Raw genomic sequence first — 144,179 nt, 5'->3', positions numbered from 1 at the left:
GCAGTCCCTCCTTCTCCTTTTCAGTTTCTCACAGACTGGGCTGGGTTGTCACCATAGCAACCAGCCTGAATCACTTCTCTTTCTACAAACGCCTAACTTGCCTCCCAACTGATTACTAAAATGCCACTAGGGGGCGTTACATAAACATGCTACATCCTGCCATATTCACCGCCCAGTCATGTCTTCCATCCAGCCAAGTCTCCGTTATACCCATTATATCAAACTGCACCTCTCCTTGCCTTCCTATACATGCTACATCCTGCCATATTCACCACCCAGTCATGTCTTCCATCCAGTCAAGTCTCCGTTATACCCACTATATCACACTGCACCTCTTCTAGCCTTCCTATACATGCTACATCCTGCCATATTCACCACCCAGTCATGTCTTCCATCCAGCCAGGCCTCCGTTATACCCATTATATCACACTGCACCTCTCCTAGCCTTCCTATACATGCTACATCCTGCCATATTCACCACCCAGTCATGTCTTCCATCCAGCCAGGCCTCCGTTATACCCACTATATCACACTGCACCTCTCCTAGCCTTCCTATACATGCTACATCCTGCCATATTCACCACCCAGTCATGTCTTCCATCCAGCCAGGCCTCCGTTATACCCACTATATCACACTGCACCTCTCCTAGCCTTCCTATATATGCTACATCCTGCCATATTCACCACCCAGTCATGTCTTCCATCCAGCCAGGCCTCCGTTATACCCATTATATCACACTGCACCTCTCCTAGCCTTCCTATACATGCTACATCCTGCCATATTCACCACCCAGTCATGTCTTCCATCCAGCCAGGCCTCCGTTATACCCACTATATCACACTGCACCTCTCCTAGCCTTCCTATACATGCTACATCCTGCCATATTCACCACCCAGTCATGTCTTCCATCCAGCCAGGCCTCCGTTATACCCACTATATCACACTGCACCTCTCCTAGCCTTCCTATACATGCTACATCCTGCCATATTCACCGCCCAGTCATGTCTTCCATCCAGCCAAGTCTCCGTTATACCCACTATATCACACTGCACCTCTCCTAGCCTTCCTATACATGCTACATCCTGCCATATTCACCACCCAGTCATGTCTTCCATCCAGCCAGGCCTCCGTTATACCCACTATATCACACTGCACCTCTCCTAGCCTTCCTATACATGCTACATCCTGCCATATTCACCACCCAGTCATGTCTTCCATCCAGCCAGGCCTCCGTTATACCCATTATATCACACTGCACCTCTCCTAGCCTTCCTATACATGCTACATCCTGCCATATTCACCACCCAGTCATGTCTTCCATCCAGCCAGGCCTCCGTTATACCCACTATATCACACTGCACCTCTCCTAGCCTTCCTATACATGCTACATCCTGCCATATTCACCACCCAGTCATGTCTTCCATCCAGCCAGGCCTCCGTTATACCCACTATATCACACTGCACCTCTCCTAGCCTTCCTATACATGCTACATCCTGCCATATTCACCGCCCAGTCATGTCTTCCATCCAGCCAGGCCTCCGTTATACCCACTATATCACACTGCACCTCTCCTAGCCTTCCTATACATGCTACATCCTGCCATATTCACCACCCAGTCATGTCTTCCATCCAGCTGAGTCTCTGTTATATTTCCCATCAGATAACTGCCTTTATTTATCATTGTGGGAGTTCATGAAACACTAGTTTATTTTTGCCTTTGTTTTGTGTGAAATTTCCCTGTGATTCATCAAACCCATAAAACGTTTCCATTTCCCTGTACAATGCATCTGTTGTTTCCAGCCGGCTGACAGAAATATTTAATTTGTGATGAGATTGGATCATTCATAACAGTCACATCAGGGAGATATTTCAGCTCACAAGTGTTAGCACCTGTAGCTGTATCTCAGAGAGTGGTGTAATCACATGACCAGCGCACAGACTGCTCCCTACACAGTGTGTCCCTGGGGCTCTGCGTCTTACCTGTAGTCTTATCAAAAATAGAGGTATATTTATCAAAGAGCGAACGCCTTACTGCCAGCAAAATCAGGTGTTTCCCCTGATGATAGAGCTTTTTTCATATCACCCTATACATGAAAGGATTACTGTCAGTTATAGCTGCTCCGGGTGAGAATCATGGCGGAACATGTAGCTCCGAAATACTTGTTCTCTTATTGTCATATCTTGGTGGCGAAAACAGAAGAAAATCATAGAACAAATGCTTTTTTGCTGTTTATTTTTTTTAGATGTTTTTGTTTTAATTAGTGGAACTGAAAACTCAAACATAGATAGATAAATAGATAGATATGGTTTAGTGCTTACACCAGCATTAAATATACATATATTAATGGAGGTAAATTGTTCATGGTGTAAATTAAGAACACAGAGACTCTTCAATATATAGAGATTCATTGTTCTCCCTTTCTCATTTGTCTCCATAAATAGATATTCCCTTTCTGAGAAGAGACCACTTCGCGTCTCCATCCGCAAAGGCCAGCGACGCCAGAGGCCTACAACGACATCAATTTATCCGTCTCACGGCCACCCAAAATGTCTCCTCCAAGAGTCGAGGATCTTTTCAAACACAAAGACTGTAATCATGGTTTATGCTAGGACGCCAAGAGCCACATGAAGAGGTTAGTGTTGGGATGGCGCCAGGGGAAGCTCTTCAGTTAAGGAGGAAATAGCGAAAATCACTGGAAACGCTCAGAAAAGCCAAATCTTCCCTATTTGCCGAGATTGATTTTATTTTGGGTCTTAACACCTGATCATTGACGTGTCAGGGATACTGTAGCTGAAGAAGCATTCTCTGTTATCACAAGTATAGGATGAACTAGGAAGACCTTGGGTGTTTGTTTATAAATAGTCAAAGGGAAGAATTCAATTCCATATTGTATTAATTCTATAATATTATAAGAAACAAAATTACTGTTATCTGTGGTGTTAATAGGGCAGGGACAGGTACAATCTGTCTTACAGCAACAACTAGAAAGGCTGGATTTCTATGACATTACTGCAGATTGGTGGGAGGATGTCATCCTTTCCTTCTTAATGAGACTGTATGTTAGCTGTGGGAAGAGTAAGTATAGCCAGTATCTTATGCTTCGTAAGTAATTTACTCTTTTCGGAGGGGACAGAAGTTGGACGAAGACTAGAATGTCTGAAGTCTAAACGAAAGCAGCTTCCATGTGGCAGATGTAAATTCTTGGTACTTGGTAACTTGGTCCTCAGGGGCAAATCATCCTTTGGTGAACTTCAGGGAGAGAATGACTAAGAAATTAATAGCAAGTCTCATTGACTCTCAAGGTCATTAATAAAAGTCTCGGGTTGGTATTTTGGAAGTGGTAAGATCACGAGCAAAGGGAGGAGATGGGGGTTAAGTGGATGGTTGGTAGGCTTTGAAGAAGAGGTGAGTTTTGAGTGCACGTTTGAAGGAGTACAGAGTAGGAGAGAGACGGATGGAACGAGGGAGGTCGTTCCAGAGAAGGGGGGCTGCACGGGAAAAGTCTTGGATTCTGGAGTGGGAAGAGGTGATAAGAGTGGAGGAGAGGCGGCGGTCATTGGCCGAGCGCAGGGAATGGGCAGGAGTGTGAATGGAGAGGAGGTTAGAGATATAAGGGGCAGTAGACTGAGAGAGAGCCTTGTAAGTGGTGGTGAGGAGTTTGAAAAGGATTCTGTAGGGGAAGGGGAGCCAGTGTAAGGCAAGGCAGAGAGGGGAGGCAGAGGAGGAGCGGCGTGAGAGGAAGATGAGTCTTGCGGCCGCATTGAGTATAGAGCGGAGGGGGGAGAGACGGGAGTGGGGGAGCATAGAGGCTGGCCTACAGAGCGAGAGAGGGTTAAAGTGTTAAAGACTTACATGGTTCCTGTTTTTCTGGTAATCTCTAATGCTCCAGGATATTCAGGATGTTCTTCCAGCTCTTATGTGGGAACAGGCTGAATCTATTAAAAGGGAGATTATTTACCTACAGAGGAACGAAGGTGATATGGATATGTTTCATGCAAAGGTTTTCTTTAATCCCTTGTTTCTTAAAGTACATTTTGAAAACCTTGTTGGTTCCATGTGGATTATAGTATCAGTAGTTGGATATTGCCTTTTGCAGAATCTAAAATGTGATGCAGTAGAATCAAGATGAAGAAATGGATCCAGGATCCAACATTATTTTCTAATGTCTCTGACAAACGTGGCAACAGAAACAGTCTTATACTGAACATATGTCAAGACAGGAACTATATTGTAAGGTATGTAGGAACTTCTATCATTTCCAGCTTGCATTCAGAGACATAACTTTGCAGGAAAGTCAGCAGTCAACCTAAATGGGTAGAGGCTCCAGGCAAAGTTTTTGACCTAACCTGATTGTCATTGCATGGGAAGAGCTATGTCAGAAGTAATTTGAAATCATTAAGGCCCTTTACCCATTTATACTAAAATGCTGAGATCCCTGACTTGCATTTTAATAAAAGTTCAGAGCTTACAACCGCATGCTAAAATAAAACTAATTATATTCTCTGCATCCATTTCCATTTGCAATCATTCTTCCATCCGTGCGTGGATACATTGTGATGTAGGTCCATTGGTGGCTGCTTGATCCATTTCAGTGGGTTCAGAGCTTTGCACTGTACTTGAAACAGTCCATTTCTCTTTGAAATGCGTTGTGTACATACCATTAGGGATTAACGAGAGCGGATGTGCTGTTTTCTTCCCATTCATATCAACAACTGATTCATTTCAGTGGGGTTGTGGATTGCATGTTGACCCCATTAAAATGAATCAGCCATTGGATATCAATACCTGCCCCCCCCCCTCTCCCCCCGCTTTCTTCCAATTCACCACCAATCAATCCTCCCTCTTATTTCAAATCAATATTATTCAATTTTTGATCTATTTATGTTAATCCATATGTAATAATAAATAATATATAGAGAAATCTACATTGTGTTGGACAAGCTCATGCCAAAGTTGTTGTACATGATGGCATTCAATAAATAAAGTTTGCAAAAAACAAGGAAATGAATAGACCATTGACATAAATGGAACTTAACAGCATTAAATAAATGATTATCTATTGACGTTTGGTAAAAGGATGGAAATCCTTGACCTCGCCTCAGTGCCAGCCAATCACAAGCAGCCAGTGTAGGAGCACTAACTCAGAAGAATATGATGCTCCCAGGTAATATATTCTTCTGTCATCCTGCGTCCAGGCTCCGAGCAAGCAGTATGTGGAATCTCCTATGGTTTTTATCTTTCTTCCTAGTAAATTACAAGAAGAAGATTTTTTGTTTCATACAACCCTCAGTATTACTCCATACAACCCACTTTTTACTCCATACAACCGTCTGTATTACTCCATACAACCCTCTGTATTACTCAATACAACCCTCAGTATTACTCAGTACAACCCTCAGTATTACTCCATACAACCCACTTTTACTCCATACAACCCTCAGTAATACTCCATACAACCCTCTGTATTACTCAATGCAACCCTCAGTATTACTCAATACAACCCTCAGTATTACTCCATACAACCCCCTGTAATTACTCCATTCAACCCACTTTTACTCCATACAACCCTCAGTAATATTCCATACAACCCTCTGCATTACTCCATACAACCCTCTGTATTACTCCATACAACCCTCTGCATTACTCCATACAACCTTCAATAATATTCCATACAACCTTCTGTATTACTCAATACAACCCTCTGTATTACTCCATACAACCCTCAGTAATATTCCATACAACCTTCTGTATTACTCAATACAACCCTCAGTATTACACCATACAACCCTCCTTATTACTTAATGAAATCCTCAGCATTACACCACACAACCCTTTGTATTACTCCATACATCCCTCTGTATTACACCATACAACCCTCCGTATTACTTCATTCAAATTGCTGTATTACTCCATACAACCCTCCTTTTACTCCATACAACCCTCTTTATTACTCCATACAACACTCAGCATTACTCCATAAAACCCTCTTTATTACTCCATACAAACCTCAGAATTACTCCATACAACCCTCAGTATTACTCCATACAACCCTCTTTATTGCTTCCTACAACCCTCTTTTTTACTTCATATACCCTCTTTGTTACTCCATACAAACCTCAGTATTACTCCATAGAACCTTCTTTCTTACTCCATACATCCCTCTGTATTACTCCATACGACCCTCTTTATTACTCCATGCAACCCCCTGTATTACTCCATACATCCCTCTGTATTACTCCATGCAACCTTCTGTATTACTCCATACAACCCTCAGTATTACTCCATAGAACCTTCTTTCTTACTCCATACATCCCTCTGTATTACTCGATACAACTCTCAGTATTACTCCATACAACCCTCTTTATTACTCTATACAACTCTCAGTATTACTCCATACATCCCTCTGTATTACTCCATACAACCTTCTGTATTACTCCATACAATCCTCTTTATTACTCCATACATCCCTCTGTATTACTCCATACAAACGTCTTTATTACTCCATACATCCCTCTGTATTACTTCAAACAACACTCTGTATTACTCTATATAGCCCTCAGTATACTTCTATGTTACTCCATACAACCCACTTTTACTCCATACAACCCTCAGTATTATTCCATACAACCCTCTGTATTACTCCATACAACCCTCTGTATTACTCCATACAACCCACTTTTACTCCATACAACCCTCTGTATTACTCCATACAACCCTCTATATTACTCAATGCAACCCTCAGTATTATTCAATACAACCCTCAGTATTACTCCATACAACCCACTTTTACTCCATACAAACCTCAGTAATATTCCATACAACCCTCTGCATTACTCAATACAACCCTCACTATTACTCAATACAACCCTCTGTATTACTCCATACAATCCTCAGTAATATTCCATACAACCTTCTGTATTACTCCATACAACCCTCTTTATTACTCCTTATAACCTTATGTACTACTGCATACAACCCTCTTTTTTACACCATACAACCCTCTTTATTACTTCATGAAATCCTCAGCATTACACCACACAACCCTCTGTATTACTCCATACATCCCTCTGTATTACACCATACAACCCTCCGTATTACTTCATTCAAATTGCTGTATTACTCCATACGACCCTCTTTATTACTCCATACAACACTCAGCATTACTCCATAAAACCCTCTTTATTACTCCATACAAACCTCAGAATTACTCCATACAACCCTCAGTATTACTCCATACAACCCTCTTTATTGCTTCCTACAACCCTCTTTTTTACTTCATATACCCTCTTTGTTACTCCATACAAACCTCAGTATTACTCCATGCAACCTTCTGTATTACTCCATACAACCCTCAGAATTACTCCATGCAACCTTCTGTATTACTCCATACAACCCTCAGTATTACTCCATAGAACCTTCTTTCGTACTCCATACATCCCTCTGTATTACTCCATATAACTCTCAGTATTACTCCATACAACCCTCTTTATTACTCCATACAACTCTCAGTATTACTCCATACATCCCTCTGTATTACTCCATACAACCTTCTGTATTACTCCATACAATGCTCTTTATTACTCCATACATCCCTCTGTATTACTCCATACAAACGTCTTTATTACTCCATACATCCCTCTGTATTACTTCAAACAACACTCTGTATTACTCTATACAGCCCTCAGTATACTTCTATGTTACTCCATACAACCCTCTTTATTACTCCATACAACCCTCAGTATTACTCCCTACAGCCCTCAGTATTACTCCATACAACCCTCTGTATTACTCCATACAACCCTCTGTATTACTCCATACAACCCTCGTTATTTTTCCATACAACCCTCTGTATTACTCCATACAACCCTCTTTATTACTCCATACAACCCTCTGTATTACTCCATACAACCCTCGTTATTTCTCCATACAACCCTCTTTATTACTCTGGCGACTGACCTTGCGGAATGCTTTTTATTTGACTGTTTCTGGAAAATAACAGGAACTTTCTCCCTTTTTTGCTGCAACCTCTTTTTGACATTTTGTTCTCTGTATTTTTCAAACAGCAGCTCAGCAGCTCATAAAGTGGGAACGCTGCAGAATAATCCCATTTCTTTCATCCGCTTAATGCTGCTCTACACTGTAAGCCAGTGTTTTATCATAAGGGTTAATGTCAATGCAATTAAGCAGCCAGCGGATTATCTCTGATTGGTGACACAGAGGATGGATTGAGGTGAGCGTGTGATCTGTCTAGTTACTGTGTCTGTGGATGGAATCACATGACCAGCGCTCACTCTTGTAACACGTTTAACAGAGCTCACAGTGCTACCTGCAAACTGGCACGTCGCTGAGCTGGAGAGAGAGAAAGAGGGCGAGAGAGAGGCAGGGGGGAATGAGGAAGAGTGTGTGTGTGATGGTTTGTGTCTGGTGGTGTGTATGTGTGTGATGGTGTGTGTCTGTAGGCGTGTGTGTGATGGCTTGTGTCTGTAGGCGTGTGTGTGTGTGTGATGACTTGTGTCTCTACGCGTGTGTGTGTGTGTGTGTGTGATGACTTGTGTCTCTACGCGTGTGTGTGGATGATGGTATGTGTCTGCAAGTGTGTGTGTGTGATGGTTTGTGTCTGTTGGTGTGTATATATATATATATATATATGTGTGTGTGTGATGTTTTGTGTCTGTAGGCGTGTGTGTGTGTGATGGTTTGTGTCTGTAGTCGTGTGTGTGTGATGGTTTGTGTCTGTTGGTGTGTATGCGCCATGTGTGATGGTTTGTGTCTGTTGGTGTGTATATATATATAAATGTGTGTGTGTGATGGTTTGTGTCTGTAGGCGTGTGTGTGTGTGTGATGGTTTGTGTCTGTAGGCGTGTGTGTGTGTGTGATGGTTTGTGTCTGTAGGCGTGTATGCACCATGTATGATGGTTTGTGTCTGTATATATGTGTGTTTGTCTTCTTCTGTTGTCATTCTGCTTATACCTGGGATATTCTTTGTGATAGGCTCTATGTGCCATACTTGCTATATTGGTTTATTTATATATATTTGTTATTTACTTACTAACATGATATTATAGGCTTTGTGTTATTGTAAGGTGACTCTAAGGACACAGTCACAGGTCTATGAGATGACAGTGATTTTCCAGAATATCCGGTAATTATATGAAGGTCCAGCTGTAACCTGTAATTCTGTAGCGCTGGCTGCGTCTTATACTCAGAAAATTAACTATGGAGAGAAACCCATTCCCTGTGTTCCCCCTTCCCTCCATCCACAGAGTATTTAACCTCCAGCATCAGGGTGTGTAACCCGCCCTCCATCCACAGGGATGGAGGGATAGTTATAGGAAGTCAGGGTTCTGGATTCACCCTGGAAGGATATTAGAATGGCTCTGAGCAGACTCTTCTGTTACTATAGTAAAAACTGGGACATAATCCTGAGAAAATCAGGACTGTTGGTAAGAAGTGTGGTGACTGTGGAGTTGCTTTGTACTTGCAATGCTCTCTGTTACTTTAAGAGCAGAGAGCATTGTGGGATGGGTCACTGGAGAAAAGATGGCACTGCTTTTTCAATGAGAAGTGTATAGAGGTCACCAGAATAATCTTTCATACTTTCAGCTACTTTCATATTTTGCATATTATCTGCCACTAAACACAATCCTAGAGATTTGCTTTAGTCACAAGGAAGAGAAAACTAGACAAAGGCCATCTAATTGTCCACCAAACACAATTCACGGTGTACACCTACTTCCTGGACTTTGGAAACGACTTGTTGTGGTCAATCTGCACCTATCAAGTCTTGCCTCCTGCTGAGAGACACATTGAGACTCCATGGGCAACTAGGCAAGATTCTGCTTTCAACCTCCTACGCACCCTTTGTTTGTGATTTTAAAGTAATCTGGGCCCCTTAGTATAAAAATCAAAACATCTTTGGATCATCAGGACTGTATATATAACAGGTGAGTCTGTGTGCGGGAATCCCTTTATTATAAAGGTTGAAGTTCGCCTAGAAGTGGAACTGGAAGTCGCAAAGAGCGTAATTACAAATAAAAGGATGAGGTTGTTTTTCCGGCAACTCTGACCAGAAGCAGAATTAAAGTTCTTTTGTGTAATATGAGAAGTTCCCATCCTAGCTACCTACATACAATACAGACTGTATTCAAGTGAGCACTAAACAAAACACAGTGGTTACCCTGTTCTGGGGGCCACTATACCAAGCAGACCCAATTTATCTGAAGGTTATGGTAGATGACTTACCCTTAGCCAAATAGATGACTTACCCTTGGTGTGGTCCCGTGCTGTGTCCTAGGGCACTGAAGATAAAGTTTGGTGAATGGTCAGTGCCATCCAGCAATCAGAGTGCTGGGAGACTTTTAGTGGGTATTCGGAAGCAGACATAACCCTCAGATGACCAAAGTCACATCAATGACACAGCGAGCCCTATTGGGCCTCATTTACAGTTAGGAACCCATGCTATGAAAAAATGCTCTCTGTATTGTATACTAGTCACTTGAATGCTCTCTGTATTGTATACAGGTCACTAGAACGCTCTCTGTATTGTATACAGTTCACTAGAATGCTCTCTGTATTGTATACAGGTCACTAGAACGCTTTCTGTATTGTATACTGGTCACTAGAACACTCTCTGTATTGTATACAGGTCACTAAAATGTTCTCTGTATTACACATTGGTGACTAGTATGTTCTCTGTATTGTATAGCATTCATTACAATACTCTCTATATTGGATAGTGTTATTGCTAACGGCACTGACATGAACTCCTAGAACAGGTGGTAGAGATCTGCCTATAGCAGCCTCCCTTTCCATAGAGCTCACAGGTACTTGGATGCCCTCAGTTCTTAAACTCTTGCATAGTAGGAGTTTATGTACAGATACCGTAGTACAGGAGGTAGGAGGAATAACCAGAATATGAGAGACAAATCCAGGAACAGTCCACGGGTCGTGGATCCGTAGCAAACAGAATTAACAAGGACAGGCCAGGGGGCAGGGCAAATTGCAAGCAAAGAGCATCCTAGAGTCAGGCAGAGGATAGGGGTAACTTGCAAAGAAACAGGGTCCAAAACAAGCCAAGGTCACAACAAATATCAATCAGAAATGGGCAGAGGAAATCTGGAGCAGGTCAGCAAATGTAGGAACAGAAGTTATAACCGTCAGTTAAGCCCTCCCTGCCTTAAATAGTGCCAGCCACCAATCAAAATATTAGGGCATCAGTCCAACCAAATCAGCCACAGTAGGCTGTAATTACTGTGGGGCTAATGTGCACGCACCTGGCTTTCAGATTTGCTGGGTTGCGGCGGTGTACTACAGAGCATCACGGCTGGGATGAGGGAGCGGAAGTGACGACCCTGCTGTCAGGGCAACAGCCGGAACAAGCTTCCTGAGCAGCAGACGTGCCATCGCCACGGAGGCTTGCAACAGTAACCTTTGAAGAGGGGTTAAGGAACCCGGTTTCCTCAGGAATTGTTTGAAGAGCTGTTTGAGTAATCTATCTGCATACAGATGTTTCGGAGGAACCAAAAAACGTTCTTCTGGGCCATAACCCTTCCAGTGTACCAAGAAGTGGACTTATCCTTGGATATTTTTGAGTAAAGGATTTTTCAATAATAAATTCCTGGCGTCCGTTGACCTTGACAGGACGAGGTTTGTGTGCTCGATGGGGACTGAACTTACTGGACAAAGACACTGGTTTTAGAAGCCAGCAATGAAAGGTATTTGAAATTCTGAGAGAATGAAGGAGATCCAACCTAAAGGCCCAGGTTTGACTCGTTTAATTATAACAAATGGCACACTGAATCAAGGACAAAGTTTCTTGCAGGGCTGTCAGAGTTTGATATTTCGTGTTGAGAGCCAGACTCTGTCACCAACTTTGAGAGAGCACTGTCTACAATGTAGATCTGCAATCCTCTGTTACTTGTTTCCCATAGATTGTAAGCTTGCGAGCAGGGTCATCTCACCTCTTTGTCTGTATTACCCAGTCTTGTCTATTACTATGTTTGTCCCCAATTGTAAAGCGCTACAGAATTTGCTGGCGCTATATTAATAAATGTTGACAATGTTGATGTTGATGAAGTGCTTGGAACTATAAGATGCTTGTTTGAGAGCAGCATGAACCTCCTTCCATAATTGAGTGAAGCAAATAGCCATGCTATGGACATCAGGCAGATTTAAAGGCATCAGAGAGGACAATGAGTTGGCCTGAGGTTGCAAACCTAGGTTGCAGAAGAAGAGAGAAACACATGTAGAAGAATGGCAGGCATTGCTGTAGGCTAACTCAGCCCATGGGAGCAAGTTGTGCAATTTCGAAACATATAAACATAGAAATTGTTCTAAGGATTGGTTAACCCTCTCAGTTTTCCTGTTTGACTGTGGGTGGTAGGCTGAGGATAAACTGAACTTAATTCAAGTAGGGTACAGAAAGATCTCCAGGAAGTGGCGATAAATTGAGATCCACGATCTAAACAATGTTGATCTGGCCAGTGGCCAGTGGAAAAAAGTGGGCCATTTTACTGAACCAGTCCACAATTACCCAGATGGTGTTGCACCCAGAAGACGATGGCTCTACAATAAAGTCCATGGATAAATGTGTCCAGGTTATGGACAGAGGTAGGAGTCTATATGTAGGGCAATTATAGGACTATTTGCTCCTGATGCAGACCTCATAAGAAAACACAAACTTCCTAACATCAGCAGGTAAGGAGGGCCACCACAATATACGGGACAGATTCTTATTAGTCTTGGTAATTTCAGGGTGTCCAGAAGATCTGCATTCATGAGACTCAATGAGAACCGCCCTCCTAAGATGGTCGGGAACAAACAGCCTGTCAGCAGAAGTAGGTGCCAGGTTCTAAAGTTTATGAAGGGTTGTGCCCAAATCTTGAGTTAAAGCAGAAACAATGGAGGAAGTAGGAATAATTGATAAGGGCTCAACAGTTGAGGAATGAGTATATACAAAACTGTGGGACAAACAGTCAGCATTGATATTCTTAGACCCCCGTCAAAATGTAATAATAAACTTAAAACGGGTGAAGAATAGGGTCCACCGAGCTTGCCTGGAGTGCAGGGTCTCAGCAGATGGAATGTACTGGAGGATTTTATGATCAGTGAATACTGAGATAAGATAAGTTTCTCCCTACAGGAGAGTAATGATGGATGCCGAGGCTGAAGGAGACCAATGGGCCGTGTCGGCCCGTTGCGGGTAAGGGCTGTGATGGGTGACACCAGAACAGAAAATGATCGGATAAACCTCTGATAGTAGTTTGCAAAGCCCAGGAATCTCTGGATGGCTTTCAAATTGGTAGGTAGCACCCAATCCTGGATTGCCTGGACCTTGCTGGGATCCATAGAGAACCCATTAGGGGAGATGACATACCCCAGGAATGTAACTAGGGTGACCTCGAACTCACACTTCTTGAATTTAGCATAAAGGTGATGTTGAGGAAACTTGAGGAGCACCTCTCTGACATGCTGATGATGCTGTGCTAGAGACTAGATTAGAATGTCGTCAAGATAAACCATGACAAATTTGCCTAGGTACTCCCTCAAGACAATTAATTAGATCCTGGAAAACCGCAGGACGTTGCAGAGATCAAATGGCATGACCAAATATTCATAGTGACCCGAATGAGTGTTGAGAATGGTTTTTCACTCGTCCACCTGTGTTATCAGGACGAGATTGTAAGCTCTCCGCAAGTCAATCTTGGAGAAGATTACAGCTTGCTTAAGCTGGTAAAACAGATATGAAATAAGGGGAAGCAGGTATGTGTTTCTGAATGCTATTTTGTTCGGGACATGGAAATCTATGCACGGCCTCAGGCTCCCATTTTTTGGGGATATAAAAAAGAAATCGGCTCCTACCTGTGACTTAGAAGACCTGATAAACAATTTCTATAGGTTTTCCTCCACATACTATTCCATTTCCTTGGTCTACGGAATTGAAGGTACGTACAATCTACCTTTAGGTAGCTTGGAACCAGGGATGAGGTCAATTGCACAGTCATAATCCCGATGAGGAGGAAGGGCAGGAGATCAGGTAGAAAGAGAGGGTTTCAGAATGGAGGGTGCCCACCCTAAGTTGCAGAGGTGGAGTTCTGGAGTTTATCCTGCCCTCAGTCAGGGAGTTTACATCCAACCCACAAGCAGTGATACTTTACTCAAACACTACTGGAGGAAAACCAAGAGTCTGGATGAATTCCACATCTAGGAAGTTACTGGCAGTGCAACTATCCAAGAAGGTGGAGACAGAGGTAGAATTAGCTCCAAAGGCAATCCAGGCAGGAATCAAAACAGAATTCTTGGAAGAAACTATCTGAAGACCTAGGCACACCTATCCTCAATGCCTAGGCCTGATCTTTTCCTGCCTTGTTAGGACAGGAGCGAAGGACAAATCAAGGCAAAATTGGCTGCTGACTGTGGGGTCATTCCACCCTCTATCAGTGGACCAATGCCTGAACTTGGCACAACAATACTCTTCAGCAGTCCGCCGACCTTGTCTTAGGAACCTTAGAGGAAACTCGGCTGAGGTCACCTGATCTGGATCATTGTAGAGCAGACCTAAGGCGTTAAAAATGCATCAACGGACTGCAGGGCAGGGCTAATTGGACCTAGACTGGAAGCCCAAGACTGAGGGTCACCTTGGAGAATGGAGATGACAATACCAACCCTTTGTTGTTCGGAGACCAAAGAGCGGGGTCTTATGTAAAAATAGAGCTTACAACTCTCCTTGAAGTTGCGGAACAGAGCTCGGTTCCCAGAGAATTTGTCTAGTAAATTAAGCTTAGGCTCAACTGTGGGTGCCAGGATGGCTTGTGTTACGAGCCGCGGCTGCTCCAGGCACCGCCGCGACTCGCTTCCTGTACAGGCATAGCATCCTGGCCGTCGTCATGGCGACTGGGACGTCACTTCTGCATGATCCCGGCTGTTGCCTAGGCAATGGTCGGGATGCTCTCAGCCCTCAGCGCCACGTCCCGGCATCTAGGGCAGCCGGGCGCTTGCACACAGTAAGTGTAGTTTATAGCCCAGCTAGGCTGATTATCTCCTGCTGTGCAGGACATTTTTCATTGGTCCCTATCTGTATATAAGGCCGGTTATAGTCCCTGCTTCTGTGCATACTACCCTGCTGTGTCATTGCTTCCTGTTTGCCATTGAACCTGATTATTGTTGCCGACCCTTTGCCTGGATACTGACCTTGATTGATTGCTTGTGACCCTTGACCTATTGCCTGATTCTGATACTCCTTATTGCCTGTGACCCTGAACCTTTGCTCGGATACTAATGCTGCCGTACTGCTTGTGACCTATTTGACCTCTGGCCTGGACCTAGACGCTATCGTTTACTGTCGACCCTCAAAACCTCTGCCGGTATCTTCACTCCACTTCTACGTGTGCACCAGCGGTACGTTCTCAGGCTATCAGCTCCTACTACTAGAGTACAAGACCTGGGGGCATCAGAGTACCTGTGAGCGCACCTAGCTCTATGGGAAAAGCAGTTCCTATAGGTGAAGACCTCTGAAGCGGTTCTAGGAGCTGATACCTGGGGCGTGAGCCTTAACAGCTTGCGAGGATTTAGAGGCTTCCTCCTGAGCAGATAACTGGAGTGAGGTGTCCTTGACCACTTGGGAAATGGTCTGAATCTGGCCGGTTATAATGTTATGGCTAATGGCACTGACATGAACTCTTAGAACAGGTGGTAGAGGTCTTCAACAATAGTAGCTGCCTTTTCTGTAGAGCTGGTTATGCTCATAGGTACTTGGATGCCCCAGGTCTTATGTAGCAAAGGAGGTAGAAGTAACCAGAATATAAGAGACAAATCCAGTAACAGTCCAATGGTTATGGGTCCTTAGCATACAGATTAAACAGGGACAGGACAAGGGTTAGGGCAGGTAGCAAACAAGGAGTATCCGAGAGTCAGGAAGAGGTCAGGGGCAACTAGCAAAGAAGAGGGTCCAAAACAAACCAAGGTCACAACAGACCATTCACTACCAAGTGATAGCTGAAGTCAGGCTGGCGTTGAGATATAGATCTCTGCCCCTGACAGAAAAGGGACAATCGGTCCCTGAAGTACTGCCGTTGCTCTGAAATACCTCTCCAGGTCTTGGGGAGCCGTGTGTCTGCCAAAAGCACCAGTGACAGTGACTGAAGACCGCTACCTTTGCTGGTAGCCTTAAAGGAGAGAGGGGGATAAGCTTGGATTGATAGACAGCAGTCCCTGAAATTGACAAGGATACTGGTGATGTCGTTTGTCAGATGGCTGCTCAGCTGCAAAATGCGTGGCAAAATTCACAAATACTGCTCATGGGACCACAGTTATGAGCATTAATATTTGTTTCATCAAAGTTACCGACATCGAGAATGGCGTGGCATCTTGTTTGCTGACTTTGTAAGCGTTGACGCGATATTACCTCTGTCCTGTTCGCTCTTTGATTGTTTTCTCTGTGATAGGCAATTTGCGGAGGAGTCAGATATACATGGTGATGGCGATGACGTTCACGTTCTCTTTGGTCATCAGTCATAGTTTGTAGTCGGGCTTTATACCACTCCACCCTTCGTCTTTTGCTGCTTCTTGCTCTGCAGTTACTCCCACAGCAGACCTTTGCCTTTTAGGTGGCATCACACACTTTGATGCTTAAATTAATAAGCATATTCCTATTAATTTAACACTAAGTGCAAATAAAACAAATGGATAGAAAATCGAGTCAATTTGGAATAGCAAAGGTCGTTATAAATGGTAACTGCTCCCCCAAAAAAACTTAAATAAACCAAACAAAAATTGGGAAAATCTAGCCAGTAGGAATAGTCAAGTACACAGGAGTCATTTACAAACATTTTACCAAATTTGTTTTTGTGTGTGTATTTATAAAGGTGAGGAGCAGCATTAGTCTTTTATGCATATATATAGAGATGTATCAAACTGTGTCAAACATTCTTGCCGTGTGCCATCCAGTCAATAGATCCTGTAGTGTATGGTCGCACTCAGGAGGACTTTACAAATTAAAAATATTTTTATTGTCAAAATCTCAACATTAGAATAGCTGAAACGTCTTTTGTCAGGACAGCAAACAAGACAACATCAATTTCCCATTTAAGTACATGCGATACAAAAGACGTGCATTTTGGAAGTTGCCTTAAACACTACACATCCAGGGGGGTGTCAAGCAGCGCAGCAACCAAATCAACATCAATAAAAAACCATTGCGCATAAACACCAAGCGTGCAATATCAACAAAATGTGATCTCTACTATAGCTATATTGGACATTCCAACAACACTGATAATAAATTGTAAATATAATTCAATACATATTAATGCTAGACATTAATAAACTTAGGCGCCTGTGGTACAATGTATGTACACTAATGGTGATGACAATGTCAGCGTACCAGTTCATACTCACCCTCCACCTGGGGATCACAGCAATACAACACCAGTATGGTAGCTAATAGTCCTTCTAGGAAGGGCTGTTCTAACGTGAGCCTTCCTGTGGATGTATGCTACGTGGGCACAAGTGATGCTATCATACACCAGCATTGATAAAGGGCTACAGAAAACCCATTTTTTTTTTAGGTCTGTGGGGGATGCACAACTTCTCTTAATGAGATGTAAATTTCATCACACTATTTTAAATATATAATGCACATATAATCTGAATACTGGTCAGATGGGACTGTTTGGTGTCTCATTTGTGATTTTTAAAATAAAACTTTTCATATATTTCTTTGGTTGAGTAAATCCACTGCCCCCCATTAGGCAAAGCAGGTCTAGATGGCTTTCATGACCCCCCTTATCCCATTGTGGCACCCATCAGAGAGGACACCAGCCCCTGCACAGCGCTGGGATCTTGGCTTCAACTCCAATCGAGGAGGTAACTGTGTGGTCTGTCTGTTCTCCCCATGTGTGTTTCCTCAAAGTTCTCCAGTCGCTTCCCAAGATTTTCTTACAAAGACAAAATGGCTTCTGGCTAAAGTGACCCTGTAAGCATGTCTGTGGTAGAGAAATTAGATTGTAAGCTCCATTATGGCAGGGACTGACTGTGACCAGATGGACTTACTTCGCCACCCGGTCTGTAGGGGGAAAGGAGGTCCTTCCTGCACAGTTTATCTTGGTTTCCTTATCACCGTCAGTAACCGACTGTTACTGGCCACTCCTGCTGGTGTCACCTGTCACCAGACAATCTCCGACTGCGAATGCCAACTGCGCACCAGTTGTAGGTGAATTTGGCTGCCAGCACTGGACTCCTTTGCGACGTCCAGAACCGCTTACTTCTGGGTAGCTGGTATTGCTGCTGCAGCGCCTCTTTGCTGTGGGCTGGCTCCTCCTGACCACTTACTATGGATCAGGGCTGCTGGATAGTGGGCAGAGAGATGACACAGAGATGCTGGGGTCAACACAGGACAGCCGGGGAACGGATTAGAGTGTAAACTGATATCTGTTGATCTCAGAATAAAGCAAGTAATTGTTGCAAGCATAATCTTCAAGCAGTGATATTTTATTGCTCAAGAGTCCTGACAAGGACTTTTATATACCAGTTTGTGGTACTGGTGATCATCCAGAAGTTTAGATGGAAAGTGATACATTACATGGTCAGACAGTCCTCTTTTTATACAGATTTACACACATACCCTGGCAGGAGGTCATCCAGCCCCCCTGATTTGAGCTGCACCAAAACGTCTGATATTACATCAGATAATGTAACATCAGGAGGTGATATATCCTGTATTTTTGCATTTAAGCAATTTAAATTTCAAAAGTCAATCTGTGAGTTCCTAAAACTTGCTGTGATTTCCTGCACCCTCCTGTGCCTTCAGGTTATAGGATGTGTTGGACACTCACCCATCAAAAGGTCTGATTAACATGAGATTAACATGGGGTGCAAAAAACACATTTCATTCACACATAAGGCTATTGCATCAAAAATCAATACATGAATATGAAAATAAATACACTTATACTTGCAGCGCCCAGCGCAGGGACGTGTGTGTTACTAACAAGCACCACAGCGCCCATACATTAAATATTTACATTTACATTAATAAATATACCCTTTAATACATCTTCAATCCTTTAGTCCTTTTAACCAATTCGATGCTCCCCCGGCCACACTGTAATAAAATGCTGTATTTGTACTGCACTGTGGATTATGTTGGTGCTATATAAATAACGTCTAACAGTTACAATCCTCATCCACTGTAATAACATCCAACTGCCCAGAGTCACCATTTAATGAAAAACACATTTAGACACTGAGGAGGGACGGAGTAATATCACCGTCTGCAGCACACAAAGGGTTCGTACAGAGAAGACAGTGCATGCAGAGATTTGTGCTGCTCTGACTTGGGGTTTCCAGTAAATGTCAGGAAAGTTGAGCAGAGCATCTGCAAGACAAGCTACTCAAGGCTGCGAGAGACCCACTCCCCCATGGGATCGGAACATCTCCTGAGAAACTGGCAGAGCCACACAAACTCCTCATTCAATGAATCCCCCAGCCTGGCAAAATTCCCTGGAAGGAGGGAAAGCCAGAACAATGTTATATACATTCCAAAACAATTCTTCCAGCTCAGCCAACCAATCACAAAGTGAGTCCACATCAGCACATCCTGAGCACAGGACACTGGTCAACTGGTTGCTTTAGGATTCCGGGACCTTATTGGCTGTTGGAGGGAGGCAGTGGCTGAGTGTCAGAGTTGCCTTCTGCCGCATTGTTTTGTGTATTGATAAACAGGCGTGCATGCTTTATTAACCCTTAACTGGGGCTCCAGCCAAGTACACCATGCTAGACAATTGTCATGTGGCTGGGAGAATTCTTAAACAGCCAGGGTTATACAGCAAACGTATGGACAGATGGGTGGCAGACATTGGCCGAGTGGGGTGGAACGGACAAGGAAGAAGATTAAAGCAAAGTGCAGAAGAAAGAAAAGTGTAAAATGAGAGGATAGAGGAAAAGAAGTTGGAGGAGATATAAAGCGGTCTTCAAATTCCGGCTTTGTTGTATATGTTTTTCTTTTATTGAAAGCAGATATTTGTCATTTAATTTACAGCTGTTGGGTATTTGATGGAGGACATATGGACCCATTACACAAGGACTATTGAGGGGAACCTTATTCCTACTAAGTCCCTTAGCCACAGCCAGTGGCTACAAGGGACCCCTACACTTTTCAGTGTGGGGGGATGTTTGTGTTTAATTGTGGCTGTAATTCTGCTACAAGTAACCATTCTTGTGATAAGTCTATCTAATAGCCCGGTGACTTCCAATACTAGTGGGACCAGGAAAGGATAAACCGAACCTCCATAATCATATATGGAGATGCAAATGGTTTCAGAGGTACAGATAATTCTGTAGATCGGGTATTATTATGACTTTACATGTTGTAAATTAAGTAAAGGTTCAGTAAGACATATAGGCAGAACTGGAGAATTTGTGCGGAGCTTCACTATCCCCCATCACTGGAACAGATGTATGCGGAGCAATGTGAATAGCTTGTAGTCTCCTAGATAATGTTCTTTCCAGATTCCATTCAGGGAAATGGCTGGTGATGTCGTAGGAATAATAAGTGACAAGTGATCTGTCCTTTATGCGTAAAGCTGCGGGATACGTCTATCGCGGTTCGTCATGTAAGGAGGAGAAACTGCTCAAATTACTCTTACCCAGAGCTGCAGTGTATCTGCTTGTCTGATCACCTTTATATATGCATATTACAATTTCTGGTTTAATTATCATTTATTACCCTTAGTTCCACCTAAAAGTTATAGTCTATGAATAGAGCTGTGACGATGGAGGTCAGATAATTCTGCTGCTGGCCAAGTTTTGCAATTTTTGCTGAGCGCTAACATATACAGTCAAGTCCATAAATATTGGGACATTGACACAATTCTCATATTTTGGGCTCTATACACCACCACAATGGATTTGAAATAAAACAAATAAGATGTGCTTTAACTGCAGACTTTCAGCTTTAATTTGAGGGTATTTACATCCAAATCAGGTGAACAGTGTAGGAATTACAGCGGGTTCTATATGTGCCTCCCACTTTTTAAGGGACCAAAAGTAATGGGACAATCGACTCAAAAGCTATTTCATGGACATGTGTGGGCTATTACCTTGTTATTTCATCATCAATTAAGCAGGTAAAAGGTCTGGAGTTGATTCTAGGTGTGACATTTGCATTTGGAATCTGTTGCTGTCGACTCTCAATATGAGATCCAAAGAGCTGTCACTATCAGTGAAGCAAGCCATCATTAGGCTGAAAAATCAAAACAAACCCATCAGAGAGATAGCAAAAACATTAGGTGTGGCCAAATCAACTGTTTGGAACATTCTTAAAAAGAAAGAACGCACCGGAGAGCTCAACAACACCAAAAGACCCGGAAGACCACGGAAAACAACTGTGGTGGATGACAGAAGAATTTTTTCCCTGGTGAAGAAAAACCCCTTGACAACAGTTGGCCAAATCAAGAACACTCTCCAGGAGGTAGGTGTATATGTGTCAAAGTCAACAATCAAGAGAAGACTTCACAAGAGTGAACATAGAGGGTTCACCACAAGATGTAAACCATTTGTGACCCACAAAAACAGGAAGACCAGATTAGTTTGGCAAACAACATCTAAAAAAGCCATTACAGTTCTAGAACAAGATCCTATGGACAGATGAGACAAAGATCAACTTGTACCAGAGTGATGGGAAGAGAAGAGTATGGAGAGGGAAAGGAACTGCTCATGATCCAAAACATACCACCTCATCAGTGAAGCATGGTGGTGGTAGTGTCATGGCGTGGGCATGTATGGCTGCCAATGGAACTGGTTCCCTTGTATTTATTGATGATGTGACTGCTGACAAAAGCAGCAGGATGAATTCTGAAGTGTTTCGGGCAATATTATCTGCTCATATTCAGTCAAATGCTTCAGAACTCATTGGACGGCGCTTCACAGTGCAGATGGACAATGACCCGAAGCATACTGCAAAAGCAATCAAAGAGTTTTTTAAGGCTAACAAGTGGAATGTTATGCAATGGCCAAGTCAATCACCTAACCTGAATCCGATTGAGCTGCATTTCACTTGATGAAGACAAAACTGAAGGGAAAATGCCCCAAGAACAAACAGGAACTGAAGACATTTGCAGTAGATGCCTGGCAGAGCATCACCAGGGATGAAACCCAGCATCTGGTGATGTCTATGCGTTCCAGACTTCAGGCTGTAATGGACTGCAAAGGATTTGCAACAAAGTATTAAAAAATGAAAGTTTGATGTAGGATTGTTTAGTTTGTCCCATTACTTTTGGTCCCTTAAAAACTGAGAGGCACATATAGAAACCGTTGTAATTCCTACACCGTTTACCTGATTTGGATGTAAATACCCTCAAATTAAAGGTGAAATTCTGCAGTTAAAGCACATCTTGTTTGTTTCATTTCAAATCCATTGTGGTATGTATAGAGCCCAAAATATGAGAATTGTGTTGATGTCCCAATATTTATGGACTTGACTGTAAGTACGTACAGAAAAATATGGCGCAGAAGGAGCGTTCCTGCACAGTCATTGTAAAACTGCGATACCACTTCTTTGTCACAATGCGGCCCCTACACACCTGCACCAGGTTTACACAGCATCCTGGGGAGCTGATATTTGTGCTCTGATTATGAGCTGCAAAAGTTCAGCTTTTTATATAAATGTTTCACAAACTCCCACAAAATGAACAATGACACCAAAGAATGTACACAAATACACACTTACATATGCAACGTGTGGACATTTTTACCTTATTATTTCTATCTCAGTTTTATGCAAGTGATTTGCTGGTACAATTACTCTTGAAGTGGCAACATATTCCTGAACATGGTACACAAGGGGAGATTCTGAAGTCCGGAAGATGTTATGTGAGCTGGTTTTTAGCAATTTGTGTAGGAAACATGAAGAAACAGATCCGGTACATGTTGCAGCATACACATAGCGTATCTGTGCTTCGCTCTAGTGCAATCTCTGCTTTGTGTTATGCAATGGTTAGTTATGATCTCTGCGCGTCTGTAAACAAGGGTGGGACAGCAATGTACAAGAGGCTGCCTATTAGACAGGGGGTCACTGGAGAACTTTCACCTAATATTTGTAGATATGGAATAGAAATTGCTGTTTTATGATGAATTTATCTTACAATTCTTGTCTTAATAGTAAGCCTGCTTGTTACACACTGTGCTGACAGCCATTTTGTTGGTTATACCAATATACATCCAATCACTCCTCCAGGAACCAGTGACATCACTGAGAGGGGAGTGATGTCACTGGTCCCTAGGTAATTCACAGGCTGCGGCTTCATTAAGATTGGTCTAGGGCAGAAAATGTCTGCTTCCACCAAGTACTGGCGATGGGCTTACTTTAACTGCGTCTCCTGCGCCTTGTTGGGTGTTAATGTGTGTCCGGTAATTAATTAAGTGGTTTTTCGTATAATTTGTGAATAGTGTTTTATTTTACACTGAATTTTTGAGACCTTATTGAGCCTCCATCCTAATTTCCCTGGCTGAGATACCAGTGACTTATCCAAGGTCACAAAAATCTGACACTGGAATTCAAATCGGGGTTCCCAGCAAGTTTGTCTCAGGGCATTTAGCCAATGAACGATTCTCGTGCAACGCTCAACTTTATACAGAAATTTAAGCAGGATTTGCTGTGTTGCACCATACGTTAGTGATCATATCACCTTGTACAAAGCAGATAAGAAGTATCCCAATTACAAGTATATTGCCAGCCATTGGTTCGTCCTCCTGTGTGCACCCGGCCTCCCCAAGTGTCACTGGTTTCTTCCCATTTATACACCCGTAGTCACAAAAAGAGCTACATACATATTGCAGAGCTGTATAACCACAGGTGAGGTATACAAAAGGAGTAATAACGTAACAAAATCTGAGGATTTCACACATTGGGTCTGTTTGTCCCAGTAAGTGTAACAGCATTGGAAGCCAGAGTCCATTTAGAGTAGTTATGCTACGAGTGTAGTACTCTGCATCATTCTGTAACAGGGACATGTTTATATTGTCAATATCCCTACTGACCTCCCCAGAATCGTCACACTGTGAAGAAACGCGTTGGTGACCTCCTTACAGCAAGGATCAGTTTACGCGTTTCACGTCACTGCACTAGTAGTGATATTTACTTCTCTTACAACGGCTTTTGCCTACTGCAGATACCAGGGTTGAAATTTTGCACATTAGCTCCGTTCACTCCGTTTTTTGCAGTAAGAAATCCACAATGGAGGTGATGGGACAGGGCAGAAGGGGCAGATAGTTCCTACACATCACCATGCTGGGTATTGCATCCACTGTTCCCAACATTCAGTTTCTGTGTTTCTAGATTTTCAGTAACACCGACAATGTGAACAAGATCATCTCCATTTGGTAAATAGCCCCGGACCGGGCGGCTCTACCTAACGCCTCCTCCCAGCAATCTGTCCGCATTGTGCACGTTTTAATAAAAACAAAGCAAACAGACATTTTGAATATTGTATTTATACTTTCTTTTAAAAAATAAATATGTTTCTACATAATATTTAATCTGGAAAGAAAGATGTGTTAATGACTGCGTCTCACAACAACAACAAATGATAGCACCAATAAATAAAACACATATTACAATAAAAAAAGGATTTGTTAGGCAGAATTAATTTGTTTGTCTGTATTTACAAAAGGAGAAAAGTTGTAGTGTTTATGCTTTAATGCACAATATACATATATTAAACCCTTGGCTGGTATAGATTTCATTGTCACTATGAGTTCAATGGCTTATATTGGTTACTAACACAGTACTAAAATGGTCAACATGCAGCCTTAATGCACAAGTCTAGTCAGCGTCAGCCCGTCAGTTATTATTCACAATAATCTATATAGCGCCAGCATACTCCACAGCGCTCTACAACTGGCATTAATTTCTGGGAAGAAGAGAGGTCTCCTCATATAATGGAGGCAAGAGCATGAAATCAGGCATCCAATCACGTTCAAGGTAACTGCAACCTCGCTATGATTTATGTATGGTGAAAGTGATTACAATGCAACATAATATAGGAATATAAACTAAAATACTATCAAAGCGTGTGGAAAATCAGTCAGAGGATGGGCCAACGTCCAGCAGTACCAAGCTGATGACCCAATACAGGGGACACAGAATTCACACCATCTGAAGCGGAGCCATTAATGCGGACCCGTCCCCTAAACACAGTGAAGGCAGCAAAATTGTAGAATGAAGCATTATTCAGCCAGTTCACCAAGGAACTGAACTGTGCCTCATAACCTGCAAAGGATCCATATCCTGATGAAATGGCTGCATTCACTGTGTGCAGATGATGGGTCCACTGAGTACCCGGGTGTAGAGTATAAGTCAAAGCTCGACTTCCACCAAAGGGTCAGCCTCTCCCCCACCACCGTCTTCTAGTGACTGTTCTGCTTAGTGCTACGGACAACCATTTTTTGCCCACAGAAAACTAGCATTGTGTCCGGGTTCTTCAGAAGTTTAAAGCGCTACCTACAGCTGGAAGAACACGGAACAAGGCTACACAAACACACCCATCCAAAGCGTTACTGTTAATCTTCACGCTCCAGTGGACAGACTAAGGGGAAGGGGAAGAAGTCATCATTAGCGGTTCCATCTGTCAAGTTGTCTTAACACTGTCACTGCCAGAGAGGTCCAAAAAGTATTGTTCTGGGAGTTTGATCAACCTCACTTCCTTCCCTTTTCTTACTTTCATGAGGCCTCATCTACAAAATATTAAGATTGCCTTTGAAGATAACACTTCACCCAGGAGTTTCAAGTGGCGAAATTGTTCACCACATCCCAAACCTCCCACAGGTATTGTGTGCTCAGCGCAAGTCTGCCGAAACAAGCTCACACGGAACGAGAGAAAACAATCAGACATTCCACACCGGGATCATTAACATGGGGGAGGCTGTACTTGTGCACAGGTGAGTCAACAAAAGTGATTGATCTGTTTGATTCACGTAAGCAGAATAAGAGATCCTGGCCACCATTTCTCCAGCATATTATTCACATAATAAATCCTTCAACCTAAAACTGGTCGCCCCAATCTGCCATGGCTCATGTGCACAGAGGTTGGAATAAAAATAGAACGTATGCTTTGTGGATTACTCCTGCCTGCAAAACTGGGGTGAGCCCTAGAAACTTCCTCAATAAATCTGATGCTATATCGCAGTCCAAAAATCTGCTTACACTGTTACACAACAGTACGCTATTTATCAAATAAATAAATAAATAAATACTGCCATTCTTTGAATAATTGGTTTTGCAGTCAAGTGGCCTTTGGGTGAGGAAATCATACATACAAACGTAGTAATTATACATCGCTGTGGGTGATGGGTTCCACAGGCCAGGCAGCCTAGACACAGTAGTAAGGTTCTTGTGAGACGCACTGATCATCCTACCTGCGTGTATGCGAGAGATCCTGAATCCCTCCGCTGCTAGGTGTCTGTGCAGTTACCCTTTCTCTAAAGCAAACATGGTACTCTCCAGCCATTGTGGAACTACAAGGCTCAGGCTGACAGGACATGTAGGTTCACAACTGGGGAGCCCCAGATTACTTCCCCTGCTCCAGAGGAACATACAGAAGAGACATTAAACAATATTCGCCCAATTGTGAGGACACAAATCAGCAGGTGCCATCTGCAGTAGTAAACCGGGAGGGCACCTGGGCCGGGGAGCGCCCACGCTGGCGCCATGGAGAATGGAAGGGAACTGGTCCTTGAGACGCTCTAACGCAGGTCAGGACTGATCGGTGAGCCTGCGGCAGTAGTAACGGCTGGCACGGTGAAAAGAAATTAAAAGACCACCACAGAAAACAGATAAAAACATTGAACAATTCATGTATTTTTTCATAAATTATTTTAAATATAACAAAAGAAATACTGTACCCTCCCGCCCTCACTTTCATCTTAATAAATTTATCAGCTTTAACAAAAGGGACATTAAATAAGAGTATGGTGTGGTGAGATGCTTGTGCACCAGGTATACACATACACACACTATAGCTTCTGCTGAGAACTCGTCCAATCAGACTGAGCTGGAATAGGGCTCATTATACGCGACGTTATAACACTATGGAATTAACTCTCCCCATGCTGTGGATCAGTTGAGGCTCATTACAAATTATGCAAGGACTGCATGGACTGTACATTTTGGGACATCAGTAGCTTTTCAATGTGCTTTACATCCAAGAAAGGCACTTACTGTACGTGACTAATAATACAGTAACTCCATGTCTGTATTTGGCACTAGAAAGTAAGGGCTGCTGTTCATTTTCTTTGTACATGTTGGTACTTCCTGGGGGAACACTGAACACTGCAGATACATCCACACAGATATAACTTTGCCGTTTACACAGTGTTTCCAGATCTAACACAGTCTAGCAGCAAATGAACCACGTCCCTCAAACAGGGATCAACCCTTTATTTGTCTCATTATCACTTAATCTTTCATCGGCACTTTCGTCCTTTAAACATATCTCAGGGTCCTTTGGTGCAGGAGCCTTGCTCAGTACTAGGCTGCAAGGCACATGGAACCGTATCACAGGGGTGTTTGTGTGTGTCTTATACACCAGATACATATCAAGGCTACAGTGACGCTACAAGCTGCAGCTTCAGGACTCATGGTTAGAAATAGACATCCGATGCCTGGAACAGGTCTCTTCAGATTCTCAGACAAGTTAAGCCAGTCCTGGTTCTGTGATTAGGGTGGGGGGGGGGGGTGGGGGGGGACGGGGGGGGGGACCAATCACCCACTGGAAGGCAGTCTCACTCAACATAAACAAGTCTCATTCATTAAACAGCAAGCTGCACTCATTGAGCGAGCCATACTCTTATTATAGGCGTATCCACTCAGTATGAGTGAGTCTTCCTCACTGGGGTGAGTAATTAACTCAATGTATCAGAGTTCACGCTATTTGCCGATTTGTCACTTGAAGGATACCAGTCCCAATGGGTTCTAAACATCAGGCCAGGTCTAATCCGGAACCATTCTTTGTGACCTCCTGGATTTTGGTCCAGACACTGTCCTTGCTTGTGTGAGATCTTGGACTTTTAGTGTTGTATTAAGACCACAGAGAAACCAGCTGTACTGGCTCAGCGTATACCTGACAAACTGGAGCCAACGGGTCAGATTGTTGTTATTGTGGTTGACAATAAAATGAAAGTGTCCATCGGAAATAAAGTCAGAGGTTTTCTGACGTGGAGAACGTACCGAGATCCATACACACACCAGCACGCTGGCTGAACACCACAAGAAGCTCCTCGGGGGCGGATACAGTGCACGACGGGCCGACACACCACACTGCTCAGTCTCCACTTCCTTCTAAGTCATTATGTCTGGAGAGGGCACAGGGTAGGCGACGAGAAGGATCGAATTCTGCCTTTGCATGCTTTCAGACCATCTCAGCAGGGTTTCTTTGACCTTTGATCTGAACTTTGCCTTGTAAGTACGGGTTTAGCAGAGATATAGCGACAACAGATTGCAATCCAGAAACAATTAATATTATTAGAGGTTAGCGCCAGCTGAGCAGCTAGACCCCACGTACGTCAGTTAAAAAAAACAAAAAAAACAGTCTGAGTTGGCCACAGAAGTCCAGTAAATTACTATTTCGTTAAGAAAAATCCAATATATATATACACAAATATATATATCTATATTTACTTATTATAATAATATTTTTATAAGAATCCGGAAAGAGATAAGACCCCCGCTGTTCTGGCTCTTGGTGTGTAGCAGCATCAAATTTGTTAAAGATAAGGAGAAATAGCATTTTACTGAATGATATCGCTATTCTTCCCGCTCCTGAGGGACACGGAATGCATGAAAACCAAAAGTGCTGTGCTGAGTTTCGATCCTTCATTTTGACTCCATCTGGTCTCGTCTCAGAGACGCTCCCCTGTTTCACCGCCGTGGTTTTTCACATCTAAATGTAGTTAGGGGGAGAAAGAAAGAAATGTGTTTATTAATATATAGATGTAGAAATATTTCCTCATTTATCTCTGGAGTGACAGTGATTAGGGAGCATTATGTTCTATATACCAGAATGTACTTATGTCTTATAGAGAGTGCAGCAACCAAATGACTGTCCTCTCACCCTGGCAATGCTGATGAATCTCACTCTGTTTCTCGGAGCCAAAATTAAGAGAATACTTTAGAATATATATAACACTCATATGACCGGAGGAACCAATGGCTAGAACGTAATCACTGATTGACATTAAACGTGGGTCAATGCTCGTCAGAAAGCGCGGGACGGCACGCACTCAACATACGACAGACATGCGGGAGAAAGGAGATGGAAATGGCTGTAATTTTAACATTACACAATCCAGTCTGTCCCTGCACTAGGTGTGACCCATGAGCCAGCTGCCTGGGGACATATTATACAGCCGCCACCCACCGGTTGTTCCCATTTATTGGACATTCGAGAGGTGATCTAGGAGACCATCGGAAAGGGCATGGTGAAACATTTAGACATTTCTGGTCATCTTTCACATCTCTATCTTCCATCCAAAGATGCAGGAACACCTCTGGTAACATTGACAAGAAACGGGTAGAAAGAAGTGTTATTTGGGGTAACTTACTTTGCTGCACAGAGGTGGCAGAGCACGTGTTAGTGAGCGAGGTCAGCAGAAAAGGGGGCCCCATAGAGCTGGGCAAGCTTCTTGCCTCTCCTAGTGAAAGACAACATACTGCTCTAAGTGGGTGACCTGTGTAAGCTCCATCACAAACAGCAGTAACACCACCATACATGTGACAACTCGGGCGCTCTGCTCGCCCTGTGACCCAACAGAGGATGATGGAGCCATACCTAATACAGCGAGGGACCGGGTACAAGATACACATCTATATATACCCTGAATAGCGCTACACAAACACATTTCTATCAAACTACCCTCCCATATACAGAAATATTCATGCTGTACAATAGTCTTCATTATATAAAGTCATGTATAAAGAATGGCCACTCTAAAGGCTTATCCACCGGTCCGTCATACAGTACTGCACATACCCTGGTACAGACTCTGGCTAGCTCAGGTCAGGCTCCCCCCCCCCCCCCCCGACGTGCAATGAATGTGGAAGGTTAACCTACAGACATGGAGCACACACAGGATGAGTAGGAGAACATTGTAGGTACATAGCGCCATCTTTGAAGACAGAATTTCAAGCAGCAACAAGAAGCAGCGTTATCTTTCATTTCTTCCCACATGTGCGAAAAACCAACCTGCAAGTCCTTTCGTTTAACTCAAGCTGCCTCTTTTTACAATGCGAGTCTGTGTTTTTACAGGAACATTTACAGGTCTGGGGGTCTTGGATAAACAAGTGTTTTCTCCTTTCTGTGTCTGTGCAAGGCTCACAAGGACTGCAAAAAGCAAAAGGAAAAAAAAAAAGAGTTCTAAGCTACAGCGCATCAGCAAGAGAAATGTCAACATGCATTACTCCTGAATACATTACAAGCCATCCCTCCAACCCCATACCACGTCAGGGAGACCACCGACCTGCTTTTATAGCTCCCATCCTAGTATGGATATAAAAGCAGAACAAGTCACGTTCAGTAGTCACCCTGACTCAGGACACACTAGAGAGAGACGTTACCAGAATTCACGGTAACACAGCTCCTAGCGCGATCATGGGCTTAGCCTCTATTTAGTCTCCTAGCCTGAGGTGGTGGCTGGCTCCTTCTCACATACAGACCATCCGCCAGCCACCAAGAGGAAGCAGACACTGCATAGCGTTAGTAAGCTGGACGCTGCATTTGGAAGGAGTAAAGTGCTTTTCATTCTATTAGTGAAAATAATAGAATATCTGGAATTGGACATGCTGGAAGCACATTTTACAATGATAATTTACAGAGTTAGGTTGTGAGAGGGTTTAGTGCATTCACCATGAGACCAAGAAACAGGATTGCCAATGTACCGAGCCTTCCAAATGCAGCATTTTACAAACAAAGTAGAAAGAAAGAGGAGCGAACAAACAAGTGTCACCAGAAAACGAGCTACGCGCTGCCTATCTAATACGGGTAATGAGAATACGGATAAGGACACCATAGTGAAACTAACAGGAGATAAACAATGGCTGCTCCCAGCAGCCCATTTACTTTAACCATCGCTCTTCTCTCTAATTCCTGCACGGTTAGAAATTGGACTAAATCTCTCTTCAGTTACTTTAATGTTCATTGCAAACCAGTAAAATTTTCTTTGTTGAATAAATCATTTTGTGGGGGAAGAAGGCAGATATTAGATAATTCTCCAAAATTTGGTTTAACGATTAGTATTGAATGACTGAGCATTTTGTGATCGCAGTCTCACTTGGAACCCAAGGTGAAGTGGACACATTTACAGGGCTCTCCTGAGAAGACAAAGAGACTCAGAAGTTTAGCTAACATTCAATTTGAGCCACCAACAAAATCAACACTGACCCCAAAGAAAGTGTCATCGCCAGATTCTAAGAAGTAAAATCAGGGAGAATTATTATGCTGGGACCATACATCCGAGTATGGGATATACGTTCACTTTGGTTCAAAGACAGACTGCTGCATGTCGGGTGGGAATGGACAGACCCCTGTATGTCACTTAGGTAGAGGTCACCCAATGCATTGCTGGTAACAGACAACATTTCAGATCCAAGAGCTCATGTTAACATGAATCGAATATATAAACAGGCTGATGGGTGGAGCTAGTGTCACATATTACAATGCCAATGTGCCCGGACAAACGTGCTGTGAATGAAGCGTCCCACCACCAACGCGGTCACACCCCATCCTCAGGTAATGTAATCATGAGATCTGTCACGGCAGAGACACAGCTGCAGTCAGTGGATGGTCACAGCCAGTACAGGACGCCACATCTTACAGCAAGTCGTCTCTGCTCTTTGCTTACAATACAATATCTAAGGGTGGTCACAGCAAAGACCAAGGGATCTTCTGGGACATAATGTGAGATTAAGGGTTCGCCTCCAGCTGTAGCCGTGGCATCCAAGCAATATTCAGAGAATTACAATATGTCTCATGATGACATTGAGAGAAAACGGCAAAGGAGCCCCCATCCTGATCGGTCCCCACCACCAAGAACAAGTGGACTCTCAATTACATCAGTCCGCAAACCACACAAGTAGATTAATGGGATTAATTTATGGAGTGATGCGATACAATGCCAGATTCATTTGGGGATTCGTTGGGGATTTAGCGAGCACACGATACAAACGTACAAGTGCTGCGATTTGTACCGGATTTTCTTGCGCTTTCGTTTAAGGCCCTTCCCTCGTTTTGCTTTTCTGGAAGAAAAAAAATAAACAAAGAGCAAGAGACAGAGAGAAAGGGCAAAAAACTAGAGAAACTAGCGTAGAAATGGGAGGAGGTATATAGACAATATGAGGGATAAAGCAGTGGAGTGATCCTACAGAGCAGAATTACTATCCAAGGAGCCATAGAATGATTGATTGGGCTTCTGGTCCAGTAGGGCGGCGCTCTGGGACACCAGTATTACTCTTTCCAACTGTAAACAAGTGAAACTCTCTGAATGACCCTTTTGAATACAAATTATTTCTGCACATTGGGGGTTACATGGGCCAGTGACAGACATCAGACACTTGTACAGGAGGCAGATACATGAACACTCATCTCACTAATGTACAGTACAAACTACTCCAATGTCTCAGCCGAAGAGGAAGTGTAACGGTTACTACCTAGTCAGAGAGGAGATAGGACACACGGACATGCTGGAGTGCAGGCATGATCACGTGACTGAGCCCACATACACAGACCACTGTAATCTGCTCTATACACAGGTGCTGTCAGACAATGGTGAGAGGAGCAGGTTATCTGGGACTGTGCTTTCTGCATCATTATGAAGCTGCATGGACAGCAGAGGTGACCTTTCCCACACACGTGGCTGGATATTAATAGTAAGTCTAATAGGAAAAACATCTCCCTCCAAGAGGCTGTTCTGGAGCAGGGCATTGTGGGACGTGCCCTGGAGTTGTGTTTCCACGTCGTGCTCAGACGCTGTCCCTACAAATGCTATATAACCACAGCATGAAGTGACTGACAATCAGCATATACATGAAATGGACACTGCAGTAGCAGAATAACAGGATGAACAGCGTTTATAGTACTGGGACTATAGCCGCTGGTTCCTGGAGACACTAACATAGGAATATTAGCTGTTCAGTACATGCACAGGGCAGAGACAATGACCTGACTGCTGGGTCTATACATTCTGCCAGGGCCAAGTGCACGCAGGTTAACTCCTGGTCTCCTGGATAAGCAGCGTGCCTTAGCAAGAGCGAGTTATTGCTGCACTGGTGCCAGTTGACAGGCCCGGACAGGGTCTAGGAAAACGCCCTCACCATATCCCCCTGGGCTCTTGTCCCTCCCCCTCCTTTAAAGGTTCCAGTAAAGGTGGAGCACATTACGGCTGAGCTGTAGTGAGGACCCTGTAATATCGTGCAGGTGATCAAGGCCCGTGGTCAGCAACAGAAACAAAAAATTAATCAGGTGATCGCAGAAAGAGAAAGCAGCACATTCCTAGACTTGTGTAGATTTCCTCTAGAACAGCACATAGGGGAGAACATGCGAGTAATCAGAGGTTAGAATTACCCATCACCACGGCCAGGGCTGGAAACACCACAATGTTAAGCGCATACACCCCACTTCTACAGCGCAGTTAGAGAAGCAGAGCGACAAATGCTGAACATATAAAGTATTGTGCACTGAGGAGCATCAGTGACAATATACAGGAATCTCTTGGTAGTATATAGTGTCTGCAGGCCGTATCTCTGTATCAATCTCAGCCCTATGTACAATGTGTCATTCAGTCTGAGCTGCCGGTCCTTTCAGTACAGGAAGTTAATGGCAGGAGTGTAGGTGGTGAAGGTGACAACGTGAATAGTGATAGGTGAAAGGGTCACTTACTTTTCCTGTTTGCCTTTAATTTCTTTCTTTTGTCTGCAGGAAAAATAAATAAAGGAATGAATCAGACAGGGGTCATTTTTCGTGGAAATAATAGTGAAAATTAGTGTGAGCGCCCCTCACCTGCATTCACAATGATGGTGCTGCAGGAAACTCTTATATACGTACTCGTAACTCACATGAGGCTTAAGCCTCGCGATCTGAAAGAAATACACAATTGTTATTGGTTACTCGCTGCCCAAACGCTTACACACAGTAACGTCACTTCTAGACACGATACATACCTGCATTGTGACATTGTACGTGTCTGTGGGTACACACTCCAAGGCCTCATCATTGCAGCATCCTGCACACCTCATCAGCGGCACGCAGGAAGGTTTATAGATGTACTCCACGTCGTCAGGATACTCCTGGTAGATATCCACCAAGATCTCCCGCACCTGGCAGAAGCTGCGCTCATACACTTTATTGAAGCCCATCACTACAAAGAGAAAGCAGGAGGTCAGTGGGCTGCAGGATAGTTAAGGGTCATTAATAATGGGGTGTAAGAGGCGGATAGTAACATACACCTAACTGTATGAGCAGCCTATCAGTGTACTAGGATCTGGTGAGATCACCTGGAGAAGGAGCAGTGCGGAGACCATGGTCGCTGTCAGGTACACTTTAAGAGACCCGATAAAATGGCCTTTTCCTTATTAGAGTAATTCCTTGTATAAGTGTGTTCCCAGCTACATGTGAGGGAACTAATTAGACTGGCATTTCTTAGCTAGCGGACAAAGGCTCCTAGTCAGGAGCTGTTAGCCACATGGTGTCTGGATTAGCAGAAACATTCCCATGTAGTTACTGCATCCCAATGCGATTGTTTCATTGGCCGCAGGGATTAGCAGCTAAAGCCCCTAAAAATCGCCCTGGCATCCCTGTCAGACTAGTAGCTGTTATAGGATCTTCCACCAAACTGCCGACAACACCCTGTTACCTCCTTTTCCAGACTCTCTAAACACTTGTTGCAAAACCAATGGATTTGCCATCTCCTGAGAACGTAACTGTCTGCTGACTGCCGTGTCCCGGTAACTGCACAAACCTCTCCCTCTTCTGCGTCTGTCACAAGTCCTCAGTTAACTTCCACACCCTCCCTTCCTTCTGCAGTATTGGTCCAACTCAGGAGACCACCAGAGCAGCTGCTGCATCTGAGCCCTTCCCCCTCTGCTAAACACAGCCAAGAAGCTGGAGAAAGACCCTACCCCCACAATCTAACCATAGGAAGCCATTAAATATATATCATTTCCTCTCACAGCTTCCTAGAGAGTAGCTGATATACTGTAAATGTACTCTCTGCTCCCTGTACTTTATACTCTCCGCTTCATCCATTTCCACTGGCAGGAGCTGAATGGGAAAAGAGACATGTTCCCAGTCTACGGTCACATTCAGCACTTTGTGTGTATACGAGAAGCGTCAGTACCATAGGGGCAATCCCTGTATTGTGAACGTGCTTGAATGGTAAATGAAGAAGAGATCACTCCCTCCTTTGGGAAATTGAAATGTATGTACATGGCTGTGAGCTGGAGAGGACAACTGCACTCCTCATTTGGGGGCTAGAAGCACCGTCACTTGCATGACAAAGCGACGCTGGTTATCTGTGCTTACTGCAGCCGCTGTCTAATACCAACATGGTCAGCATTCATCTACGGCCACTGTCTGGAATGTGCAATATATGACTATAATAGAACTATAGTCAGGCAGGTTATATTCTCCAGCTACAAGCCAAGCTCACATAGAACGGATGGGAAAAGAGAAGCCAGCAAATACTTTCAGCAGACCCATGTGATGATACAAGTCGAGACTATCTGACAATACGGTAATCTGGCTGGGGAGGGACACAGGACCCCCCCTGCAGCACGCTCCCCACGTACTCAGGAGCTTAAAATACATGGGCTGACTAATCCTGAAGCACCCGCAGGCTGAATAATAATAAGTCACAATGAGACGAGTATTGTGATAATGTCAGAGCTCTTTGGATACAGAGTAATGACGTACACTCAGGAAATATCCCAGTTTAGCCATAAGAGCTAGCTGATGTAATCTCAGACGCCCAATGTAGATGGTGACATAGGCCCCCCCCCCCCCACATTATATGCCCCGTAACATACAGATCACCACCTGCGACAAGGGCAATCCGCTGATTTGTGCACTCGACAGACACAGAGTGTCCCATGTAATAGTATCAATGTATGAAGATTGTATACTGAGCACGATGGCAGATGAGGGCACATAGGACAAAACAAGAGAGTCCTCAGCCAAGGAATCTTCCTTACCTTCCGTGGATTTTCTCTCCCTTTCTTGTGTGGGGGCTGCCCGAGATAACTGCAGGGAAAAGAAACAAGTGTCAAAAGACAGATACACACATAACCAAGAGAGAATCTATCAGCTATAGTCCAGGCGTTACTGCTGGGGGCGCTGGTGGCTAAGGATCCGGGTTACATCTGGACCCCCCACCCAGCTTGGGAATGATACAGTCTGTCCTCAGGAATATTCATGGAACCCGTTGCAAAGAGAACGATTCACAATAGTATATATCCTGATGTGCTGTATACAGCAGGGAATATGCCCAGCCGTCCCTTCTATTTACATTGGGAACAGGATCCTCCCCATACATGGCAATGTTACTGCAGGGTGTAACCAGAGCTGGCCGACCTGCAGCCTTCTGGACCTTTGCGTTTTTATGATAAAAGTAAGAAAGCTGAGCGGAGGGTGGACACAAGGACTGAATACAGGAAGACGGGGAGAAGTCTCCAATGATCCAGTGCAGCCACCAGCAGCAAGTCAGAGTTGAATAAATATTTAGATTTTCCAGGTATAAAAATGAAACTGCGCATTGCTACACTGCAGCGAGAACACGGCTTTGACAAACGTGCATTTCCGCGTCACGGTCGCCCTCGCTGGCCTTTGAAGCTTGTGTTCATGTTTTATTTGATTTTGTGCTTCTGTTGGTTTTCCTATGACCTTGTGATCCCCACGTAGGAGGCAGACTTAGAGCCAGCTCTGTTCTAACCCTGCCAGTAACGTACTTCATTATCAGACCGTGCTGGGGAAAGGTATCGTTCAATATTACGATATAATCACCTCTACAAGGACTACAGGAAACCATAATGTGAGAATAAAGGAAGCAGGATCATCACGACAATGAATCTTCAACAACTTCCTTAAGGGTCAATACGCAAACATTACTTCCTGCTCCAGGCCTGCTCGGAAAGTATATGGTTGCCTAGAAGTTTTGCTGCCTCTCTCTGGTTTAAAGGGACACCATTGTGAATTTAGACTATGTCTAATTGTTTTAATCACCATTATCAGTATAAAGACATCAAGTTAATATTTCCGCTGTTTATTTGATTTGGAAACAGACAACGGTGTTTCAACAAGAGCCTTGTGCAGCAGTCAGTCCCGCTGGTAATATCTCTGGCTCTACTCACACCATTAGCCTGGCTCTGCAAACCGAGTAGGTTACAGACAATCCTAACAGCCAATTAGTAACAATACAGCCATCAATTATTTACAGTACTGTAACAAGAACGTCCCATTGATTCCTAACTCCAGTGCCAAATTACAGGGACTGAAAACAAAAAACTCTAAAAATTTCGATTTCTGTGCAAAATAGTATCCAAAATATAGAACTACAGCCTCTAAAAGTGTAAACATGAAATATTCAGCTCTGTGACATAAAGGACTTCTATGTAACCAGAACATTCTCACATACACAATAGAGAAGGCCGTGATCCCAGTATATAGTATTATTCCCGCTATAAATAGACATGTCAGTGCAGAGCTGGCTCTCATGACGTAATAACAGACTGGGAATAGAATGCAGACGTCCAGGTGATCCTGTGATTGTTTATAGCCCTGTCATAGGTGTAACAAAGACACACTGTATGAGGTCTGCATAGAGTGTAGTAATACGCCACACATTTCCATATTATTAGATTTATCCTACCCCAAAGTCCCATCTACCAGTGGAAATGATACGATGTAACGATCGGTCGATAGTGAGCTACCAGTAGATGTGCAGACAGGTCACTGCAGGCCTGGCGTCTGTGCGAGCTTCAGACTCGTTTCAACGCTGGCTCTGACGGGTCCAAAGTCTACGATCCAATAGCAGTGTACACAGGCTGGGACATTGTGCAACGGCTGCATTATATATGTACAAGTACTGGCTGCGATTCTTGTTTCACTAATGCTGAACTTCTCCCCAATATATTATTATCATTTATATAGCACCAGGGGGAGCTTGGCTGGGGGGCATCTGCCCTCTGGGCCGGTCCCATAATGAGCTACCTTGGGCTGGGTCACCTGCACTTTTTATTTTTTTAACTTTAAAGTTTTCCTAATAGGCTGCTGAGTCGACTATTGCCCCCCGGGCTAAAATTTTGCCAATCCTCCCCTGTATAGCACCACCATATTAAACAGCGCTGTACAGAGAATATTTGAATCATTCAGTTGAGCTTACAATCTATATTCCCTTCGACACAGACACAAAGCAGCCATCCTAATAGTTGTGCTGGTCTATGGGAGTAAATCCACACAAATATACCAGACAGATAGTCGCCATAGACACAGTGCTGCCCTATACAGCGTACAATATAATCAGACACACATCATCATCAGCAGCAGAAGCTATTTATACAGCGCTACTGATTCCGCAGCGGTGTACAGAGAACTCACAGTGAGGAATGAGAGGTGGTCCCTCTACCCAACACCTGTCATTGTGAGCTCCATCTCTTCCTGAGAACAATCTGTGCTTGTTGCCATGGCAACTGTTACAAAAAAAAGTTCCTTCTAATTTCTAAATTTCCATTCAGATCATATTGATTAAACCATCACATGATTCATTTCACTCAATGACACCAGGACATGTTGTACAGAAAAACTTTCTAGGGATTAGAAATCTTGTAAGCGGCACTGGGGGGGGGGGGGGGGGTCCAATAGAAGCAGCAACTGAACATGGGGTACAAGCTGTGACCCCCACACTGTCCACCATTGCTGGCGCGCCCCACTGACCACCCAGTGCCAATCCCCAATAAAAATACCAAAAGTGAATTGCTGGCTGGGGGCAGATGGGAGCAGCCTGGATACAGAGGGCAGGTAATTATTACTGTACAGCAAATACAGAGCTACAGAAGGTGCGAACAGCCAGACTCACTATATAATCCTATTCCCATTCTCTCCTGAACATATATGCAGATTTCATGATGAGACAGTACAACAGCTGGGATCAAGGAGTCACCATTCACCCGGAATCCTTTCCCTAATTGCAGTTCAGAATAAACCCGCGTATGATGGAGTAATATTCTAAGTAATCGGCTGCTGCCCAATCCGACAGCTATTAACAAAGGCGCAAAGTGGCCAATAAACTCGGTGCTTCCAAGAGACAGAAAGTATCGTCTGGCAACCGGCCACCAACAATCAGAGAACCCAAAGACAAGCAGAGTGCAGGGCTCCCCCATAACAGGGGACCTGGATCTGTACTCTCTCCCAGTAATGTGCCAGCTCTCCGAGGATAGATCTGTACCAGCCAGGGACAGTGAGACCCTACAGTACCCGTGACCTTTCCCTGCCAGTAACAATGCAGCAGCCACTTAACCCTTCGCTGCCTGTGTCAGACACATGTATGATGTACAACTATATATAAAATCTATGTATGTACTTAATGCAGAGACTATACACGGCAACGAGTGAAGGCTTCACAATAATGTCATATAATTTTCTGTGTTTTCTATTAGTACGGGATGATCTACAGATCCCCCGGACTGGGACATTAACCAGACTCTTGTGACCTTGGAAAAGCGTCTTTTGCACCAATCCTCTGATCTGGGGCAGATATTCATTGATAAAAATCTTATTCAGAGCAGGATACCCGGTCATAGCCATGCAGGACACTACAACAGGGCTGCCCACCACTTATACATCATTATTAGTGCTACCAACTCATGAATTATACTTATCTATTAAAGGCATTTTGTATAACTACCCGGTTTTTCGATCCCTCATAATTTTTCTCTTTGCAAACTATAATATACTTAATTCATAGACGACAGTAATTAAAACAAAGAACATTAGATACTAAGCCCCTGCATTACTTGAGCCCTGGGTGAATAGAATAATTATAAATAATAGGATATCACTGTCTCATTGACCTCAGCACTTTATTCTGCGATGTGTGCAAGTTTCCCTGACTCCGCTGTGGCAAAGCCAGCATTAACCCTTTCATGTCTGCAGAACAGAAGCTGCATGGACAGCAATGTGGAGGCTGGGAAATATGTTCAACTTCTATAGAATACAAATCTGCCCTTCCAACCACAATATACTTCAATCTGGGCCGTCTGTTTAGCGGACTAGTCTATAGAATGTGAGCTTGGAATCCTGTCCGGGATTTCCAGGTCCCATATAAACAATCCTCTATAGAGAGCAGTGATTGAGAAAACCAGAAGCGGATTCCTGGGCAGCAGATTTCTGCAGCAGAAAGTTAACTAGTCAGAAAGGACATGAATGTCCGGGAGGTTGTGGAATCAGCTCTCAGCATGTGCTGCAATCACTTACACAACTCTCCATCAATCAGGCAATTCCATCACCCCATGCCAAGCAGGATCCCTAACACTGCCCAGGGCTGTACCCCATGTCATGTCAACCCACAGATCATGGAAATATGGGGGCTGCAGCAATAAGTGGGGGCAGACACACCTGAGCATTATGTAGCTGTTAGTGGGATGTGGAGATGAAACAGTTAAAGTCTCTCACTCCGCCTGTCTTGCTACAATCTCCACTTCATTAGTTGTGCTTTGTAACTGTAAATGCTGGAAAAACAATTAGACTGACTTGTAAAAGCTGCCTGTAAGAGCACAGGGGCCCTTCCCAAATCCCAGCCTAGATTGACAGGGAGCCCTGTCCCCCCTCTCTGCATTCAAGGGCATTCCCAAGTCATTGCACAGACTGGGGCCTACTGGTTGCTGCCAATAGCACAGTCACATGAAAGAGATTTAAAGGCCTTTAGTCTGTCTCAGGGCTGGTTTACATTAGGGAAAAAGAGTGTACGTGCAGCCTGAGCCGCTTCCCAGGCCTGCCTACTGATCTGTCGTCAGAATGACAGGGGCCTCTGAGAGTGACCCATTAACAGTCCGGTCACACACTGCTGTCACCTGCGCATACAATAGGTTCTCTCTGCATAGTGCCATATGGGACAATGTGCACAGCGCACAGCTGGAGATACCTGGACTCACGTGCTCCTCGCCTGTCACTGGCTATTCTGCAGAATATCCCTCGCTGAGACTGGATTATATGATGTAACTGCCACAGCAGCACAGTCAGCATTACCAAGTTCACATACACCACTAACTGCACCGACCCCATCCAGGAACCGAAGGGCATCTCCTGCCTCTACTGTGGGCATCTCCTACCTCTACTGTGGGCATCTATGGAAAGTGCACAGAGAGGAATCAGCAGAATACAATATACGGCTACCGGGAAGACTTCATTCATACAGTGAGCGCGTCCAATACAACATTGTAGCAGCTACAGATCACATGCCTGATAGATACAATGTAACACACCCCGCTCCCCTGATAGATACAATGTAACACACCCCGCTCCCCTGATAGATACAATGTAACACACCCCGCTCCCCATCTCTGCCCCTACATGTTCACTGCAGGATCTCACACAACCGATTCCCGCAGGATCCAGAAATCTTGAGTGGGATTTCCCCCACTTGGATCTTTTGCCCCTCAGTCCAGCAAAGGCTTTTTACGAAGCTGTTGGCATTGTGTAAGGGGGTATTGAGCGCAATGCCCCCTCCTCTCCAGGAGCCCGGGCTGGGGTGATCTCCTTCCCCCTAGAGGTAACCTTGAGTAGCCCCTCTTACCTGGGCAGTGTAGATATAGACCAGTATTGGGAAGCCCCAGTTCATCCAAGAAACCAGAAAGTTCATGGTTCCCAGTAACATCCGCAGAGGTGCAAACAGCCCCGATATTGTTTTGTAGAATCCCAGCAGAGGACCCCCCACTCCCAGACTGGACTTTAGATCGTCAGCGCCGGTCAGAGCCGGGGTCACTCCATGAAGCCACAAACCAAGAACACAGCAGAGAAACTGTAACAGATCCCACAAAGTTGAAGCCAAAGAACTTTCAATCCATGTTTGTAATAATTCCAGTGCGGGAGGGCCCGAGACGACTGATCTCCTGCCGGTGATTGCTGTATGTGAGCCCTGTACACCTCGGCTGCTGCTCGCTAGATGTGTGTCAGTTTGTAGAAGGAGCAATATTCATGGAGACCCTCCCCTCTGTGTCCTGCCCCGGGGGAGGAGCTGCCTCTATATATATCTCCTTGTCTGTGCACTTCTGTACAGCATATCAGGCAGTACAGTCACATATCCCCTGCTCTATAAACACCTGTACATTATATCTTCTCATGTCATCAATGACCTTTAGGAAAACGTGTGTATTATAAGGAACCAATGCCCCCCCTACTGTAAATTAGAAGGACATTATTACAAGACGCCTTGGTTTCTCTTTACAGTCTCATGCTGTTTTAGGGTGACTTCTAATATCCTTATCATTTATAGTAGGGAACACATGGTCCCACGTAATCCATAGAACCCTTCTGAGTCTGGGGTTATTCCTTGTACGTCTCATTGTTATAAACCTGTAAGATTTCCACAGTTGCAGCAATGCGGATAGTGAATTGGACCCCTGATGACCAGCACCTTCCTGGGTGTGTTGGGGGGGGGGGGGATTTATACTGGAGTCCCCTCACATTATGTTCCTGTATCCCTTCTCTATAACTATCTGCTCTCAGTAACTCATGGGGTCCCTTTGGGAATAAATGGCGCCCTCATTGTGAAGCTATTAGAAGCATGAGCAGTTTGTGTGGTGACAGTAAGAGAGTCACCTGGCTGACAGTGATCGTGCAGAGGTTCTGCTCACCTTATTTATATAAAATACAATGAGCAAGAAGCCCATTCTCTGTGTCAGGCAGAAAGTCAGCGGTAACTCTACATCTTTAGCTCTGTGCTGCCCCCTGCTGAAACATTGGGATTATTCAGCCTTCTTCTAATTTTTCTTTTTATGCAAAATTCTTTGCAATGTTTTTCTTTTAACATCCAGAGTACACTATAAAGTCTGAAAACGAATAATTTATTTTATATAGTGAACAAAACCAAACAGCTTAGCGAGAACAGCTCTGTGTTATCATAAGACAGAGGAGAAATAGGGAGAGTGCATTTATTTGTCATTCAGAACAAGTAATGCATACCTCCCAACTGTCCCGATTTAGGCGGGACAGTCCTGAAAGGAGGGCTCTGTCCTGCTGTCCCAATTGGGATAGATTTCTCCCGATTAGTGGGAAAGTTGAGAGGTATTCTGTTAACTGCTGCTCTGCATGGGAGAATGGGTGCTGGAAATGGTGCTTGGAGGGGAGTACAGGTCAGCCTAGTACTTCCAAAGTGATAGGCATGCCCCAGGGGTGTGACCATGCCCTATTGTGCCATTGTCATGCCCCCATTGTTCAGTGGCCATCCCACTGCCAGAGAGACGAATGTTGGGAGGTAATATGTCACATTGTATATAGAAACGATAGGAGAAGATTGGGTGCAGTAGTAGATCGGGGATATATAAAGGACATGAAGGGTCATCTCATTTGAAGTGAACTCCCCTGAGCGTCCTACAGAAACCACTCTCCTCTTCTGTGCGCTATACAGTTATTTACAGGACTGTGGGCTGAGATAGGAACATATCAATGTCCTGACTTCCACCACTCTAAGGACACCTCCTCATTACATCTATTTTCTCCTAATATATTGCTTGTTGAAGCCTCACACAGAAGTTTAATAACTCAGGGGCTGTTTACCTGGACAGACATTATATTACAATATGTGCTACATGTAGGGGCATGGGGGCCTATTTACCAACCTATAAACCCCCAAAAACTGCAGTAACACATAGAAATAGTATCAAGACTATTTGTTAATGGAGGACCGCCTTCAATTGCAAATCCAGTCCTTATAGGTGTCTATGGGCACTGCGAGTTTGGCCTAATTATCCTACTCATAAAATTAGTAGCTTTATCCCTATGGCTAACGCCATCTGAATATGACGTCAGCCACTCTCTGATTATCTCCCGCTTGGACTACTGCAACCTTCTCCTTATCGGCCTCCCCCTCTCTCATCTCGCTCCCCTTAGATCTGTACTTAACGCCGCTGCTAGGCTTATTTTCCTCTCTCGCCGTTCCACCTCTGTATCCCCGCTCTACCAAGCCCTTCACTGGCTCCCCTTCCCCTACAGAATCCTTTTCAAGCTCCTCACTCTGACTTACAAGGCCCTCGCCAACTCCACTGCTCCCTACATCTCTAACCTTATCTCTATTCACACTCCCTCCCGCTCACTGCGATCGTCCAACGATCGTCGCCTCTCTTCCCCTCTGATTACCTCTTCTCACGCACGTATCCAAGACTTCTCCCGCGCCGCTCCCCTCCATTGGAACAAGCTCCCCCGCTCCATCAGAACTTCCCCTAATCTGTCCTCTTTCAAACATTAAAAACCCACCTTTTCCTTAAAGCCTTCCAGTCTCATGCCTAAACTCCCACCGGTCGGCTACCTCTCTTTCTCATCCCTTCTCCCCCTTCCTCGACTCCGTCTCCGTTTCTCCCGTCTCATCCATGTGTCTGTCTGTCTTCCCCTCCCTTTAGATTGTTCGCTCCTTTGAGCAGGGCTCTCCTACCTTCTGTTTCCATCACTTTTAACTGCGCTCTCCAGCTACTCAGCTCACCTCCTCTCAGTCCCTCTGCCCTCTGTCTCCTTTCGCTTCTCTCCGCTCCCCTCAGTGACTCTCAACCTGTCATCTGTGCCCACCCTCTTGGGCCATAGTTACCTGCCTATACTCACTTTTCCCCTCCCTCCCTCCCTCTCTTTCATGCTGTGCCTGAGCCCCCAGAGTTATAGTGCTTACTGTTACTTGTACTGTGCTGTTTCACCTTGTACTGTGCCATTGTTTGTCCTTGTACGGCGCTACGGATACTTTGTGGCGCCCTATAAATAAAAATTAATAATAATAATAATATATCCTATGGGGAGAGCATCGCAGACAAGAACTGTTTGGATTCCTCCTCTGCAGGCTTTGTGCTCTCCCCATCACAAATTCAGCCATGGGAAGAGTTCCAAGCTGAGCAATTAGGAAATTAAAGAGTTAAGCCTGTACTTGATTAAAAACACCACCCTGACAGCAATGGTAATTTACAAATTTGCACAATGGATTTTTCCTATCAAGTTATTTTTTCAGGAATTAATAAAGGAACAGTAAGAGGATATAGTAACACGGTACAGTACAGCGTAAAAACTGATTACTCAGCAGCTTTTAATGATACACAATATCACAGGGCAGCATATAGTGGCCTAGTGGTTAGCACTTCTGCCTCACATCACTGGGGTCATGAGTTCAATTCCCGACCATGGCCTTATCTGTGTAGAGTTTGTATGTTCTCCCTGTGTTTGGGTGGGATTCCTCCGGGTGCTCCGGTTTCCTCCCATACTCCAAAAATATACTGGTAGGTTAATGGGCTGCTATCAAAATTGACCCTAGTCTCTCCCTATCTGTCTGTCTGTCTGTGTTTGTGTGTGAGTGTGTGTCTATATTAGGGAATTTAGACTGTAAGCTCCAATGGGGCAGGGACTGATGTGAATGAGTTCTCTGTACAGCGCTGCGGAATTAGTGGCGCTATATAAATAAATAAATGATGATGATGATGATGATATAGTATCATAGTACAGAGTAATAGAGCATCACACAGCAGTATGTAATGATACACAGTATCAGAGGGCAGTATATAGTATTACAGCCGAGACTTATGGCACAGAACATGAAGGTAACTTTTGGATGTCCTAGGAACTGAACAGTGGGTGATAATGTGAGAGGGTGACCCCCAGCTGTGAAGAGAGCGAAGAAAAGAAGAATAAAAGACTCACCTGTCCTGGGATCCGGTAAAGGTAGGTTGCCCTTCTTTCTCCCTACCGGTCCTGGCGCTGGTTCTGCCACTGGGAGAGCAGACCATTTTCAATTCTTGGTGCCCTGATGAGCCAATCAGGGCTCACAGTGTCACCAGTCTGCACCCGTGCTGCGGCTCTTATAAAGCCGTCCCGCATGGCTCAGTTGGAGTTCACTGGTGAGAGGCAAGCGGAGAAGAACTCCAGGAGGACACTGACAAGATCAACCAAGAATCCACCAGGGAGAAGAGAGAAGACGTTGGGAAGATCCAGAAGCCAGCAGACAGCGAGGATGGAAAGAGAAGGGCACTGGAATGCAGGGAGCCCTAGTCAGGGCTAGGGGTACCCCTGCCAGAAAGACAAGAAGAAGAGAGGATTCCCATCGGAGAAGGCCAGAGCAAGGTAAGGTCCATGTTGGCATACCTCTCCAGGCTTGCACCTGCTCTCTTTTCTTTTTTGGTGGGTAGCAGGCACTTAAATTCAGGCTCTAGGTCTGCGGGCACATATTAATTCGGGCTTTAGGCCTGTGGTGATAAGTCAGTTAAGGCTGTAGGCCTGTGGCATGAGTAACTGATTCAGGTGCTAGGCCTGTGATTGTGAAGGGACATTAGGCAGCAACCATATGTGGGAATTCCTACACTGAAACCGCCAGGTCTGTTCCACTGAGTAGTAACTGAGTGGCCATTTGTGTGGTGGTCACTGTAAGGTATTGCCGTGTGTAATTTCTTTCTAGGATTCAGCAGTCAGGCCCCCAGTAAAGGTAGGCTTTTGGTACCTGTATCCTCCGTCTGTATCTTTGTGGGCAGCACAGTGGCCTAGTGGCTAGCACTTCTGCTTCACAGCACTGGGGTCATGAATTCAATTCCCGACCATGGCCTTATCTGTGAGGACTTTGTATGTTCTCCCTGTGTTTGCATGGGTTTCCTCCGGGTGCTCCGGTTTCCTCCCACACTTCAAAAACATACTAGTAAGTTAATTGGCTGTTATCAAATGGACCCTAGTCTCTCTCTCGGTCTGTGTGTATATGTTAGGGAATTTAGACTGTAAGCTCCAATGGGGCAGGGACTGATGTGAGTGAGTTCTCTGTTCTCCAAGTACAAATAGCATTATAGTGGCGTGGCATCTGATCACGTAGTTTGTTGTTAGGATCAGGCCGTTGCTTTGTTGTTGCTGTAGTTAGCGCTAGTGTGGAAAGCCCATTTGAGAGGGTACTGTGGGTGGGCTGTGTTGCGTCTCCCGTTTCCTATGCACTGGTATGGAGGGTTGCAGGTGAACATCAAGAAGAGACGCCGACCGTTCCTCTGTCTGTACCAGTTTTTGGTTGCATACCCCTCTTGGTGGGTCCTCACCCGTACAATAGTGAGTAGGGTATTCGGGCAGGATTCTTCCCTGTCCCAAATATCCGTAGTCCCATGCCCAGGCCCACAAAAAATTGAGATGATGAATCGGGGTATAGTTAAGTGTCTCCACTCCCTGCCGTCACCTCGGACATCCCCTCTCCTTCCATACGGTAACCCCCTTAAGTATCCTGTCCCGTATCTTTCCTAGACGAGGTGGGACCAGAGGGCTTCTTGTGGTGTGTGTACGGTGTTTCCATAAAGTACCTTGGGTGTGGGAAGGGATTTACGGGACGTGTTGTCCTTTCCTACAGCACCCTTTCCAATATTTGTGTGTTTTTATTGGTTGAGGAAATACTCTTTGAAGTTGAAACAAATGGCTTCCTCCGGTAACAACGCTATAAGGAGTCAGGTTAAAGCTTTAGTATTAGATTGTCTTGTTTCGTAGTGGTGAAGGATTACACACCCCAGCAATATGCACTGATTTAGGGCCAACAAAAATAGAAAAAAAGGTTATTCCCGGTCATACTGACGCATTTCAAAATCATAAAATGAAGGAAACCATCCAGTCATTAAGTATTTAAACAAATAAACCAAGAAGGAAGTTACCTATATTGTCAGTGCCTCCCATAGGTGAGGATCAATAGTAAATGAACATATCTGTGAAGTTGCGAGCGTGGTCTATAGCTATTATTATTTATTTTTATTTATAGGGCGCCACTAGGTATCCGTAGCGCCGTACAGGGACAAACAAAATTACAATACAAAGGTGAGACAGCACGATACAGTAAACAAAACGCACAGTAACTCAGTGAGCTCAAAGCACAGCTAGAGGGGCGGGGGAGGGGAGAGGGGAAGGTCCAGCATACGGCGGAGCCCAAGAGGGCACGGATGGCAGGGAAACCCCCAGAGTGGAGAGGAGGGAGCAAGAGGGAACTGGGAGAAGAAGGTCCTAGAGGAGGAGGGCAAGGTAGCTGGAGAGCAGAGTTAAAAGTGGTGAAAACAGGAGGAGAGATGACCCTGCTCAAAGGAGCGTACAATCTAAGGGGTGGGGTAGACAGACAGAGAGACACGAGGGAGGGAGAGAAGGAAGATAAGGGAAGCTATTAACTATCTCTGTGAAATTACCGGCATATGGTCATAATAGCACATTCCCTCCTGGTACCACTGAAATAAGTGAGGGAGGGGTTTAATTCAGGTTGCTTTAATTACACATTTAATAATAAAACAATATATTATCTCAAGGAATAATTTAATGTAAACAATTATTCATAAATATATATGTTTGCAACAGGTTGGTTGGAAGGTTGTCAGAAAACTTATCAAGGAATATGTAAAACTAAAAATGTGTTCTGAGTTCTAAAGAGATAAAGTAGAGATAAGATAGATAACAATCCATATGACTTACATGATTCTTATCTCTTGTTTTTCTCCACTCAGGAGTCTCCCAGGAAACACGTTCCAGGTGAACTCATTACTCGGTTTCCATTTTCACTGACAGACACAAAGCATCAATGTGCACAGGATCAATACACAATAACCATCTAATGAATGGCAGATAAATTGGACATGGACAAATATTTTCACACATTAACACATTCCTTATGCTCACTGGAAAAATACATTGGCACCAAGGGGAGGAAACTTGTATGCCATAAATTTGATTGTGGAGCAAATTTTTTACTCAATACTAAAAGGTCTTTTTAAAAAAATATGGGAATTCAAACTGATAAGAACATTTCAGTTATTAACTCAAGGACTCAACCTAACACCTGGATTTATGACTCACTACACGGACACACTTCACACCCCACAGCAGAGTGACTCCAGGGGGTAAATGTATCAATCTCCGGTTTTGTCAACTCGCGGTAGTTTTGCGAGATGACAGCTTAAATTTAAAGCGGCGCTGCCTCGTAAAGGGAAACCCTTTACGAGGCAGCGCCGCTTTAAATTTAAGCTGTCATCTCGCCGAACTCCCGCGAGTTGACAAAACCGGAGATTGATACATTTACCCCCAGATCTCTGAACTCCTCGGACTTTTACTCTTCCATCAGTAATGAAAACCTCCTTTTAATTGCTTTAGCTTATCTTAATTATGTATTCCCCCCCCCCCCGTACAAATTTCTTGATGTAGCATCTCTTAAATGTTGTACCCTTTTCTCAGTCATTCGTTTGTAAACTTGCCTGATGAAGGGGCCTCTGTGCTCTGAATGTAGCAAATATAAACATTTCTTTTGGTTGGCCAATAAAGGTATCACTCCTATAATACTTTTGTCTTTTTTGACACGAAACTATTTAACATCATCTAGATACATCACAATTGCAGCACCCAGTCAGCAAAGGCCCTAGAACCAATGTAAATCATTATATATCCGTTAGGTATGTACAGGAATAACAAGGTAGTGTTGGAGTGAAATATGTTATGGAGTTAATTGCAGAATCAGAGTAAACAGGAAAAGCATAAACAGTGTTGCATATTAATTGCTGCAATGAAATGCAGAAGTTAAACAGTCTGAAATAAGCAATATTTCTTGACATAAAACTGAAGCAAATTCTACAGTCAAAATGTCTCTTGAAGCAATGCAGCTGCAAATGAACACAAAGTCCAGAAATTACTGGGAAGACTCTCTAGAGAGTAAAGTTCCAGCAGCTCGTGCATGGGGCTTCTGAGTTGATCTACATGTGAATAGCTTGTATACGTAGACCCATAGTCAGACAAACAGAAACAGACTTCACTGATGCCACCAGATATCAGGAGGACCATTCCACATGAAATCAACACAATTTTAGAAACAAAATCTACATTACATTCTCTAATTTCAATTAAATTTGGCATAATAAATGCTGCCATGGATGCAGTGCCGTAACTAAACATTACAGTGCCCTGGGCAAGACAGGGCACTGCCCCCCCCCCTCCTTCCTTCCTGCACACTTGCGGGAAGGAACAGCCAGAGGGGACATTCCTACCTTGTGCTGCTGCCGATGTCTTAAATGCAGGAGCTGCTTGGCCGGATCCTGGAATGTTGGGTTCCCTGTTTGGAAACGAGATAGTTACTATGCACCTCCTGGAAAGTCGAGCATTCACTAAACTGTACGTCACCCAACCAGTCCGACATTGAATCATTAGCTTTTTTGTTCAATAAACAGGTCTCCTTGTATCCAATCAGCCCCAGAATTAAATTATCCCCCTCCCATATAGCCCCAACATTATCATCATCATCACCATTTATTTATATAGCGCCACTAATTCCGCAGCGCTGTACAGAGAACTCATTCACATCAGTCCCTGCCCCATTGGAGCTTACAGTCTAAATTCCCTAACACACACACACACACAAAATCACAGACAGAGATGGGTCAATTTTGTTAGCAGCCAATTAACCTACCAGTATGTTTTTGGAGTGTGGGAGGAAACCGGAGCATCCGGAGGAAACCCACGCAAACACGGGGAGAACATACAAACTCCACACAGATAAGGCCATGGTTGGGAATTGAACTCATGACCCCAGCGCTATGAGGCAGAAATGCTAACCACTTAGCCACCGTGCTGCCCAACATTAAATTAAATAGCACCTGCATTTTATAATTATGTCTCCTTCCCCCTAATCAGCCCTACATTAGTGTTTACATTTGATAAATAAGCCTCCTTAACCCAAACCAGCCCCATTAAATTAAATGCATTCACATTTAATAAACCGACCAGTTTCATCCCTCACCAGCCCCAGCATTAATAGCATTCCCATTTATTACAAAGGACCCCACCAGCTCCACAATCAAATTTATTGTATACAAATTTCCACCACATTTAATAGAGATTATTATTACTGATAAACACAGCACTGCCTATTTGAATATAGTACTTACTTATTATTTATAATTAATTACTTATTATGGCCCCCTCTTTCCCCTCGTTTTTTTTTAACAGATCCCTCTCTCATCCCATTTTTTACAGCCCCCTCTCCCCCTACCATCAATTTAAACAGCCTCCTCTTCCCCCATTCTTTTCAGCCCCCTCCTTCCCCTCTTGTCTTTTTTCAAACACCCTCTTTCCCGTTCCTTACAGCCCCCGTTCATTACAGCTCCCTCTTCCCCCCCTGTTCTTTACAGCCTCCTCCCCCCTGTTCTTTACAGTCCCCTGTCTACCTACCATTATTTTTTACAACCCATTCTTTCCCCACTTGATTTTTTTTACAGCTTTCTCTCCCCCTCCGTTCTTGACAGCCCACTCTTTTCCCTCCGGATTTTTTTTACAACCCCCTTTTCCCCGTTTTTTAAAGCCCCACACCTCCTGATCTTTACAGCCCCATTTCACCCCCCTGTTCTCTAAAGTCCCCCCATTCTATACATTCCCCTCTCTCCCCTCCTAATTTTTTTACAGCCCTCTCTTTCCACCGTTTTTTGACAGCCCACTCTTTTCCCTCCTGGTATTTTTTTTACAACCCCCTTTCCTCCCTGTTCTTTACAGCCCCACCCCCTGTTCTTTACAGCCCACTTTCACCCCCCTGTTCTTTACAGTTCCCTCTCTCTTGTTTTTTTATACAGCCCCTTTCCCCCCTGCTCGTTACAGGCCCCCCTGATCTTTCCAGCCCCCTCTCCCCCCGTTCTTTGCAGCCCCGTCTCCCCTCATGTTTTTTATACAGACACCCCTACCCATTTTTTACACCCACCCCACACACGATTTTTGCAGCCCCCCGCAGCAATATAGTTACTTTAGGGCTCCTCAGCTTCTCTTGTCTCTACATCCTGGTTCTTCTTGTACTGCAATATTGTTGCTCTGTCTGCTCATTGCTCTGTTGTCTTCTTCCAGCTTCTTCTCTCCATGCATGCTCTTCTATGTAGCGTCCTGACGTCACATGTGCACATCAGTTACACTGCAGGGAGCCGGCCGGTGTCTTTCTCATTGTGCCGGCTCCCTGTCAAAAATGACAGTCTTGCGGTAGGTGCGCTGGGACCATCTGGGGGCTGAATATAGCGAACAGGGTAATGCGCCCCCTTCGTCTTGCTCCCTGGGCGGTCGCAACACCTGGCTCTGCATGGATGTAAAAAAAAAACACATCTTAGGCTGATATGTGCACTAGTTTTGAAGTTATAAGCCTTTAAAGCTGCAATTTTTTACCGAAAAATTTGCTTTTAACATTTTTTTAAATTGCATTTGTAGCTCACCAGATTGAGCAAGAGAGTTGGGCAAGGTCTCATTTTAAACCTCTTTTTATGGACTTTTGTAGGACATATAACACAGCAGTATGTTTCAAATCAAAATCAGAATTTAGATTTTCTCAAAAACTCATATTTTTTAATTTTTGAAAAACATCTAAAAAATTGCTCATACTGTTGCTAATAAATCCCCAACATTTTATTTTGGGATCATGATGAGTTCATCTGCTACAAAAGCCTTCATTTTGGACTGTTCGTTAAAATAATGAAATTGGGAACTATCTGGGTCCGTTCATTACTTTTAAATGATCCCCTTAAACAATCCCTTTGACTTATGTTACGTACAATGACACACTATGTTAATACTGAAATATTTAAAACATTTGTGATAATTTTATGTTTCACATATTATAAGGAAGCTTATTACAGATCACTGCCATTTGGTGCTGCTGCTCTGGATAGATGGTGCTACTTGATAGGTTGGAACTGGCTGAGGGCTTCATTTGTTCTTAGTGTTTCCATTTCAGAAAGGGTGTACATTCCACCTGTTGGACATCCACCATAGTACTCCATAAATCATCTGACTTCCTTGGGTATGATAAAGATGGTGGATGGAGGAATGTCACTTTCTCTTCAGTGATGTTTTCATCTTTCTTCAGAATAAATGCGAGTCACCATTTCTTGTCATAGACAGCAGTTACATACCCTCTGATGTCAGCAAGTGGGAGCTTTCCTTGGGATGTTGTCACTGTCTGTTCCAATGAATTTTGTGAGAAGGAAAACTTCTTCACAAAGATTGTTGTTGTGGATGCTGCATGTATGACAGCATGGCATTCAGGGTCCCAGGAATTGTTACTGTGTTTTTGAAGTGATCATCTAGAAATATTTGCTGTCTCAACGTGTTCTTCTTGTGTAGAGAAAGTAAAACACGTTCCTGTAATGTTTTCCGCCGCTCAATCAAAAAGTTGTTGTTTAAGAATCTGATTATCATATGGACATTGCAGGCTTGCTTGGGATGCCAACCTCTTCACTGTGCCACCTACACCATCGCAAGGCCCTTTGCCATGTGCAGTCCCTGAAAAATACCACAATCATCTTTATGAGAGCAAAGGTTGGCACAGTTTTTCTTCTTCTTAAATTGTGGGCTGACCCATCACAGAAGAATAAAATCTTTTTTGGTGGTTTCTCAAATTTGCTCTTAAACAAGTTTGAGTTTCCTCTGGAGGCGGTAGACTGCCACGGCGTTTAGTACCCCGTCTGCAAGCTGCTGTTCCTCCCGGTTCCCAGCACACATTCTCCCAGTCTGATACTACACTGTAATTAAACTCCACTTTTTTTTAAATGGGTGCATTTAAATTAGTGACCTAGGGGTCACTAATTTAAAGCCCACACAAACCTAACCTGTCCCTGTAAAAGGCCTATTCAACACAACTGAAGTGTCTTTCCAATTTCCATGTGGAATATCTTTCCACTTAAGTTTACACGCCTGCGCAGAAGTGGGAGCAGGCGCTGTCTGTAGAATCTCGTCACCAAACACAGCTGTAGAGGAACATGCATTCCTCTAAGAAAGTGAACTGGAAAAATATTTTTGTTGATTTTATATGTGTAGTGCCTCAATAAATACAATTTTCTTGAATCACTCAGTAAATACTCTTGTAGCAGCCGATCTCATTGATTCCAAACTAAAACTTTGGGGATTTATTAACAGCAGTATGAACAATTTTTGAGATGTTTTTAAAAAATGTAAAAATAAGGCTTTTTGAGAACAATCTTTTACAATTTAAATTTTTAATTAAAACATACTGATGTGTTATATATCATATTAAAGTCCATAAAAAGAGGTCTAAAACAAGAGCATGCCCAACTCTCTAGCTCAATTAGGCGAGCTACTAATGCAATTTACAAAATGTTAAATTCAATTTTGTTGTTAAAAAATTGCAGCTTTAAAGGCCTAGATCTTCACAACCAGCGCACATATCAGCCTAAGATTTTTTTTTTACACTCATGGCACCATTTATTATACCAAATTTATTTGAAATTAGAAAATGTAAGGTAGAATTTTTTCCAAAACTGTGCTGATTTAATGTGGGGTCCAACTAACCTCCGTCCTCACCAAGGTCCCTCCTCACCGGCTGCCTAACGCTGCGGGCGAATGGAGAAAGTGTGGTGTGCATTTAGTGATGTGCTCTATTAGGTCCATATCATCCAAATTCTCTTCCCCTCCTGGAGGTCTGCAGGCCAGTATAGGGTGACATGAGCATGTGTTGCCCGGGTAGCTGGATCACCCATGTGATCACTTGGTAAAAGCAAAACAATTGTAAAACATAAAATATGTAAACAAATTAAATCTTTTATTTCTTAATGTTCAAGAAGGAAATGCTTTATTCACAGAATAAAGTATTTTTTTTAGTCATTTTTTTCTGTTACCACCATTCTGAGATGGATCTTCAGTTGACGGGGGGTTTGTGATGGGGATACGAAACAATGCGGCAGAGGAAAATCACATGTGTCCAACTTTACTAATTAGATAACTGATTTATTGTCTTCATTTTCCATGTTCAATAGACGTTGGTGGAAAAAAATCTGATGTATTGGGAGCAGGCATATGGGATCCCTATAGACGTTATGTGCCGTAGGTCAATATTAAGCCATCGTCATTACTCGGATGCCAAGGGGGCAGGTACAAAATAAACTCTGTAAAGTAGAATCATCATGTAATCATGGCGGAAGAAACAATATTTTCTACAAAATAAAAATAGCCAATAGGATATTGCCTGCAATAATAGTCCACACACTATAAAACACAATTCTGTGTATTCAAGGAAGGACTACTCTGCAGTGGCGGATCCAGGGGGGGGCGATCGGGGCAATCGCCCCCCCTAGCAGGGACTTGCTGCTGACAGCTGCACACTCTGTGCAGGTCCGCTCGGCAGTGACAGTGTGCTGCCTGGCTGCTCTGATTGTGTTTTCAAAACAATCAGAGCAGCCGGGCAGCACACTGTCACTGCCGAGCGGACCTGCACATAGTGTGCAGCCGCCGGCAGCCTTGGATGTCAAAAAGGGGGCGGGGCCTAAATCGCCCCCACTAAATCGCCCGGGGTATAGCAATTTTCTAGATCCGCCCCTGCTACTCTGTGATCATGAAATAAGAAGGGATTAAACTCAAAAACATTTCTAAGAAAATAAACACAAAACAATTAATGGGAAATGATTTGATAAAATAAAACACTGAACAATAAGATGAAACCATAAGATATATCTTTATCAAGGCTGACAAGGAAACATATGGTGTTATCTGTGCCGTGTGTGACATGCGTGTTAGCTGATCAGGCATAAGATGCAGACTCCAGCTCTTACCGTACACCCAACGATAATATATTACACACACAGATCAATTAGTATAGTTATATAATGATCCTGTACTGTGTTTGGCAGTGTCTATGACTTCAGGTAAATGCTGTCCTCAGCCGCACTTTGACTAGTAACTTGCATGTGACCTTGTCTCGCTGCCAAGATACTAGAAGCAGGAGTCTGGCCAACCACACAGAACGCCTGGCACAAACACCTGTACCACCTTCACCAAGCTCTGCTGGGATTGCTGGACTCCGCACCTTCAGACCAGTAAACAGATACATTATGTAGCAAACACATATTCTGCAAAGGAAAATCTCTTATTAGGATCACTAAACCTAAACTGCAGTGATGGGCAACAGGCAACCTATAGCGTGTAACACATGTGTAATATGTTATTACAGATAGGTGTCTCTTTCTCTGATTAAATGTGTTGTTTTATCTTATTACTGAGATTAAGGGTAGTGTGCAGCATTTCTGAAGGCTAAAGGGGGACCATGCAGCCCCCAAAGTGTATCAGGGTGCCCATCACTGTCTTATAAGATGGAATTATTACACATACACACACACATAAATGTATATAAACACATAACACAAAATCCTATCCTGCCCAGCTGATAACTAGTACACAAGAACACCCTCAGTCAAGTAAAGGACCTTGTGTCCCGTCCCCCCCACACAATATAACACCACTTACTGGTCATATATTGCAGTGCCTCTCAGGAAGCATCTGACCTACTCCCCAGGTAATGAGAGTGATTGAGCTGCATTGCAGCTTTCTATCAGCACCTTGCAGGTGCTACTCTTGATTAGCCAGCAACTTGCAACTTCTCTGGAAAACCCAAAATGGGCTATGTGAATGGAGCCTGCCCTTCTCTCTCCATTCATAACCCCAAGGACCCTTACCATTTTTTCCTAAGGCTAAATACAAAGTTTGAGCAAGTTTTCCCAAACACAACAATCTCCCTGGGGGTTTAAAACGTACAAGACAGAAGTCTGTGATATATATATATATATATATATATATATATATATATATATATATATCTATATTTTATTATTATTATTATTAATTTTTATTTATAAGGCGCCACTAGGTATCCGTAGCGCCGTACAGGGACATACAGAAACACGATACAGGGTGAGACAGCACGGTACAGTTAACAAAAAGCACAGTAACTCAGAAGCTCAAAGTACAGCTGGATGAAAGGTGAGAGCCCCCAGCGGTGAAGCTAGAGGGGCGGAAGGGCAGGAGGACCTCACGGAGGAGACAAGGAGCTGGAGAGCAGAGTTAAGGTGGTGGAGAACAGAAGGCCCTGCTCAAAGGAGCGTACAATCTAAGGGGAGGGTAGGACGGACAGAGACACAAGGGCTATATCTATCTATCTGCCTTTACTCACTTTCCCAGTGCTTATGTCACATATCCCCCCCTTGTTTTGACCTGTGGGCTCAGAACACTTGTAGTCCCCAAACAAAAAACTCAGGACAATGCATCTGCATTGGGCAGGTGGCTTCTTAGCCTGTGCACTACGGAGAAATGAAAAATGATTCACCATTGGATTCTCTGCCATCCATTCCAACAAAGCATGATCAGTGATCAACATAAATTTCTGGCCCAATAGGTAATACCTTAGCGTTTTCAACGCCCATTTAATTGTCAGGGCTTCTTTAGCAATAAGGGTATAATTTCTCTCAGGTAATTTTCTGCTTAAATAAATAAGAGGATGCTCCTCACCATCTTTATTTATACACTGATTTCTGAGTGATGGCTTCATTCCAAGTTCTTCAAAGGGTGTTGAGTCCTGGGGTCCGGAATACCACAGGACTGAGAAGGTCCTGTATAGGAGAACTGACTGTTACCAGCAGACACTGAGCTGTGACAGTCTCAAACATGGAAACTGAATGTTAACAGTAGAAACCTGATGTGGTGGTCCCTGACAGAGGAGCTAATTACACACTGAGCTGCTGTTTTCTGCCACATGGGAACTGATACTAATAAACACTGTGCTGTGCAGGCCTCTGACATGGCCAGGCTAGAATCCACCATGATGTAGGTGATACCACTGAAAAGCACATATACAGTCTAGTCCATAAATATTGGGACATCGACACAATTCTCATATTTTGGGCTCTATACACCACCACAATGGGTTTGAAATGAAACAAACAAGATGTGCTTTAACTGCAGACTTCCAGCTTTAATTTGAGGGTATTTACATCCAAATCAGGTGAACAGTGTCGATATTACAATGGTTTCTATATGTGCTTCCCACTTTTTATGGGACCAAAAGTAATGAGACAAACTAAACAATCCTACATCAAACTTTGACTTTTTAATACTTTGTTGCAAATCCTTTGCAGTCAATTACAGCCTGAAGTCTGGAAGGCATAGACATCACCAGACGCTGGGTTTCATCCCTGGTGATGCTCTGCCAGGCCTCTACTGCAAATGTCTTCAGTTCCTGGGGCATTTTCCCTTCAGTTTTGTCTTCATCAAGTGAAATGCAGCTCAATCGGATTCAGGTCAGGTGATTGACTTGGCCATTGCATAACATTCCACTTGTTAGCCTTAAAAACTCTTTGGTTGCTTTTGCAGTATGCTTCGGGTCATTGTCCATCTGCACTGTGAAGCGCCGTCTAATGAGTTCTGAAGCATTTGACTGAATACGTGCAGATAATATTGCCCGAAACACTTCAGAATTCATCCTGCTGCTTTTGTCAGCAGTCACATTATCAATAAATACAAGGGAACCAGTTCCATTGGCAGCCATACATGCCCACGCCATGACACCACCACCACCACCATGCTTCACTGATGAGGTGGTATGTTTTGGATCATGAGCAGTTCCTTTCCTTCTCCATACTTTTCTCTTCCCATCACTCGGGTACAAGTTGGTCTTTGTCTCATCTGTCCATAGGATGTTGTTCCAGAACTGTAATGGCTTTTTTAGATGTTGTTTGCCAAACTCTAATCTGGTCTTCCTGTTTTTGTGGTTTACAAATGGTTTACATCTTGTGGTGAACCCTCTATATTCACTCTTGTGAAGTCTTCTCTTGATTGTTGACTTGGACACATATACACCTACCTCCTGGAGAGTGTTCTTGATTTGGCCACCTGTTGTGAAGGGGTTTTTCATCACCAGGGAAAAATTCTTCTGTCATCCACCACAGTTGTTTTCCGTGGTCTTCTGGGTCTTTTGGTGTTGCTGAGCTCTCCGGTGCGTTCTTTCTTTTTAAGAATGTTCCAAACAGTTGACTTGGCCACACCTAATGTTTTTGCTATCTCTCTGATGGGTTTGTTTTGATTTTTCAGCCTAATGATGGCTTGCTTCACTGATAGTGACAGCTCTTTGGATCTCATATTGAGAGTCGACAGCAACAGATTCCAAATGCAAATGTCACACCTAGAATCAACTCCAGACCTTTTACCTGCTTAATTGATGATGAAATAACGAGGTAATAGCCCACACATGTCCATGAAATAGGTTTTGAGTCGATTGTCACATTACTTTTGGTCCCTTAAAAAGTGGGAGGCACATATAGAAACCGCTGTAATTCCTACACTGTTCACCTGATTTGGATGTAACTACCCTCAAATTAAAGCTGAAAGTCTGCAGTTAAAGCACATCTTGTTAGTTTCATTTCAAATCCATTGTGGTGGTGTATAGAGCCCAAAATATGAGAATTGTGTCAATGTCCCAATATTTATGGACTTGACTGTATTTCACTGGCAAGCCAAACATAGAACAAACAACCTCTCTATATACTCATATTATCATTACTGCGCCCCACCTACTCCTCCTAACTCATCCCTACTGCCCCGACCTACTCCTCCTAACTCATTTCCACTGCCCCCACCTACTCCTAAATCATCCCTACTGCTCCCACCTACTCCTAACTTATCCTTACTGACCTCATCTACTCCTAAATCATCCCTACTGCTCCCACCTACTCCTAACTTATCCTTACTGACCTTTATCTACTCCTAACTCATCCCTACTGCTCTCACCTACTCCTAACTTATCCTTACTGACCTCATCTACTCCTAACTCATCCCTACTGCTCTCACCTACTCCTAAATCATTTCTACTGCCCCCCCCACTTACTCCTCCATTATCCTAAAATACTTTGCTATCAAACATGTTCATCTTAATTATAGGTGTATACATTTTTCCTCAAGAAAAATACTTTTTGGATTTAAAATGTTAATGATATAATTGTTTCTGTTTTTAATGACTATAATGATTATACCGCTCATCTTCAATGATTTGTATGTAACATTGTTATGTCTGAACATGTCAATGTAATCTGTTAATTTATTATGTTAATGCGATCTATTTATACCTGGCTGTTTCCACATTGTTTACTTGTGCACCTAAATCTATGGAAGAGATTACCTCGAAACTAGGAGAAAAGAGGCCTCACCTGTTCTTCTGTGAAAACAGCCTTATAAATGTTCTGCACCTTATATACACTGTGTCACATGTATTTGACATATTTTCAAATCTCTTCAACTATTGGGATTTTTCTGTCTCCCTGTTCAGTGCGATTCACTTGGTTTGCAGGTATATTATTCTGTGATATACAATATTTGAATGCATTGTATCCTAACAGTCCAACAGCAGCATCTGCATCCCCCACTTAAAATTGTCTCCAATAGTAAACCTTTGCTGTATATAAAGTAGAAGCCAGTGATAAATGATCAGATGGCGTGCTAGGCGCTCTGTGGGGAGAATTGCATGCAAATAGTTAAGCTGCATTCAATATCAGATTCAATAACTGTTACTGGACCAACATGAAAGTTCCTCAGAAATATCATCAACAACCACAACAACGTCTTCTGCTTATTTGTTTAAGATATGTTTTAGTAAGAAACATACAAGATCTATATCTGAGTTTCTCAAATGTGTTCTGTGCTAAATTACCCAGATAAATAGTGCATTAAACAGACATGTCTAGTGGGAGATGGGAACTGGGAAATAATGTCATATGGGAATAGTGAGACAAATCAGCCCAGTCCGTCTATGACTGTTACTATACACACACAATGAATACTGATCCTACTTGGATCCAAAACACAGACAACTAACCCCACGTGTGGGGCGGTTTTAGGGGTACACTATACCAGCACTTCCTTCATTGGTCATTTACCAGCAATCCCCCATTTAGCAGCAGCTGGTTTCCTATGGGGCGATCTGTAACCAAACGCACAATGCTGCAATTTAATCGGTTTGCATGAAAGCGACTAATTGGGTCCATGTAGCATTAATGGGATGATCGTTTAACCGCTTATTCATGCAAAGTCTTTAGGCGACTCAGGGCAAGAAATGCTACTTTGATCTGTGTTAATAAGATTTTAGAGGGATTAATCTCAGGTGATTAATTGCGGGCCAGAAATCACCCATGCAATTTAAGGCTTAGAGGTGGCAGAGTTGGAGGCAAGATGGGGGTAGGGTCTTTCTGTAAAACGTATCTGTGTATAGTATTAAACTGCACATGATCTCTAACACTTGTTCCTCCTCCAGATATAACTTAACACTAATATACTTTTAATTATCCTTTGGTGTCTGTCTAATATAAACAGGGTAACTGACCATGTCCATATATCTAACATCCCAAGACATCAATGAAACACTGCAGAAATTCTAATATTATTTAATGAGCCGTTCACATGAGGTTATATTATTCTGTATATATCACTGTGATACACCTATGATGTGGGGATCCTTATACTGTACTATCAGTAATAAGGGAACAGGTGACAGGTGAAAGATAGGAAAGAACAGCAGCCGTGATTTTCCTTTACGTGCACAGACTGATTTAATAATCAATAAAGGGGTAGAAATCGTATGGAATAACAGTCTCTGTATCCTTATACAGTGGTGCTATATAAATAAATGGTGATAATGATTATGATGATAATACCTTAGTGGGAGGAACATCTTGTCCTATGTGAATTACTTTTGCTGAAAGGTCTGTGGACTGAGTTCAATATATATTTACACACATAACTTATCTATATTTAATTCACGTTTACTAAACATGAGCGATGTTATTTCTCTTATATACCTTGGAGTTTTATGATCGTTTAGTAGCCATATAAAAGCTTTAACTGACTATGTTAACATTCCTTAATTATATTTTTTTTATATCCCAGCCTGAATATAGGGGGAACACCCATTATAATTGTCTGAAAATGGGGGTACACCCATTATAACTGTATCCCAGTCTGAATATATGGGGGTACACCCATTATAACTGTAACCCAGTCTGAATATGGGGTACACCCATTATAACTGTATCCAACTCTGAATACGGGGTACACCCATTATAACTGTATCCCAGCCTGAATATGGGAGTACACCCATTATAACTGTATCCAACTCTGAATACGGGGTACACCCATTATAACCGTATCCCAGCCTGAATATGGGAGTACACCCATTATAACTGTATCCCAGTCTGAATATGGGGGTACACCCATTATAACTGTATACCAGTCTGAATATGGGGGTACACCCATTATAAATGTATCTCAGTCTGAATATGGGGGTACACCCATTATAACTGTATCTCAGCCTGAATATGGGAGTACACCCATTATAACTGTATCCCAGTCTGAATATGGGGGTACACCCATTATAACTGTATCCCAGTCTGAATATGGGGGTACACCCATTAACTGAATCCCAGTCTGAATATAGAGGTACACCCATTATAACTGTCTGAAAATGGGGGTACACCCATTATAACTGTAGCCCGGCCTGAATATGGGGGTACACCCATTATAACTGTATCCCAGTCTGAATATGGGGGTACACCCATTATAACTGTATCCCTGTCTGAATATGGGGGTACACCCATTATAACTGTATCCCTGTCTGAATATGGGGGTACACCCATTATAACTGTATCCCTGTCTGAATATGGGGGTACACCCATTATAACCGTATCCCAGCCTGAATATGGGAGTACACCCATTATAACTGTATCCAACTCTGAATATGGGGGTACACCTATTATAACTGTATCCCAGTCTGAATATGGGAGTACACCCATTATAACTGTATCCCAGTCTGAATATGGGGGTACACCCATTATAACTGTATCCCTGTCTGAATATGGGGGTACACCCATTATAACCGTATCCCAGCCTGAATATGGGAGTACACCCATTATAACTGTATCCAACTCTGAATATGGGGGTACACCTATTATAACTGTATCCCAGTCTGAATATGGGAGTACACCCATTATAACTGTATCCAACTCTGAATACGGGGTACACCCATTATAACCGTATCCCTGCCTGAATATGGGAGTACACCCATTATAACTGTATCCAACTCTGAATACGGGGTACACCCATTATAACCGTATCCCAGCCTGAATATGGGAGTACACCCATTATAACCGTATCCCAGCCTGAATATGGGAGTACACCCATTATAACTGTATCCCAGTCTGAATATGGGGGTACACCCATTATAACTGTATCATAGTCCGAATATGGGGGTACACCCTTTATAACTGTATCCCAGTCTGAATATGGGGGTACACCCATTATAACTGTATCCCAGCCTGAATATGGGAGTACACCCATTATAACTGTATCCCTGTCTGAATATGGGGGTACACCCATTATAACCGTATCCCAGCCTGAATATGGGAGTACACCCATTATAACTGTATCCAACTCTGAATATGGGGGTACACCCATTATAACTGTATCCCAGCCTGAATATGGGGGTACACCCATTATAACTGTATCCAACTCTGAATATGGGGGTACACCCATTATGACTGTATCCCAGCCTGAATATGGCGGTACACCCATTATAACTGTATCCAACTCTGAATACGGGGTACACCCATTATAACTGTATCCAACTCTGAATACGGGGTACACCCATTATAACCGTATCCCTGCCTGAATATGGGAGTACACCCATTATAACTGTATCCAACTCTGAATACGGGGTACATCCATTATAACCGTATCCCAGCCTGAATATGGGAGTACACCCATTATAACTGTATGCCAGTCTGAATATGGGGGTACACCCATTATAACCGTTTCCCAGCCTGAATTAATAACGTTTTAATAAATGTTCATTATTTGAAATATATATATTTATAAAAAATATATATATTTTAATATTTTGTGTCATTAATGACTATTAACAGGTGCCTTTATATTCCATGCATGTATTGGACATATCCTGCAGTGTACTGTCTGTTAGAGCACAGCGGACCTAGACCCGTCTTCATCACCGGACGTCAGTCCTTGTTTAGAAAAAACGCACAATACGTTAGGTTTGCCTGCTTTAATGAATCAGGCCTACAATTTCCTAATGAACAAGTTTCACAGCTTCTCTAAGCTGATTACAGTTGACCCTTGTAAAATTTAGTGTTTGCAGCTCTCTTACAAAATGTATTTTTAAAATCTAGTGAAGTGTTATTAACAAGCTACATCCTGGCATGTTCAACAACCAGTCATGACACCCCCATTATAAGTCAATCTGACATACATATTGAGGTGTTTAGGATAACCTCCCTGACTCTCTTCCATCTCTAACTTTGATTCAGCTGCCTTCCTTGGGATCCTGATCTTTCATATCTACAGCATGTATTGGACGAACAACATTAAACGAACGAATTGTATTCAAACGAACATTAAAAACCCACCTTTTCCTTAAAGCCTTCCAGTCTCATGTCTAAACTCCCACCGGTCGGCCACCTCTCTTTCTCATCCCTTCCTCGACTCCGTCTCCGTTTCTCCCGTCTCTCCGTCTCATCCATGTGTCTGTCTGTCTTCCCCTCCCTTTAGATTGTTCGCTCCTTTGAGCAGGGCTCTTCTACCTCCTGTTTCCATCACTTTTAACTCCGCTCTCCAGCTACTCAGCTCACCTCCTCTCAGTCCCTCTGCCCTCTGTCTCCTCTCGCTTCTCTCCGCTCCCCTCAGTGACTCTCAACCTGTCATCTGTGCCCACCCTCTTGGGCCATAGTTACCTGCCTATACTCACTTTTCCCCTCCCTCCCTCTCTTTCATGCTGTGCCTGAGCCCTCAGAGTTATAGTGCTTACTGTTACTTGTACTGTGCTGTTTCACCTTGTACTGTGCCATTGTTTGTCCCTGTACGGCGCTACGGATACTTTGTGGCGCCCTATAAATAAAAATTAATAATAATAATAATAATACAGCAGCCCCAGACAGTACCTGCTCAATAAGCAGCAACCTCCTCTCCATGTAGCCAATGGACCTGAGTGTTGCCAGTTGCTAATTTAGATTCAGAATATGAGCTTCCAGAGGAGCAACTTGCTGACATCTTAAATAATAGTATTCACCTTCCCAACACTTATTCCAGAACTGCAGACATAACACAAAATGTACAAAATGTAATGTTAACCCTTTGCATAAACGTATCATGATAGAAACGTCCAAATATATCAAGGGCTGTAACAAGGTGCATGAGAGAAACATTCTACAAAGGAAGAGAAGTATTAGAACACGAGGACATGTACTGACACTGGGGGGAAGTAGGGTCAGAGGAAATCTGAGGAACGACTTCACAGAAAGGGTAGTGGATAAGTGGAATAGTTTCCCATCAGAGGTGGTAGATGATAATACAGTAGAGCAATTGAAACATGCTTGGGATAGATATAAGGATATTCTTACAAAGAACTAAGGATCAAATAGGTTTTTAGATTAAAAGGTTACCATAGATTAAAAAATGGGCCGAATAAATGGGCCAAATGGTTCTTATCTGCCGTCAAATTATATGTTCTATGTTTCTATCACAAGAGGAAAAATTAATGAAATGCTTCCTGGTGTTGAACAATGTCCCTGTGTTAAACTACACACTTCTGAGAACACAAACACAGGAAACAGAGTAAACTCGGTTAGTCTTCCAGCCGAGGTGAAGTCTCAGATTGAAGCACCAGACAGAAGATAATACATATATTATTGATAGCATGAATGTAAATCAAACACAAAACCACTATTTTATGAAGTGCATAATTCATAGTCAGAACATTGTTCAACAAGCTCAGTGCTGCACAGCTCTCAAATAAAAGCTGCCCATTAATCACATATGGAGAGAGAGAGCTGAAGAGAACGATTATGGAACAAACATACACCATCAGTTATTGTAGAATGATAGTTTACTAACCGCATATACAAACAACCTGAGATGATGATATCCAGATAGGTCTTGGCATGGGTGTAAGGACAAATAATAACATCTAACCCTAAATAAGGGTATATAGTATATAATCCATGCAATAATAATACCAATAGAAAGTGAAAAGTCCAAGAGGCAATCCCAAACGGTAACGGCAAGTCCAAGCTCAAGGCAAATGGCTAGCTAGCGGCTCATGGCTCTATGTGAGAGAGTGTGTCTGGGAGAGTCTGATGCCGGCCAATCATTACAGAGGTTATGTACTTCATCGAGCTTTGTCTGGGTTGATGATTTAGCAGAGTTTTGATATAGATGCTTAATCCAAATGGTTTGGAAAATGTATATGTAAAGAATATTATATATGCACATGCTCAGTATTTTTAATCTGCTATTGACAATTTAGTTTGCTAAGTATCACATGACTACCATGGCAGCAACAGTCACATGACATAAGATGTAGTGCAAAGAGACGTTTTGGAACACTCTTTTCAGTGTGGCGTGCGCATTCACAGCACAATCCCCCACTATTCGTCTGAGAGCATGTACATAGACTCAGAGGTCAGCTGACCCTATCCTCAGCAACGAACTAGCGTGCTGACATACAAATGCTTTTCAGCTGAGAAACATTGCAGCCATATAAGTCTTCCTCATACATGTTACAAGGTATAAAATTAACTATTACAAAACAGAGTCCCCAGCTCTCTCCATTTGCAGCTCTCCACCATAAAGCTTCCGATGAGCAATTATAATGTCTCTTGAAATATCACCACCAATATGTAAAAAACAGATCATTAAATAAATAAAGTTGGATCTGCTCAGGTGGAAGAAGTGAATGATCTCGTGGTTGCGTTGCATAACGGTACCCGAGATCAATCTGCTACCTCGCAGCTCTATCTTTTACAGACCCTCCCGATGCCCAGAGCCATCCTGACACAACTGCATAGTTAGTTCATCCCCTTAGTGTGGAAGAATAAACCCCTACACATAACCTATGAAGGGCGCCCTCCAAGGGTGGTTTTCCAAACTTCCATCTGTACCACCCATTCAGTCACGTGACCAATGCCGTGGCCAAGGAGCAAATAACCATTCTCTGAGATGGGTAAATCTGGAAGCCTCTTTCTGTAAAACTGTTTCCCTGGCATCTGCTGCGGGTGTCTTAGACCGCGGCTTGCTGTAGTGCGGTCGCACCTGGTCACTGCATTTACTTGTCAAATTTGGGATCACTGTAAATTCCACTTTGGATCTAATCCATGACCTCCCTTTTCACGCACCTCTGGAATAAACCTGAGTATCCTCCAGGCCAATGCATGCCCTGCTTTTTAAATTGTCTGGAGAGAGGTATTAGAATGATTTTGGATACTTTGGAACATGGCCAGTGTACTCCTCTGGATATCTACAGGAAAAACTGACCAACAGGCAGTTAGTCCCTTTGTGTGTTTTCAGGTGAAACACTTTGCTAACTTCCTTCTTAATCCTGACATAACTAGGCCCTGACTCCACCTCTCTAGGGGTACGGTTTCTACACTCTCTCATTTGTTAATGTAACACCCCTTCCTGCTAAAGGGGGTTCATGGAAAATTGTTGTGTCTGTATCACTTACTTCTTCATGCACATCGCCTCCACCAAGTCTTAGTCTGGGTATATATGGATGTGGGTGTAATGCCCACCAAGGGGCGACTTGGGGAACCCCTGTAACCAAATACACTTCACACAGCTCTGACACACGATAAGATGGTTCTTCTATATAAAAATATTTACTTTCAAAATCTAAATTTTAAATAGGGAATAAAAAAATAATTAAAATCACAAACACTTTTATGAGGTTGTGTATTAGACTCACTATATAGTAATACATTAGGATGTTATAATATCTGTGTAATTTGGATATTATGCTATTTCTAATAGACTACTAAATTACCTTATAAACTAATCCTAACTCACTATAAAATACCACTAACACCTATATATAGATCATATCACACTAACGTACGTTATACTAGCCTGTAAGTAATACTAAATTACACTCATTACCTAGGTGAAGTACACTCTGGAGGTTTTTCGTCCAATTATAGTGCCAAACAACGACTGTTTAGCCCAATATAATATTGCATTAGTGTGTATGCTTACGTGATGAACGAGCCATTGTAAAGTACTGATCGTCGTTTCATTTGACTGCTCGTTCTGTTTCAAAATCTCGTTCCAACCTCCTTCCGATCCTGCCCTGTGTATGAATTCATCACCAATTGTTCAACCAACTGGCGATAGTTCCTCAAACAGCGATTTCTCTCTGGGCGCGTGTATGTAAATATAAGATCTCTCTACCTCTCCCACGTGGTGCGGTGTCAGAACATCAGGCAACTGGGAATAATGTGCTCTTATTGGAGAATCAATGGTAAATCTATATTACATGCTCCATATGACATTTATGTGTTGCTGTATGCAAGTGTCTTTCTTTCCTGAAGTGACAAGTGACATTATATTTGATTGCTTATTATTATAATATTCTTATGTTTATGTGTATTGAAATTACATATTATAGACAGTAAAACCTCTATACGTATAGAATTGTATTTAAATTATTATTATATATATATATATATATACTATACAGATGTGTATTGCATATGTCTGCTCGTATAATTAGACACCTGTGTCCATCCTGTCTAGAACAAAAGAACATAGCTGTGTACTGTATAGACGTGTACTGTATAGCTGTGTATTGTATAGCTGTGTATTACATAGCTGTGTATTGTATAGCTGTGTATTACATAGCTGTGTATTGTATAGACGTGTGTTGTATAGATGTGTATTGTATAGCTGTGTATTACATAGCTGTGTATTGTGTAGATGTGTATTGTATAGCTGTGTATTGTATAGACGTGTATTCTATAGCTGTGTATTACATAGCTGTGTATTGTATAGACATGTATTCTATAGCTGTGTATTACATAGCTGTGTATTGTATAGACGTGTATTCTATAGCTGTGTATTGCATAGCTGTGTATTGTATCGCATAGCTGTGTATAGTATAGCTGTGTATTGTATAGACGTGTATTGTATAGCTGTGTATTGTATAGATGTGTATTCTATAGCTGTGTATTACATAGCTGTGTATTGTATAGATGTGTATTGTATAGACCTGTATTGTATAGATGTGTATTCTATAGCTGTGTATTGCATAGCTGTGTATTGTATCGCTGTGTATTGCATCGCTATGTATTGTATAGACGTGTATTGTATAGACGTGTATTGTATAGATGTGTATTCTATAGCTGTGTATTGCATAGCTGGATATTGTATCGCTGTGTATTACATAGCTGTGTATTTTATAGACGTGTATTGTATAGACGTGTATTATATAGATGTGTATTCTATAGCTGTGTATTGCATAGCTGTGTATTGTATCGCTGTGTATTGCATAGCTGTGTATAGTATAGCTGTGTATTGTATAGACGTGTTGTATAGACGTGTGTTGTATAGACGTGTATTGTATAGCTGTGTATTGTATCACTGTGTATTGCATCGCTGTGTATTGCATCGCTGTGTATTGTATCGCTGTGTATTGTATCTGTGTATTATACGTATGTGTATTGCATAGGTCACCTTGGATAATTTAACAGCTGCATCCACCTTGTGTGTTTCCCATAGACCATACATGTGTTTTGAACATGTTAATTTGTTTTGCCTTTATTTCAAGTCTAGAATTATTGGTATGGCACCAAATAAACCACATGTTTTGTATCAATACCATTTATTTTTCAATAATATCCATACAAATGGATGCAGAAAAAAGTAATAGCATAACTTCTTAATGCAATAAAATAATATTTAACGTTTACCTGGCTGCTGCATTCTAACATTACTTTCTCATATACTTGTAACAAATCAAGGACATTTTTCTCCAGTTTCATGATTTTTTTCTTCCATACATTACACAATGTCATTCTGCCATGGCACAGCACACTCAACATTAAAATACTGTAGGTAGGCCTCCCTGTTTAATTTGACCATGTGACTTCCACTTCTCATCTGCCTTGACTCCAGTGGTATCAACCGAACAACTTCCGCTACTTCTACGTTGTTGACCATATTGGTCTGCGTACCACGCACAAAGGGGCTTTTACGTCTAAGAAAGTTGTGTAGGACACAACAAGCCATCACCACTTTGTCCACCTTGGCTAGGCGTAGATTTACGGCTGAATGAAAAATTCTGAACCTGTTGCTCAAAATACCAAACGCATTCTCCACAACGCACCTAGCGCTTGACAACCTTTAATTAAAGATTCTCCTATCCGTTGACAGATTGCATTGTGGGTATTGTGTAATGTAAACGCTTCATCTGCCACAAATACAAAACTTAGCCCATATTTTGTGTTACTTTCTGGTGGTAGATTAAGTTCATTGTTTGTAAGTTTCTCATGGAAGGGAGTCTGCTCCAATGCGCCTCCATCTAAGACTTTCCCATTGTTTCCAATGTCCCTGCAACCCTACGGGCACAAGTATGTGACAGCATACTGTACACGGAGCCCATCCCCAATGGAAAATAGGAAAATTTTGCACCATTAACATGTGAACCCCTTGTTCTTATCGCATTGCACAATTTTTATATAATCCGTATACTTCCTACTTTAATAAAATAATATCTTTTAAAAAAAACAACAGAATATTTCTTGTACCAACCTTCATATACTGTCCACACAGAACTTGAACTATAGCGTCACAGGTCTCAGGTATGATCAAACCCAGAGCTTGTGGTGAAATTGAGTTGTATGTGAGATCTGCCAGTGTCTTTCCTGTGTCCAAAAATCTCAGGGTATCAACCAGTCTCTGCTCTGCAGATACGGGTCTCCTTAAATGGGTGTCCTCTTTCTGGATGAGGGGGGGGACCAGTTGGAGCAGTTCCTGGAACCTAGGTTCATTCCTCCTCAGGAAATTCCTGAAGTTTTCTGGCCTAGAAAAAGACCAAGAGTTTGCTGTAGTTCAACAGTATCCATTATATAAAACAAATCGGTAATGTGCAGAAGTGAGCGAAGGACAGAATACTATACACAAAGATGTGTTATAGAATGAATGGGGATGACCTGCTTCCTTTCCTTCAATCTAAGTTTGTGGGAGTTTTTGCTAGTGGTGTTCAGCCCTTTTATTTAAGTTTATTTGGCAAATCGCTGCAGAGAGGCTATATTTGGTTTCAGTGTTTACAGAATTGCAATGATTTGCGACAACTTTATCCCTGTAAAAAAATCGCTGGCCAGTAGGTTGGTTGTGCAAAAATCGTCTAAAAAGTGAATAGTGTGTACGCATGAACCGACCAACCAATCAGATCTGTAGTCGTAAGTACTATCGTTGAAGATTATTATTATTATTATTCATTTTTATTTATAGGGCGCCACAAAGTATCCGTAGCGCCGTACAAGGACAAACAATGGCACAGTACAAGTAACAGTAAGCACTATAACTCTGGGGGCTCAGGCACAGCATGAAAGAGAGTCAGGTAACTATGGCCCAAGAGGGTGGGCACGGATGACAGGTTGAGAGTCACTGAAAGGAGCGGAGAGAAGCGAGAGGAGACAGAGGGCAGAGGGACTGAGAGGAGGTGAGCTGAGTAGCTGGAGAGCGCAGTTAAAGTGATGGAAACAGGAGGTAGGAGAGCCCTGCTCAAAGGAGCGAACAATCTAAAGGGAGGGGAAGACAGACAGACACATGGATGAGACGGAGAGACGGGAGGAAGGGGGAGAAGGGAAGAAGGGATGAGAAAGAGAGGTAGCCGACCGGTGGGAGTTTAGGCATGAGACTGGAAGGCTTTAAGGAAAAGGTGGGTTTTTAATGTTTGAAAGAGGACAGATTAGGGGAAGTTCTGATGGAGCGGGGGAGCTTGTTCCAATGGAGGGGAGCGGCGCGGGAGAAGTCTTGGATACGTGCGTGAGAAGAGGTAATCAGAGGGGAAGAGAGGCGACGATCGTTGGACGATCGCAGTGAGCAGGAGGAAGTGTGAATAGAGATAAGGTTAGAGATGTAGGGAGCAGTGGAGTTGGCGAGGGCCTTGTAAGTCAGAGTGAGGAGCTTGAAAAGGATTCTGTAGGGGAAGGGGAGCCAGTGAAGGGCTTGGTAGAGTGGGGATACAGAGGTGGAACGGCGAGAGAGGAAAATAAGCCTAGCAGCGGCGTTAAGTACAGATCTAAGGGGAGCGAGATGAGAGAGGGGGAGGCCGATAAGGAGAAGGTTGCAGTAGTCCAAGCGGGAGATAATCAGAGAGTGGACGAGAGATTTGGTGGCATCCTGGGAGAGGAAGGGCCGAATGCGGGCAATGTTGCGAAGCTGGAAACGGCAGGATTTGGCGAGAGAGTGAATGTGAGGGGCAAAGGAGTGAGAGGAGTCGAGGATGACACCTAGGCAGCGGAGTTGGGGAACAGGGGAGATAGATGAGTTGTCAACAGTGATGGAGAGGTCAGAGGGGAAGGAGGTACGAGAGGGAGGAAAGACAATGAGTTCAGTTTTAGCAAGATTGAGTTTAAGAAATCTAGAGGACATCCAGGAGGAGATGGCAGAGAGGCATGCGGATACCCTGGAAAGAAGGGAGGGAGAGAGATCAGGAGAGGAAAGGTAGAGTTGAGTGTCATCAGCATAAAGGTGGTACTTGAGGCCGAAGGAGCTGATGAGTGCACCCAGAGAAGAGGTGTATAGTGAGAATAGTAAGGGTCCAAGGACAGAGCCCTGAGGGACCCCGACTGGAAGGGAGGAAGAAGGGGAGAGAGAATCAGAGGTGGAAACAGAGAAGGAATGGTCTGCAAGGTAAGAGGTGAACCAGGAGAGGACGGTACCGGAGAGGCCAATGGACTGAAGGGTGTGAAGCAGGAGGGGGTGGTCAACGGTGTCAAAGGCCGCTGAGAGGTCGAGGAGAATCAGGAGGGAGTAGTGGCCCATGGCTTTAGCCGAGAGGAGATCGTTCGTAACTTGAGCCAGGGCAGTTTCAGTGGAATGGAGGGGGCAGAAGCATGATTGGAGAGGGTCAAGGAGGGAGTGTTCAGAGAGGTAGGTGGAGAGACGGTTGCAGACAAGTCTCTCGAGTATTTTGGAGGCAAATGGGAGAAGGGAAATGGGGCGGTAATTAGAGAGTGAGGTGGGGTCAAGATTGGGTTTCTTGAGAATGGGTGAGACGAGAGCATGTTTAAAGGCAGAGGGCAAGATGCCGGTGGAGAGGGACAGATTAAAGAGGTGAGCGAGGTGGGAGCAGGTGGAGGCGGAAAGGGAGCAAAGAAGGTGAGAAGGGATGGGGTCCTGGGGGCAGGTAGAAGGGGGGGGAAGAAGAAATGAGAGAGTGGACTTCCTCACCCGAAGGTGGGGCAGAAGGAGAGAAGGAGTTGGTGGCTGGGGGGAGAGGGGGGGGGAGAGTGGAGGGGGGAGGAAGGGCGAGAGGGGGGGTGGCGGAAGAGTGGGTGGAGGAGATTTCAAGTCTGATGGCCGCGATTTTAGAGGAGAAAAAGGAGGTGAAGTCAGTGGCAGATAAGGAGGAAGGGAGGGGGGGAGGTGGGGGAGACAGGAGAGTGTTAAATGTACCAAAGAGGCGGCGGGGGTTGGAGGACTGGGAGGAGATGAGGGATTTGAAGAAGGATTGCTTAGCGAGCGAGAGGGCAGAGCTGTAGGAGGAGAGGATAAACTTGAAGTGGAGGAAATCAGCCAGGGAGCGAGATTTTCCCCAGTGGCGTTCAGCAGTACGAGAGCATTTTTGGAGGAAACGGGTAAGTTTGGAGTGCCAGGGTTGGGGATTGGAGCAGCGAAGGTGGATGGGCTGGGCAGGGGCAACCGCATCAAGGGCGTAGGAGAGGGTTTGGTTATAGAGGGAGGCCGCCTGATTAGGGCAGATAACACATTGGTCGGAAAATTCTTCAGTGTACCTAGCCTTAGATTAAATATTAACTAATTAATATTAGCGCACACTTAAAACTTCACAGTACTGATTCTTACAATATCCCTCGCTTCCAGGTCAGGCTATCGTTGGTGCACTTATAATCCCGTTGGTAGCTACTTATCACTTAGTTATATGTATATTTTATTTTCTCCAGATATGTATGTGAATTCCATATCACTAACAATACAAATGATATAACAAATTGATATATAATTCAGCCTCTGAAATAAGTATTTCAAATGACTCAAATAATATATTGACTGGACCTACATCACAGTCTCTGAAATAAACATTTATACTAATGCATATGATATCTTGAATGTCTCTATATCACAGTATTTGAAGTATTTATACTGATTTTGAAATATTTATATCTCCCTTTCACTTCTGGTTTATGTAATATAAGGATGTGATAGTTTCTCAGGTTTACTCACAAGAACCAGGGATGATTATACCAATGCAGCTTTTCTCACTGTTTTTTTCCCAGAGGGTTGTTTTTTTTTTTCCAAAATTATGTTTCTCCTCACAGACGCTTTGGCTTCATAGATAATTCTCTTTACATATATTTCCATCAGCTGCTTTTTTTAAAATGTTGATCTCCACAAATACAGCCTTTTACATACACATCTCTTAATAGATCAATCCCATTAATATATCTCTATCTTCTCACAGATCTGTCTCAATTAGCTTTCTCCTCCTCACACATAGGTCTATTTCCTCACTCCTTTACCCTGGTGTCCAATCAAACCGTTATTCCTCCTCTTTCCACTGTAACTGACACACTCGCTTGTCAGTTCTGGTGTGATTGTGCAATATCTTCCTGGATGCCAGGAACTCTGGGATATGTAGTTCCAGTCAGCACCAGCTGCCAAACAGGCCGCTGTCTCGAAACACAAGACTTGTTGAGAATTTGACTTGGGTGGATGACTACAGGAGGACACAGGGTCCAGTTTCTTCTTTGATCAAGGAGAACACCTATACAGTATATTATAAGTGATATCTGGTTCCCACTAGATTAAAGAGGATCTATGGAATGGTTTCTGATCAATGTTGGAAAGGTTGTGGTGAGATTGTATCTTTGGTCCAGATCTGGTGGTCCTGACATAACCAATCTCATCAGCGATATTACTAAAGTCTCAATTTCTAAGTTCACCTGGTCCTTTCTCCTCAGACTCACACTGGAGGGGTTGGATAGGAACTCTGATAAACTCTCCATGCAATCCTCAATGCGGCCAGCTTGTTCGGTTGCAACCCAGACGCGGCAGCTTCTCAATAAAATACGGTTCTTGACAACGATGGAGAAAGTCTCAGAGTACCTATAGTAAATTCCACAAATATACCCAAATCTGTAGTGAGTGGTGCATCTATAATAGTTTAACCGCCCAAAAGGACCCCTCCTAGGACTTTTCAGACCTTCTTCTCTAGTTATGCTTAAGCCTTAGTCTTTGCTGTTGATTACTAACCCGTGTCAGCTTAATTTAGCTGACCATAGCATGTGAGTGCTTCTACTTTTCACGTACTGGACCTGTGAACACAGGGGGTCCCGGGCTTGGCCTCAATCCCCCATCCTTGAAATTACTCCCCCTTCCCTATCCTATAGCCTCACATACTTTCACACTCCCTTAATGTTCTGAGTTTGTTTATCCTGTGAGTGCCACTCACACTCACAAGCTTCTAGAATACTTCAACCTGTTCCATTCTACATTTTCATGCCCACTACCCAGTATTTTTTCCTCAATGTGTCATTTGCTTATGACCTTCTTTACAACTGCTACTTCTATGATTACTGTCATCTGCCGTTATACTGTTTTTTGGAAACAAATGTTTTGAAAGTTCTTTTTTTTTTTAAACAAAAGTTGCAAAGGGAAGTTGGATATCCTAGAAAAATGACTCAGATTCTTGTTAACAAGGGAACGGTACAAAACATGTTTAAAAAAATTTAATTACATTTATTGTTGCAGCTTTCATTTAAATTTGTATTTTATTAGATGTGAACTAATTCTATCCAAACTTATTTTTTTAGTTTTTGTAAATAGCCTAGAAGGGCTAAATTTTATATTATTTTACAGCTCAAAGCACAAGCAAAATAATATACACAAATCTGGGCTCTAACACAGTGTACCAGTATGCATCACACATCAGCTAACATCCCCACGAGTAATATCTTAGGCTGTGCCCCTCACTACATACAATCTGATGCCCCTTAACCAATTCTTTCTCAGTTGCAGATGATCTGCTGGAAACGGTGATGTATTCCTGGCTTTACAGCACTATGGTAAATCCTAAGAGACATCACCATTTACTGCAAACATAACAGTGCAACATAGAACGCAGAGTCTGCTTTCTATAACACCATTTAGGAGCTCATAAAGCTGCTTCCTATATAGGAAGCACTGGAAAGAGGGCTGTCACTGACAGCTTAGATGCTATATGGGGTATCACTAGGAGTACAGAAGAGGGAAGGGATGAGTGGATGCCTGCAGTGTATCAATATGTACATCCTTACACAGCATATTAAAGGCACTATACTTATTCCCAGCTGGCAGATATTATTATTATTATTATCCTTTATTTGCTTAGCGCCACAAGGGTTCCGCAGCGCCGTACACTGAACAAAACAGTAGACTATACAGGGTAAGACATTACTGAACAATAAACAATAAATACCAAACTTCAGAGGCTCCAGGCAGGCTAATGCAGTAAGGACGGAGCAGAAGAACAGGTATGGATACAGGAGGGAAGAGGGCCCTGCTCAAGTGAGCTTACATCCTAAGGGAGGGTAAACAAGACTCAGGCACAAAGGGAGTCAGTTGATGCATATGGGAGGGAGAAGGGGCCGGGAGGAGAGAGGGGAATATGGGTTAGGTGGAAGGATGGTAGGCTTTGAGGAAGAGGTGAGTTTTAAGTGCTCGTTTGAAGGAGCTTAGATTGGGAGAGAGACGGATATAGCGAGGGAGGTTGTTCCAGTGAAGGGGGGCTGCACGGGAGAAGTCCTGGATTCTGGAGTGGGAAGAGGTGACCAGGGTGGAGGAGAGGCGACGATCTCTCCTCCACCCTCATGGGCACTCATCAACATGAGTGCCCATGCAGCACAAAAGATAAATGTCACATAACAAGCAGGAGTGGCCATCAGCTGAGCAGGGAGGCACGGAGTCTAACGCACACCCGGTATTCACCAGAGACCCCCACAAGGGAGTTTGAACTTTGCTGCAGAGGGTGCACAGGTCGCGGTTCTCCGAGACAGTCACCAGTGTAGACAGACGTGGTCGAACAGATCCGGGTCAGAACCAACCAGGCAGAACATACACAGGGGTGATCCAGAGAATAGTCAGGTCAAGCCAGGAGTCAAAAACCAGAGGAACAATAAGGCACCAAAAGGAGATCCGGGAAAGTAGTCAAAAAGCCAAGTCAAAACAAATGTAATGGAGGAGGCAGGTACCAGAAAGTGCTGGAGCAGGTTGTGAGACCAATATTCTGGCACTTTAGTGGTGGAAGAGACTGATATATATAGAGAAGGATGAGCTCTAATTGACCAGATAGATTTCAGTGGTCAAAAAAACACATATAGATGATGGAAGATGGCGCTAAATGATTTGTCTTTGTATGTGAACATGAATGATAGCGTTTTTCAATTTCTCACTCTTCTGTAGTGTAGTATTTTTCACATCAGTTCTTTGAATGTGTAAATTCTTCTTGGTGAGCCGACGTGTCATATGTGGACAAAAAAGAAGAAAAAAATCATGGTGCCGTATTTCTTTAAAATCCTTTGGATTATATCTGCAAAGACTGTGTTTCAACAAATTCCTCTAAATAGTACTCAGTTAACTGGAAAGAACAAACGAAAAAAAAAAATCTTAAAACAGATCCCGGACTCGGGTACAGATGTATCCTTACCACATACAGATGATAATAACAGCATGTATTGGAAAGAAACAGTCAGATCCCTGCTCGATGATAACCTCAGAGTGTCGGCTTAAATGTCTCCCAATGCTTCTGTGGTGAATATCAGCTGATCCCGATGTCCACTCTCCCCACACTAACATGTTTCAATCCAAATATCTTTATCAAGGTTTTCAGCGGTCAGACACAGCTGACCGCCGACTGGTGAGAGAGAAAGCATCCTGCTCACTAGCAACGGAATGCAGCGTCTTCTGTGCATGCAGTAAGTGGCAGGCAAGAAGATGTCTAAGCAACGGGACGCGATCATCAGGAAAGACAGGCGGCCTTCTCCTGCACCTAGAGACAGTGCGGAGATGGCGCCTGACACTAAAGCCTTCTCCGGGACCAGGAAAGGAAGGTGGTTCAATTAAGATAAATAATGAAGGACAGTCATGGCTACAATGGCAACTTTAATATTGGTGGCTGACACTACTTCTGCCTTACAGTATCCACATGTGGTGGCCGAGTACTGATGGGATTTCCTTCCCTTACCTTGTCCTCCAGACACGATTCAGGTTCTTTTTTATTCGGACATCTGGTGGTCAGGAGATAAATACTTCAATGAGAGGGACAAGGATTGGTCAAATAACTTGGGTTTATTTATAATGCGGTAAAGATAATTTTGGTAAGCCCCCGCACCACTGACCCCTTCAACTCAAAGGCAATGATAAAACATTCATTTGATCAACATAGAGCACAATAGCATTTAACATATAATATACAATAAATCAATTTTCAGGTAAATCACTTAACATTAACATTCAACTTAAACATTTGGTGCACCAATATTATCCCTGGTAACGTTACCATATTTTACACTCAGTCCTGGGTTGAACTGTGCACAGGAATTTAGTAGAAGTGCTGCACGTGGTTGGGGCCCATAAATTACTTTTTCACGCCAAATAAGCTGATGATCTTTTGTATTACACAGTCTCTTTTATGTGTATTCACAGACCTCTCTATTTTCTCTCCTCTCACACTGTTCTCAGTACATAGCTCAGTCTGTTTAGTGTGATGTCACAGATCTCTATACTGCTTATTTGTTTTCAGTACTTTCCTTTTTACTCACACCTCTCTTTGGCTGACTTCTTATCTTCTTCTCTCTCAGTCTATGCAGACACAGGGATCTCTCTCCCGCAGAAGTCTAGAACGTTCCTCTTCCCACTGCCTTCTGGGAGTTCACAGTTATTACCAAAGTTAGTGGACTTGTTGCTACGCCACACACTCCTCCTTCCTGTTACTCCCGGCAACCACCAACCACTCCCAACTGTCACTTCTCCCTCAAGAAAATATATATATATATATATTTTTTTTTTAAATCTTTATAAACACTTTTAACAATTAACAAATTAAATTAACAACATATAGATACACCCCAGGGTACTCAGATTTTGGGGCACCACACACACACTCTCCCCACCCAGGATTGTTATTACACTACCTTATGCATCAGATGATCCCTACACCTTTTATGTTGTAAGCTCATTAGAGCAGCCCATCTTTTTCTTCTGTTTCATGTTATGGTATGTTATTTATTTGTACTATGATCCCCTCAACCTACAGCTCTATGTAATATGTTGGCGCTTTACAAATAAAGGAAGATAGAAAGACACCAGAGCTCCTTACTGGACCTTTGAGGGCACACCCCGAACACCTTCACACCTTAAAGCCACGTCTTGGGGCTTTCACAGCAGAGACAGACACTGTTATATGAAAGACAGTAGTTATGGGGTGTAGCATACAGCTCCACCACAAAATGTCATTGGATATTGAAATGTCATTTTATTGCATTTTGTACACAATAATTCTTCTAGAAATATTAAAGGGGTGACCATGTTCAGAATTACCCCCCACTTCAGGTAGATAAGAAAAATGTCCCAACAGTAGACCTTCAACATGAACCAACAGTGTGATACAAAGGTTTATGAATGGTAAAAAAAACACTTCCAACAACTGAATTTGCTTAAGTGGCCTTAATTGTCTTCATTGCGCATTTCAAAATGTGCAGCTTCTTCCTGGTCTTTGGAAACACTCCCGCAAAATAGGGGTGCAGCAATTCCACTAAACGAGCAAGGTGCACACTGGAGAAATGTTTAATCTAATTCCAACCTACATCAATTTTACGCCACCGTCTTCATACATGTGATCTTTCCTCCTAGCTTAGCTTATACTCATTTATGCAAGTGAGGGGACACCGGGACTGTCTGTATTACATGTGTCCTGAGAGTGAGGGGACACCGGGACTGTCTGTATAACATGTGTCCTGAGAGTGAGGGGACATCGGGACTGTCTGTATTACATGTGTCCTGAGAGTGAGGGGACACCGGGACTGTCTGTATTACATGTGTCCTGAGAGTGAGGGGACATCGGAACTGTCTGTATTACATGTGTCCTGAGAATGAGGGGACATCGGGACTTTTTGTATTACATGTGTCCTGAGAGTGAGAGGACACGAGACTGTCTGCATTATATGTGTCCTAAGAGTGAGGGGACACAGGGACTGTCTGTATTACACGTGTCCTGAGAGTGAGAGGACACAGGGACTGTCTGTATTACGTGTCCTGAGAGTGAGGGGACATCGGGACTGTCTGTATTACGTGTCCTGAGATTGTGAGGACATCTGGACTGTCTGTATTACGTGTTCTGAGAATGAGGGGACATCAGGACTTTCTGTATTACATGTGTCCTGAGAGTGAGGGGACACGGGACTGTCTGCATTATATGTGTCCTAAGAGTGAGGGGACATGGGGACTGTCTGTATTACGTGTGTCCTGAAAATGTGAGGGCATCTGGACTGTCTGTATTACGTGTCCTGAGAATGAGGGGAAACCGGGACTGTCTGTATTGCGTGTCCTGAGAATGAGGGTACATCGGGACTCTCTGTATTACACGTGTCCTGAGAATGAGGGGACATCGGGACTGTCTGTATTACATGTGTCCTGAGAGTGAGGGGACACGGGACTGTCTGCATTACATGTGTCCTAAGAGTGAGGGGACACAGGGACTGTCTGTATTACGTGTGTCCTGAGAGTGAGGGGACATCGGGACTGTCTGTATTACGTGTCCTGAGAGTGAGAGGACATCAGGACTGTCTGTAATACGTGTCCTGAGAATAAGGGGACATCGTGACTGTCTGTATTACGTGTTCTGAGAATGAGGGGACATCGGGACTTTCTGTATTACATGTGTCCTGAGAATGAGGGTACATTGGGACTCTCTGTATTACACGTGTCCTGAGAGTGAGGGGACATCGGGACTGTCTGTATTACGTGTCCTGAGAATGAGGGGACATTGGGACTGTCTGTATTACATGTGTCCTGAAAGTGAGGGGACATCGGGACTGTCTGTATTACGTGTTCTGAGAATGAGGGGACATCGGGACTTTCTGTATTACATGTGTCGTGAGAGGACACGAGACTGTCTGCATTATATGTGTCCTAAGAGTGAGGGGACACAGGGACTGTCTGTATTACGTGTGTCCTGAGAGTGAGGGGACATCCGGACTGTCTGTATTACGTGTCCTGAGATTGTGAGGACATCTGGACTGTCTGTCTTACGTGTTCTGAGAATGAGGGGACATCGGGACTTTCTGTATTACATGTGTCCTGAGAGTGAGGGGACACGGGAATGTCTGCATTATATGTGTCCTAAGAGTGAGGGGACATGGGGACTGTCTGTATTACGTGTGTCCTGAGAATGTGAGGGCATCTGGACTGTCTGTATTGCGTGTCCTGAGAATGAGGGTACATCGGGACTCTCTGTATTACACGTGTCCTGAGAATGAGGGGACATCGGGACTGTCTGTATTACGTGTCCTGAGAGTGAGGGGACATTGGGACTGTCTGTATTACGTGTCCTGAGAGTGAGGGGACATCGGGACTGTCTGTATTACGTGTCCTGAGAATGATGGTACATTGGGACTGTCTGCATTACATGTGTCCTGAGAATGAGGGGACATTGGGACTGTCTGTATTACATGTGTCCTGAGAGTGAGGGGACACCGAGACTGTCTGTATTACGTGTTCTGAGAATGAGGGGACATCGGGACTGTCTGTATTACATGTGTCCTGAGAATGAGGGGACATTGGGACTGTCTGTAATACATGTGTCCTGAGAGTGAGGGGACACCGAGACTGTCTGTATTACGTGTTCTGAGAATGAGGGGACATCGGGACTTTCTGTATTACATGTGTCCTGAGAGTGAGGGGACACAGGGACTGTCTGTATTACGTGTGTCCTGAGAGTGAGGGGACATCGGGACTGTCTGTATTACGTGTCCTGAGAATGAGGGTACATCGGGACTCTCTGTATTACATGTGTCCTGAGAGTGAGGGGACACGGGACTGTCTGTATTACGTGTTCTGAGAATGAGGGGACATCGGGACTGTCTGTATAACATGTGTCCTGAGAATGAGGGGACATTGGGACTGTCTGTAATACATGTGTCCTGAGAGTGAGGGGACACCGAGACTGTCTGTATTACGTGTTCTGAGAATGAGGGTACATCGGGACTCTCTGTATTACATGTGTCCTGAGAGTGAGGGGACACAGGGACTGTCTGTATTACGTGTCCTGAGAATGAGGGGACATTGGGACTGTCTGTAATACATGTGTCCTGAGAGTGAGGGGACACCGAGACTGTCTGTATTACGTGTTCTGAGAATGAGGGTACATCGGGACTCTCTGTATTACATGTGTCCTGAGAGTGAGGGGACACAGGGACTGTGAGTGAGGGGACATCGGGACTGTCTGTATTACGTGTCCTGAGAATGATGGTACATTGGGACTGTCTGCATTACATGTGTCCTGAGAATAGGGGACATTGGGACTGTCTGCATTACATGTGTCCTGAGAATGAGGGGACATTGGGACTGTCTGTATTACATGTGTCCTGAGAGTGAGGGGACACCGAGACTGTCTGTATTACGTGTTCTGAGAATGAGGGGACATCGGGACTGTCTGTATTACATGTGTCCTGAGAATGAGGGGACATTGGGACTGTCTGTAATACATGTGTCCTGAGAGTGAGGGGACACCGAGACTGTCTGTATTACGTGTTCTGAGAATGAGGGGACATCGGGACTTTCTGTATTACATGTGTCCTGAGAGTGAGGGGACACAGGGACTGTCTGTATTACGTGTGTCCTGAGAGTGAGGGGACATCGGGACTGTCTGTATTACGTGTCCTGAGAATGAGGGTACATCGGGACTCTCTGTATTACATGTGTCCTGAGAGTGAGGGGACACGGGACTGTCTGTATTACGTGTTCTGAGAATGAGGGGACATCGGGACTGTCTGTATAACATGTGTCCTGAGAATGAGGGGACATTGGGACTGTCTGTAATACATGTGTCCTGAGAGTGAGGGGACACCGAGACTGTCTGTATTACGTGTTCTGAGAATGAGGGTACATCGGGACTCTCTGTATTACATGTGTCCTGAGAGTGAGGGGACACAGGGACTGTCTGTATTACGTGTCCTGAGAATGAGGGGACATTGGGACTGTCTGTAATACATGTGTCCTGAGAGTGAGGGGACACCGAGACTGTCTGTATTACGTGTTCTGAGAATGAGGGTACATCGGGACTCTCTGTATTACATGTGTCCTGAGAGTGAGGGGACACAGGGACTGTGAGTGAGGGGACATCGGGACTGTCTGTATTACGTGTCCTGAGAATGATGGTACATTGGGACTGTCTGCATTACATGTGTCCTGAGAATAGGGGACATTGGGACTGTCTGCATTACATGTGTCCTGAGAATGAGGGGACATTGGGACTGTCTGTATTACATGTGTCCTGAGAGTGAGGGGACACCGAGACTGTCTGTATTACGTGTTCTGAGAATGAGGGGACATCGGGACTGTCTGTATTACATGTGTCCTGAGAATGAGGGGACATTGGGACTGTCTGTAATACATGTGTCCTGAGAGTGAGGGGACACCGAGACTGTCTGTATTACGTGTTCTGAGAATGAGGGGACATCGGGACTTTCTGTATTACATGTGTCCTGAGAGTGAGGGGACACAGGGACTGTCTGTATTACGTGTGTCCTGAGAGTGAGGGGACATCGGGACTGTCTGTATTACGTGTCCTGAGAATGAGGGTACATCGGGACTCTCTGTATTACATGTGTCCTGAGAGTGAGGGGACACGGGACTGTCTGTATTACGTGTTCTGAGAATGAGGGGACATCGGGACTGTCTGTATAACATGTGTCCTGAGAATGAGGGGACATTGGGACTGTCTGTAATACATGTGTCCTGAGAGTGAGGGGACACCGAGACTGTCTGTATTACGTGTTCTGAGAATGAGGGTACATCGGGACTCTCTGTATTACATGTGTCCTGAGAGTGAGGGGACACAGGGACTGTCTGTATTACGTGTCCTGAGAATGAGGGGACATTGGGACTGTCTGTAATACATGTGTCCTGAGAGTGAGGGGACACAGAGACTGTCTGTATTACGTGTTCTGAGAATGAGGGTACATCGGGACTCTCTGTATTACATGTGTCCTGAGAGTGAGGGGACACAGGGACTGTGAGTGAGGGGACATCGGGACTGTCTGTATTACGTGTCCTGAGAATGAGGGGACATCGGGACTGTCTGTATTACGTGTCCTGAGAATGATGGTACATTGGGACTGTCTGCATTACATGTGTCCTGAGAATGAGGGGACATTGGGACTGTCTGTATTACATGTGTCCTGAGAGTGAAGGGACACCGAGACTGTCTGTATTACGTGTTCTGAGAATGAGGGGACATCGGGACTGTCTGTATTACATGTGTCCTGAGAATGAGGGGACACAGGGACTGTCTGTATTACGTGTCCTGAGAATGAGGGGACATTGGGACTGTCTGTAATACATGTGTCCTGAGAGTGAGGGGACACCGAGACTGTCTGTATTACGTGTTCTGAGAATGAGGGTACATCGGGACTCTCTGTATTACATGTGTCCTGAGAGTGAGGGGACACAGGGACTGTGAGTGAGGGGACATCGGGACTGTCTGTATTACGTGTCCTGAGAATGATGGTACATTGGGACTGTCTGCATTACATGTGTCCTGAGAATAGGGGACATTGGGACTGTCTGCATTACATGTGTCCTGAGAATGAGGGGACATTGGGACTGTCTGTATTACATGTGTCCTGAGAGTGAGGGGACACCGAGACTGTCTGTATTACGTGTTCTGAGAATGAGGGGACATCGGGACTGTCTGTATTACATGTGTCCTGAGAATGAGGGGACATTGGGACTGTCTGTAATACATGTGTCCTGAGAGTGAGGGGACACCGAGACTGTCTGTATTACGTGTTCTGAGAATGAGGGGACATCGGGACTTTCTGTATTACATGTGTCCTGAGAGTGAGGGGACACAGGGACTGTCTGTATTACGTGTGTCCTGAGAGTGAGGGGACATCGGGACTGTCTGTATTACGTGTCCTGAGAATGAGGGTACATCGGGACTCTCTGTATTACATGTGTCCTGAGAGTGAGGGGACACGGGACTGTCTGTATTACGTGTTCTGAGAATGAGGGGACATCGGGACTGTCTGTATAACATGTGTCCTGAGAATGAGGGGACATTGGGACTGTCTGTAATACATGTGTCCTGAGAGTGAGGGGACACCGAGACTGTCTGTATTACGTGTTCTGAGAATGAGGGTACATCGGGACTCTCTGTATTACATGTGTCCTGAGAGTGAGGGGACACAGGGACTGTCTGTATTACGTGTCCTGAGAATGAGGGGACATTGGGACTGTCTGTAATACATGTGTCCTGAGAGTGAGGGGACACCGAGACTGTCTGTATTACGTGTTCTGAGAATGAGGGTACATCGGGACTCTCTGTATTACATGTGTCCTGAGAGTGAGGGGACACAGGGACTGTGAGTGAGGGGACATCGGGACTGTCTGTATTACGTGTCCTGAGAATGAGGGGACATCGGGACTGTCTGTATTACGTGTCCTGAGAATGATGGTACATTGGGACTGTCTGCATTACATGTGTCCTGAGAATGAGGGGACATTGGGACTGTCTGTATTACATGTGTCCTGAGAGTGAAGGGACACCGAGACTGTCTGTATTACGTGTTCTGAGAATGAGGGGACATCGGGACTGTCTGTATTACATGTGTCCTGAGAATGAGGGGACATTGGGACTGTCTGTAATACATGTGTCCTGAGAGTGAGGGGACACCGAGACTGTCTGTATTACGTGTTCTGAGAATGAGGGGACATCGGGACTTTCTGTATTACATGTGTCCTGAGAGTGAGGGGACACAGGGACTGTCTGTATTACGTGTGTCCTGAGAGTGAGGGGACATCGGGACTGTCTGTATTACGTGTGTCCTGAGAGTGAGGGGACATCGGGACTGTCTGTATTACGTGTCCTGAGAATGAGGGTACATCGGGACTCTCTGTATTACATGTGTCCTGAGAGTGAGGGGACACGGGACTGTCTGTATTACGTGTTCTGAGAATGAGGGGACATCGGGACTGTCTGTATAACATGTGTCCTGAGAATGAGGGGACATTGGGACTGTCTGTAATACATGTGTCCTGAGAGTGAGGGGACACCGAGACTGTCTGTATTACGTGTTCTGAGAATGAGGGTACATCGGGACTCTCTGTATTACATGTGTCCTGAGAGTGAGGGGACACAGGGACTGTCTGTATTACGTGTCCTGAGAATGAGGGGACATTGGGACTGTCTGTAATACATGTGTCCCGAGAGTGAGGGGACACCGAGACTGTCTGTATTACGTGTCCTGAGAATGAGGGTACATCGGGACTCTCTGTATTACATGTGTCCTGAGAGTGAGGGGACACGGGACTATCTGTATTACGTGTTCTGAGAATGAGGGGACATCGGGACTGTCTGTATAACATGTGTCCTGAGAATGAGGGGACATCGGGACTGTCTATATTACACGTGTCCTGAGAGTGAGGGGACACCGGGACTGTCTGTATTACACGTGTCCTGAGAGTGAGGGGACACCGGGACTGTCTGTATTACATGTGTCCTGAGAATGAGGGGACATTGGGACTGTCTGTAATACATGTGTCCTGAGAGTGAGGGGACACCGAGACTGTCTGTATTACGTGTTCTGAGAATGAGGGTACATCGGGACTCTCTGTATTACATGTGTCCTGAGAGTGAGGGGACACAGGGACTGTGAGTGAGGGGACACCGGGACTGTCTGTATTACATGTGTCCTGAGAGTGAGGGGACACGGGACTGTCTGTATTACGTGTCCTGAGAATGAGGGGACATCAGGACAATTTACACTGTAAGTGACAGTGATGAAGTTGGGTTTTTAGGGCTCTGACCAGCTGGAGAAATCCCATCCTTTTCTCCCCCATGAACCACAAACCACCATCATAAAATGTGGTATACAGGATAAATGTACTGAGATGCACTAATGACATCCGGGGATCTGGCTGATAGGGGTAACACAACCTCTCTCTCTGCACTAGTTTCTGCTCATATATTTATACTGTATTATACACCCGAACCCTCCTATCCCTGAGCTAATACCTGAGATATTAGCAGGGGCTGCAATATCCGTCCACCATACATCCTCGCCCCTCAGTAAATGTGGAGGGGTCACACAGGTACAATCACCGCCAGACGTGGGAGCGGATCCCCTGAGCTCGGGTGGAGACGGGGACCTGCAGGTAAGATGGCGGCCAGGGGACCCGTCACGTGGGATGTGGGTTACACCGACTCCTGTCAGACAGGACCAGGCAGGGAGATAAGAAGGCGGCCGGGCTGGGGCTGGAGCGCTGAGCGCAGGCGGGACACCGCGTGAGGTACTGAGTCCTGTCAGCCATCTTATGCCCCGCCCCTGCCCCGCCCCTGCACGTGTCCTCCCGCTCTCCTGGGGATTACACTGGTACCGACATCTCAGCAGGTGAGTGTCCCTCAGTGAGTGAGGGCCCCAGGCTGAGTGAGAGTCCACACTCGGTGTGTGTGTGTCCCAGAGTGAGTGAGGGCCCCAGGCTGAGTGAGTGAGGGCCCCAGGCTGAGTGTGTGCAATAACCCCAATATAATATGGGATCTCAATCACCTCCCAAATCCTCATACAGGTGCACTAACCCCAATATAATATGGGATCTACACCGCCTCCCACACCCTAATAAGGTGCAATAACCACAATATAATATGGGATCTACACCACCTCCCACATCCTCATACAGGTGCACTAACCCCAATATAATATGGGATCTACACCGCCTCCCACACCCTAATAAGGTGCAGGGGTGCAATAACCACAATATAATATGGTATCTACACACCCTACTAAGGTACAATAACCAAAATATAATATAGGATCTATGCCCCTTCCCACACCCTAATAAGGTGCAATAACCCCAATATAATATGGGATCTACACCCCCTCCCACATCCTAATACAGGTGCAATAACCCCAATATAATATGGTATCTACACCCCTCCCACATCCTCATACAGGTGCACTAACCCCAATATAATATGGGATCTACACTGCCTCCCACACCCTAATAAGGTGCAATAACCACAATATAATATGGGATCTACACTGCCTCCCACACCCTAATAAGGTGCAATAACCACAATATAATATGGTTTCTACACTCCCTCCCACACCCTAATAAGGTGCAATAACCACAATATAATATGGTTTCTACACTCCCTCCCACACCCTAATAAGGTGCAGGGGTGCAATAACCACAATATAATATGGGATCTACACACCCTACTAAGGTACAATAACCCAAATATAATGTGGGATCTATGCCCCTTCCCACACCCTAATAAGTTGTAATAACCACAATATAATATGGTATCTACACACCCTACTAAGGTACAATAACCACAATATAATATGGTATCTACACCCCCTCCCACTTCCTAATAAGGTGCAATAACCAAAATATAATATGGGATCTACACCCCCTCCCACACCCTAATAAGGTGCAATAACCACAATATAATATGGGATCTACACCCCCTCCCACACCCTAATAAGGTGCAATAACCACAATATAATATGGTATCTACACACCCTACTAAGGTACAATAACCCAAATATAATATAGGATCTATGCCCCTTCCCACACCCTAATAAGGTGCAATAACCCCAATATAATATGGGATCTACACCCCCTCCCACATCCTAATACAGGTGCAATAACCCCAATATAATATGGTATCTACACCCCTCCCACATCCTAATACAGGTGCAATAACCCCAATATAATATGGGATCTACATCCCCTCCCACATCCTAATACAGGTGCAATAACCCCAATATAATATGGGATCTACATCCCCTCCCACATCCTAATACAGGTGCAATAACACCAATATAATATGGGATCTACACCCCTCCCACATCCTAATACAGGTGCAATAACCCCAATATAATATGGGATCTACACACCCTAATAAGGTGCAATAGCTCTAATATAATATGGTATCTATGCCCCCTCCCACACCCTTATACAGGTGCTATAACCTAATACAATATATGACCCCCAAGAGATTGTGGGTTTTGTGGGTTGTGATTGGTCCTCCTGCTCACACCCCTACCTCCCTCCAACACCAATAGACTTGTAGCAGCCCCCGGGCTCCAGTTTGGGAGGGTGCACCATAGTTGGTAAAGTTGGATTGTGTGCTTTATATTGATTGTTACTATTGATAATGTACTGTATATATACACTGACATCAATGTGTACATGGCTTGGTAAAGGTTAAATTAGGATCAAGACACTTCCTTATTCTGTAACAATACTTTTATTTTTGTTTTTGGTTTTAACAAGTTTTAGGAGATTCTCCCTCTGACATGATTATTCCTTTCTCCGGGTACCAACCCAAACTCAACACACTGCTCCTGATGAGCAGAGCACTGTGTACCAGGGGGGGAAGAGTCCTGTTGAGGAGTTTGGATTGGTGCATAGGAATAATTTGTCTTTCTTCCTATGGTGTGCTGTCTGTATGTTAGAAGTGTACAGTGAGATGTCAGAAGCATCAGGGAATTACCCTGGTGAATCAAAGTTGTTAAATCCAAATGCTCTACACATTTCCTTAAGTAAAAAAAATATTTGTTTACACAGCAATTAACGAGTGAGCTATTTCTGATCGTCTGCAAACTCACACGCTAGTTAAATACATATAAAACAAATTACCAATGTCAGCTGGTTTGTACGTGTCTGGAGGACAGCAGCTCAGCTGAGTGACGAGAGGAACGTGCGGTAGCTTAATGCCTGCCCTTGTGGACCTGCTGACATGCGCTACGGATGTTCATTCTTGCAGTACTACAGTTACCATATCCACAAACACTACATTATTATTATCGCTGATTTGTGAGATGCCGCAGTGCTCCGAAACACCGACAGGACAGGCACAAAACAAGGACTTACAAGGTAGAGAGAATAACATGCTGACACCTGTGTGAGCTGCAGCAGCAGCTCAGGATGTGCAACACGACTGCATATTATTCTACACGCCATGTTCCGGAGAGTGCACACACATGTTAGCCTGGACATGGACCGTTATATAGCGTTTGGTCACATGCAGATAGGTCCCATGTCCTATTAAATAGATCTTTACATGAATCCGCATTCTTTGCGGAATATGACGCGGGTAGACGCTGCTGAAACGCTTAAATACCGGCCGTCTGCATGAGCCCAGTGCTCCATTGTAAACTGTCTCAGTGGATCGGTTTATTCCTTTGTTTTTTTGTGTTGGGAGCTGAGAAGTTTTTAAAATAGACTTTATTGTGTCCTGCTTGTGAGTTTTTACCTGGTTTAGTAGCAAATAAGTGTGTGGCAGATCTCTGACCTACTGAACCCTCACCAGAGTCCTGGTGCTCAGTCTTCCAGGCTTCATCCAAAGGTCCCAGCACAATAAACCACTGCATTCAGTTAATCTCTAGTACTTGTGTTCCAGCATCCTGTGCAAGCCTGTGTACAGAGACTCCTTCTTTCCATTGGGCCCCATTTAGTTAGGAGTAAATACAACTAGGAGGTGGGATGTCGCAGTGGCAAAACTATTTTCATTAAAATGTCTGGACATACTTAGATTTGGGAGGGGGCGTGTTTTAGCTCAACTTTAAATCACAGTGTACACATAAAGCCGTCCGATACTTGTGCTACATGCAAAAAGCAGCCAGTATTTCCCTGCGTGCAGAATAAAGTGTATTGTCAGTCCTTACATCCTAACCTAGTTTTCCAGGGTAAAGTTGCACCATTTATCTGGATTTGATATTAACTCTAAGTAAGGGCCATAAGCTGTACCCGCCACAGATGCGTCTAATTCTTCCTTCATGTTTGCTGCCCAGCTTTCCTTCTGCTTGCCAGGCTGCATATTGTCTTTATAATGCTCTGCGCCAGGTACACGGATACACCTGGTCACACATACAGCCTGCAATCTGCCCATTGTTCCGCTGACTTCTTTTTACGTCTGCAGAACTCACAGGAACAGGTGCGATGATGCCACAAATGCACGTTGCTTCTGTGTGATCGCTCCTAATGCATCTTATCACACTGTAATAACCCTGATACACAATCTCATTTCTAAGTCCCATGCCAAGAGGAAACAACCAGAGCAGATGTATGAACGCTACAGCGTGTTTACTATGTGTCATACACACATTTGATGGAGGTTCAATGCCTTTACAAGATCACACGGATAGGACGTGTCTCACAAAGTGCAGGGCCATGAACAGAAATAGTTAAAGCAAATAACGGCTTCCTGTATACATTAACCCTTTAGTTGCTTATGGTTACATAGGATTTTATTTTTGTATTTGATTTGCATTCCAGTATATTTTATGTATCTAGATCTGAAGAAGGATGTATACTTGGAGGATTTTTGTACATAGATTTTAGGACACCCCCTGCTGCTTAGAAAATGCTGTTATACTTGTTACACGCAGAATTCTCTAATAACGCTGCAAATGTCTATACAGCAATCACATCCAATCGGACCGTTCCTTGCATAACACTAGACCAGTGATGGGCCCTTAGACCCTTCACCTGTGGCCCTAGCTCCTTCCTGCTTTATTGTCAGACTGGTTTGGTTATAGCGTGTAACACGTCTGTATAATGCTGCTGATATGTTATTACAGAAAGAGGTCTCTTTTTTGACTACATGTATTGTTTTATATATTACTAAGGTTAAGGGTAATGTGTGGCCCTTTTGAAGGTTAGAGGGCCGGCCATGCCCCCTGAGGTCTATCCAGTTGGTCATCACTGAACTAAACTGATCAAATATATAATTTGATTGGTTAATTATGTTTACAGATATATTTGCACCATGTTATAGAAGAACTGCACCACCCAGCAGGACTTGTCATGATTATAAGATGGGTAAGTGATTTATTCAGTGCGCATTCTCGGGTGCAGTGGTACTGTGCATCTGTCCTTTCATATACTATGAGATCATATACTGAGCATTAACAGGACATGCTTCTACAATAAGACAATATTGAGGATTACATTCATCACACTGATCAGAGAAGTAGTACTGTGCAGTTGTCTATACAGTATAAGGGTAGATAAAATATGTCCTTATATTTGGTAAAATCTTACTGTGCAGTTTATACTTTTAGATAACGAGAATTACATATAGATGAAGAGAGGAGTTATTGTGTAATAAGTTATTCCAATATCCAATGCCAAGTCATAAAAATGTGATTGTTTCTGAAAAGGCCTGGACCTGGCGGGATTTCATCTTTGTTTTCTGCTTCTTTTATGTGTTTTTTTGTGGCTTTTTTCCATGCTGTTTTTCTGCTTTTCCTCTTTGTTTTTTCTCCTGGCATTAAATTGAAAATGAACATCAAAGAGAAGCAAAGAATCCCGCACCACAAGCTAATGCTGTGTTGGCATCGGGAATTTTATTCTGGTGTTTTCTCTGCTTCAAATAAACTGATAATAAAAGAAAACCTGATTTTTTTCCATGGCCAAAATACTGGACAGATCGCAACTCTTGGTGCCAAACCTGAAGATTGTTTTATTATTGTCTATATGTAAGTTTACTCCTAAATGTGGCGGTTATTCCTCAAGCGCGCCGTGTGACGAATGCGCCACTTTATGATGTGTACATGTCCGACTCCCTTATGAGTTGGCTCCTTCTACCACACAACATACGTAGGAGTCACTGCACAAACTACCGCGTATTATGGTAAGAAATCTATGCTCTTTTTTGTGCACAACTCTATGGGGTGCGAAGAAAATAAGCAGAGGTACGTGGATGCAGACCACCTTCACAGACCACTCCGAATTGTAATAATAATAATGTCCCCTGAGCATCTCTTCATAGGGACATGGATAAAAAGACTTTGTTGTGAGTTAATATACATGAATCACACAGTATGGAAGTGGAGATCACAAAGGAAAAGGATCTTTCACCTGATCAGTCATTGACCTCATGGCTCCCACCCTCCATATTCTCTTGTCTGTGAGATCTTTCCGGGTGCTTCTTGTTGGTGCTTTGTCTTCTTCCTCCACACTTTCTGGGGTATACTAGAGATGTCCCTATCGTCTCCTGAGACAGTAGGAAGGATACAGGAATCAATCACAGAGACAAAACAGTTGATGTGATCAGTAGAATGAGGTTGTCAGGTGAAGCACAACTGATCCATTTGGATAGTGAGAGGTGATAACTCAAAGAGTCATTTTACATTTTAAGAAGAGAGGAAACTCTCATTCTGTGTACACAGGTGCATAAATAATATATAACGTATGTGACATGGGATATGTGCTTTTAACCCTAAGGTAACATTTTATAATCCACAATGGCAGCCGGTCGCCTTCAGAGACAATTGTTTGTAAAATAACAAGGAATATGTCCAATTAGGGATCAGTTGTCGTAATGGATCCTTCTTTTACATCACAGGGTGAGATTAAGATTAGGCTGATAAATGCTTGTCCAGTCGTTGCTGGCATTGCTATGAACTGCTATCTGATACTTGCAACTCTTTGAACCATGTGAGTGACGTTTGTTACAGAAAAAGTAATTTATATATGTCTGTATTACCTCCCTAACCCGTGCACAGAAAGGAGACACATTGAGCAGGCATTCTAGTATTGTGGCTTTTTCTTGTAGTGTTGATAAGAACATTGGAAAAATGAGTCCCTTTAACCTACAGCCACATGAGCATTTCTTGTTGGACATGTTAAAGACAGTCTGATTATTGGTGGATATGATAGAGCCATTTGGGTCCCGCAGTTGGACTTGCGCTCATCTCTCTATCAGGCCCTGTGTTTGTTTGTCCATACACCTATACTGTGTTGCAGCAGCTGTAAAAGTCCAGCTGAAGTCATCTATTTAGGTGTATTCAGTGGGAAGGTCCATCATACTGTGATCACCACATAAAGCCTTTCCTGCCTGTATTGGTGCACATGTGAATTGCAAACGTGGTTGTCAATGACCTTTTCAACTCAATAAGCGTAGATACATCCAAATGTATATAATGACCTACTAATCATATTTCAGAGTGTATGTATTTGTATCCATCACTATGTCTGACTGTATATTAACTGGTGATCTGTGAGTGTATATTAATGACATATCTGGCTGGTGTAGAAGACTAAACAATTGCCACTGGGTCCACTAGTTAAAAAACAGCTCCCACTTATTACATCAGTGTCACTCAGTAGAGGGTCACAACCGCTCCCGTAATGACAATTGGGGTTTAATGGGGACTGTCCCTCCCCGCTGGCAGCTCAGACGGGGCACAATGAGAAGGAGCACACTGCTTCCTTGTACTCTGTGATAGGAACGTGGGAGAGGTTCCGCTCTTCAATGCGGCACTTGTGTTACTAGCGTAATTTTTTTGCTCCTTTTAAAGCACACTGTTTCACTTTCATCAGATCTCCTCAGTGTAGGAATACAGTCCTGGCTGGATATGAGTGAAGCTGTATTACAGGAGCAGCATGGGGCAGGTCTCACTTTCTACAGAGGCTGCAGCAGAGCTGGAAACTTTACAAGCAGTGCTGTCACGCACCAAAGTGTAATGTTTTCTTATTTATCATACAGTGCAATGTATTTACAACAAACAATTTACATGCAGCAGATACACCCAGGTGCCATAAATGTGCTATGTGCCTGCTTTACAGTCATTTAAACAGTACAGAATGTAAATGAAGGGAACACTATAAAAACCAATATCAGCATTTAGTCCTTGTTACCTTCTATGGCGATACTGTATTATCAGTACACGCTAGTAAACCGCTGCATGTAAAGATTGCAGAGACTGCACAGGTATGCACGTGGCACAGACCCCCAGCTGGTGGCAGCTCTAACTGAGGCAATGTTTTTTTCATGGCTGTATGAGTGAGAGGCTTTGTAGCTACAGTTAATGCTTATCTTGACACAGGTCTACCCTATGTCGAAGTCAGCAAATTGGATAAAGTCATTTCAATTAATATCGAGCAAACTTGGTTGTCTTTGTTTGAAAAGATGCGTAGAGTACGCTACGGTGTGGAAGGGCGTACCCAGCCGCAACACGTGGCAACAACAGTTTTTACACACATTTGCACAAACGCACACATTTGTAAATAGTACACATTAATTGTAGTTACAACACATAGTTATTTATGTCGAAATATAGTAGTATTTATGTGTAATATTATAAGTTATATGCATGCTAGTAAAACATGGTTCAGGTTAAAGGAAATGTGTCTGGTATCATTTTAATCCCCTATTCATCAGCAGTTGTCCGGTTCCTTCGCCGAAGAGATCGCACATTGCATACTCTAGTTAGCGATATTAGGGAATAAATGTTTAAGGTAATACTGACTATAAAATGCTAATAGACTAGTTGAGACTGGATTCTTGGCGGGAAAGTCGGAGCACATCCCCTGGAGAGATGACCCCCACCTTTGGATATTTTGGTTTGAACTAGCCTATGATCTGCAACACCCTGGACCTTTTGCATTGTTTTACTGTATTTCTGACTGCATATAAGCAGGAGCTCTTCATCTAGTGAGCAGTCTACTTTGACCACAGACTTCAGACCTGAATGACTGTTCATTGGATCCAGGGCGCCTGTGATAAGTAACGGCTGTACTTATTATTATTTTGCTTGAATTATTCTGCTACTTTTTGAGAATAAATATTTGTGCGTTGGAAACACAAATCGAGATTCGACAATCGTTATTGGATAGCGACAAAATGTGCATAACACCTAGTTGTTGTGAGCTTGCTTTCGGCTGTTGGAGAGAGAGACCTAGCGTTGTAGAAAACTAATCTACAGGGGGGAGGAGCGATGCTATCTCATAAGAGTGGTGCATTAGGGAGCAGAGGGCGTGGGTTTGGGAAGTGGGGTATCCAATGAAGATGGTATAGGGAGGGAAGAAGAATTCTTACCAGGGCTGATATTCTCGCCTCTTACATTGACATATACAAATGAGAGCGGATGAGAGAAACATATCAGCGTTGTAAAAGTGGGAAAATAAACCGTACTCTTGCCCTTTTGTTTTGGGGAAGAGGATAAAAATGTAATTGCAGCAATAATTTTCTGCTTCATCACTGAGGCTAAATACACTTCCTTATATGTTGTTTTATGAGGAAATATCTGTCCTGTAAAGGGAGTAGAGGGAATGTATCACTCTGTATAGGTACCATAGTGCCTGATATTCCTCAGTTATCTAATGCTCGTCAGGCCATATACACATCGCCAATAACACCGTCGTAGTGTTATACAAGAGTAGTATGTCCAACACATGTCTTTTCTCTAAAGCCAGCAAGATACATTTTACTAAATGGGCAGAAGGGGAATTTGTAAATGTTCAGGACCAGAAACACCGACGTCATAGTCACCTTCTATCGAAAACGTAATGAACAACAGTTTTATGTGTCAAAATGACACTAACAGCAGCAAGTGCTGTGAAATGCTGCATTTGTTTTAGACTTAATGGGTACAATCATCTGAACTAATGTAGACCAACCATTTGGATTTTACGGTGGTTTTTTTTATAGTGATGATTTTTAAAATTAGAAAGGTCGGAGTGAGAGCTAGCTGGTAATTAACATTACCAGAGAAGAAAAATTGTAACAATAGACAGAAACTGAATCTCAACCAGGACGGAGATGGAAGCAGAAGCATCGTACGGTTAGTTGTGAGCGCAGTAAGAGGACTCTGCAGTAAATCATGTCATTAATAAGCATGGCCTAACTCAAGTGTTGGCTAGCCTGTGACACTCCAGGTGTTGTGAAACTACAAGTCCCAGCATGCTTTGCCAATATGTATCAGCTTATTGTTGGAAGGGTATGCTGGGACTTGTAGTTGCACAACACCTGGAGTGTCACAGGTTAGCCAACATTGGCCTAACTGGATGAACCAAACTAAAATTCCTTTCATCAACATGTAAGAAAAGACCTGACTGGAGTTTAAGGCCCATGTTTCCAAGTGGTAAAAGTAAGTTTAACTTACTTGGATGTGACAATCACATGAAAAAGGAGAGTCTGTAAAACCAGACTTTATCTGACGGACTGTGAGGATTGGTGGAGGCACCGTGAGGGTCTGGGACCAGCAGAGACTGTTGGCAGACTAGACATTTTTGAGGGAATAATGACTACATAAGTATAGATAAGTGTTTTGGAAATACATTTGATACAGTAGTGAAAAATCTGCACTTTTCAGCCAAAAAGACCTGAGCACATTTGTTGACTTAGTTGCTGTTCCAGCGTTTGGTGTTATATTTACAGGGTCTTCTTGTATCTCTGGAGGATATTTACAAAATGCATTAGCCTTGGTTTCATGTGGTAGTACGTCCAGCGCACATCTATGTGTATGTATCCATCTCCTCCGTCTAGGTGCTGAGAGCCTCCGAACCCTTTACAAATACCCCTTAAATCCAACTTTTCTTGTCCTAAAATACTGCACAGTTTACCCTCGTTTATGGCTAATATCAGTACTGAAATGGAAAGGACATTGAGACAATCATTATGTGTGATGTGCACCCCATAACACAGTCTTTTATTCAAATACAGTGAGCTAGGTAGTGGGAAGTAAATTCCAAAATTATAATGGTTGTTTTACGTGAGGACTAATGATAAGAATTGGTCTTTATATTTATGTACCACAGCGGATCATGTCAGCGAGCTACAATGTCTCAGATGTTCAGGGCAGCTGAAGAGAGAACGGAGGAATAGATGAAAGAATGGAGCGGTAATGGAGGAGGGTTTAGGAGAGCGTAGAGGGGAAGCGGTGAAGAAGGTGCAAAGTACTTGATGGGAACCAGTGAGAGAGACACAGCATAGAAGGGGTAAGGGGGTGGGTGCGATAGAAGGAGGTATAAGACATGCAATAAGGAGACAATTCGGGAGTAAATATAAAACAGAAAGCAAATATATAATATTGAAGGGGAATAGTAAAAGGGTAAAGTGAGCAGAAGATGGGAAATAAGTAATATTAGTAAATAACTAAGCATAATAAGGAAGGAGAAGTCAGAAACTAGAAACCAGAGGTAAGAAAGATAACAGACATTAGGGATCATATAAGATGAGGAAGGAGTACAGCAGATTAGAGAACATGCTGTAAAGGCTGAGAGGAGGTAAAGTGAGGATCATCTCACGAGGGGATAACTTGAGATTCATGTTTATAGAAAGAGAAAGTGAAGAAAAAGAAAACTAAGGAACCTGTCTAGTAAACTGGTCAGATATGTGAAGCAGAAGCCATATATCACTATAAATAACCTGCAGGAAGGTTTATATGACACCAGAGTAATGGTCCAACGTACTGCGCTGCTTACACTGAAATGATCTACACTGAAGAGCTGCCAGAAGAACAATATTTTCTACGACCTTGTCATAAAAGTAATGTTTGAAGTGTATAAAACAATCCTTAGATAAGCCAGAAACTCTTTGGAACAGAGCGCTGTGGGCTGATGAGATAAAAGTTTTTTGGCCAGAACCACAAAACATATAGAGAATATAGCTTTGGAGAAAAGCAGGTAAAGCATTTGAAAAATAATCACCTTACAGCTGTAAATCATGGGGGTGAGTCTGTCCTGCTTTGGGGTGTTTGGCAGCCGGTGGTACGGGAAATATTGTCCGGGTGAAGACAGAATGGATCAGATTCATATCAACAAATCCTAGAAGCTGATGTCCCAGAGTGAGTGCAGGAAAGATGATAAGAGGTTGGATATTTCAGCAAGAGAATGATCCAACACGTTCCACAAAATGTAAGTACTTACAGGAAAGAAAGATGAAGGGTTTGGAACAGTCTTCACAGCCCCAATCCCCAGGTTTATTAAAAATATGTGGAGACGTCTGTGGTGGGGTTTGGCATACCTACCAGACGGAGCACATCACTAGCTGAGGGGCTCCCCCGTGTCCTATAAAGTCTAATCCCGTGGGCCTCCACAATCAGCCTGTGCTCCATTTTAATAGGGATCAGACCCAAAATAGGACCACCAGATAAGAATACTGCTTCCTACTTGACACGTGAATTCCTCACATCCCCCCTCCAACCATCCTTACCCCCCTATAATCCTACATTACACCCCTTCTTCTTCTCCTCTGTCTTATACCCCTCCCCCACTGTTTGAAATGTTTAAAAACAACATATCTATGGTACCAGACTGATGCAGTTATCTTAATATAGTAAAAGCACCGTGAGAGCATTATACACCTTGTATGGATATATATGTACAGTATACTATGTAACTGATGTACCTTTCAAGAATGTTTTCTGTAACGCTTTTCAATATAAGATGTTATCAATAAAAAAAAATATATATATATGGCTTGACTGAAAATTATGTTCACTCATCTGTCTATGCGGTTTCAAAATAAAAATTAAAAAAAATAAATAAAAATGATATATATTTTTTTAAAAAAAGCAAACCTTTCCCATGCTTAAAATAATAAAGAATGAAAGATAAATATCTGTACAAGTTGACAGTGTTTTTAGTGTGAGGTCCATAAAATGATTTGCTTTTCTGAAAAAAAATAAAAGAATCTGTGGACATCTGGGGCAGGCAGCACAGACAAGAAGGGATGAGTGGGAACAAGCACTGACTGAGGCATGTTTCACATTCACCGTTATATTTTCTATTGCATATAGATTCAATGAAACATGATTTGACTTCTGAGTATAACTATATAAAGTCATAGCTGTATTGTTGCACAGTTGGAGTCTTAGCATTATTAGATTTTATTTATATTGTTTCTCATGCAGACAAGAACGATGGGTACAGATACGCAGAATAATAAATGCATGGATGCAATTAACAGAACAAATCACATGACATACATACAGGGCCGCCGAGAGGGGGGGGGGCGGGTACATTTTACCCGGGCCCGGCCATGCCAGGGGGCCCGGGCTGCTATTTTTTTCATTTTCTTTTTTTTATCTTGCGTTTTTTATATTTATTTTTTTAATTTTTTTATTTTTCCCTATGGGGGGTCCGTTGGTGGGGGGAGCTGTAAGAAATAAAATAAAAAAAAATCAATACTCACGATATCGCGGCGCCGCGTCCCTCCTCTTTTCTCTTCTCCATTCACACTGACTGTCGTGCGTGACGTCTTCAAGTCACGCCCGACAGTCAGTCAGTGAGAAGCGCCGCAGCATGAAGAAAGAAGAGAAAAGTAAAAAAAGAACCTAACAAAAGGTAAGTAAAGAAACGGAGAGTCAAGGGGAGGAAAACAGAAAAGGACAGTGCTATAAAGAAGGGGCAGAGAGGCACAGAGGAAAAAAAAGGGGCAGAGAGGCACAGAAAAAAAGGGGCAAAGAGGAACTGAGGAAAAGAAAGGGGCAAAGAGGCACAGAATAAAAAAAAAGGGGCAGAGAGGCACAGAATAAAAAAAGGGAAAAAAGGCACAGAGTTAAAAAAAAGGGGTAGAGAGGCACAGAGTTAAAAAAAAGGGGCAAAGAGGCACAGAATACAAAAAGGGGCAGAGAGGCACAGAGTTAAAAAAGGGTAAAGAGGCACAGAATAAAAAAAAAGGGGGAGAGAGGCACAGAGATAAAAAAAGGGGAGAGAGGCACAGAGTGAATAAAAAGGGGGGAAAGCACCATGGAGGGCGCAGTGTGAGCATAAGGGGGCACAGTGTAGTTGGGATGATGGGGCACAGTAATGTGTGTGTGATGGCACACGGGCTTGTTACAATGTAGTGAGTGTGCGGTAGGTGGTGGCTAATTAATGGGCGCTATTTTCTTTGTAGGGTGATGGTGAGGCAATTTAATAGTGTGGACTATTAATTTAAGATAGGGTGGTTTGGGGGCTATTGAATGTGGGGGTGAGTTTGGGGAGAATGAGGTCTATTTATTAAATGTGACTATGAATTATTTAATGGCAGTGATGGTTGCGGGAAACATTTATTAAATGTGAATACTATTATTTTAATGTTGGGGCTGGAGGAAGGCCTAATTATTAATCGTGGGTGCTATTGATTTAACGCTGGGTCTGGCTGTAATTTTCTAAATGTAGCCATTTTTTTTTCCAAATAGGTCCTCCAACATTCCAGGATCCAGTCAAGCCACAACTAAAGAAACCAGCAGCCACATGTGGTGAAAGTGAGAAGAACAGTTAGGAGAGAGCAGCAGATTGTGTTAAATGTTGTGATTCTAGTAGGGACAATGGCAATTTTTGGTGAGTGTTGTGCCCAATGTAAGGTGTAGGCCAAGACTGAACTCTTTCTGTACACACCGTATTCTTTCTATACTACAGTGTGGTGCTAGATGTCCTGAAAGTCAGGAGTGCTGGGACATATGTCACGCTCTGGTGAATTCAGAACCTAGTGATTTTGATGTGTTAGACACGCCCCAACGGCGCATTGACACGCCCCCAAATGTATGACTACACCCCAGGCGCAATTTTTTTTTAGCTTACTCGACTATGAGGGGGGCCCCATGAATTTGTTGTACCGGGGCCCTGAATTCCTCTTGGCTGCCCTGCATACATAAACAATTCAGAAGATGACAAAACAGGGACAGAGATGGGGATAAATAGTGGGCAAACATGAGACATGGGGTATTCAATTGTTAGCAAGATTTTTTTTTTCCCGCCGTGTTAAAAGAAAAAAAAAATCTTGCAGGTTTTTGCCGGCAATAGCGACCGTTTTGAGTTACCGCAGCGGGAAAACTTGTGCAATTCAATTGAAAAAAAGGGAACGCTGCCCCCGCGCTTTAAAAATTATGTTTGCGAGATTTTAGGGGAGTGAAGGGGAGTTTTAACGCTGTCATGTATAACACAAAACAAAGGTTTTGCATACATTTACATACGTTAGATTGCATTACACACTGATAATACCTACATTACAGTACTTTCTTTTAGCATATTTTTTATTGAACTATTTTTTACCATAAAATCATCTATACCATGTCAAAACCCATTACTACGTTCATATTTGTACCAAAAACATACATAAATATAATTAGTGATTTTATTTTTTATGATTTTTTATGTTTTTTTTATTTCAATATTTTTTCCCAAGAAAATCTACTTACACAAGTTAGGTATTAGTGATAAACATAAGATTAACTTTTTTCAAAATTTTGACATGATTTAAAATACTTTTCAGAGGATTTTTATTTTTAACACACCCCAAGGAGGTGCGAGATAAAACAGCATATTTGCCTGTTCAACGCGCCGCGTTAAAAAACAATTGAATAGCTTTTAGCGTGGCTGTCTCTCAAACACCCTATACTTTCAATAGACCTTGTACTGGAGCGTGAGAGGACCGTTACATGGGAAAAAAACGTAGCGATAAAAATGGATTTGAATTGCGGGTAAAGTTAATCCATTCGAAAATGATAAAAAAAACAGCGTTAAAATGACTTAGCAAGCTCCAGAAAAACAACTCCCTGACAATTGAATACCCCTAATGGGGTCTGATATTTGTGTAGCGCATTTTGCGTGACATTAGCTCTGAAATGAACCTTACGCTAATGAACGCAATTCATGTCTGAGCACAAATCACACAACTGGCTACAACTTGACAGGCGGAACAGGGGAGGGAAGTCGCGGACTAACATAGCCAATGTACAGTCAGGGCGGCCGGTTCATGTCGTAGTACTTCTCGTAAGTGCACTTGTTTTTAGCCGTATCATTTGTGCCGACTGATAGTGATGATCGTCACAGCATAGTCTGTGGTTTTAACTACATGTATGCATTCCATTAGGTAGCACACAGCATGTGTATGCAGGTAAGGTGAACTATAAAACTGCATTTGATGTGCCCTACGCATTGCAAACATCTTTATGTATTTAATGTAAAAAAAAATGAAACAATTTTTTTTTATTCAGAAAAAATATTTCTATAAATGATTATACTAATAAGAGTTGTTATTTTATTTTATATAACATTTATTTTATTTTATTTTATTGCGTATGTTTACATACACAAGTACTGTTTAGGCAGAGCGTACTTTTCCCAGATTCAAAGAGAAATACATTTTGATATATACTTCTGTTTGAATATGGTCGGAGCTAGGCTCAAGTTCTGTGCTCTTCTTTTAAAATCTAAACATGAATCAGGGTCATAGACTACAGACATGAGACAAGGTAGAGGACCCTGCCCGTGAGAGCCTAAGTTCCTCCTTCTTATGGAGCCTTCATTTTACAATTAGACAGCAGTCAGGTGTGTAACCTAGGCCTATTCTGTCTGTATTGCAGTGGATTCATATATCTGCTCTGTTGTATCTCATTGGTCATGAGCAGCTCACAGACAACTAGATGCTCAGGTACATGTGATAGTGGATTTGTGTTCCCCATGATCCCACTGACTACTCTGCATCAGTGCTCAGGTTATAGAACAACGCAGCATAGACGCTCTTCTCCCATCACTCACACACTGTAGTTACTAGAGAACACACAGGGTTATACAATGCAGCTTGCAATCAGAATTTGCAAATTCTACAATTTCATTGTGTAGGATCTGAATTTGTGTTTTGACTTTTTGTAATTCTTCTCAATGTTACTGCACCTAAGTAGCGCTCAGTTCTGGCAGCTCCCCTTATGAGAGCACTAATGAAGGCTGAAAGAACCTCTTCGCTTTTTCATGCAGCTTATTTCGTTTGTGTTTATTGTGTTGGGTTGAGAGAGTTTTACATCTGCAATAAAATGACTGAAAAGTACATGTTGTTGTATTGTGTAGTTCAGTAGCCATTAGATCCTTGTGAACCCTACCTATGTTTTGCGTTCTGCAGCTCTATGGAAACCATATAAGCCATCGTATGTTGTTATTATGCTCTTTACGTCACGCACCATCATTCTGCTGGACAACATGCAGGGAATGTTAATAAACACTTAGACCTTGTTGTGTAAGAGCTGAGAGGCGACATAACCGTGTGGTCAGGTTCCCGCTTTAGGTGATTATGTGATAAAGCCGCAGTTTCCGGTTAGTTTGCAGTGTGACTTATTGGTATGGAATAGATAATAGTGGATTTGTGAAGAGAAAACTGTTTCTGTGGTTTCAGACCACGTTTTCTTTGCCACTCTCCTTACCAGTCAGTCTTTAATGGAGCACATTGAAAATGGAGCGAGCAGGACGGTGAGGTAACACAAGGAAGAATGTTTTTGCAGATGGGGTGATAGATCCATAGAACAGTCTCTCAGCAGTTGTGGGAACTCATACAGAGGGCAGCACAGTGGTTAGCATTGCCACTTCATAGCGTTGGGTCATGTGGTCGGGTCCAACTAGGAAGAGTTTGTATGTTCTCCCCGTGTTTGCGTTGGTTTCCTCCGGGTGCTCCGGCTTCCTCCCACGCTCCAAAAACATACTGTTAGGTTTACTTATCTACGCTTCATAGACAGTGGGGTATATGTACTAAACTGCGGGTTTGAAAACGTGGAGATGTTGCCTATAGCAACCAATCAGATTCTAGGTTTCATTTTGTAGAATGTACTAAATAAATGACTAGAATCTGATTGGTTGCTGTAGGCAACATGTCCATGTTTTCAAACCCGCAGTTTAGTAAATATACCCCAGTGTCCTTCCACAAAGATCTGTTTATGTTGTGGGTGGTACATTGTGAACTGATAGTAAAGTCAAAGAATAACTCTGACATACCCTGTAAGTTACATATATGAACAGAGATACTTTATATATGAATAGAGAACAGGTTACTCATTCACACTCTGTGTAACGTTATTAATCTCTTAGATAGAAAGAAGTCTATTTTTCCCCTTAAATATCCTTAAAGCTAAAACTTCCAAATATATCTGGAAACCGACAGTCAGCCAAGGCAGCTAAAATAGGGAACGCTAACAATTGTTGGTATAACAGTGTACTTAATAGATTGATGGGTGGTCTCCGGCTTTTTACGTTTCACAATATAATGAGTTGAATTGTAAATCTTTTCATTTTAAACTTTTTCCATGTTCATACTTTTAGTCAACCAATTGGATTGCTAGTTTGTTACACATCCCTACTCCCCAGGTTGACCACCACTCAAATTGAGATAAATTGAGATAATTATCACAAGGTGATATTTTCTTATCACCCACAGTGATATATGTTCTACAATGTATTTTTTCATTACTGAGAAATGTAGAAAGGTCAGTTGTATTGTCTTTTGGAGAAAATACAAATAATGTACCTTGCCTCAGGCAGCAAAACACCTCCTCTCAGTAATATAGACTGCCCCTATGTGTACATTCATTGACATCTGTTACAGTTTGTACTCAGAGTTGTCACTGGAGATCTGGACTGTCATTGAAGGGGTCACAAAACAATAGGGAAGGGCATATTGTTTACTATTGCCCTTGATCTGATGACTGGGATGAAATAGTTGTGAGAACACGATGATTAGTTGTTTGGTATATTATGCTGGTCACTGCTGGACAGGGCTGCCAAGTGGAATTCAGGGCCCGATACAACAATTTCATGGGGCCCCCCCCTTATAGTTGAGCATGTTAAAAAATGATCGGCAGCGCAAAAGTGGAACTGGGTGTGTTCATACGATTGGGGGCGTGGCTATGATTCATTAGGCTAGCAGGTGAAAAGCGCTAGGTCACCCTCCTACAGAGAAAAACCTGCATTGTTGTTCACTCCTGACTTTCAGGACATCTGGCACCATAGTGTAGTACAGGGGTGTCCAAACTTTTAGCTTCCATGGGCCACATTGGAAGACGACGAGTTGGTTTGGGCCGCACATAAGATACACTAACAATAACGATAGCTGATCATCCAAAAAACCATAGAAAACATAGTTAACATATATATATGAGAAAAAAGTGATATATATATATATATATATATATATATCACTTCACTGGAACGACCTCCCTCGCTCCATCCGTCTCTCACCCAATCTGTGCTCCTTCAAACGGGCACTTAAAACTCACCTGTTCCTTAAGACCTACCAACCATCCACTTAACCTCTCACCTCTTCTGTTTCTCCCCTGGCTCCTTTTTACTCTCCCCTTTGCTTCACTGGCTCCCTCTTGTGCCTGTTTTTGTTTACCCTCCCTTAGAATGTGAGCTCGTATGAGCAGGGCCCTCTTCCCTCCAGTCTCCACACCTGTTCTTCCGCTCCGTCTTTACAGTATTTGCCTGCCTGGAGTTTCTGAAGTTCTGGTACTTTGTGTTTATTGTTCTGTATGGATTTACCCTGTATAGTGTACTGTTTGTGCTGTGTACGGCGCTGCGGAAACCTTGTGACGCCTAACAAATAAACTATAATAAAAAAAAATATATATATATATATATATATATATATATATATATATAAAAAACACTTTTTTTTCAAATCCCCCTATACTTACCTTTCAATCGCACTGTTCAAAAAATCCTCTCTAGTTATTATACTATAATCACTTTTTGTATTGTTTCGATGCAATATCAATAAAGTGCAATTAAGCCAGGTATTGTATATCAGGGTGCCCTGACCAGGCCTGCGGTACCTGACATATACATCACTGTGACTCCAAATTGTGACCTGTTTTGCTAATTACACCACCATGTTAGTTAAGGGATAACAACTTATAATGGGCCAAAGAGAATAATATATAATGCCCCATTAGTATTACAAGTAGAAGTATGTAGCAAGGAGATAAGGTCCATGATGCTCCAGGACCAGGTGACTTTTATTCACTGGTCAGCGTCCCTTGACATAATAAAAAAAATCCCCCTTAACTTACCTTTTAATCGGCTTGTTCTCCTGTCCTCTTCTCTTCTTTAATTATGTGCTGCTGATTGTTCTTCTCGCGCGGGTGACTCCTCTGTGCTGTGCTCCGCAATTGATGTTGGGCGTGATGACATCACGCCCGACATTCACTGCGAGAGCACCGCACGGAGGAGGAGACAAGGGAGGGAGCCGGAGTACCAGCTGACGTGACCGCAAGTATTTTCTTTTCTTTTTTTTTGCAGGATTTTTTTTTCCCACTAACAAAGCTGCCCCCTTGCCACAACCAAAACTCCTTCTGGGCCACATTTACAGGCGTGCTGGGCCGCGGGTAGGACAACCCTGGTGTAGTATATAAAGTATGCAGTGTGTATATAAAGAGTACACAGTCGTGGCCTGCACCTTATATTGGGCAGAACACTCACCAAATATTAGGATTGTCCCACTACAATCAGAACATTTGAGAGACTGTCCTGCTCTCTCCTACCTTTTCTTGTCACTTTCACCACCTGTGGCTGCTGGTTTCTTTAGTTGCGGCTCTCTGGATCCTGGAATGTTGGGGGCCCTATTTGGGAAAAAAAATGGGTACATTTAGAAAGTTCAAACCAGCCCTGGGGGTAAATGTATCATCCTCGATTTTTTCAACTCACCGAAAATCGGTGACTTTCCGATTTCCGGCGAGTTGAAAAAATCGGAGAATGATACATTTACCACCTGGCCTTAAATCAATAGCACCCACGATTATTAATAGTATTCCCATTTAATAAATTAGCCTATTTCCCTCCCTGCAAAAAGCCCCAGCAATAAATTAGTATTTACATTTCAGAAATATACCTATTTCCCGCAACCATCACTGCCATTAAATAATTCATAGTCACATTTAATAAAGAGACCTCATTCTCCCCAAACTCACCCTCACATTCAATAGCCCCCAAACCACCCAATCTTAAATTAATATTCCCCGCTATTAAATTGCCCCACCATCACCCCACAAACAATATAGCACCCATTAATTAGCTATCTCACCTACCTCACACACATTACATTGCCACAAGGCCCCTCTGCCTTCACACACACATTATAGTGCCCCTTCATCATCACCACGGTGTGCCTACTTATGATCACACTGTGCCCCTTCATCACAAGTATGCTGTGCCCCCTGATGATCACACTGCGCCCTCCATGCTGGTTCCCCCCCTTCACCTGGCCCCCTCTCATCACTCTGTGCCATGCTGCTTCCCCCCCTTTTCATCACGCTGTGCCTTTCTGTTTTCCTCCCCTTGTCTCCGTTACTTTACTTACCTTTTAATTAGCTTCTTTCATCTCTTTTCTTCTCTTCTGTCTTCTTACTTCTTGCTGGGTCCTCTCAGCACTGCTCCTCACTGAATGTGATGTCATCAACTCACGCCCGACATTCAGTTTGAATGGAGCAGGGAGGAGGGAAGAGGGACACCGGCGCCGCAATCACGTGAGTATATTTATTTATTTATTTTTTAACTAGCCTGCTCCCCTCACCAATGAAGAGTGTGGAGCCACCCCCCCACCCCCGCCACAAAAAACATAAATAATAAAATAAAAAAGGTCGGCAGTGAGGGCCCGGGCTGGGCCCCCTGGCATGTCCTAGCACCCCCCCTCTTGGCGGCCCTCCTAATGGATACAATATGTTTGTTACTTCTTGGTGTAATGTGCTGCGCACTGCTGGGTGCGATGTGCTGACCTCTTCTGGGCTTACAGTGCTGGCCATTGCTGGGTGTACACAGGTCCTTGCTAGGTTTTTAGGCCATTGCTTTATGTCCTTTCTTGGTTATTGTTTGATATAATACCCATTTACTGCTGAGTGTAACATGTTAGTCACTGCTGGTTATTATATACAGTATATTATATTCAGGGACAACTAACATAACTCTTGAAGCACTGCTGGGTATAACATTTAGTGTATGACTTATATGCTGTTCCATGTTGATTATAGTGTACTGGTCATTGCTGATCATTACTGGCTGTGATATGCGTGTTGTTGGTTATAGTGTGCTGGTCATTGCTGATCATTACTGGCTGTGATATGCTGGCTGTTGGTTATAGTGTGCTGATCGTTGCTGATCATTACTGGCTGTGATATGCTGGTTGTTGGTTATAGTGTGCTGGTAATTGCTGATCATTACTGGCTGTGATATGCTGATTGTTGTTGGTTATAGTGTGCTGGTAATTGCTGATCATTACTGGCTGTGATATGCTGATTGTTGTTGGTTATAGTGTGCTGGTAATTGCTGATCATTACTGGCTGTGATATGCTGATTGTTGTTGGTTATAGTGTGCTGGTCATTGCTGATCATTACTGGCTGTGATATGCTGGTTGTTGTTGGTTATAGTGTGCTGGTCATTGCTGATCATTACTGGCTGTGATATGCTGATTGTTGGTTATAGTGTGCTGGTCATTGCTGATCATTACTGGCTATGATATGCTGATTGTTGTTGGTTATAGTGTGCTGGTCATTGCTGATCATTACTGGCTATGATATGCTGATTGTTGGTTATAGTGTGCTGGTCATTGCTGATCATTACTGGCTGTGATATGCTGATTGTTGTTGGTAATTACACAGTGGTCACTGCTGGAAATGATTAGTTTATTATTGCTGGGTAAAATAGGCTGTTTATTGATGGATACAATATGCTTGTTACTACTTGGTATGTTATGCTGGGCATAGCTGGGTGCCCATGATATGATTGTCACTAGTGGGTATAGTGTGTAGGTCACTGCTGGCCTCCGGTAAATAAGAAAGTGGATTCTCACTGAATGCGGAATGATGGACTCGCTGAAAACTATTCAGTGAATGGTTATGATGCCTATAGAAGTACTTCTCAGCAACAACATACATGACCACTGACCTTAGCATGTTCCAGAACAACACATTGGATACAGTTTCTGCAGCCTCCAGTATACACACACCTCTGATTCTCGCCATGAACAGCTGCCTTCCATCTTGTCTTCTCTGCGACCTCTGGCACTAATAACTCCCATTCTGTGGCCGATGCAGGAAGTTTGTCTATAGACTTTCACCCAGAAACATGATTGTAGAATCAGCTGTTTCCTGCCTGTCCCAGAGGTTATCGCTGACAGACAAAAGCCACAAGAGTTAATTGCATCCTTCCTTACTAAGCAGCTGCTGGACACTGTGCCCACGTAGCACCTGTATATGTCCTTCCTGTACCCAGTGTTCACCACTCCTATTATACCCACCCCTCACAGTTGTAAGTTGGAGGGGATACAGAAACTGATGGGAAGAGAAAGTGTTTCTAACATTTTTTCCACTAAAGAATACATGTATATTACATAGGAGCCACACAGTATTTGCTGTGATGTTGGCATAAAGGTGGTGGGGTATAGTAGAGTCTCAGGCTCTGGTTACAATCATTATTCACATCCTGCTGTTAAATGTTCCTCTTCATCTTGTAATGTCACGTTAGAGATCTGGTAGAGTCAGCCTGGCACAGCATCCGTATCATGCCTACCCAGCATCTGTCAGGTCATGTCAGGGCACAGTTACAGCTGGGAACTTGTCCGGTCATCTCCAGTAGTCTCCTTCCAGGCTGACACTTTCTTTGTGTGTTAAAGGTTTTTATTTAGGAAATTCGTGCATACACCCATGTACAGGAAGCTGCTTTATGCTGACATCTACGCCCAATAACGCATCTCCTGCCCACCACCTGATGTTGGGGCATTGCATCACCCCACTAGAATTATAACAAAATAGAAATCTTGGTTAATTGTAATAAATTTAAACTAAACAACTGCACCTGCAGACTCTGATAGGAGGAAGCAGGTAGAGGGGCGGAGCTTTCCATCAACAGAGCTCACTATTCTGTAAATGCAGCTGGTTATGAGGGAGCACTCCAGCATCCTGTACACACATAAACTCAGATTTTATTATTATTACTGATATTATTAGTAATTGTGTTTTTCTTTTATTTCTTTCTACAATTTTTTACATTCCTAAAAATATATATATATTTTATAGAATTTAGTCTGGGGCTTTGAGTTCACGAGCTACCAAGCTGGCACACGCATGCGCAGAAGGACTCTGCATGGCGAGCGTTAAGACTCCTCTCACCAGTGTTGCTGGAGAGCTGAGCATATTTGGATCATTGTTGGGTAACTATCTGGTGGTTATTTTTAGTTATGGTAAAATGTTATTATGCTGTGCCATAGATTAGCTTCACCCATACAAGTTTTTGGTTAACTTTTCAAAATTGTAACTGTGCAAAATGTGTCCAGAATGTCGCTGACTCTGTGAGATGTGCACCGGCTCTGGGCTCTATGACTTGGTTGGATCTCACTGGCTGACATATCAGGATTAGAGTCTGCTGCATGAGATCATTCCTCCCTATCTGCCAGGACTCTGTACAAGTGACTTTTATCCCTTATTGCATATCACCAGTTGTTGTGATCATTGCTTTACTTTTAAATGAGATACATTAAACAAAGTCAAATTGTCATCTATTGAAAACCCCAGAAATAAACACCAATCAGTGACAACATTAAAACCACCTGCCTAATATTGTGTAGGTCCCACTCATATCGCTAAAACAGCTCTGACCCGGCGAGGCATGGACTCCACAAGACCTCTGCAGGTGTCCTGTGGTATCTGGTACCAAGACGTTAGCAGCAGATCCTTTAAGGCCTGTAGGTTGTGAGGTGGGGCCTCCATGGCTCAGACTTGTTTTTCCAGCACATCCCACAGATGGTGATCAGATTGAGATCTGGGAAATTTGGAGGTCATCTTGAACTCTGTGTCATGTTCCTCAAACCATTCCTGAACAATTTTTGCAGTGTGGCAGGGCGCATTATCCTGCTGAAAGGCCACTGCAAATCAAGTAATACGGTTACCCTGAAGGGGTGTACTTGGTTTGAACAATGTTTAGGTAGGGGGTACGTATCAAAGTAACATCCACCTGAATGCCAGGACCCAAGGTTTCCCAGCAGAACATTGCCCAGAGCATCACACTGCCTCCGCCGGCTGCCTTCTTCCCATAGTGCATCCTGGTGCCATCTCTTCCCAAGAAAAACCACGCACCTGACAGTCCACATGATGTAAAAGAAAACATGACTCATCAGACCAGGCCATCTTCCTCCATTGCTCCATTGTCCAGTTCTGGCGCTCATGTGCCCATTGTAGGCGCTTTTGGCAGTGAACAGGAGTCAGCATTGGCACTCTGCGCAGACTTCGCAGCCCCATACGCAGCAAGCTGCGATGCACTGTGTGTTCTGACACCTAACCATCATAGCCAGCATTAAGTTTTGAAGCAACTTGTCCTACACTAGGTCTTCTGTGGGATTGGACCAGACAGGCTAGCTATCACTCCCCGCGTGCATCAAAGAGTCTTGGGTGTCCATGACCTTGTTGTTGGTTCACCGGTTGTGCTTCCTTGGACCACTTTTGGTAGGTACTAACCACTGCATACCAGGTACACCCCACAAGACCTGCTGTTTTGGAGATGCTCTGACCCAGTCATCTAGCTATAACAATTTGACCCTTGTCAAAGTCACTCAGATCCTTACACTTGCCCATTTCTACTGCTTCCAACACATCAACTTCAAGAACTGGCTGTTTACTTGCTGCCTAATATATCCCACCCGTTGACAGGTGTCATTGTAACGGGATAATTAATGTTATTCACTTCAGTTGTCAGTGGTTTTACTGCTGTGGCAGATCGATGTAGTATATTTATTAAGCTTTTGTCAGTAATTGCGCAGGTCTGATTATAATACAGCTTTTTATACTGCTTCTCGCTAAACATGGTGCATGATGTAAAGAATACTCTATATCATGCATATTCTACAGACATTTAATATTACAAACTCTATTTTCTTTTCACCCCTGCACTTTCCTGAAGCACGTCTGTTATGTTTGTCTTGATGATATGGGCTGTTTTGATGCAGAAGTATCACAGAGCTGTGCATTCTGCTATGTCATTGTATTGCTGGTCTGACTAGTTTGTTCATTTCAGTTTACCCCAGAGGTAACTGAGCCATTATACCCTGGCGTGTGGCTGTTTTACTAAACAAGTTTATTTTTTATTTTCTGTCACTGTCTGTGTGAATTTGCTGGTTATCTAATGTGTGGCCTCGGAGGTTGGGCAGTGCTATGTTTGTGTAAAGGTAACGGAAGGTACAGTCCCATGCAAGGCCACTGCCTGTACACCTGGCGGATTGAGGGAGAGTAAGCAAACCAATGCAGACATGACAGATGACAGTATACTCGCTACATTTCTCTGTTTTATGTAAATAAAGTGGAATCTGAGAGATGCAGACTATTCTTATCTCAGTGTCTAACATAACAGTGCCTACAGTCCGTTATACGCAGAAACTAAATAACAAGAGGGCGTTTCACATTTGAAGGAAAATAAGTGTTTATTGTGTGCGTCATGAGCCTGAATTGACTGTGGGATCATATGCTAAATTCTCACAGAATTCTAAATATTAACGGTCTTCAATATATCAAATAGACATTTATGGAAACAAGCAGATTACAAGCTAATTCCTACATTTTTACATGCCCCATCTTTCTAGATAGCAGAACTGTTTGGATTCAGTGTCACGGACCCTTCAGTTCAGAAGAGGTCTCCACAGACCGGTAGCTTTGGTCAGTCAGCGCCTATGTTAGAATCTGACGTAGCATGGCATCCACCACCGTGTTTAGTAGCAAAAGACCTTACATGAAATGTTAACCTTTTATTATGGTTACAGGGCATAATTATTAGCATACTTACATAAGAAACAAATTAGAATTAATATACAGACAGAATTATGTATCATAGAATCATAGAAGTAATTGTCAGCCAGATAGCCAAAGCGTAATTAAAATATTAAAGTCATTTTAGGGAGTTAACTCTGTTCTGAGTAGTACAAATCTGTGAAACCTTTGGGGAAAAAGGGCAGATTGCAGGCAGTGCTCTGCTGTGCTAGAAATTATTGTGTATTACGTCTTTATTCAATAATGAGAAAAACATTTGTGTTATTTGTGTATTATTGAAAGCCAATATAAAGACTCTTTTAAAACTGATGGCATCATCACAGTTTAAAGCAATATATCAACAGCCTGTACAAATTGCGGTACAAAAAAATCAACAATTTTATGTAGCGCTAACAACAATAGCTGAAGCGTCCCGTAATTTACATAGATTGCATAGCAGGTCTGTTCAAACAATCAACCCAAACTAATCAATGAGTTTAATAAATCATCACTTACGTTAGGTAAGATATAGATTGTAGGACTAAATAGAAGAGATCCCAACCAATGTCAGATAAATGGACAGTCAAGTCCATAAATATTGGGACATTGACACAATTCTCATATTTTGGGCTCTATACAGCACCACAATGGATTTGAAATGAAACAAATAAGATGTGCTTTAACTGCAGACTTTTAGCTTTAATTTGAGGGAATTTACATCCAAATCAGATGAACGGTGTAGGAATTACAACGGTTTCTATATGTGCCTCCCACTTTTTAAGGGACCAAAAGTAAGGGACAATCAACTCAAAAGCTATTTCATGGACATGTGTGGGCTATTCCCTCGTTATTTCATCATCAATTAAGCAGGTAAAAGGTCTGGAGTTGATTCTAGGTGTGACATTTGCATTTGGAATCTGTTGCTGTCGACTCTCAATATGAGATCCAAAGAGCTGTCACTATCAGTGAAGCAAGCCATCATTAGGCTGAAAAATCAAAACAAACCCATCAGAGAGATAGCAAAAACATTAGGTGTGGCCAAATCAACTGTTTGGAACATTCTTAAAAAGAAAGAACGCATCGGAGAGCTCAGCAACACCAAAAGACCCGAAAGACCACGGAAAACAACTTTGGTGGATGACAGAAGAATTTTTTCCCTGGTGAAGAAAAACCCCTTGACAACAGTTGGCCAAATCAAGAACACTCTCCAGGAGGTAGGTGTATATGTGTCAAAGTCAACAATCAAGAGAAGACTTCACAAGAGTGAATATAGAGGGTTCACCACAAGATGTAAACCATTTGTGACCCACAAAAACAGGAAGACCAGATTAGAGTTTGCCAAACAACATCTAAAAAAGCCATTACAGTTCTGGAACAACATCCTATGGACAGATGAGACAAAGATCAACTTGTACTAGAGTGATGGGAAGAGAAAAGTATGGAGAAGGAAAGGAACTGCTCATGATCCAAAACATACCACCTCATTAGTGAAGCATGGTGGTGGTAGTGTCATGGCGTGGGCATGTATGGCTGCCAATGGAACTGTTTCCTTTGTATTTATTGATGATGTGACTGCTGACAAAAGCAGCAGGATGAATTCTGAAGTGTTTTGGGCAATATTATCTGCTCATATTCAGTCAAATGCTTCAGAATTTATTGGACGGCGCTTCACAGTGTAGATGGACAATGACCCGAAGCATACTGCAAAAGCAACAAAAGAGTTTTTTAAGGCTAACAAGTGGAATGTTATGTAATGGCCAAGCCAATCACCTGACCTGAATCCGATTGAGCATGCATTTCACTTGATGAAGGTAAAACTGAAGGGAAAATGCCCCATGAACAAGCAGGAACTGAAGACATTTGCAGTAGAGGCCTGGCAGAGCATCACCAGGGATGAAACCCAGCGTCTGGTGATGTCTATGCGTTCCAGACTTCAGGCTGTAATGGACTGCAAAGGATTTGCAACAAAGTATTAAAAAGTCAAAGTTTGATGTAGGATTGTTTAGTTTGTCCCATTACTTTTGGTCCCTTAAAAAGTGGGAGGCACATATAGAAACCGTTGTAATTCCTACACCGTTCACCTGATTTGGATGTCAAAACCCTCAAATTAAAGCTGAAAGTCTGCAGTTAAAGCACATCTTGTTTGTTTCATTTCATATCCATTGCAGTGGTGTATAGAGCCCAAAATATGAGAATTGTGTCGATGTCCCAATATTTATGGACTTGACTGTACCTGCTAGTAATTGACCCTACTGAGCAAAGAAGTGCAGAGTCTAAAACACCCCCAGTGATCACGGGCCCCTTGCAAGGAGGTTTGGTCTTAGCTGCATGGGACATGCTGGTTGTGGGCCTCAAAGACATTCGCTAACGAGGTAGCTGGAGTCACTAATAGAACGTAGTGAACAAGCCGGGTCAGAACCAGAACGGACAATGGAAGTGCCAAAGGAAAAATCAGAAAAGTAGATGGGGCAACAGAGGTGAGAATAAGGAGATCCAATCAGAACCAAATCAAGAGGCAGAAGGATAGTCTGGAACAGACAGACGTAAAACCAGAAACACCAAAAGGCAAACGGAACCACAGGGGAACAGTGTAAATGAAATCGCTCTGGAAGCAGAGCCAGACCATTGCAAGATGATCCAATACTCTGGCACTGGATCAGTGCCAGAGTCTGCCTTATATGGGCAGTCCAATAACAATTCCTGCAGACAATGACATCAAACTGGCCGTTGATATGTGAATTGCTAGGCGACGGACACACACTGCCAGGATTAGAAAGCGTCTGTCCCTGCAGCAGAGGAGGGAAGGGCCTAAACATGCTCTCAGGACCTCCATCTACACCTGTGTGTTCATCTCCACTCCCTTATTCACTAAATAATTGGAGATAAGGCCAACCCAACCAGCCTACAGACTGTTTCCACAATTGCTGTTATAGCCTTTGAAGAAAATATCTTCAGTTTCCCCTGATCTCTTTTCATATTGAAACTCTTTCTCCGGAGAAAATACTTCTGTTTTATTGGAATGTTTTTGTATAGGATGTATCATGGCAGCCTTTCAGGACAACTGTTTCCCCTATTAGCTCTGGGATTTTGACTAGAATCTGCCGACATCCATGCATATTCCCTGATATAACTCCTTTAACCTGACAGCAGAGTGAGCCCAAACCCTAAAGCTACCTTTTTAGGGGAGTCATATAATTGGATTGTGAAGAAGATTCTATCTCTCCTGTCTTGAAGCCTCTTCATAGATCTCTTGAGGAGGTAAAATCAGCTCCTCAAGAGGAATTTAATGCAGTGATTTGTGACCTAAAGTCACCTCCACTTTTTCAGGTTTATCGGAGCACAAAACCCATTAAATTTGCAATTTCACGGAGAAGATAGACAAAGAAGTCACTGACCTTTGTACAGAGATGGAGAGTCTGAAGGACCACATTGAAGACCTAGGTAATAGGTCTAGGTTTTACCAATTTGCAAATTAAGGAAATTGACTCCTATTTGGAGGGCCTCTTTGTACAACTACTTTCTGATACACCTAAAGAGCTCCTCATCTTGGACAGGGCTCACTGGGCACTGTGACCAAAGCCCACCCCTGATTGGCCACCACAAGATGTGGTACTATACTTGTACTATTACCCACTAAATACAAGCTGCTCACATACTCTAATATACCGGCAATCCCATGCCAAACTCTAACCTGTTACTCTACACCAGAGCCTTGCAAATTTACTCAAAGATACTACTCCACAGATTGTAAAAGAAAGGCACATCCGTGTTAATACACAATAAAACCGCTTGCACTGTACAAAAAGTAGTCTCAGACCCCCAGGGTTGATCCATACTCTTAGTGGGGTGACTAGGCTCCCAGCCTTTTACTGTGGCCTTCTTCACTGGCTTATTCCAACCACTCGATGAGGTGGTACAGGGACCAATCATAATAGTAAGGGACTTACTATTACTAAGGGTTACTGCTGGTATAACACAGTTAAGATTGTCTTAGCATGAGGAAGCCAATTTATTAAGTATCGCAGCAGTGCTTGAATCGCCACAATATCTTAAGTTATCGCCATTTTTGGGTGGCAAAAACAGATGGAAATCATTAAAACAATTCTTTACTCTTTCTATTCTTTTTTAATGTTTAAAGGTTTTTAATTTTTTTTTTCATCTTTAACTATTTTTTTAACTTATTGTATGGATTTTATTTATTTTTACATTTCTTTGAATGGAAGATTGCAAAATCCAGCAACTGACACAGGTCATAAAGAAGAAAGAAGAGTCCACAATAAAAATAATGCAAAACCTAACAGCAACGGTGTCCTGAATGGGTGGGACTCATTACTGCAGTGACAAAAACACCCACAACATTTACAGCAACTTGGTAATCGCTAAGCTGTTATTCCCGACATAGTGGCAATACTGACTGTTTGAAAAAAATGAACTGCAACAACTGCGAGACGCAATGCAAGGAGGCGCCGACTGTACAATATTTTTTACGAAGGATTGTACAAGCGGCGCCTCCTTGCATTGCTCCCTTAAAAGCAGGAATAATAATGTCGCCCTGGAAAGTGACATCGATCTGTATGGCGGTATGTAGATGTCTTGTAATTGTTGGCGGACACTTTGTGGCTACTATGTCGGGAGTAACAGCTTCGTGATAACCAAGTCGCGGTAAATGTTGTCAGTGTTTTCGTCATAGCACTATAGTACCCCACCATTCCTGAATATCCAAGTCTTCAAATTATTATCAATAGGGTCCTTAATTTGGTACCAAAGAAGGGGGGTCATGTCCAGGGGGTAGCATGAAAAGACCAGATGGTATCTGAGGTGAATAATGGTCATTTAAAGTCTAGGAGCAAATGTATTTGTGTGTCGCCCAGGTCTTAGTAAAAGCCTTTGCTGAGTTGTTTATAATAGAAGTCATGTTTTCCATCCATATACCACAATCTTTTAGTAACTGCTGCAATAAACAGGTCAGCTTGGGACTTCCAGTCCACTGCTAGCCGAAAGGTTGCAGCAGAGCGACCCGAATCTTACGTGAGCTGATGAGCTTCTGCAGAGGCTTGTACTTCCCTGCCGTCTGTTGCCAAGGCAGCCGGGATGCTTCTCTACTCTTCCGCCTCAGCCATTTGACAGGTAGCCAGGGTGCGTGATTGAAACTGCAGTCTTCTGTAATCTTCTGGGGATGGGACCTCTTCCACCTTCTGAATGGTCCTCCGTTGTTTAAAAGGCCTCTATGCCAGTTGTAGCGCTTTTGCCCTGTAATTGCTGTGCCTGATCTGAGTCTGATATCCTGCTGTTTGATTACCTGACCCTTTGGCTTTGTTTCCTGGACCATTCTTGCTTGCTGCCTGCCCCTGACTTTCCGGCCTGAATTTGTATTCTGCTTGTTTGCTTCTAACATTTAAGCTTTTGACCTGACTCAGGTTACTCCTCACACTTCCCCCTAGATTTGCACTCCAGCCTCCTAGTCCTCACTACCCATCCCTTCTGTATAAGCTTTTACTACTCTGACTGTAAGTCCTGGGGGCATCCGAGTACCTATGAGAATATCAACTATTGCAACCTCCTTCTCACTGGCCTTCCTCGCTCTCGCACTTCTGACCTTTAATCCATACAGAATGCTGCGGCTCGGCTCATCTCCCTCTCCCATCGCACCTCTTCCTATTCTCTGCATAAATCCCTTCATTGGCTCCCTATCCATTTCAGAATTCAGTTCAATCTCCTTATCCTCACTTACGAAGCCCTTACCAACACTTCTCCTCCTTACATCTCTACCTACCCGGCCACTCCTCTCTGCCTCTGACCTCCACTTCAATTCACCTCTCATTACCTCCTCCCGTGTGGCCCCTAATCTTTGGAACTCCCTACCCCTCACTCGACTCTCCCCCAACCTTCAGTCCTTCAAACGCTCACTCAAAACTCACCTTTTCAAGCACGCTTGTCTTATCTATTGTATCACTTTTCCTGACAAGGGAACAGTTCCCACATCAGGCAAATACCGGTATAATAGATAAGACAGGAAATGATGAATGTGTATATTAGTATTTAGGAGGTCTGACATGTTTGTCCTCCTTCCCTCATTCCTTTGTATTGCTGCATTGTCTTGATTCAGATTCCCAGTGATGGCAAAACTACTTCTGTATACCATCATACTGTATCTATGTTTTACAATTAATAATTGATTATGAAACAAAGTAAGAATACAGATGTCTGGTGTACCGTTGTAGGCTCACATTCAGTCTGTAGCATTTCTTCTAACTAGTTTATGTGTCATTTTGCCTAGATTGAGCCCTGTGTTCTAACAGCTGTGAGTGCTGGAGAGAAGTTGTGAAACTCTTATACATGCACCAGTGACCCTGGTTATTTGAGAGAAGCAGCCCATCATCCCACAGACCAGTGGCAGGGCAGTGTGCTCATAAATCCCAAAGGCATGCGAGGGAGTTCCTTGTGAGACATTGGCCAGCAGTAAGCAGAAGGCAATAACCTGCTAAACTGACAAGAATCGTCACCGCAAGCCTGAAATGCTCCACATCCCACCATGGCTTCCTCCAGATAAAACAGGTTTGTTTTTCGCTTCCATTAGCAGGATCACAAGTTTTCAGGACATGGGGAAATGTGAGAGAAGTACATTTAGAGATATCTGCAACACTACAATGGAAAAATTGCAATAAATATTTCATAATTAATCATCTGATAATAATTGCAGGAAAATGTTTAATTTCTCCATTGTTGACCACTTTTGTGTCGAGAGCAGGTGATTGGATGACTTCAGTAGCCTTCCAGTCAACTGACACTGACATGATGTTCTTTAGTGCTGAGCTCAGAATGTTCCCATTGGCTCCAGCAGGAAAATCAAACTGTTCTATTCTACCTCAAGTAAGAGACACATAATTATACATTATACATGACAGGCTTTGGTGAATAAAAGCTGCCACCCCTCTCGCTCACTTACTTTCCATTGTTTACCCCAGCCTCCCTTCTCACCCCTCCATTCTACCCTCCCATTGTCTGCCACAACCCACCTTCCTCTCCTACACTTACCTCCTATTCTCTGCCTAAGCCTCTTTCTTTTCCCTTCCACTCTTACCTCCCATTATTTGTGGTAGCACCTCTTCCTCTCCCTGAGTTGCCTCCCATTTTCTTCCACAGCCCCTGTGGTGAGAATAGGGTGTCAGGCATACTGAAAATAGAGGTTAAGTCCATCCGGTATCTCCTCTCACCTAATATGGTAATAAATAACATAGAATGTATGCATTTTTGAAGTGTGGTGTTTTTATATTCGCAAATGTTGCTAGGTGGGTTCTGTATGTACAGTTAGATTCCTTATCATGTCCCATAGAAGAGCTATTTTCACCTGGGCTCACTAAGGAATAACGCACCTGAGTAGGGATTATGGCTCCTGTTGGACTGGGCTCGGAAAGTGCAGATGATTGGATCTGCTAAACCTTTACGGACCTCTACTTTTACCTCTCATTGACTGCCCCAGCAACCCTTCCTCTCTCCTCCTCTCCTACCTCTCATTGACTGCCCCAGCAACCCTTCCTCTCCCCTCCTCTCTTACCTCGCATTGACTGCCCCAGCAACCCTTCCTCTCCCCTCCTCTCTTACCTCTCATTGACTGCCCCAGCAACCCTTCCTCTCCCCTCCTCTCTTACCTCTCATTGACTGCCCCAGCAACCCTTCCTCTCCCCTCCTCTCTTACCTCTCATTGACTGCCCCAGCAACCCTTCCTCTCCCCTCCTCTCTTACCTCACATTTTGTGCCTCAGCCACCCTCCCCACCTTTATTTTTTTTACCTCCCATTATATGCCCAGCCCCCACTTCCTCTCCTCTCCTTACCTCCCATTGGCCCACTCCACTCTTACCACTATGGAGAATATTTATCTTGCAGCTGTTTCATGTAAGGCAACTTGTATATCAGTTTTAGTGTTGCTATTTAGAATGTAGAATATTATGTAATTCTAGCTGCTGCATGTGTTACATCACATCACTGTGGTGTAAACAAAATACTGTATTATAAAACACCAGTCATGTTATTGTTATTTCATGTTGTTGTAGAACAAAATCTGCTTATTTTTTTTGACTTCACATGATCAGATTTATTTATAGACAGATATAATTGCTTGTGATGCTGGTGTTATGAGTTAGCGGCTGCTGGTGTACTTTGGGTGGTTTGTCCCATTACAGATATACACACGGTAGTGCTTAACAGATAAGCGCAAGCAGCCAGTGCCACTGAGAGCACATAGGCTGTACAGAGCCAGAGAGCACATTGGCTGTACAGAGCCACAACCTTTTTCTCCGCGATAACCAGTCTATCGACATGTATTAGTACATAGGTCCAAAAATGTGCTTTAAGGGGTAGAGGTAGTGTAAATGGAAATGTTCCCTAATTTGTGTGAAATTGTAGAGATTTTCCTTTGTGTAATAGAACATGTGCATCGTAGTTGCCTATTCTCCCGGGATATTAGAAGACCTCCCACCTTCTGGATCACCGCTGTGCCTCCTGCACTACAAGAAAATGGCCCTGCTCTCATTAATGGGGACAGCTGTTGTAATGAGCTTATATGTTATTTTTCTCTAGTGTTTCCATTAGATAACTGACCTATCAGATTGTTCTACATATAGAATATACAAATGTGATTAAGTAACATATCCTAGCGGGAAATAGATCTGTACTACAAGCAAATGTCTGTCTCTCCAGCACACAGATGTAGTCATTCGTTAGTCTTCTCCCTGGGGTAGTGTTTCCTTAGGATATCTGGCCAGGGAAAGGATCCTGCACACACTAATAAGAGTGAGATTCAGCTCTAGATTTATATTGTACAGCATCGGACCAGCCCGCTGAGGTGCTGGGGTATTCCCTGGTGGGCCCCAATGTTTAATAGCCCCTCCGCTTTCATTGGTGGGGCGGAGCAGTGAGCAGCTCTGGGGTTTAATTTTGACGCGCGGAAGTATGTCCCGCTTCACACTGTACTGCTCGTGAAGGCAGAGCTGCGTGTACCTAACGGTAGTGCTCACAGTTTTGCCTGTGTACTTGTCTAAAATTTGATGACAACTCCCTGTCTTTAGTGCACGAGGCCCCCGGAGCCTTAATCCAGCTCTGCCCCCCAGCAAACTGATTACATTTGAGCTCTGTTTCGGCCAATTTAGTGTCAGCACAGCAGGAGCAGTTCTCAAATGTAGTTAGTGAGTGAGAACTACATTAGAGAAGCTCCACAACCTCAGTACCGATACTAAAATGGCCGAAACTGAACTGCAGCGCATGCCCGGTGGCAGCAGCTCCTCCTACCTAACTGGGCCTTTTACGGATCTGAAGGACAGGACAAATACTTGTAAGAACCACTCAAATGTTGTGTCTCCCACCTGTGAGAATTGTTCTTGTGACTGTGTTTCCTCTGTTTTTAATTTCTTAAACACATTTAATTTGTATGCAGGCATATATGCAGCGGCACATACTGGCTATTGGTGGAAACTTTTTCATTCAAACATACATTTCTATGTTACATTTAGTTGGTCTAAGCCAGGTTTAAATAGTCCAGACTTAAAGTATCAGAATATTGGTTAAATTTTTATAACAAATACTTTAAATCTAGAACAAATGTAATATTACTTATATTGTCATCAAACCCTTTTATTATATCCAGAACAGGTGTCAGTGACCCCAGTATAGTCAACATAAAATGTATTTCTCCAATGAAGCCTTTCATGCTGCAGGTCTATGTACACCTATATTAATGTCTTGTTTGATTACTTTTTTTTTTACAGTTTTATGTATAAAACATCCCAGACATACTGTACATGTCGATTACAAAAAGTACAAGTCCTACAGCTGATACTATGCAAAGACTGTGGGCTAGATTTACTAAGCTGCGGGTTTGAAAAAGAGAGGATGTTGCCTATAGCAACCAATCAGATTCTAGCTGTCATTTTGTAGACAGCACTAAATAAATGAAAGCTAGAATCTGATTGGTTGCTACAGGCAACATCCCCACTTTTTCAAACCCGCAGCTTAGTAAATCTAGGCCTGTGTGTCTACCAATGGAAGGTCACAGATATTTGTAGGAATAATATTACATTTCTCCATTTTTTACACCTAACTGCAAATTCGCTGTAAATGAGTAATGTAAATGTAGCTTTTTCACTTGAGCACGTCCCCAACACACCGTTTGTAGCACTACATGGTATTAGGTGAGCCCCAGTCATTGGTTTCCCCGGTGGGCCCTTCATGCCCCAGTCCAACACTTATATTGTAGGATATTCCATTTATGTACATAAATGTATTTACCAGAAAGAGGCGTTACAAGAAAATGTCTGGCGCTCTACTGTGTGTCTGTGTGTTATAGTTGTGTGTCTGTGTGTCATAGTTGTGTGTCTGTGTGTCATAGTTGTGTGTCTGTGTGTCATAGGTGTGTTTCATAGGTGTGTGTCTGTGTGTCATAGTTGTGTGTCTGTGTGTCATAGTTGTGTGTCATAGGTGTGTGTCTGTGTGTCATAGTTGTGTGTCATAGGTGTGTGTCTGTGTGTCATAGTTGTGTGTCATAGGTGTGTGTCTGTGTGTCATAGTTGTGTGTCATAGGTGTGTGTCTGTGTGTCATAGTTGTGTGTCTGTGTGTCATAGTTGTGTGTCATAGGTGTGTGTCTGTGTGTCATAGTTGTGTGTCATAGGTGTGTGTCTGTGTGTCATAGTTGTGTGTCATAGGTGTGTGTCTGTGTGTCATAGTTGTGTGTCATAGGTGTGTGTCTGTGTGTCATAGTTGTGTGTCATAGGTGTGTGTCTGTGTGTCATAGTTGTGTGTCTGTGTGTCATAGTTGTGTGTCATAGGTGTGTGTCTGTGTGTCATAGTTGTGTGTCATAGGTGTGTGTCTGTGTGTCATAGTTGTGTGTCATAGGTGTGTGTCTGTGTGTCATAGTTGTGTGTCATAGGTGTGTGTCTGTGTGTCATAGTTGTGTGTCTGTGTGTCATAGTTGTGTGTCATAGGTGTGTGTCTGTGTGTCATAGTTGTGTGTCATAGGTGTGTGTCTGTGTGTCATAGTTGTGTGTCTGTGTGTCATAGTTGTGTGTCATAGGTGTGTGTCTGTGTGTCATAGTTGTGTGTCATAGGTGTGTGTCTGTGTGTCATAGTTGCCTATTTCCTTGGAACACTGGGAGATCTCCCGGGAAGGTGGCTAAAATCCTGGAACGCTGCTGTGCCTCTCGAGTCGCCGACTTGCAGGCGGTATCTGCATATATCAGGGAGCAGTGAGAGGAAAGAGGATCCTAAATGACTGAATCACAAGTAAGTCAGTTTTCATTGCTCTTTTATTTTTGTCTTTATTTTATTAATAATGTGTTATCAATTCAAAATGGAGTTGTTAAAGTTTGATGTGAGATTTTTGATAGTTAAACAATTTAGGGCTATTTATGAAGCCTAACAGCTCCATAGCAAAATTGATAGCAGCAATGTTTTTCTTTTGTTATATTTATTCCCCCCGCTATCACAGGCGATTGGGCATCTGAGCATTTGCATGGGAGCCCTTACTATGTATACTTGGCTATCACAGGCATTGACATAAATATTACAGTAAAATAAAATGAGTCTTCCTTTCATTCCTGCTCCTCTATCCAGCCTCTGGCGGCGTGTCACCCATACACAAACCCCCTTTGGCGGCATGCTGGGCACAGTACTCTAGATTCCACTTAGTGGTGCTGGAAACGCCCCTGGGCGGCACTAGATCAGGACTTGCCCCCTTCGGCGGAGTGAAGAGGGCAATTATTTTTCAAAAATAGGCAAATATAATGGACCTGATCCAATAAGGAGCACAAGTCCCATTGCGAGCTGTGTTTTGCGTGAAATTACTCTGCTCATGCTCAGAAATAGACTTTACACCAGTGAACGGCAGTGCAAGCAATTCATCTGTGGACGCAAAATGACACTTCCGACTGCCTGCGATTTGAAGGGAGATATAGGCAATGTACAGTAATGGCGTGCGGAGGCTAAGCGCAAGCAGCAGGGTCCGATTCCAGCTCTGGGCATCTCTCTTGTACGTGTGTATTAGCTTTATCACTTGCTCCAGGTACATGTCTGGTGTAACTGTCCATTGGTAGGGATGACGGTCATGTATACAGCTAGAACATGTGTTTGCAATTAAGAGCAACTGTATAAATGCATTTTATGTACAGTAGTCAGTATTAATATCCTGTTTAAATAAATATATATATATATATATATATATATATATATATATAATGTATTTTTGGTCATGATTGTGGTATTAACACGTGTTTATGTATTTCATCCCCCTCCATATGTTCTGATGGTACTTTATATTGGACATAAGTTTGTGTCTCCTGCAGTCTGTTCTATCTTTCTTCATACAGAAAATACCGTATAACTAGAGCGTACTTACACCTGTATTCAAATGGTAGCGTTTCCTGAGATCCGCTTGTACTCGAATACGGGTGGATGTGTGTGCAACTTCCATCCAATTTTATAAGACGCAAATTACGTTCACTCCCGCTCCTTGATGACTCAGACCCAATGTGCACTGTTAGCCCAAATAAACCAATTTATTTCTAAGTAGAAAATCTACAGTAAATAAAATAAAGGTATCCACAATTCTCCTTCATTAGATAATGAGAATAAATCAATTGGAGTCTTAAAAGTGACATTTAATTACAAGGACTCGTAGTGGTAAGTAGGATGTGCGTTCACCTGGCTTTTACGTTTCTTATCCAGAAAACAAAACCTAAATATTAGGCTGCTGTGAACTGGTTACAGACAATTAGATGCACTAATTAGACATGTACCACCCAGTATATAAAGTAGTATATAGTATTTGTGTTTTGTTATTAGTTTCCATCAAGAATCAGTATCATTGTTGTAACTCTGTAGAACTGATTATAGTTCTGTTATCCGTTATGTATATATTCTAAGGGGTCTGCGTTTCTGGTACAGTAATCTCAGGTCCTGTGTGAACTTGGAAGAAGATTTCAAGCAGAATGAGCAGATTATCTGTAATCACTCAGATCTTATCACAGAAATGTGACATTCTAGTACCGGGAGATTTAGATATAGGGAGAGCAGCCCAGGCCCTGTTAGGGGGGATGGGGAGGATCATAGGCCTCCTCCTGACAGGCCTCACTTCTGACCCCTGTCATGGGGTTACACCAGCATTTGGAGTAAAAACATACAAGACCTATCTCTGTCTGTGCCACACAGGGAGTTTAAAGCAATGAATCTTTCTGAGAAATAAGTCTGTGCTGATACTTGTGAGTCTACCACAGCCCCGCTGTCAGCACATGACCCCATCTATTATATGTAATACTGAACAGGTACCCCGATCCCCCAGGTCCAACCGTTATGTTACATGTGCCCTTCTGTCAGGGGAGATTATCTACAGCGCTGCTAAATGTATTCTCACCTTACAGCGTAAATAAAGGCTATTGCTTAACCTCCGCAGCATGACAGTTTAGGTTCGGGTGTGTCTGTTTCAATGGAAATAACTGTATTTGTCATTTTTTTAGTTTATCAAAGTGAATTTGATATTGTTTTTCTGTGGAGATATAGGGCTTTCCTCTAGTTACATATTGGAAGAAATTTCTTTCATTTAAACAAGTCTGTCACATGGGGTAAAATGGCCAACGTTTGTGAAAAATACACTTCTTCAGTATTTTGCCTTTTTTGTGATGCTTACACATTGTAAGCCCATAGTTTACATAGAGATATAATCGGATAGATCTATTGGCTATAAGAATGTTATTATTATCATCGCCGCAGTGCTCCGTAACGCAGGACACTGAGGAAACAAGGACATACATGAAACAAGGACATACAAGGTAGACAAATAATGCAGACATTGATGCAAACGGTAGGGAGGGCCCTGCTCATGAGAGAACTTACATTCTCATAATCCCAATCTTAGAAATATCATTATTATAAATAAATTTTATTTATACTGCCTAGTTGTAATCCTTGACTCACAACTATCATTTATTCTCCACATCGACTCTATATCTAAATCATGTTACATACATCTAAAGAACATTTCCAGAATACGCACATATCTCACACAAGACACTGCAAAAACCTTAATTCATGCATTCATCATCTCCCACATCGACTATTGCAATTCCCTCCTTACTGGTCTTCCCAAAATCAGACTTGAACCCCTACTATCTATTTTACACGTAGCAGCTAGATTGATTTTCCTTGCAAACCGTTCTTCCTCTGCTGAGCCACTCTGTCAGTCTTTATATTGGTTGACTGTTTTTCAGCGAATCCAATATAAAATTCTACTAACATACAAAGTCGTCAACAAAATTGCACCTACATACATTTCCTCACTTGTGTCAAATATCTCCCTACTCAACACCTCCGTTCTGCACGAAATCTGCGTCTCTCTTCCACTCTCATCACATCCTCCCATTCTCGGTTACAGGACTTTTTTCGCGCTGCACCCACTTTGTGGAATTCCCTCCCTTGCACAGTAAGACTATCCTCTAGTCTTCAAACCTTCAAGCGTTCTCTGAAAACCCACCTCTTCAGACAAGCTTATAATATTCCTCAACCAGCATCTTAATGTCCCTAGATTACCCTATTACCACCCTCTACATGGCTAACACAAGACAACAACCCTCTGACCAACATTGCTGTGTGACTGATCATACAACCCACTCAATACTTTTACCTTTGCATTCTAGCTGGTCCAATGTGCAAATTGATGTAGCACGTTCTCTTGTGTTTCAAACTCCTATTTTCCCATAGACTGTAAACTTGTGAGCAGGGCCATGTTACCTCTCTGTCTGTATGTATTACCCAGTATTGTTTTATTAATGTTTGTTGTTTATATAGCGTCAACAGATTCCGTAGCACTTTACAATTGGGAACAAACAGTAATAAAACAATACTGGGTAATACAGACAGAGAGGTTTAGAGGGCCCTGCTCACAAGCTTACAGTCTATGGGATCATGGTATACAGCATGTTGTTAAAGTCCCCAGGTATGCAGATAACTGTATGTTCCATCCAATAGATGTTTCTGGTGTGGCCATTTTTTTTTTCTTCACTTTATTGGGAACACCAATAGTGCCAGGACATCTTGTCATATTATTTATCATAGATCTTATAGAGATAGTGGACAGGAGCGCCGTATCACGCCTGTACTGCAATGCGCTGGGACTATCCTCTGATTGGGGAAGCTCCAGTGACATCATTAGAGTGATGTCACCCTGAGCGCTCTGCAATCAAATTGGGGTGTCCGGAACAGAGTGACAGTTTCTGGGACACATAATAGTGCTGGCACCAAGTTCTGTCTGATTGTATATTATACAGCGGGCCTCTAGAGTACAGCTATTGCTGGTTGGTTAGAGAGACAGCAGGAAACTTATGTTTATTGGTATTAACACTGTCAGGGACAGCACAGTACAGTTGTCCCGATCACTGAATGTCCAAACTGGTAAGAAGTCTGAGCAAGCAGCACGCAGAGCGTTAGCTGCATTCAGGGCCGGATTAACCTGAAGTCTAACTGGGCTACAGCCCAGGGGCTTTGGGCATCCAGGGGGCCCTTCACAGTCCTCAGCAGCATTATTGATCGGTCCGGGGGCGGGGGCGCCCCGGGCCCGATCAATGCTGCTGAGCACTTTCACTGCAGTCATCCGTCGAAAGCGCTCAGTAATCTGCTTACTGAGGAGATCTCGTGAGAGTAAGACTATAGTCTCACTCTCGCGAGATCTCCTCAGTAAGGAGCTTACAGCGTGCCGCGGAAGGAGGACTTAGCCCCGGGGCCTCCATTCCCTTAATCCAGCCCTGGCTGCATTACACACATGTCCATCACTATGCGTCCGCTCTGCTTCCCCTATATCTCCAGACCAGCGGAGGACCTCACACACCGCCTGACTCCGTCTATTGGGGGGTAACAATGCGGTACTAGGTTTCAGACAAAAAGGGCCCAACTGACCCCCGAACTGTATGTATGTGACCAGCTAAGTGCACCTCTCAGTTGTGAAGAATGTTAGTACAGTCTGAGTAGAAGCCTAATTGCAATGTACCATTTTTAACATCCATATCACTGGTAAAAAAAAAATGAGGCATAAAACTCTTCCCCGCCCTCTCTGTGTCATAAATGCTTTATGAATTATTAAAATTAGCTGTTGGCAGAGGCCGAATTTCCTGTGACAGTGAGCTCATGTGATCACCCAGAGCCAGTGTACGGAGAGCTGGCAGCTGGATGATGCCACAGGATGTATCTCAAGATCACACTGAGCATGTTCCTCCCAGTACGGGAACCAGTGTACTGAGAGCTGGCAGCTGGATGATGTCAAAGGATGTGTCTCAGGATCACACTGAGCATGCTTCTGCCAGTACAGGAGTCAGTGTACTGAGAGCTGGCAGCTGGTTGATGTCACAGGATGTATCTAGGATCACACTGAGCATGCTCCTACCAGTACAGGAGCCAGTGTACTGAGAGCTGGCAGCAGGATGATGTCACAGGATGTGTCTCAGGATCACACTGAGCATGCTCCTACCAGTACAGGAGCCAGTGTACTGAGAGCTGGCAGCAGGATGATGTCACAGGATGTGTCTCAGGATCACACTGAGCATGCTCCTACCAGTACAGGAGCCAGTGTACTGAGAGCTGGCAGCTGGATGATGTCACAGGATGTGTCTCAGGATCACACTGAGCATGCTCCTGCCAGTACAGGAGCCAGTGTACTGAGAGCTGGCAGCAGGATGATGTCACAGGATGTATCTCAGGATCACACTGAGCATGCTCCTGCCAGTACAGGAGCCAGTGTACTGAGAGCTGGCAGCAGGATGATGTCACAGGATGTATCTCAGGATCACACTGAGCATGCTCCTACCAGTACAGGAGCCAGTGCACTGAGAGCTGGCAGCTGGATGATGTCACAGGATGTGTCTCAGGATCACATTGAGCATGCTCCTGCCAGTACGGGAACCAGTGTACTGAGAGCTGGCAGCTGGATGATGTCACAGGATGTATCTAGGATCACACTGAGCATGCTCCTGCCAGTACAGGAGCCAGTGTACTGAGAGCTGACAGCTGGATGATGTCACAGGATGTATCTAGGATCACACTGAGCATGCTCCTGCCAGTACGGGAACCAGTGTACTGAGAGCTGGCAGCTGGATGATGTCACAGAATGTGTCTCAGGATCACACTGAGCATGCTCCTACCAGTACAGGAGCCAGTGTACTTAGAGCTGGCAGCTGGATGATGTCACAGAATGTGTCTCAGGATCACACTGAGCATGCTTCTGCCAGTACAGGAGCCAGTGTACTGAGAGCTGGCAGCTGGATGATGTCACAGAATGTGTCTCAGGATCACACTGAGCATGCTCCTGCCAGTACGGGAACCAGTGTACTGAGGGCTGACAGCTGGATGATGTCACAGAATGTGTCTCAGGATCACACTGAGCATGCTCCTGCCAGTACAGGAGCCAGTGTACTGAGAGCTGGCAGCTGGATGATGTCACAGAATGTGTCTCAGGATCACACTGAACATGCTCCTGCCAGTACGGGAACCAGTGTACTGAGGGCTGGCAGCTGGATGATGTCACAGAATGTGTCTCAGGATCACACTGAGCATGCTCCTGCCAGTACAGGAGCCAGTGTACTGAGAGCTGACAGCTGGATGATGTCACAGAATGTGTCTCAGGATCACACTGAACATGCTCCTGCCAGTACGGGAACCAGTGTACTGAGGGCTGGCAGCTGGATGATGTCACAGAATGTGTCTCAGGATCACACTGAGCATGCTCCTGCCAGTACGGGAACCAGTGTACTTAGAGCTGGCAGCTGGATGATGTCACAGATTGTGTCTCAGGATCACACTGAGCATGCTTCTGCCAGAACATGGGCTGGTCACACTCATTAATACTCATGAATATTCCTAGCAGCCCAGAAGATGGCTGACTGGAGACGTGTAATAAGGTGACTGTTGGAGGAACCATACAGCTGTAGCACCCAGAACAGGTTACATATATTTTTATAAAGGATGTATGTAGACTTTTGGTGGAAAGAATCTTTCCTCACAGCTCCAGCCTAGAGATGTGTGAAGTTGCCTTTACATTTTGCACAAATAGGTTTTCGGACAAAATATCATCATCATCATCAGTTATTTATATAGCGCCAACATATTCCGTAGCGCTTTACAATTGGGGACAAACGTAATAAACTAATAAACAAACTGGGTAAAACAGACAAAGAGGTGAGAAGGCCCTGCTCGCAAGCTTACAATCTATGGGACAATGGGAGATTGACACATGAGGTTAAGTATACATTTTGCATCTTGGCCCAGCCAGACTGCAAAGGTAAGGTGATTCATAAGCTAAATGATCCTGTCACACAATAATGTTGGTCCGGGGGTAGTTGTCTTGTGTGAAATTGTGTAACAGGCTAAAGGTAGTGAGGTTAAGATGGTGGTTGAGGAATATTATACGCTTGTCTGAATAGGTAGGTTTTCAGAGAACGCTTGAAAGTTTGTAGAACAGAGGAGAGTCTTATTGTGCGAGGGAGAGAGTTCCATAGAGTGGGTGCAGCCCGAAAAAAGTCCTGTAACCGGGAATGGGAGGATGTAATGAGGGTGGATGAGAGACGCAGATCTTTTGCAGAACGGAGTTGCCGAGTTGGGAGATATTTTGAGACAAGAGAGGAGATGTATGTTGGTGCAGCTTTGTTGATGGCCTTGTAGGTTAGTAAAAGTATTTTATATTGGATTCGGTAGAAGACAGGCAGCCAGTGTAGAGACATACAGAGTGATTCAACAGAGGAATAGCTATTTGCAAGGAAAATCAGTCTTGCCCAAGCATGCAAAATATATTGTAGGGGTTTGAGTCTGTTTTTGGGAAGACCAGTAAGGAGGGAATTGCAATAGTCAATGCGGGAGATGATTAGTGCATGAATTAAGGTTTTAGCAGTGTCTTGTGTGAGATATGTGCGGATTCTGGAAATGTTCTTTAGATGTATGTAACATGATTTAGATATAGAGTCAATGTGGGGAACAAAATATGGTGAGATGTTTGCTTTCATTATCTAAACTGCACTAGAAAACATAAATATTTTGTTGCTATGAGAGACAGTTGGCAATGAGCAAAATTACAGAAAAAATCAAACCCACGTCTTCTCTTACAAGATCATAGCAGTGCATGAAATTCATTGTACTTAATTCACCTCCTCGGGTGCAAATGTAAATTAGTGCAATCAAGCTCTATTAACTGTCGCAATGAGCATAGAGGGGTCCGGTAATTGAATAGTTGTCCTGCCATTAGACACGAGGCATCTCAATCTGGATTGAACCCCACACATATGAATAGAGCTTGGATGACAACAGTGCATTCTGCGGTCTGGTGGGGTTGGTTCGGACTGGAACTTACACGATAGGGGGAACACCATGCCGAACATTGCTGCTGGAGAACCGTTTAACGTCTCGGCCAACCGTTGATTGAGACTAATTTTTCGTGGAACAATATTGAAAATTTCTGTCATTGGTAATACAGACCTACAGCGCACCAGTCGTAACGTATGACCTGTGTGATGTTTCATCACATTACATGGTATAAGCTACATCATGCTTATCAGCGTTAGGTTCTATAATGACAGATAAACATATGGGAATACTCCTGTGTAAAACATCAGATCATTATCTGCCTCCTACAGCTTCTCTAAACAGAGGTCATGATTTTCCCACCCGCGCTGTGAATATAGAGATTGCTGAAACGCATTGCTTCATTTTTCTAGAAAGGTTTATTTATTAAGAGGTGAGAAACCTTTATACCTCCCTCCTTTAGTAGAAAAATAATTTCATATTTGTTAAATGGATGCAACTTACAAGTTATACAGCAAAATGTTTATGTAAGTGCAATGTATTTTAGGTATTGGTATGTTCCTGTCTGTAATTCAGCCAAGCCCTGAGGGTGTGTAAGACTCTTGGGTTATTTCTGCTGGTAATTGTTAGGAGATGGTCCAGGTGTTTTCAGAACTGCTCGGAAAAGTGAGCGACATGTCAGTCTCACCAGGTTGATGAATTGTAATAGTTCTGTGCTATGCAGGAGAAATATGGTTTATAGGAACAACACTAAGGGGTTGTAGGTTGTCTGTTACAGAAATGTTTCATGAGATTCTGCACATATAATGTATGGGTTTATTTATTAACAATCACACATAGAAGTGGATTTATATTGCTGTTTATGGCAAATAATTCATACAGAGCCTGGGAGAGAATCTGTCCTGCATATAATTCACTCAGAGCCTGGGAGAGAATCTCCTGCATATCATTCATACACAGCTTGGGGAGAATCTGTCCTGCAAATCATTCATGCAGAGCCTGGGCGAGAATCTGTTCAGATCAGTCATACAGAGCCAGAGAATCTGTCCTGCATATAATTCACTCAGAGCCTGGGAGAAAATCTGTCCTGCATATAATTCACACAGAGCCTGGCAGTGAATCTGTCCTGCATATCATTCATACAGAGCCTGGGAAATAATCTGTCCTGCATATCATTCATACACTGCTTTGGGAGAATCTGTCCTGCAAATCATTCATGCAGAGCCTGGGCGAGAATCTGTTCAGATCAGTCATACAGAGCCAGAGAATCTGTCCTGCATATAATTCACTCAGAGCCTGGGAGAGAATCTGTGCTGCATATAATTCACTCAGAGCCCGGGAGAGAATCTGTCCTGCATATAATTCACACAGAGCCTGGCAGTGAATCTGTCCTGCATATCATTCATACAGAGCCTGGGAAATAATCTGTCCTGCATATCATTCATACACAGCTTTGGGAGAATCTGTCCTGCAAATCATTCATGCAGAGCCTGGGCGAAAATCTGTTCAGATCAGTCATACAGAGCCAGAGAGAGAATCTGTCCTGCATATCAGTCATCCAGAGAGAGAATCTGTGCTGCGTATCATTCAACCAGAGCCTGATAGATGAGATGCTCTGCATATAATTCACACAGAGCCGGGAAAGAATCTGTCCTGCATATCATTCATACACAGCCTAGGGGAGAATCTGTCCTGCAGATCAGTTATACAGAGCCAGAGAGAGAATCTTTCCTGCAAATCATTCATACACAGAGCCTGCGAGTTGATGTGGTGCTCCATGCTTCATTCCTACAGAGCCCAAAGGATGAGATTATCTGTGCATCATTCATGCATAATCTGCCCCCTCTGATCAACACCATGCAATAGAAATCACCTAGGATTCCACTGCTATCATCCCCTCTAATAGGAAACCCCCAGGATTGGTTTCTCTGCTCACACCCTGTAAATGGAGTCACTTTATGGCTCCTCTGGAGCCCAGGAATCCAAGGATTGCTTTCTCTGGTCAGGAACCGTAAGAAGAGTTATTGTTATAATAGGAGTTGCCCCTGTATTTCCTACTGGATCACCATCCATAATAGGAGTTTCCCCAGAATTGCCTCCTCTGATCACCCCTGTAGTAGTAGTCATCCCGGTATTACTTGCCCGATCCCCACGTTGATGTACAGGGATATATACACATTTAGCACACACTTATATTGCTCAGTGCATCAGATAATTGCTCCATCTCTCCCGCACGTGTCTGGTATTTGTACTGTCACTACCAATAATTCCCTGTCATCAGATCCATGTGTAGAGTTATGGTAAGAGATTTGTCTGTAAGATGTAACTGGGATATCAGGGGGATATATTGCTCTAGTGCTTAAGGTAGGACTGGAATGTCTCTGTTTTTCATTATGTCTCTGTATCTGCCCACCCACATAGTCTGCGTTTTATTATCCCCCAGAGCCTAACATATCTACAGCCTCCTGCACACCTTTATCTCCAGAGCCCTGTAAAGTAATTATTTGTAGCCTGCTGCTCTCCTCTGCTGGGCTATAAAATGAGTGTGAACTACTTATAGCCCCGAGAAACGTGCATGGAGAGAACAGGACACAAATCAAACGGCCCCACTGAAGTGAGAGATCATGTTCTGTACTGGAACATGCTCGGTGGTGATATTGGTGTTACTGGCAGATGTAAAATGTCCCGGCATGAACTGCTTGGATTGTGGTATTTCATTGCAAACATTTGTACCAAACTACATTTTCCTATTTAAATTCCTGATTCCGTCTTGTGTGTTACAAAGAGTGGCCATAAAACTTTCTGTAGAACATGCATTGTACTGCTAACTCTGAGCCTGTTGGCACCGTATTGTAGCAATACAAATACTGATTATTACATGGTCTACTTGTATCTCTCAGAGGTAATGTGTATTATACGGTAGGAAAGATTATTGGCAGATATTATTAGCACTTCTTTATGTCATATACAGTTTATAAAATGTCTCCATCCATGTAAACCATGATGTATTAGACCGGGCCGTCCAGCCAATCCACAGAAGATCTCTGATATGCACCGGTTTCCCCAAGATGTATGACCTACTCTCCACCAATCTAGAATCATGTCTACATGCGCGAAGAAAGTCAAATCCAACTTCCTAATAGTAGAACTAACCTTTTTAAATGAATTCAGGATTTTAAAGGATGTTTCTTGTTGTTTTATGTGGAACTTCTGTGTGTGAAGCTTTTTAAAGTGCAACATTGAAGCACAATATTAATCCCATTAAAGTATTGTGACGCAAAGACTGCAAGCTCTGAGCTGCTGCACGATTCAAGTCTTTTTTTGGAATGGAAATGACCTGATGCCCCTCCGCACAGCATAGAACACCCCTACAAATATGCCTTCTCCACCCCTTTATCTCATTTCAGTAGTTACCTCTGCAAAAGGAAATCTAATTTCTGCACTCCTTCGCAAAAGTTGGGACACCAGTGTGCTTACTCTGTGCTTTGCTAGGAACTCCCTAACGAAAAACTAGGCAGGCTATTTCAAATCAAGGTGTGGCGGGACCAAAGCTGCTTTTACCCGTTACCGTGGACGATTTGCTCCTTGTAAATATCCTCCAGGAAATGTTGATATGAGAAGCAAACATGCCGCTCCCTACTCTGCGGCTCATGGGCTGCAGGGATGGTTGGTACTTTGTAGCATGATGAATGAGGGATTGATCATCAGTATAGATGAAGTTACAAAGAGGAAAGGTTCAGTGTAAAAGATTCAATACAGCTACAGTATTTCCAAAACATGTCCATTCACCTGTTCTTCCTCGTCTGAGATGGTGAGATTAAACTGTTATCTGTGGAGGAGAGAACACAATGTACTCATTATCCAGGAGTCCAGTAATAGAAAGTGTCACTGAACACCTATTCTCTAGGGAAACTAATTAGCTCACCTCCACGCTGAGGACAAACAAATCTACCTCTTCTCCCCTCCCTGTAACTAACTGTCTTTCTTACCATCTCCACGTGGATGTCCCAATGTTACCTCTATTTCAACATGTCCAAAACAGAGCTTATTATCTTCCCTCCAGCCAGAGTCACCACCTGCCCTCATATCTCCCTCACTGTCAATAACACCACAATTTTCCCAAGCCCGCTGCCTTGGTGTCATACCATCCTCTGCTTTATCCCTAACATCCAATCTCTCTCCTAGTCCTGTCAACTCCATCTTAGAAATATTGCCAGAATATACCCTTACCTAATATGCTAACATAACTCTTACCCACTCTCTCATGTCCCTCCTTGACTACTGCAACCTCCTCCTATCTGACATTCCCATCTATCCCCACTTCAATCCATCTTGAATGCCGCAGTAAGACAGATCATCCTCTCTCGCCGCCCAACATTCGCCACACTACTCTGCCAACCCTGCTCCCTGCGTCCGCCAGAGTCCAATTCACATTACTCACCCTTGGCTACAAAGCCCTCAGCAACCCCATACACATCAAATCTCATTTCAAAATACTCTTTCGCCCTCTTAAATATATCCCTGACCTGCGCCTCGGCTCTGTTAACCAACACTCACTCTCGCCTAAAAGACTTCTCCCGTGTCGCTACTCACTTATTTAATTCCCTTCCACACCCTATCAGACCCTCCTGCAGTCAGACTCTGTTATGAGCAATCACAATTTATAAGGTTCTAGGTACAGTTTTATCAGGCGTTGTGCAATTTACAATCCAGGAAGCTCATTTGAATCTCTCATCCTGCAACATGAAATTTCATGTATTCATTTGGAGCAGTAACACACACATTGCTTCACATAACCCACATTCACATTGTACCCAGCTCCTGCCACCAGAAGGACCCCGCATCCACTGCCAACTGTAGATGCTAAGCTGTAAACTTCTTGGGAAATGGTCACAACTCTGCATAAAATATCCTGTAAGAAGAAAAGGTGATTTGCACTGCAAGACCCCAGGGGGTAAATGTATGAACATGCGGGTTCTTCAACACCCTCGTGTTCAGCGTGTTTGGCGATTAAATTTCAAGCGGCGCTGCATTGTAAAGGAAAGTTTCCCTTAATCGCCGAACACGCTGAACACGCGGGTGTTGAAGAACCCGCATGTTCATACATTTACCCCCAGGTCTCTTATGTTCACAAGTGGTGTTTAGTTTCTACCCCTTTATCATGAGTAACCCTAGTGTTTTTTAACCTACCGTATGTGGCCCTAATCTCAAATAAACCTGAAGAACAGAGACTGCGTTTGAAGACGCTGGTCCTGGCTGTCTGTTTGATGGTGGGATAGACCGGGCTGTCCCCTGCTCTCACATATTAAGATGGAGCCAAACTCTTCACATTCCAGAGTATGGAATTTCATTACTGAATGAATGGAACTAGACCAGGTGCAAAAGAATAGTCAGCAGAGCAACTTCTCTTCACATTCTCCATTCACAAAAGCCTGGCAAACAAGGAGAGGAGATGGAGAGATAGCTGTGTTTACCTTCCTGTCAGCTGCATATTCTTCTGGAGGTGTGAGCCAGCGAGACGTCCACATTACTGCTCTTGTTTGTAAATGCTTAAACGCTATAAAATTCTGGGGCACTGGTTCTAGGAGCTACATTGATTTATACTCATTTGTTGGAACTGCCACAATTACCCTCTGGGAAAAAGAGCCGTGTCTGGTACAATTGTCATTACAGTTCTTTTATAGCATGAAAGACTCTGCATCCAGCAGAAATAACTGCTGGTGATTAGTGAGGTGTCCATTCATAGGGAACAGAAATGTAATATTTCAGCTTAGTAGATCAGGGAACAGTAATATTTGTACAATACAGAACAATGAACTGAGAAAACTAAAAGAAGAATTAATTTCATAGATCCAAATATAAAAATCAGATTTTCCCCCCAAACATAATTTTTTATTGAACTGAAAACAAACAGTAAAGGGGTACAGAAAAAAACGAAGGGAAAACATTAGGTATTGGCGGTACAATATGAAAAATAAGAATATCACAATATAATAATCAGAGTACCTAACTTGCCAAAACTTCACAGTATGTAATATAGTGTTGCAAAGTAAATCCTATTGTAGATGATGTGAACATATAACTTAGATATCAATGGAAGCGATTCCGAATTCAGCATTTAGGGGTATATTTATTAAACTGCGGGATTAAAAAAGTGGAGATGTTGTCTATAGCAACCAATCAGATTCTAGCTGTCATTTTGTAGAATTTACTAAATAAATGACAGCTAGAATCTGATTGGTTGCTATAGGCAATCCCGCAGTTTAGTAAATATACCCCTTAGTGTCCTGTGGAAGTGCTTCTGAAGCTGGCCCACACTTCCAAATGTTTTTCCACCTGTTTTTCTTTATATATCGATGCTTCTAACCAATCCAATACAAATAGGTAAGCTAGTTCCTCTTTAAATGAGAGAGGAGGGGGCCGGTGTAGTAATAAAGTGTATAAAATACAATTTTTGGCTGCTGCCGTAATGATGAGTAGATTTTTTTGGCTGCCTCTGGTGAGCTTAAGTGTTTTAACAAAGATTCCTAGTAAAGTCCACTCTGGGGAAAGGGAAACAAAGTTTACTAGTATCTCAGTGGCATGTTCTGATTTGTAACCAGAATCGCTTAATATGTGAGCGATCCCATAAACCGTGGTATTCAGATGTTTTTTAATTGGTTGCTGTATTTGTTCCCTGGACAGTAATAAGTAATATGGGCACTTTGTTGTCTGTATTCTGTGTTTCTATATGTAATTCCCCCAGTTGTCAGTGTTACAGTATTAGTGAAATAAGTGATGGCTCAAAGCAAAACATTTGCCGTCACAAGTCCATCAACCGTTTATACATTCTAGAGGTGCTGGTCCAGAAGCATCTGTCGGTTCCACCTCAAGAGTAGAACGTAACTTTTTAAGATTTTGGGTTGTAAATTTTGGAAAATCACTCCTGAATTATTAGTATAAATATTTGTTTCGCTGATCATTACTGTCCTGGTAGTTTCTCTATCAGACACAGGGAAAGTGTGGGTAAATGAGATGTCTGAGGGGTCTGCTGTCTACGTCTGGAATGTGGACTCCTATTTGTTCTTGTATAAAATTATCCTTTTCTCCAGGAGGTTGGAAATATTCCATTACTGCGGTGCGCGATGGAGCCGCACAGCAGCTGGTGCAGGACAGGTGGGGAGAGATAACGGCGGTATCCACAGACATAATACTGGGAGTGATTGTCCATCTCTGTTCTGCTTTATCCACCTTTCACTGGTCTGATGGATCAGCTCCTTGGTATTTGTACAAATCTCTTTACACTCTTCGTCTGTGATACAACAGTGTCTGAGATGTAAAATGACATTCTTTAACTGATAAGTCTTTATTGAAGTGAGCAGCTTCCAAAGATAAGTGACAACAGGTGGCTGAATGCATGGGGGCTTCGTTTATCAATGGGCATCTGATATGGATGATAATATAGTTATCCAAGAGTATTGCGCCTGTAGTATGGGACAGCTCCACATGTTCCTGGAATTACCTACAGATGATCTATTTGAACACTTCTGTGAACCTGAAAGTATTTGTCTGTTAGTTAATCATATATTGGGCCCATGTTAATGCTGATAAATGGCATGGTTCTAATCCCTCTGCAATCGCTGCATGCCCGTATCACGCTGATGGTTTGTGCTGCCCACTACGGTGCCACCTGCCATCTGGGAATCATGCCAGAGTTTTGTGTGTGATGTGGTGGTGAGGGTCAGCCCTCCTATACTGCTGGGTATTGGTGGATTTTGTCATCCAGACATAAATGGTAAAATAGCTTAGGACGTTACATGAACCTCTGGGTACCCCTGACTGGATGCTGCTGTGCTCCTAAGGATAGAGGGTATATTATATTTAAAGTTAATGAAAACTGGGCTTGGACTTTAGCATAGATGTCTACAGTGTCAGTGCATTTGCACAATGTACGCATCAGGTCTAAGGTATTGTTAAAACTTTAGATGCTGAATGTGCGTACATACTCTAGATACATGAGCTACCTGTGCTCCTATTATTATTATTATTACCATTTATTTATATAGCGCCACTAATTCCACAGCGCTGCCCAGAGAACTCATTCACATCAGTCTCTGCCCCATTGGGGCTTACAGTCTAAATTCCGTAACACACACAGACAGACAGACACAGACAGAGAGACACACAGACTAGGGTGAATTTGTTAGCAGCAAAATAACTTACCAGTATGTTTTTGGAGTGTGGGAGGAAACCGGAGCACCCGGAGGAAACCCACGCAAACACGGGGAGAACATACAAACTCCTCACAGATAAGGCCATGGTCAGGAATTGAACTCATGACCCCAGCGCTCCTATGGCCCAACCTCTCAATAAAGTATCTTTACCAAAGCACTGTCACTTAGCCGTTTGCTGCACTACATCTTCATGTGAAACAATTTGGTGATTTAAGTCGTTTATATGTCAGTTAATTTAGTGCTGTAAAATACATGAGTGAGTGAAGTAATGCCCTGATCATCATATGATGTGTGCTCATACCACCGCCTGTTGGGGCATATAACCAGTTGCAAAATTGAAAATACAGCCAGTAATGATGTCCCAGTTTCTCTCTCTGTATTGAGCCCAGTCTGCTAACATCCCATAATACAGTGTCATTACTGAGTGGTCTATTACATTCCTTTCTACACCTTTCACTCTCACACCGCGGCTTCCTGTGTGTTTACTGAAGTGGGTGTCTTACCCGATATAAAGCAGGTTTCCATCAGATAGAGTTTGATACAATCTCACACTGTGTCATTATTCCGCACACACAGAGAGTCTTGGTATCCCAGATGAAAAGCCCAGGAGTGGATCAGCAGGGTAGGAGAGGAAGGTCGGCACAGAACTGCAGAAGGAGGGTGAGGTCCCGGTAAAATAAAAGCTCAGATCACCTACAAAGCAGCTTTCTTCCCTTTGTTTCCACTGTCTAATGACATGATTATGCAAAATGGGGACAGGGACCATGTACTTGTCTATTACCAATATTCTCTTTAGCTAACAACAGCCGCCCTGCCTGAGCCCACATAGAGCATAGTCTCAGACCTAATTATCCAGCTTTTTTCCTGGCTCACAATGCTCCATTGAGCGGATCAGAATCTCTCCGTGGCTGCCTGTGACCTTCTTTCTTTTAGCAGCGGGATGGCTGTGAGGCCTAATGAAAAATAAACAAGTCAATGGGTTTTCTTTCCTGAACAAATGATTTTTCCAGCATTTACAAATGAAATTAGAGGGTGCGGGGCCCCATCCTCATTGCAACGCTCTTTGTAAATAAAGATCCATTCACTAGACATTCAGGGCAATGAATAACTGTGAGGAGGCGACGTCTGAATGGAGCGCTATCTTTTCATTGAGTGCTCCCTATTGAGAGAGCACCTTCTTCTCGTCTGACTGCGCAGGTCTTCAGATTGTGTCTGTGATCAGATGAAAGCAATTCAAGGCCCAAGTGTTTATAGTCACACGGTTGCAGGAATGTCATGTAGGTTGAAAATAATGTTCATATATATATATATATATTTCCTGGCCTGAACTTTCAGCCAAATAGAGGAACTTGTCCAACCACACCACCACCGACGCCGCCGGCACGTCATGGTGCATATCACGGAGCCGCACCAGTCAGGGGGGAAGGGCAATGTTCATTTACTTGTCTGCCACGATGGCAGCAAATATAGGTGACAGAAATCCTTAATCCTTTTACTTAAGGATTTGTTGGAAGCTTTTACTTTTGATATGTTTTTACAATAAAGTATTTTATTTTAAAAAGGTTTTAAAAAGGTATCACCCAAGATGTTCCTTTTCATATGTTGTTTCATATGCATCACAATTTGGATCGTATATCGGGATTGTATCCAAAGACTCACAATTTTAAAGATTGCTACATTGCTGCAATTGAATGATTAACGTGTAACCATTTCCATATTAGGGTTGCATTATAAATCTCACGTGGTGGTAATTTTTAAGTATCAAATATCCACTTAAAGAGAGTAGCAACATCTAGTGGGTTTTTTAATCGATTGACGATAATATCCATTTATGTATTTTCCCTTTTTTCCTTATACAATATGAAACAACTTTGGTGCTTGGGGATCAAGAAAAAACTGTGTGATCATCCATGGGTATTGGAGGACTACTAGTTATGGAAGAATTATAAACTCTCCCTTTCTATTGAATTGTCCAGAATTTGATATTATAAGGACATTTTGAATCATTATTCTGTCATCTCTATTTGCTGCGATCATTGCGCCTGTGGTAGACATTGTTTTCATTTACTTTGTATTTTGAGTGAAGTGGCACTCCTATTGTTATACTGTGGCTGCATAGAGTGGGAAGGAAGATTATCATATTTGATTGTAAATGTTCATTTACTTGATAACTGTGCCTATGCCAATAGACTTTAATTACATGTATGTATTCCATGGAATTTCCAATACTTATATTATACCTAACTGAAGATTATGACAAAAGACGAAATAAATATAGTACAAGGACTTCCAATTATTTCTTCAGCAACTAAAATAGCACTTTGCATCCTCTGTTGTACTGTGGAGCTATATATAATATGGTAACTTATTCAGTGATGATACATGAGTACAAGGTACCAATAGATATCTCTAGCCAGCGCTGTAGGATAAGTATGGTAAGTTCCATAGTGAGCTTTAGCAGAAACTTCAGTGAATGGGAAGAATTGGGAGGACTCCTCTCTTATGAGTAGAATGTTTATAAGTATTAATCATTGGTGGGTGAAGTTCCATGCGAGGATTGTATTATGTCCTGTTATACTCTGATGTATATTATCACACTAGTCACTATCAGGCCCTCTGTTGTCTCCTTAAAGACCCCCTTGTTTGTTATGATCGTCTGCACAGCTGTCAGTCACCCTAACATTTGGCGAATATTCTAATGTTTATCAGTGATAGTTACAGGACATCCCGCTTCTATCACACACTTAGATCAAAAACACAATCTTAAAGGCTTGAGAAAGTACAGGATGAGCCGGAGGCTCCTGCGCTGCCAAGATCCATCTGTACAGCACGGTAAACGTGTTCTAAGAAAAGGCAACATCAACATGCGCAATAAATCGTTTGATGATAAATGTAATCTGCCCTGTGCTTACATGTAGTCACCCTAGGCGGAACACACACACGATCTATGAGCAGGAAGCGTGTTGTATGTATCCCTTCTGGTGCAGGAAACAAACGACACAGCTTAGTGTGAGAGGCAACAACATGTAACTGACACAGACAA

General features: G+C 43.2%; 1 protein-coding gene across 11 annotated transcripts; it reads right to left on the bottom strand.

Annotated features, from left to right (window-relative positions):
- Window positions 1–26,834: 26,834 nt before the first annotated feature.
- Window positions 26,835–87,582, bottom strand: VEGFA (vascular endothelial growth factor A). Of its 11 annotated transcripts, XM_075204474.1 has the most exons (11): window positions 87,349–87,582; window positions 70,641–70,911; window positions 48,684–48,769; window positions 36,233–36,281; window positions 34,205–34,401; window positions 34,044–34,120; window positions 33,924–33,956; window positions 32,219–32,284; window positions 30,237–30,374; window positions 29,596–29,685; window positions 26,835–28,934 (listed from the first exon to the last, which is right to left on the bottom strand). In XM_075204474.1, the coding sequence occupies exons 5-10, from the start codon at window positions 34,397–34,399 to the stop codon at window positions 29,625–29,627; spliced, it is 570 nt and encodes a 189-aa protein (XP_075060575.1). In that variant the 5' UTR covers window positions 34,400–34,401; window positions 36,233–36,281; window positions 48,684–48,769; window positions 70,641–70,911; window positions 87,349–87,582; the 3' UTR covers window positions 26,835–28,934; window positions 29,596–29,624. The 11 variants fall into 11 exon arrangements, with proteins under 11 accessions (XP_075060575.1, XP_075060574.1, XP_075060569.1 ...); XM_075204473.1 differs by lacking the exons at window positions 48,684–48,769; window positions 70,641–70,911; window positions 87,349–87,582 and adding exons at window positions 37,967–38,121; window positions 38,155–39,060; XM_075204468.1 differs by lacking the exons at window positions 48,684–48,769; window positions 70,641–70,911; window positions 87,349–87,582 and adding an exon at window positions 41,827–42,224 and having other exon boundaries at window positions 32,237–32,284.
- Between the last annotated feature and the right edge of the window lie 56,597 nt (window positions 87,583–144,179).

Source organism: Mixophyes fleayi, chromosome 3 (assembly GCF_038048845.1).
Source record: "Mixophyes fleayi isolate aMixFle1 chromosome 3, aMixFle1.hap1, whole genome shotgun sequence".
Taxonomy (NCBI): domain Eukaryota; kingdom Metazoa; phylum Chordata; class Amphibia; order Anura; family Limnodynastidae; genus Mixophyes; species Mixophyes fleayi.
This window is presented reverse-complemented; position numbering and strand designations above follow the sequence as displayed.

Coding starts and splice junctions, on each gene's coding strand:
- VEGFA (XM_075204478.1), bottom strand. CDS start 41,907: ATGTTACTGGGAACCATGAACTTTCTGGTTTCTTGGATGAACTGGGGC. Junction 33,957..34,043: donor CACCATCATTGTGAATGCAG/GTGAGGGGCGCT, acceptor TTTTTCCTGCAG/ACAAAAGAAAGAAATTAAAG. Junction 30,375..32,218: donor CGGTACAAATCGCAGCACTT/GTACGTTTGTAT, acceptor TGCTTTTTGCAG/TCCTTGTGAGCCTTGCACAG.